Source organism: Dreissena polymorpha, chromosome 5, assembly GCF_020536995.1.
Source record: "Dreissena polymorpha isolate Duluth1 chromosome 5, UMN_Dpol_1.0, whole genome shotgun sequence".
NCBI lineage: Eukaryota > Metazoa > Mollusca > Bivalvia > Myida > Dreissenidae > Dreissena > Dreissena polymorpha.
The window spans coordinates 67,842,196-67,986,374 of NC_068359.1; the positions used below are offsets into that span (position 1 = coordinate 67,842,196).

The window sequence follows — 144,179 nt, forward strand, 5'->3', positions numbered from 1 at the left end:
CATAATTATGTTGCAGAGTCTATTTTGTCTTCTTAATGGCCCATTAAAACAACATTCTTTGTACTGTGACATCATGCTTGTTTTTATGTCAGTAGTGGACTTAAATATAAAAAAAAAGTCAACTTAGATTTCCCTAAATCAGTTGTATTTTAGAATTTTATATCAGGCAGACATCAAACAATAATGAAGGTCACTGCTTCTATATTTCATGTTGTTGTAAAGACCATAACTGCTGTTATATCAAAAGTGTTGCCCATTAATATACAGTTTACTTATGTTGTTTTGTGCCCTTATCTTGATTATCTTGTTAACCCCTGCAATTGATATATTTGGTATTGATGTTTTCCAGACGAGGCCAGTAAAAAGCATCCATTTCCGAACCCGTGCATTATAAGGTATGAAATAATACGTCCCTTAGCTGTTCATTTTAACATTTTGATGTACAACATTTTCCTCCATGGTGAATTATGTATCTGTTATGTCAGAGCCTGTACAATGAATGGATCGTCAAATCACATCGAACCATCCTCCATATACTGGAGGACCTGCCTACTTTAGAGCCTCCCATCGATCATGTATGTGAGCTGTTACCACGGCTACAGGCTATATACTACTCTATCTCATCATCACCAAAAGTGTGTAGACATTTACTCTTGTTTTAGTACAGCCTTTTGCTCTGCTAACAAACAATTGTTAATTGGTAGTGTTGATCGAAGCCAGATTTATGTAGTTATTGTTTAATTGTTTGGCCTGACCAGCATTGTAATTGACTCAAATGTTATTTGTACAATTGTGCAAAACGTAATTTACAACAAATTACAACTGCCAAAATTGTTGCAAATGCACAAACTTATATTGATTTGGTAAAAACCATTAAGCAATTAGCCCTTATTTCAACATTTCAGTAATGAGTATGTTGATCGTACAATGACATTATTTGTATCTTTATTGATGTATTTGTTTTGATAAAGGTGAATAAAATAAAAATATATAACCCTCTAAAATATTGATTGTACCTTCTGACTCCACAGCAAGCCCCCAGAGTATCCACATCACTGCAGTGATTGTGAAGTATAACACCAAGACAGGCCGCATTACCACACAAATAAAACTTACTCAATGCTTACCTGCATATTGAAGGTCTAGACCTGAATGACAAAACATTGGAGGAGCTGTGTGATGCTTTCAAAAACAGAAAGCAGAGAAAAATTATGCTGTAACGTGTGTGATTAACCAGTGTTTGTTTGGTCAAAAATATCTGCTATAACTTTTTTACTGTACAGTTCTTATCACATCATGTAGCTGTAACTGAAAGACAAAATTGCAGTACTTGAATGAACGTTGAACATGCCCAATATTGCATGTGTTTATATAAAGAAGACAAAATAAAAAATAAAAACAAATTTATTTGTTAAACCATTGACTGATTTAAGCATGATAAATTCACAATGTTTCCCAAAATGAGCCATTTCATCGAAGCAAATATTCCCAAAACAGAAATTTTGTCGATAAAAAATTCCCAATTTGATCAGACTGCTTTTCCCAAAATAGGCAGAAACCCCCCTGGGACTCCTCTGTCATTGTCAATGCTTACCCAGGGTTCATGGGGCTCCTTTGTCATTGTCAATATTGACCTAGGGTTAATGGGGCTCCTTTGTCCTTGTCAATGCTGTCCCAGGGTTCATGGGGCTCCTATGTCATTGTCTATGTTGACCCAGGGTTCATAGGGCTCCTTTGTCCTTGTCAATGCTGACCCAGGGTTCATGAGGCTCCTATGTCCTTGTCATCTTGACCCAAGGTTCATAGGGATCCTTTGTCCTTGTTAATGCTGACCCAGGGTTCATAGGACAGGACTCCTTTGCCCTTGTCAATGCTGACCCAGGGTTCATAGGGATTCTATAACCTTGTCAATGCTGACAAGGTTCATGGGGCTCCTTTGTCATTGTCAATGTTGACCCAGGGTTCATGGGGCTCCCTTGTCCTTGTCAATGATAACCCAGGGTTCACGGGGCTCCTTTGCCCTTGTCAATACTGACCCAGGGTTCAAATGGCTCCATTGTCCTTGTCAATTATGACCCGGGCTTCATATGGCTCCTTTGTCATTGTCAATTATGACCCAGAGTTCATAGGGCTCCTATGTCCTTGTCAATGTTGACCCAGGATTCATGATGCCCCTTTGTCCTTGCCAATGCTGGTCAGGGTTCATGGGGCTCCTTTGTCATTGTCAATGCTGACCCTGGGTTCCTGGGGCTCCTTTTTCCTTGCCAATGCTGGCCTATGGTTCATGGGGCTTCTTTGTCCTTGTCAATGCTGACCCAGGGTTCATGGGCCTACATGTGATTTATAATAATGACTACATTAAAAATGTGTAAGACACACTTATTTACTGAAATAATGATGTTGGTGGTGATGTTTTATGTTCCTCGCTGCTCGTACAAAATAATTGCCTGTGAGATTCCCAAGACCAACCTCCTGACTGAAATAATGATGCTTGTGGCAGTTTTTGCATATTAATTTCTTATGACTTGCTGATACTAGTTGCCTGTGATTGATAAGAAATTGTCTGAAATTATGATATTGGTGGTTGTTGTGTCTTCTATTTGGCATGACCAGGGAATCGTTATTGCCCCTGGGAAGTGAAAGTACTACTGATTGACTGAAATAATGATGTTGGTGGTGGTGGTGTCATATGTTTGGCTTGACCATCTGATACGTATTACCTGAGAGTTTGGTGATGGTTGTGTCTTATATTTGAGATAAACAGCTGATGTATATTGCCCATGAGAAGCGCAAGACGCAGTAATTGTCTAAAAAAGATGTTTGTTGTGCTTGTGTTTTATATTTGGCTTGACCAGGTGATACTTATTGCCTGTGAGAAGGGCATAACCAAGTTAATGTCTGAAATAATTATGTCGGTTGTGCTTGTGTCTTATATTTGGGTTGACCAGGTGAAACTAATTGCCTGTGAGAAGTGCACGACCAAGTAATGGTCTAAAATAATGATGGTGGTGGTTGTGTCTTATATTTTGCTTGACCAGCTGATATGTATTGCCCGTGAGAAGTGCAAGAGCAAGTATAATCTCGAATAATAATGTTCGTTGTGGTTTTGTCTTATGTTTGGCTTTACCAGATGATACTAATTGCCTGTGATAAGTGTTAGACCAAGTTACTGTTTGAAATAATGATGTAGGTGGTGGTGGTGTCTTATACTTCTCCAAGGTGCCTGTACCACATGACTTTTTCGGCTATGTGTGGGACAATCGGTAGTCAACAAAACAACGCTTCAGGAAACGTTTTTGATAATTTCTTATTAATTAAAAACCATTTACATGAAAACAAAGACGAGTGCCCAGTCATTGTCAAAATACATATTATTGTTAAGTTTGCGCAAAATTAATTGTGTTTTTTTCCAAAAAGTGCAACCCGGTGTTTAAAACAACCAAAGTGAAATGCTATGTGTGGTATATTTGTTATTCAATCAACAAAAACGTTCATTATATAATTGTCAAAGGTTTAAAAAAAAATAGGGCAATCATGGTAATTCTTCACAGAGAAGCTACATACAGTGTATCTTTGCGAACATACATCTGATTCGGGGTGTGTGTATAAAAATGTAATAATGCAATGTGTTGGACACATTTTTAAAATGCTATGTGTGGTATACAAACTAAATAGAGAATCATAAGATTGACATAAACGTCAATAATATTTGTCTAAATAACAAAAGTTGGTAAATAAAACATTGTTGGTACTGTTTTGCGCATTTAAATTATGATAATCATGACGTTCGTGTTACTCAAAATTATTACGATTGTCGATAATTTATATTCATACTTTGTTTTCTTGTAGAATGCCATTTGTCTGCGAACAGTGTTGTAGAGAGGTCTAAACACTTCAGGGATCTCCAAACACAAAGCCACCCACGCACGGACAATAAAATATTTCTGTAGCGGCAAACATTTTCTTGTGAGATTCTATCAAATTGATTGTTACAAAATGTTGAATTTTCAGTGAATTGTTACTGCCAACATATTCACTTGTTTAATTCACACAATCGCAAGTATTGTTTGTGCAAGGTGTCATGTGAATAATTGTAACAAACCTACAAAAAGTGTAATTGAACTTCTGGTTGTGTGTTTTTTAGCAGGACTGTGTAAACGTATAAGACCCTAACAATAGTTATTTAAATAAACATAGAGAGATAATTCAGCATTATTTCAACAAATAGACAATAGGATCAATAACATTTTTTTATGGAAAATCATGTATAGGTATGTAAATCCTATTGAGCTATCTTATATATCACGCATGACATACAAGTTAGTTTAAATGATCGCGATGAAATGAGTTTATAAATAAAAAATATTATTTCCATATTATGTACGTTTAGCTCTGTTGGTCATTTACTCTTTTTATTCGATAGAACATGATTTTAAACAAATCAAGACATAAGTAGTATTATTCGCCGTTTTTATGCTCCCCGAAAATTTTCGGGGAGCATATTATAAGTTGCCAGTTTGTCCAGTTTGGTACTTCCTTATTTCCGTCACACTTTTGTTACAGTTTCTCATAGCACCTTCAATACTTAACCGATCTCTTTCATATTTGGCATGTAGGTACCTAGCATGAACCTCTACCTTTTGATGAGGTTTGAGGTCACTGGGGTCAAGGTCACCAAGGCTAATAATAGATTTTTCGGTCACACTTTTGTTACAGTTTCTCATAGCACCTTCAATACTTTACCGATCTCTTTCATATTTGGCATGTAGGTTCCTTGCATGGACCTCTACCTTTTGACGAGGTTTGAGGTCACTGGGGTCAAGGTCATCAAGGCTAATAATAGATTTTTCCGTCACACTTTTGTTACAGTTTCTCATACCACTTTCAATACTTTACCGATCTCATTCATATTTGGCATGTATGTACCTTGCATGGACCTCTACCTTTTGATGAGGTTTGAGGTTCAGGGGTCAATGTCACCGAGGCTTATAATAGATTTTTCCGTCACACTTTTGTTACAGTTTCTCATAGCACCTTCAATACTTTACCGATCTCTTTCATATTTGGCATGTAGGTACCTTGCATAGACCTCTACCTTTTGATGAGGTTTGAGGTCACTGGGGTCAAGGTCACTGAGGCTAATAATAGATTTTTCCTTCATGCTTTTGTTACAGTTTCTCATAGCACCTTCACTACTTTACCGATCTCTTTCATATTTGGCACGTAGGTACCTTGCATCGGCCTCTACCTTTTGATGAGCCTTAAGGTCACTGGGATCAAGGTCACAGAGTCTAATAAAAGATTGTTTTAGGTGGTTATTAACACATAGATTGACCAAGCGCATCATCGGGGAGCATCGATCAGTTTCACCGATATTCTTGTTTAAGGATGCCAACCACATTGGCCGACACAGAGCCAACGCACATGATGGGCAAAAGAGTTATGTTTGCACTACACGTGTAAAGGCATTAGCAGACCAGTACCTTCTTAGGACACATGAAAAAACAGAAACAAGAGAAGGCTTTGTTACTTGCAACATTTGCAAGAAACAATTAAGGGACGACTTATGCATGTGAGAGCACATGGCCATGCACGACAATCGAAAGGACCATATTTGAAAAAAGTGCGGCAAGCAATTCAAGCATATGTGCAGCCTATGCCGGCATCAAAAACAATGTTATTTAATCGAAAAATAATTGCATTTCACAAAGGTATTTATGATCCGATCAAATTTATCTTTTGGGTTTAAATGACGGTTGTACTTAAAAGATCCAAAAACGCAGCGTCCTTCAAAAGATCCTAAATGTCATATTAATAACAAAAAAACTTAAAAATAGATTTCAATCAGGAATCTCGAAAAATTACATAATTCATAAGTTTGTAATGTTCATTGAAGAGTACACATTTGGCTGCCTCGACAATTTTCAAAATTATTTCTAGAGACCTTGGCATCAATTTGTTCGGAAAGTAAATTCCACTCTGTCATTCTATCATATGCGGATAAACTTTGTTACTATCATTCTCATGTTAATTTTTAATAGTCTTTGGAGATTGTGCAAGTATCAAAACGACATTTTGACAACACATTTTTAAAGAAAGTATGATACAAGCAATTTAATTGGTAACAAGCCCTATTTTGCTAAAAATTAAAATGTTCTTGTTACTGTCGTGAAAACAACGTTATTGGATTAGTTTTGTTCTATGAACGTGATAGTTTAATTTTGAAAGGTGATTAACCAGAATATCGTATGTTGCGTGTTTATTTGTACTGACATTTGTTTATACAATTATTTACGTTTAAACATCAATGTTTTTGAAGGAGTTGATTTTTGTGATTATACAAGTGATTCTCAAACTGTGATCATATATAAAGAGATTATATATTTACCATTATGTAAATATATGTTTATTGCATTTGTTATAATTCTACAGTGTATAAAGATCATGTGTACCCTGTATTTACACATTATCCATATAACACTTGTATGTTGTATGTTAGTGAGAACTAGATCTGATGTTCTAACGTTTGTAGACGTTTGAAATCTGCATGCTATAATACAGAAGGAAAAGATTTATATTTAAACGCATTTTGCTGATTTTCAATCCATGTATAATTATTATGTAAAGTTCAAATTTTGTTTAAATTTATTTTATAGTGAACATGAGCACTATGATTATAATTGCAAAGTAGCAAGTTAAACAAATAAGGTGGTTTATTGGCTAATAATGCCTTTTATATTTTGCTTTCGAACAAACATATGTTTTACTCAATAAGTGATGGTCCCTTTTGTAATTGTAACTGTGATTTTTTATACTGAAATAATGTACAGTATTTAATTGTTTTGGATTTTTAAACATATAGTTGTCTTCCTTCCTGCTACCATCAAAACGCACAAAAGTATGGGGAAACACTTACTTAAATATCAAGGCCAAGTCTTGTTGTGGGCAAAAGTTTACTATCATTCCGCCTTGACCGTTTCTAACAGACTCCAAGAGACCCGCGCAAGACAGCATTGCGATTTGTAGAGACATGTTCCTATTTGCCTCGCCCTTTGACACTTTTACGGGATTCTGTGTCGAAGAAATGATCTTCACTTTATTCAATCGTTTTTGAAGCCAATTATTTAAGAAATAGAAAACCTCACTGAGGGCCCTATGGCAGAATAGTGACCAGCCAGGCAGCCCCAAAGAGTATATATCCCAAATATAGCATTTAATTTTTTTGCGAGGCTGTATTCGGAGAAAACCCGAGGTATTGTCATAGCCAGCTCGTCCGCCGTAGGCGTCTTGCTTCCACCTACCACTTTCAAACTTTGTATGAAGATGCAGCTTGATGAGTTCTACACGCCACACCCATTTTAGGTCACTAGGTCAAAGGTGAAGGTCACTGTGACCTCTTATATCAAACTTTAACATAGGCTCTAAAATCAAAGTGCTTCCACCTACAACTTTGAAACTTCATATGTAGTTGCACCTTGATGAGTTCTACATGCCACACCCATTTTTGGGTCACTAGGTTTTAGGTAAAGGTCACTGGGACCTCTAATATAAAACTTTAACAAAAACCTTAACATTGCCTCTAAAATCCAAGTGCTTCCACCTACAACCTTGAAACTTCATATGTAGATGCACCTTGATGAGTTCTACAGGCCACACCCATTTTTGGGTCACTAGGTCAAAGGTGAAGGTCACTGTGACCTCTTATATCAAACTTTAACATAGGCTCTAAAATCAAAGTGATTCCACCTACAACTTTGAAACTTCATATGTAGTTGCACCTTGATGAGTTCTACATGCCACACCCATTTTTGGGTCACTAGGTTTTAGGTAAAGGTCACTGGGACCTCTAATATAAAACTTTAACAAAAACCTTAACATTGCCTCTAAAATCCAAGTGCTTCCACCTACAACCTTGAAACTTCATATGTAGATGCACCTTGATGAGTTCTACAGGCCACACCCATTTTGGGTCACTAGGTCAAATGTCAAGGTCACTGTGACCTCTAAAAATTATTCTGACAAGCTTTCGCAGCCGAGCGTGGCACCAGTTATGCGGTGCTCTTGTTGTATTTTTATGCCCCCCACCTTCGATAAAGAGGGGGTAAATTGTTTTGCACATGTTGGTAGGTCGATCCGTCCGTCCACCAGATGGTTTCCGGATGATAACTCTAGAATGCTTACGCCTATGATCATGAAACGTCATAGGTACATTGATCATGGCTGGCATATGACCCCTATTGATTTTCAGGTCACTAGGTCAAAGGGTAACGTCACAGTGACAAAAACGTTATCACACAATGGCTGCCACTACAACTGACAGCCCATATGGGGGACGTGCATGTTTTACAAACAGCCCTTGTTTTAAGATGTGATAAAAAATAAAAAACACACACTCATGACCTGCCAAATGTATCGTGCGTTGATAACTCAAGAATGCTTACGCCTAGGATCATGAAACTTCATAGGTACATTGACCATGACTGGAAGATGACCCCATTTATTTTCAGGTCAATAGGTCAAAGGTCAAGGTCACAGTGACTCGAAACATTAAAATGGTTTCAGGATGATTACTCAAGAATGCTTACACCTAGGATCATAAAACGTCATAGGAACATTGATCATGACTGGCAGATGACCCCTATTGATTTTCAGGTCACTAGGTCAAAGGTCAAGGTCACAGTGACTCAAAACCGTAAAATGGTTTCCGGATGATAACTAAAAAATGCTTACGTCTAGGATCCTGAAACTTCATAGGAACTTTGATCATGACTGGCAGATGACCCCTATTGATTATCAGGTCACTAGGTCAAAGGTCACGGTCACAGTGACAAAAAACGTATTCACACAATGGATTCCACTACAACTGACAGCCCATATGGGGGCATGCATTTTTTACAAACAGCCCTTGTTTGCTAATTGAAATCAAGGTCAATTTTACACAAGGGGGTTAACAATACACATTTTGAAATGTCTCCCTTTCTTAGACTTTTTTCAACTGAAAACCTGGTTTTGTGACAATTTTGTCCCTTCTTGAAATGTCATTTAATAAATGACCACAACCCCACAATAATCCCCCTCTCCAACCCCCACACACAAAGACATTTCTTAAACATGGTAAAAAAGCACAAATATTTATTGTTATCATTTATGAAAGACAGTCCAACCATTCCACCCAAGCTATTGCTATCAAACTTGAAATATAATCTTATTAGTTTGTTTTTATGTTTTTACAAATGTTCAATAGATTGTGGAAAATATGTTTACCTGAACTCAGAATCGTCTATAATGTACCACTTCTTTAAAACATAATCGATCAAAATGTTTCATTTGTGGTCCTCTTTCAGTTAGAATATGACTATTTTACTTTTACATCATTGAATCTGAACAATTTCCCCATGATCACTTACGTTATACTGTCAAGCACTCAAAACGTCGAGCGCGCTGTCTTCTGACAGCTCTTGTTAATTCATTGAATTTTATTTATTTCAGATGGTAAAAATTTAATAGATACTTAGAATGAAATATTTTGATATAAACTCACAAGTAAACTCAAAATTTATCAATTATTTTATATATGTAAGAACCTGGGTCAAAAACTAAGTCCATAGGTCAAATTAAAGAAGATTGTTGACACTCTAGAAGTCACATTAATTACCCATCTTCATGAATTTTTTCAGAACATTTCTCCCAATAAAATCTCAACTGAGTTCGATAATGGTCCCGGTCAGTTGAAAAACATGGCATCCAGGGGGCGTGGCAGTTTTCCTAATATGGCTATAGTAAAACCTTGTTAAAGGGGCCTTTTCACAGATTTTGGCATTTTTTAACTTATTCATTAAATGCTTTATATCGATAAATGTAAACATTGGATCGTAAAAGCTCCAGTAAAAAATCAAGAATAAAATTTAAAAAAGGAAAAGAACATAGCCCGGACCAGGTTTCGAACCAGTAACCCCTGGAGTCCTGCCAGAGTCCTGAAGTAAAAACGCTTTAGCCTACTGAGCTATTCCGCCGAGTGCACATAGATGACGTATTTTATACCTTATATAAGCAATCTTCGTAGTTTTACAAAATTTAACGACAAAAACAGAACTCTCCAAATTATTCAATCGTTTCGCGGTGCAACGCTTTATAATTTTTAGGTTTTAAAATCGTCAAAAGATGCATATAATGGCTATATTAGACCATGGTAAATGTTCAGTATTACTGTTTCCTCACAAATATCATAACTAAAACGAAAATTTGCGAATCTGAAACAACTTTTTTCAATTTTGTCAATTTACCAAAGCGTGAAAAGATCCCTTTAACACTCTAAAAGTGTTATTCGGCGTAGCTGTTTAACGTCACTTTTGTCCTTACCTGATCTTTGTAAGTGTCCAATAAAAAAAAAATTTAAGTCCCGCGGCTGAACACGAATGTATACACTTCATTTATTATATTGGCTGATTTGAGCATACCACCAGAACATTGAAAACGTGACCGCGTCTTTGTTACACTGTTTTACTGCGTGTTCAGCATGAAACAATTTTATCTCTAATCAAAAGGCTTGATAGATAGAACAGTTTTACACTCAACTCTCGACATCAATATAGTTTGTGCGTGCATCTTTTATTTTTAGAGGATTGCCAGCGCCAGCACATTTGTACTTAAAGGCTATGTTCTCATATTTAGTAATTACTTCCATATTGCTGTCTGTGAACAAGTATATTTAAGTTCATAAAAGTATCGTTTTCCCTATCCTGATATTCGTTTTTGCCAAACCATTTTAAATTATTTTTGAAATTGAACATTTAACATGTAAAAGTATAAAGTTTTAAACAAGCCGTCGTTCCAGCAGTGGAAGCGTGGCCTCACTTTAATGCATTGCATTCCAACCCGCAAGGTATCAGGGTCAGTTCGCGGCCAGTAAAATAATCGTTATATTATACAGACGCTATCGCTTGAACTAGGTGAACAGAAATTTTCTTACGACCAGAAATATGTTAAATGAAGATATTCAGCAATATAATTATGGTATGTCAATAATAGATTCTTAATGTGTTTTCAACAATACCATGATAAATATTATTTTTGATTAATTAAACAAGCATTATTCCACCATATTGACTAATGTATTAAGCATGAGCGCGATGATTCTCGATACTGTTAATAATCAAATCAAATAGCAATGCCCGACAAACCACTAAAACGGGTTTGTTCGAAGAACAGGCGAATAAATATTTATAATATGTACGGATACTTCGCGTGTTGACTCATAGTTTTTAATTTCACTTCCATTGTTCTTTCGGTTATCTGTTTTGTATCTATAGGTTTATGGCCAGCAATATGTAATAATGTAAAATAAGCCGCAAAAACTCCGCGTTACATCCCGTACTGCGCGTGATTCAGCTAAGAACTGCACAGAAAAAGACATTCGCTATATTTGATCTCTTTCATTGAACTCGTTACCTTGCACCAACTCCAACCACAATCAACGCCTTATATATTTTTTTTAAAAGATATTTTTTGTTCTTAGTCTTATCTTCATGAAACTTGGTCAGACCATTTGTTCTAATGACATCTTGGCCGAGTCCTAAAATGGTTCCGTTGCGTTGACCAACATGGCCACCAGGAGGCGGGGCAGTTTAGCTTATATAGCTTTTGTTAAACCTTTTTGACGATGCTGGAACAGCAGCGTCCAAGGTTATCATAATCGTAGAAAGATTTCTCACAATGTCGACCTATGTAAAACACCGAGCCAGTCCGATTGAGATAACTCGATTTTTCAGTTACTTCCCTTTTTCATTCGCCACTGCGTAGGAGATTGCTCGTCATTGATTACATTCTTGATTACAGAGTTGTCGTTCGTGTTTCAACACTCAACAATGGCCGCCCCCATGAGAGTCTCGAGTCGAAACTTTCTTACTGCATAAATTGGATTGTTTCGCTATTTTGAAGCTGTCATTTATGAGATATGAATTGTTTGGTCACTAAATCTCCGCTAATGACAACAAAGGATGGAATTCAAAGGATATATTCGATGTGAATGGAACACTTTCTATGGCTTCGCCCATGAGAGACTTGATAACACTCGTGTCAAAACTTTCTTACAGCTTAAATCGGCTTGTTTCGCTATTAAGTAATGCAACAATTAATGGAATTCGAAGGATATATTCAATGTGAATGAAGCACTTTCTGGATCTCGACTGTTTGACAAGGCAAAACTGGCATACTGATGATACTGGTATTTTTAGTTATCAATTTAAGTCACATTTTGCTTTATAAATTTTGTTTAAGCATTTTGCGACTTATTGAATGGCTATGATACCCGATATCAACATGTCATATGGGATTTGCATATCACCAAGCTGTCCTGAAATGCAACATTGAATACAAACTCTTTACTCAAATTACTGGTAAGTATGAATTCTTTCTTCTTTCTATTTAAGTAGTTGATGCCATTACAGTCCAAATAATTAGACGTAATTTACCGTTTAGTCCATGTATATTGACCTCATATTTATAGGAGTAGATATTATGTTAAAAGGGGCCTTTTCACAGATTTTGACATGTTTTGAAGTAAGTCATTAAATGCTTTATATTGATAAATGTAAACATTGGATATTAAAAGCTCCAGTTAAAAATCCAGAATAAAATTCTTTAAAAAAAAAGTAGTCCGCAGCAGGGCTCGAACCAGTGACCCCCTTAGTCCTGGAGTAAAAACGCATTAGCCTGCTCTTCTATTCTGTCAAGTATAAATGGTTGACGTATTTTATACCTAGTATAAGCAATCTTCGTAGTTTCACACAATTAAACAACAACAACATAACTCTCCAAACTATTCAATCGTTTCGCATTGCAACGCTTTATAATTTTAAATCACGAAAAGATGCATATAATGGCTATATTAGACCATCGTAAATGTTCAGTAATACTGTTTCCTAAAAATAACATAACTTAAACGAAAATTTGCAGATCCGATACAACTTTTTTCAATTTTTTGTCAATTTACCAAAACGTAATAAGATCCCTTTAAAGTTAAATAAACCATATCCCAGTAAAAGAGACATTGAGGCAATTGTGGCCAGTTTAGATCCAGTTCAGCCTGCAGTTGCTTGAAAGCTGTTTGCTTAAGAGCGGTTTTCTGACAATGACAAATAGTTTAATTGGATACATATTAGACTGCCCTTTTCCTGTGACCTGGCTAATTAAATTCAGAAGCCTGGAAACAGTTTAACGTTAATGTTACCAATTTGTCAGACCAGGGCCTGGATTTTGAAATCTAGGAGATGCATGGTCAGAAGATGTCATTAAAGATTATACATTTTTTCAAACACATACAAATGCATACAAATATAAATAGTAAAATGTACTAAGACAGAAGGCATTTGACTGCGGCTGGTGCCTTGGCACACCAGGTGTTTCGGTTGCAATAGTTTGATGGACTCACTACTTGGATGTGTAGTTACATTATTTACAGTATATCAAACAGTATTTAGCATAAACCAATGATTTTTTCTAACATAAATTATTGATGTAAAATGCTTGAAGGAATAATATTTAAGGTATAAGAAGGCATTTTCTTTTTGTTTTAAAGGATATCTTTGAAAATTATATTTTTCATGATTTTTGTTGCAACAAGGAGTAATGCATTTTTTTTAAATGTGATTAATTTTCTGACAAAAAACTGGTACCATGAGTAGCATGAAACAAAATTTTTTTTTTAATTTGTAATTGATGAAAAATGATTGCAAAAATAATATCTAAGGTCATATAAAGCATTGTTATGCCCCCCTTCGAAGAAGAGGTGGTTTGTTGCTTTGCACATGTCGGTCGGTCTGCCGCTCCGTCCACCAGGTGGTTTTCCGGATGATAACTCAAGATCGCCTTGGCCTAGGATCATGAAACTTCATGGGCCTAGGATCATGAAACTTCATAGGTACATTGATCATGACTCGCAGATGACCCCTATTGATTTTCAGGTCACTAGGTCAAAGGTAAAGGTCACATTGACAAAAAACATATTCACACAATTGCTGTCACTACAACGGAGAGCCCATATGTGGGGCATGCATGTTTTAGAAAACAGCCCTTGTTTATTTTATTTTCATAGGTTACTCTGAAAATTCTATTTTTCATGATTTTTTTTTGCAACAAGGTGTTATGAAATTTAAAAAATGTAACGGGATTTTTAGACCAAAACTGTACCATGATAATACTATGATGCACTTCGCCAAAACATTTATAATTATATTGTTTATTCTTGAAAATGTATTTCCCCTATTCACTAAAAATAACACTTTTGATCAGAAAATGCATATATAATGATGTTTACTTTTATTTTCAAGAATCATAATGCCTCTTTTTAGTTGTATTTAGCCACAAGTTCTTGTCAGCCACTTAAGGGTTATATGTTGCCTTTCTTTTACTAAATGCAAAATAATTCTACACTTTGAGACATTCATAAAATATTTTATGTCTTTACAACACTGACAGGCTAATAAATTTATATATCAAGTACTTCCATACTAACAGGACCATTCTAGGCGGGCAACATAGCAACCTTGATTTGTTCATATCTTCCTATCAATCTGTTATGAGTCATTTGTTCGGAGAACATTTAATGTTTGTTATAACTTTTAAATAATTCAATGTTCAAAGTGATATTGTTATTTACCGATAAACAACATACTGATTTAAAGGGAATATTTTATTAATTATTTGCATTTTATCTTACATGAGAAATATTTGCCTAAATGTTTTTCAAACTATAGAGAAATCTATATACAATTAATAATTGACGACGTTTAACAAAAAAAAAGAAATAGTAAAATGGTTTCCGGATGATAACTCAAGAACGCTTATTCCTAGGATCATGAAACTTCATAGGTACATTGATCATGACTCGAAGATGACCCCTATTAATTTTCAGGTCACTATGTCAAAGGTCAATGTCACAGTGACCCGAAATAGTAAAATGGTTTCCGGCTGATAACTCAAGAACGCTTATGCCCAGGATCATGAAACTTGATAAATAGATTGATCATTACTCGCAATTGATCGCTATTGAATTTCAAGTCACTATATCAAAGGCCAAGGTCACGGTGACCTGAAATAGTAAAATGGTTTCCTGATAAACCCTCAAGAACACTAATGCCTAGGATCATGAAACTTCATGTGTACATTGATCATGACTCGCAGATGACCACTATTGATTTTGAGGTCACTAGGTCAAGGTCAAGGTCATGGTGACCCGAAATTGTAAAAATGGTTCCCGGATGATAACTCAAGAACGCTTATGCCTAGGATCATGAAACTTCATAGGTTCATTGATCATGACTCGCAGATGAATCCTATTGATTTTCATGTCACTAGGTCAAAGGTCAAGTTCACGGTGACCCGAAATAGTAAAATGGTTTCCGGAAGATAACTCAGAATGCTTATGCCTAGGATCATGAAATTTCATAGATACATTGATCATGACTCGCATATGACTCCATTTGAGGTCACAAAGTCAAAAGTCAAGGTCACGGTGACCCGAAATAGTTTAATGGTTTCCGGATGATAACTCAAGAACGCGTATGCCTAGGATCATGAATACATTAATCATGACTCGCAGATGATCCCTATTTAATTTCAGGTCGCTATGTCAAAGGTAAAGGTCACGGTGACCCAAAATAGTCAAATGGTTTCAGGATGATAACTCAAGAACATTTATGCCTAGGATCATGAAACTATATAGGTACATTGATCATGACTCGCAGATGACCCCTAATGATTGTCAGGTCACTAGGTCAAAGGTCAAGGTCACAGTGACTCAACTTTGAAAAATGGTTTCCAAATGATAAGTCAGGAATGCTTACGCCTATGATCATGAAACCTCTTAGGTACATTGATCTTGACTCGCAGATGACACCTATTGACTTTCAGGTCACTAGGTGAAAGGTCAAGGTCACGGTGACTTGACTCAGTAAAATGGTTTCCGGATGATAACACAAGAAAGCTTACGCCTAGGATCATGAAACTTCATAGGTACATTGATCATGACTCGCAGATGACCCCTATGGATATTCAGGTCATTAGGTCAAAGGTCAAGGTCACAGTGAGTCAAAACAGTTTAATGATTTCCGGATTATAACTCAAGAATGCTTACGTCTAGAATCATGAAATGTCATAGGTACATTGATCATGACTTGCAGATTACCCCTATTGATGTTTAGGTCACTAGGTCAAAGGTCAAGGTCAAAGTGACTATAAGCAGTAAAATAGTATCCAGATGATATCTCAAAAATGCTTACGCCTAAGACCATTAAACTTTATAGGTACATTGATCATGACTGGTATATAACTCTTATTGATTTTCATATCACTTGATCAAAGGTCAAGGTCACAGTGACTCATAACAGAAAAAAAAGGTTTCCTGATGATAACTCAAGAAAAGCAAGGCCTAGGATCATGAAACTTCATAGATAAATTGATCATGACTGGCAGATAATCCCTATTGATTTTCAGGTCACTAGGTCAAATGTCAAGGTCATAGTTACAAAAAATGTATTCACACAATGGCTACCACTACAACTGACAGCCCATATGGGGGGAATGCATGTTTTACAAACAGCCCTTGTTTGTCTTATGTTGGTAAATGTTCATCTCTGTCAATTCTAGGTTAAGTTTCAATGTAGGTCATATGTGGTCCAAACTAGGTAAACAAACCAAATCACAGAAAAGGTTAGTGAACACTCCAGAGGTCACATTTTCTTCCAGATCTTCATGAAAATTGGACAGAATTGAATGTTATCTCGATGAAATAAAGTTTCAGTTTGAAAGTTGGTAGTTTTTAAAAAAACTAAGTCATTAGGTTAAAATATAGAAAACTTCCTTACTCTTTCTACAGGTCACATTATCTTCCTGATTTTCATGAAAATTGCTTACAATGTCCATCTTAATCAAATCAAAAGCTGAATTTGCAAGTTGGTCCTGGCAGGCTAAAGTTTTTGACACTATAGAAGGAGTTTTGGGTGAGCGATACAGGGCTATCTTGTTTTAGAACAGCCTGTAGTAAGAAAGGGAAGGTATTGTATTTGTTTCAAAAGTAACATTTTATTGTTATTGGAAGTAACTGAGCAAATATATGATGTCATAGTTTTGGTTATTTTGCTCACTTGTTATGATGTGACAAGGTGAGCTTTTGTTATCACTCGTTGTTGTATTTTATCCAAAGTTTATTGTGAACACATAAGATATCATTTTACAATGTTTAAATTTGGGTGTCACCTCTCTGCCAGATTCTTATGAAACTAGTCACCTCTATGTCATTTTTGGTTTCATATTCTATCAAAAATTAGGGAACTAGGTCAAATATAAGAAAAGGTCTGTTGATACTTTAGTGGTCACATTCTCTCTCTGATCCACTTGTAAATTGGTTAAAACATTATTTTGAATGATTTCAAAGTCAAGCATGAAAGTAGCATATTTTACATTTAGGTCACAAGGTCAAGTCTCAGTTATTAACAGGTCACGTTCCAAAGTGGGTCATGTGCTTTCAAGCAGTTGATCAATAACTAAAATCATTAAAATCCACGTTAAAACTTACATTTTTTACCTGATCTTCATGGCAGTTGATCAGAATGTTCAAATAAATAAAAGTAGGATCTCGGTTACAAGACTCAATTGGATCGGATAGACGCAAATAGTTTGTTCATACTCACAATGCCTTTTTTTCTAGATCGTCATGAAATTTTAGTTAACACCACTAGGAAACAATCAGTTTCAGGTGAGCCACATTGTGCTGTTAAAGCTATCTATGTATAGTATAGATTGTTATAAAACCTTGTTTATCAATAAAAATAAATGAAAAAATGGCTTTCTAAAACTTGTAGTCTTGGATGATATATTCAGCAACTTGTAATCTACGACAATCTTTTGAGAAGAAAAACCAATACTGTGATTGGGGGCTAGCACAGGAATTCTCAATTATGTTCCTCGAAAAATAATGGGTTAGCATATTGTTGCTGTTTTATCCAGTTGTCTGGACCATTTCTCCCAAAAGAATTTTAAGTTCAAATATGAGATATTTAGGTAAATAAATTTCATTGAAGCAGGGTTGGCATATTTACCGGTCAATTGAGTCAATACCCGGTTAAAACCGGTCAATACTGATCATTACTGGTCAATACTGGTCGATTGAAAATTGTAGCATTTAAACATTACAAAGGAGCCATTTTATATTAAATCAATAATTATTCTGTAATTGATAAACTTTTTTTCTGAGTTATTTATTGTAAAAAAATCTTTAAAGCTGTAAAAAGTTACTTCTTTATTATTTATGGAAACAGCCTCAAATACATAAGGACTAAGGCAATATCTTTATCTCAGTGTATCACATTTGTTACTTAAGTATTATTACTATTGTAGGTACCATAGCATTTCACTTATCTTTTGATATATCTATTTGATAAGCAGATGGACAAACAGAACTCTTGTGTATTCTACTGTTATAAATCTGGCCTCTTAGTTGGTAATAAAATGCATGCAGTGTTCTGTCTCTGATATTGACAATTAAGCAAATCTGTCCTTAGGCTATTTCATATCACTCACACAAAAGAAGATTACATTGTACTTGCTATTAATTTAATAGTTACTTCTAACTTGTTTCCTTTCTGTATTAAGAATGTGTTTTCCCTTTCATATTAAAAAGTTCAATTGGTATTCAAATGAATAAACAATCAAAGTTATTGATTTTGCCGACAAATAATGTTTTCCAATTGTGGGTCTACTCTTCTTTTCAATTCTTTTTTCTTTTAATAATTATTTCTTATTATGTTTTTATATTCTTATATCAATTTAAAAAAGGTTTTTACACTATTTTGTTTAAAAAGTATTTAAAGAAATCAATGCAAGAATACATGACAAGTAAGGATTGTGTCAAAAAAGGTGCCATTTAAGGCCCTATTATCAGTTTTGGGTGCCCCAACCTGTATAGGTGAGAAGACTGTAAGAAGACTGTGGGGACAGTGGGGTATGAGGAACAACGCATACACAGTAATTATCAGGTTCTTGTTGAATCAAGCACATAATTATCTGAGCATCATAATTCATTAGAATTGAAAAAAAGTTCAATCAACCAGAAAAATCCAATTGACCAACTTTGACTTATTTGCAAAATTTTAAGAGATTGGCCTACAAATTGCATGAACAGGTATAAAATAGTGGGTATTAATAGCTTAAGACATTATTGGCAACATGTCTGTTTAATTTATATTATCAATATTGTTTAATTAGGCATGGAATATAAATTTAAATTGGGGGAAAAGTTCAATCGACCAGTATTGACCAGTAATGACCACTTCGGGAGTATTGACCGGGGCGGTTTTAACCGGTAAAAACCGCCGGTTAAACCGGTGGCGGTCGATTTGTGCCAACCCTGTATTGAAGGGATGCAGTGTCCAAGAACGAAAACGATTGCACCGCAACCATTAACTATTGACCTGCAGATAAATGACAAGCAATAAAAATTACACAATTACGGTGATGTAGATTAACTTAAATGGATGCTTATTTATGTTATGCTTTCCGGTGATTTATACAGAAATATCAGTGAAATAAACTAGTATTTGACTTTTTTAAACAGTGAAAAATAACAGTGAAAATATCGATATTTTTCGCATTTTTTCTGGAAAAATCGATATGCCACCGAATCCAACAAATATCCTCTATATATCCATCCTCTTCAAAAGCATCGTCAAACCAAACCAGTACTTTCAGTACTTTGATTTAACATGTCATGAGTCACATTTATAGTCCAATCTTCATGAAACTTGATAAAAACATTTGTTCTTATGATCGCTAGGCTGAGTTTGAAATTGGTTCCGGTCCGTTGAAAAAACATTGCCGCTAGGGGTGGGGGAGTTTTTCTTATATGGCTATAGTAAAACCTTGATGACACTCTTAAAGTCACATTTAAAGTCCAATCTTCATGAAACTTGAACATTTGTCTCAATGATCGCTCAGTTGAGTTTGAAAATGGGTCCGGTCCGTTAAAAAAAATGTAACGCCAGGGGGCAAGGCAGTTTTCCTAATATGGCTATAGTTAAACCTTGTTAACACTAAAGTTAAATTATAATCAAATCTTCATGAAACTTGGGTCAGAACATGTGTTCTTATGATAGCTAGGCCGAGTTTGAAAATAGTTCGGATCCGTTGATAAACATGGCCGCAAGGGGCGGGGCAGTTTTCCTTATATGGCTGTTGTAAAACCTAGTAAACACTCTACAAGTCACATTTATAGACCAATCTTCATGGAACTTGTTCCGAACATTTGATCTAATGATAGCTCGGCTGATTTCTCAAATGGTTACAGTTAGTTGAAAAACCTTGCCAACCGGGGGTGAGGCAGTTGATCTTTCTGGTATATGGCTATATAAAAACCATGTTAACACTCTAGTTGTAATAAGGATGTTGGTGCAAAATGATGATGATTATGATAATGATTATGATGATGGCGCTGGGTATACTGGAATTGGATTCAGAAACATTAACAACCCAAATATCTAAGAACAATACTGGCATTACTTCAGATTGTTATATCTATTTTTCAGTTGCAATAGTGTTGATTGATGCCTTATAGCCATATGTGTAACAGGCTTACAGTTGCCTGGACATTGGCACCAATTAACTGGGTTTGCACACCAAAGACCCTTTTCTTGATGTCAGATGGACACCACTGATAAGATAGACTGCTTAAAGTATACAGTTTGCAGTCATTCAGTAGTTTGTGTGTGATTATCAAAGATTTGTGATTTTAACAAGATGAGTCTGAAAATTGTTCTGGTAGTTTAAAAAACTTTGTCCAAAATGTGAACGCTTGTGTTAAAAAAAAATTTTTTGTTTAAATAGTTGTTTTGGTAATTGATTTTGCAAAAATAATGTATTTATGCTGCAGATTTTGTGTGCATTTAAAATCGAAATAGTTTTACAGTTGTTAGCTTATGATACATTTTCAAATGTCTTGTGTGTGTAAACATCTATAGTTTAACCATGAGACAGATTAAGTGTCAGATGTTTAGTACCTAAAAAAAGATCAATGTTGAATTTCGTGTAGATATTCTCATTACTTCCTTATAATATACTTTGATATATGATAACAATTCAACATAGTGTATTGAATTATGCAAAAACTATTATATGAACACTCTATATATATATATATATTTAAAAAAGAGTTGTTTTGTGTATCTAAAGCTGTTCTTGCAAAAACAAGTCATCCAGTATAACATCATTAGATGCTTAGATGCTTATATAATGATCTCAAAGCTTGACTGCAATTTGTGAAAAAAATGAACTTCCATTTACTTTTACTGATTATGCTGATTATTAAATTACTGTCCTCGTATCACTTTTATCCAAAACAAACATTTAATGCAATGGAAATCAAATGTCTATTGTAAAAAGCATTAACAAACGCAAAAAGCCTCCTATTACGCATATAGTTATATATCGGCCCGAAAAGACGTTATCAACCCTTGCTCAACATGACTCTTACACAGGTGAGTGACCCAGGGCCACCATGGCCCTCTTGTTAAAGTCTCTCTAATATTTTCCAATTGCCAATTGTTCACGTGTCTCTTCCAAGAGGCCTTCATGGGGGACAAATTCCTACATAGCGTGATTGGAGAATGTGTGTAGCGTTAGGTAAACTACAATAATAGAATGTGTGTAGCGTTAGGTAAACTACAATAATAGAATGAGTCCATTAGCGGCATAGAATTCAGCGGCGCTCCTAGACATGTGAATCGAATGTCCGTCAACGAAAAGTATAATAGGTTTGGGTTTGTTAAATTATTATTTACGTATCTAGAAAATTATCCCAGAAATGTCACAAAGAGCTCACTGTCCATCCACCCATTAGAAGTATTGCCATTTAAATATGTCACAAAGAGCTCACTGTCCATCCACCCATTAGAAGTATTGCCATTTAAATATAGCTTCTGAGAAACTGCTTAATCCGATATCGCGAAATCTTGCAGCAAGATAGACAATCAATGGTGGGAAGAAGTCGAAATCTTGCAGCAAGATAGACAATCAATGGTGGGAAGAAGTCGACATCTTGCAGAAAGATAGACAATCAATGGTGGGAAGAAGTCGACATCTTGCAGCAAGATAGACAATCAATGGTGGGAAGAAGTCGACATCTTGCAGCAAGATAGACAATCAATGGTGGGAAGAAGTCGACATCTTGCAGCAAGAGAGACAATCAATGGTGGGAAGAAGTCGCCTCTTGCAGCAAGATAGACAATCAATGGTGGGAAGAAGCTTGCAGCAAGATAGACAATCAATGGTGGGAAGAAGTCGACATCTTGCAGCAAGATAGACAATCAATGGAACAAGATAGACAATCAATGGAACAAGATAGACAATCAATGGAACAAGATAGACAATCAATGGTGGGAAGAATCTTGCAGCAAGATAGACAATCAATGGTGGGAAAAATCTTGCAGCAAGATAGACAATCAATGGTGGGAAGAAGTCGAAATCTTGCAGCAAGATAGACAATCAATGGAACAAGATAGACAATCAATGGAACAAGATAGACAATCAATGGTGGGAAGAATCTTGCAGCAAGATAGACAATCAATGGTGGGAAGAAGTCGAAATCTTGCAGCAAGATAGACAATCAATGGTGGGAAGAAGTCGAAATCTTGCAGCAAGATAGACAATCAATGGTGGGAAGAATTCGCCTCTTGCAGCAAGATAGACAATCAATGGTGGGAAGAATTCGCCTCTTGCAGCAAGATAGACAATCAATGGTGGGAAGAATTCGCCTCTTGCAGCAAGATAGACAATCAATGGTGGGAAGAATTCGCCTCTTGCAGCAAGATAGACAATCAATGGTGGGAAGAAGTCGCCTCTTGCAGCAAGATAGACAATCAATGGTGGGAAGAAGTCGCCTCTTGCAGCAAGATAGACAATCAATGGTGGGAAGAAGTCGACATCTTGCAGCAAGATAGACAATCAATGGTGGGAAGAAGTCACCAAATGCATTCAAGCAGACCATGACCGTAATCTGCTGTTTGTTTTTAGATGTAACGATGTAAACATGTCGTGCACCCGTTTTTGCAAGATCTCCAGATTTATAATAAAGAGGGAATCCACTGTCGTCGGCGTTACAAATCCGTCGAGGGCCTTGAATCATATTTTCATACCCATTTATTTCATTTTGACGGTATTGAAACATATTTGAATACCATGATTCAATCATAGCCATATTAACGAATGAGCGTTGGTGCTCAAGTGTAATGGCGAAGGGCTCGCTTAAATCTGAATGACGTTTTTTGAAGGAATATTTATATAGTGAAAAAGCTTATATGAGAACATATGAGTCTTGATCTGAGAAAACTGGGCATAATGCATGTGCGTAAAGTGTCGTTCCGGACTGCAAAGGCTAATCAGGGACGACACTTTCCGCCTAAAATGGAGTTTTGCTAAGAAGAGACTTCATTTAAACGAAAAATGTCATAAAAGCGGAAAGTGTCGACCCTGATTAGCCTGTGCGGACTGCACAGGCTTATCTAGGACGACACTTTACGCACATGCAGTATGCCCAGTTTTCTAAGAACACGACTCACATTAAAACAAAATATGGTGTTTTCGTTTTTCATTTTTAAGATACATACTGTTGAGAATATGTAAATAATATTTCAATATTGTTGGTTTTATTTCTTACATCTGCGTAAATTTTTACTGTAGAAATCAAATGTCAAAGAGTTCTATTAACCCTTCGGTTGGAAAACAAATGGTTATTTACTTTATCCCAATACACAAACGTCGCTTTAATGGAAATCTCAGTATAGCCCAGAATGTCATCGCATATCAGGTTCAATTTTATAGCGTTCTAAGCAAACAAGAAATCATGACGCTAATGACTCTGAATTGCGGAAACTGCCGCTTGACGAATGATCGTATTTTATGATAAATGCTCTTCACGGTAAATTTATTGACTGCGAAACAATCCATTGTTTAAACTAGAACTTTGGTAACATAAAACATGCAGGAACCGAAACATGGCTTTGATATTCAATGGTTTTTTTGTGACATGATTTTAAATATATGTTTGGACATAAAGTTGTAATCGAAATGTATTTCTCTGAATTGTCTATATACAAAATAGATTATACTTTTTGTTAGAATCACTGAACTTAAGAGGAGGACAAGGGATACAGTGTCTTTGATTGTGTATTATATAGAAAGTTTAAAAACGAATTAAGAATAATTCATCCTTTATCAAGTGTATATTTTCAAAGGAAAATGAAGTGATTCGTGATTCGATTATATATTTAATGCATTTTAGCAGTATTTTATTTAAATAATATCATGATCTAAATGGACAAAGATGTCCGCTATATTTATTACTAAAAATGTATGTAAACATACGCTGTGGCATTAAGAAAAAACATAATCATTAATCGCCGTAACAAATGCGAAAACAGAGGCAACGCAATTTTGAGGATTAAGAACAAACGAGTGACGGAACACAACAAATAATTCCGCACCATGTTTTCGAGTTGGAAGGGCAGTGCAGATGGGACCGAGGCTGACCGGAAGTGGCGGGCGCTGCGCTACCTGATCCTGGAGCCTACAGCGGAGGACCGCGAGCTGGAGACCCGAAAGTGGGTTCGCAAGAAACACAGCATGGGAATACCGTAAGTAGGATTGTTGATTTGGTTCGCAAGAAACACAGTAGAGGAATACCGTAATGAAGCTTGCTGATTGTGTCCGCCAGAAACACAGCATGGGAATACCGACTACCGTAAGTAAGATTGTTGATTGAGTCCGCAAGAAACACAGCATGGAAATACCGTAAATTAGATTGATGATTCAGTCCACAAGAAACGCCGCATGGGCACACCGTAAGATTGTTGATTGCGTTCGCAATAAACACCGCTTGGGAATACAGTAATTGTTGATTGAATCTGCAAGAAACACAGCATAAGAATACTGTAAGTAATATTGTTGATTGAGTCCCACAGAAACACAGCATGGTAATACCGTACGTAAGTTTGTCTTTTGAATCCGCAAGAAACACCGCATGGGAATACCGTCAGTAAGATTGTTGATTGAAACCGCAAGAAGCACCGCATAGGAATATCGTAAATAAGATTGCTGATTGCGCAAGATACACAGCACAGGAATACCGTATATACGATTGTTGATTGCATCCGCAAGAAACACAGCATAGGAATACCGTTAGGAAGATTCAGTCCGCAAAAAACACCGCATGGGAATACCGTAATTGTTGATCGAATCCGCAAGAAACAAAGCATGTGAATACTGTAAGTTATATTGTAAGTTATATTGTTGATTGAATCCACAAGAAATACAGCATGGGAATACCGTAAGAAAAATTGTTTATTCAGTTAGCAAGAAACATCGCATGTGAATACCGTGAGTACGATTATTGATTGCATCCGTAAGACACACAGCATGAGAATACCGTACGTTAGATTGTGTATGCAGTCAGCAAGAAACGCCGCATAAGAATACCGTGAGTACGATTGTTTATTCAGTCAGAAAGTAACACCGCATGGGAATACCGTGGGTTCGATTGTTGATTCAATCCGCAAGAAACACAGCATGGGAATACCTTAAGTTAGATTGTTTATTCAGTCAGCAAGAAACACCCCATATGAATACCTTAAGTTACAAGCTGGTTGATTGAGTCCGCAAAAAAACACCGCATGGGGATACCGTAAGTACGAGTGTTGATTGAATCAGCAAGAAACACCTAAAAGGAATACCGAAAGAAAGATTTTTGATTTGGTCCTCAAGATACACAGCATGTGTTTACCGTAAGTAAGATTGTTGGCTTAGTCCATAAAAACAGAGCATGTGAAACCGTAAGTACGATTTAGTACAGTATGTTGTGGTGCATTGTGTTAATATTGTGTGAGATGACCATATTTATTTCGCATACGCATACGCATACGAGTCAGCCCGGTGAACAATATAGTATGGTAAATGTGATGTGAAATTGTTTTTATGCTCCCCCCAAAATTGTTGGGGGGGGGGGGCGGAGCATATAGTCGCCGCTTCGTCTGTCCGTGCACAATTTTTGTCCGGGCTTTTTCTCAGCAATTAATGACCGGAATTCAATTAAACTTTATGGGAAGCTTCACTACCAAGAGGAGATGTGCATATTATCAGCCGGTTCTGCCCAGTGGGCACCCAAACGTTGCTGGAACGTTGTATTTAGGTTGCATTCAAACGTTGCAATTTGGTTGTACCAATGGTGTATATGAAAGTTTTCCTGACGTTTATTTCCAATTGTATTTAGGTCGCATTAAAACGTTTTAAATTCTATCTCCACCCTTTTTTATTGATATAAAAAATATATATAATATATATTACAAATATAATATAATATATAAATATATAGATAAAACGCTCCACGTATGGGAATCGAACCCACCAAATCCCGATCGCTAGGAGGACACATCATCCACTACACCACGGCTACAGTTGAGAGTTACTGACAAAATTGTTGACTATGTTTTTTTGGTTGAAACTTTGAAACTAGATTCTACCATTTTAATGCATAACACAACTTAAACAAGACTATTGCCAAGCAAAATAGTCCCCTACCGGCTCGACCATTGTCAGAAATTCCACCATTGTCAGATTTTTTTTCTTTGTTGCCATAGCAACCAGAGTTTTTGACGTAGGAACAAAATGAAATGACGTGCATAATGTCCATATTGCCATCTATCCATGTTTCAAGTTTCATGAAAAAATATTAAAAACTTTTAAAGTTATCGCAGGATCCAGAAAACCACCATTTTCAGCAGTATTTCTAGTCTATTTGTTGCCATAGCAACCAGAATTTTTGACGTAGGAACAAAATGAAATAACGTGCATAATGTCCATATTGCCATTTATCCATGTTTAAAGTTTTATGAAAAAATATTAATAACTTTTAAAGTTATCGCAGGATCCAGAAAAGTGTGGCTGACTGACAGACAGACAGAGCGCAAACCATAAGTCCCCTCCGGTGAAACCGGTAGGGGACAACACTATATTTGATCCGGCGATTTTGAGTTAAAGTTCATCTTAAGCATTTTTAAGTTTAAGCAACTGATCTGTAAAATTTAAAAAATTGAATTTCTAAAACTTACACGAAATAATATTTTCATAAATGCTATGCATGAACTGTATTATTATAAAGTACGATTCCTACTCGGGAAACGTTTCATTATCCCCTCTACAGACACCAAGTACTGGTTCTTTCTAGGAAACGGACTTGACAGTGTGCATATCTGCCGATAATACTCGAAAGAGCGGTTGGCAGTAAATATTTATTTATAAGTCCCCTACCGGTTTCACCAGAGGGGACTTCTGGTTTTCGCTCTGTGCGTCTGTGAGTCTGTCACACTTTTCAGAATCCTGCGATAACTTAAAAGTTCTTAATATTTTTTCATGAAACTTGGAACATGAATAGATGGCAATATGGACATTATGCACGTCATTTCATTTTGTTCCTAGGTCTAAAATTTTGGTTGCTATGGCAACAAATAGACTAGAAATACTGCTGAAAATGGTGGTTTTCTGGATCCTGCGATAACTTTCAAAGTTCTTAATATTTTTACACGAAACTTGAAACATGGATAGAAGGCAATATGGACATTATGCACGTCATTTCATTTTGTTCCTAGGTCAAAAAGTATGGTTGCTATGGCAACAAATATATATTTTTTAATATGAAAATGTTGGAATTTCTGACAATGGTGGAGCCGGTAGGGGACTTATATTGCTTTACAATTGTCTTGTTTTTTTATTATCTAAAAAAAGGAATTAAAAAATACCACGTTTGAATGCAACTTAAATACAACGTTGCAGCAACGTTTGGAAAAAAACGTCGGGAAAACTTTCATATACACCATTGTGACAACCAAACTGCAACGTTTGAATACAACCTAAATACAACGTTGCAGCAACGTTTGGAAAAAAACGTCGTGAAAACTTTCGTTCACACCATTGTGACAACCAAACTGCAACGTTTGAATGCAGCCTAAATACAACGTGCACAGAAACGTTTGGAAAAAATGTCGGGAAAACTTTCATATACACCATTGTAACAACCAAACTGCAACGTTTGAATGCAACCTAAATACAACGTTGCAGCAACGTTTGGAAAAAAACGTCGGGAAAACTTTCATTTACCCCATTGTGACAACCAAACTGCAACGTTTGAATGCAACCTAAATACAACTTTGCAACAACGTTTGGGTGCCCACTGGGAAGAGCGCACAATTACCTAGAAGCAACGTTGTTGCAACATACTTCTCAAACGTTCGCCCGACGTTTCGCGTGCAACGTTGCAGAAACGTTCGGAAGTGGTTACTAATGTAGCGATCAGAATGCAACGTTTCTGAAACGTCCTTTCAACGTTATGATGAAACGTCCGGGTAATGTTTTGTATGCAAAGTTGTGGTAACGTTCAGTAATGGTTGCCGACGTTGCGACCTAAATATTACGTTGCAGCAACGTTCGTAAAACGTTTGATGCCCGCTGGGTGGTCGGATGATTTTTCACAGAGTTATGGCCCTTTGAAATGTTCTATAAACTGTACATATAGTGCAATTCTTGCCCCCCCCCCCTTAACTACCTATCCTTTTATCTGAATATAAAGTGCAATATTGTGGCAAAAAAACCTTTGGGGAGCATCACCCGTCTCCGACGGTTTCTTGTAATATTGAAAGCCGTAGTAGCTAAAAACAGCAAATGCATGATTCTGGCGCATTTAACGCAATCAATATTGCGTTTTAAAAGGTATAATGAACAAAAACCGTATAGCAAATTTCTTTTCATCGTCTGCATACAAATAACCGCTATTTTAACGGTGTTGGCTTTCCACTTTACGATAAACCAAACGAATGAATCCTCTAATATTAATATTTATTACAATTAATATAATTTGTATGTGTGAATGTATGCGCGGTTCAAATAGGCCTATTGCCATACCATATCATCGACTTTTCTGAATGCGATTTGGAAATGTCGAATATAGTATTAATTCAAATACGGAGGACGGTGAAAATATAATTAAAAGTTAGGAATATGTTCCATTATTTACAGATATGAGTAATATGTCGTTGGAAAAAAAAATGCTCGAAATGCTTTATGATCAGCGCGGGAGTCTCCAGTAACATAATTGAACGGTTTAAATATTCTAGCAAACCATTTACTTGAAAAAGGAAGCCAATTTTAATACTAGTAAAAAACGTCGACCACATGATGATTTATTTTTACGTAAAAACTGTAGGAACGCTCCACGATATAAGGTGCGTTCCAATACAGCATTGTATATTCATACGATATCCTTTTCGAAAGAAAGGCATGTTTCTAAAGAGTTTCTGTTCTCATCAGTTTTGAACGCTTTAGCTGCTTCTGCTGTTGCTACTTCTACTACTACAACAACTACTACTACTTCTACTATTACTTCTTCTAGTATTTTTACTAATACTACTTCTTCTACTACAACAACAACAACTACTATTACTACTTCTACTTCTACTATTTCTACTACTACTACTCATACTAATACTACTACAACTACTACCACTACTACTATACGACTGCTGCTGTTGCTGCTGATGCTAATACTACTACTACTTATAATAATATCAATAATGATAATAATGATAAATATAAAATGTATATATTTAAAAAAAGCATAAATAATGTCATTTCGGGTATGATAAAAGCAGGCTTATTTGTTGTTTTCTTACATACGTTATAATAATTGTTCATGCAGGTGAAATCGAATTGATCTTTCAAATGCATGAATAGAACGAATGCCGATTTGTACATCAACAAAGACGTTATCAAAACACAACGAAGTCAAACCCGTTTAACCACTTGTTATGTTGATTTAAAATATGGGAAGCTAAGCGTTTTGGGTATGGTTTAATTTCTTTAATATATATCTCGCTGTTAAACTTTACAGTGCGTTGTCATATCAGTTAAAAATAAAACATTTTTATATATCAATTTTGAGCGTTAACTGATATCAATGGGTAGTGTTCTTGTGATAATTGTGAATCATAAAGTGGATAAAAACGTAAAGTATTATTTATTAACGAAGTGCTGAATAAGTAGTTAAAGTTTTTAATTGTTAATTTCATCAATGTGTGTATATTTTAAACGATCAATTATCAATCATGTAAAGATTAACTCATGTATGCCTAGCGTCTAGTAAAAAGGCCTTGGCAAACAGCGTAGACCCAGATGAGACGCCGCATGATGCGGCGTGTCATCAGGGTCTATGCTGTTTGCTTTAAGGCGTTTCTGTAAGAAATATTCTAAATATAGAAATAAATATTCTAGACATCCCTTATTTTGGAATTAAATTGATCCAGTTTAGAAGGATGTGAGAGTCCACTAGGCATAAATGGGTTAAACAAACCACCTAGCACTTTTTTTCCTAGGAAACTGATCCGAGAGGGTCTCTATAATCTCATGGCGTTATAGATGCTAAAATAAATATTTTTAGAATTAAATTGAATACAAAAAGAGTTTGAAAACAGGAAACAGGCTGAATATTTGTAAGACTCTATGAATGTCTGACAAGATAGAATGGCTTGGTTGACTGACTGGATTAGTTGCTTAACGACCCTCCCCCTTTCCCTGGCGACCGACCGACTGATAAGGTATACTGATTTACAAATCTAATAAAAACCATCATTATTCTGTTAAGAAGTATCACTAGACGAAATGTAAAACAAATTCAAGTATCATACAATTCAGATACATTGATGTTTTAAGCATTTATGTATTTATAACCCAATTGTTAAAGGAGCCGAAACCGTAACATTAACAAACTAAGTACCTTTCAAAAATAAACGTTCCAAATTGCCTATTGTGGGTTGGGGTTCTTTATCGTCTAAGCCATTGACAACTGACAGCATTCATTAATATGTCAAAATCAAGTAATGGCCGTGTTTAAAAGTAATGATATTTATTACTATGGAGCGTTATCGGTGAAGATGTCTGAGTGTGTGTTGACGAATAAATTTAATCACTCGAAATTTGAGATTGTAATGATAGCCTTTTCAAAAAACAAGAAAAAAAAGAACTTGTGTCACGTTATGCTAAAATGTGTGTTGCCATTAAGGATGTGGCTCTATTGATACAAAGGAATGTTGTAAACAACAGTTTGATCAGGTTTATTTATAAATGTATATACAAATCATCGAGATACGATGATATACTATGTATCCATAAAATTACTTCGTAGCAAACCTATTCAAAAGACTTGAATGTTGAAACTACATCAGCAAGTGTACTATTTACGTATGTATATAGTGTTATCTTTTATGGAGGATATAATTATATTTGTAATAATGAAACTGTGATTTCAATTTATTTGATGAATTTAACATACTACCAATATATTATTAATATTTGTAGTAACGCATTATGATAGGAACAATATTTGTACGTCAATTTCTTCAATCTGTTCCAATACATTCATTCATTAACTGATTAATATTATTAATTCGGAAGTGTTCGTTTTTAAAACGTACTTGCGATATGCAGCGGGTCAAAGTAAGTCACTAATTGTTTGCAATATGTTTCTGGTTAAGTTATTTTTTTACTTGAGAAATGTGTGTCGCCTGCGCCGTCGAACGAATTTAGATGTATTAACGCTCTTTATCTTTGGCATCAATGACATTCTGAACGAAAATCCAATAATTATTTTAAGTTCAGCCGTTTATGCAACAATTATAGTAAATTTTATGAAAAGATTTAAGCCAATGATTTATAATACTTCCATCGTATATTTGTTCTCACTTTGAACGAGCCTTATTTAAATAAAATTCATTCAAACGTATATCTTCAATTTAAATGGTATTATATGAATACGAACTCTTTGATCTTTAATGCAACGCATCATTTTGTAAGCAATACAAACTATGTTGTTCAATTTCGGTCTTAACTTATATTTTATATCAATAGCTGTACGAATATAAAGCAATTTTTCCTTTGCGTTAAATTTTGACTGTTTAAACCCGCTATAAAGAAAAAAAAACGAACAACCCTTCTCATCGAACGCATTAATCTCCGCGCGGATATATGATTGGTTCCGGGTAAAACACCGATTAACATTCAATAATTGGGAATTAATCTTCGCTCTGAGTTTTGATTTGCACAAAACGCGCGCCTGAATTTTGTTTTAACGAATTGTTATTAATTCATAAAATGGTGTCGCTGTTATTTTTGCTACGATGTTAACTATTTTCTCTCTCGCCTTTATAGCTCTCTGTTTAAGTGTGATTTTTTCATAACCTAATCCTAAGAGGTAGCGATTCAAGAAAACAGAAGAGAACACAGTATGCATGCATAACGCATCAATGACATATCAACAGACTTAACGTGTTATTTGGTTTCATGCGCTTTCAAAAAATCATTTAAGTATTATAATGATAGTGTTGCTAAAATTAATGCCACCGTTTGTATTTTTGAACGAATCACGCGAATCGTATGATAACAAGGTGGATGATCGTGTAATTTATATTAACGTACATTTTCGTCAAATTCTAAAATATGAAGTCGTAGTAAGTTTATTTAATATTATAAGTTACGGATATATTTCTAAGTTCAAAAAATAAGATGAACAGTTTACAGACTTTAACTCCTTATTAAACGGACAACAATAAATTCGAACAAATGACATTATATGGATTTACCTTTACAGTCTTTGTTTAGAACAATATTGGTTGAGAAGATCAAACTTCACGCTTATGATTTGTTGGTAATAATATCACAAAACTTACATTGACATTTGTGGACCTGTAAACTTTAATAAGAAAAGTGATGAACAGGGATTTCTTTTTCATATATAAACAAAGCTAGTTAATACACAGCCTTATTAAATGAAACTATAATATTATGAAAATGACTGCCGTCGCACGACCATTTACCCCGAAGGAAAGACCAAAAGATTTTTACAAAAAGGGTTCAACGATGACTTATAAACAAGTTATGGAGGACAGAGAAAAATACAATTTTCGGACTTCCGTTCGCCCATCATCGGCACCGAACAGAGAGTCGAGAGAATATCTCAAGTTTGTTTTACGAGATCGTGTAGTCCCAACATCAGCAAGAAGCAGAACACGGTTCGGACACGCAGCCACTTCGGATATGATATGCGAAGACAATGTACTAAACAGCCAAGACCATGGAAAAGAACCTAAAACTGACGATAGGTCGTGAGTATTTTGGTTTTATTACATTTCGTTTTGTAATTGTCTATAGCACATTTCGAGCGAAAGCATTATGCATATCCCTAAACGATACTCAGGTTAACCTTTATGAAATAAAATATTCGTTGATCATATTAAAAGCTAGTTCGTGATGAGAATTTGAAATGTGAAAAGGTTTATAAGGCGACATTTACTTGCTGTCCAAACGGTAATCATAACAAACAGAAAATGAGCAAGTCATTAAGCAATCATTTTTTCCAAAATATAGGTCGCAAATTAAATTATTTCACAAGATTTCATTTGCATATCGTGTGTCAAAACAAACGCTTCGTGCGCACCAGTTATTTATATTCATGTAACATAACTATTCATCTGATGGACACGGATTTCTTACCACCACAACTGCCTTTAGTTTATCTTCTAGTTTTACTTAACAAATAATGTAAAGACCACGAGTTTGATAATGCGACCCAATACGAGCGAAATATGTGTTTGGTATGCAATAAATATTGCAATCACTTACCCTGCATTTAGGTTACCTTATATTTGTACTTAACATAACATTTATAGAACATGTATTTGGTAATGTGATCAAATACGACCGCACGATTTTACGAGCTGCTTTGTGCAATCGATAAAATGGCATAACCGTACCCATTTATTTATTTAGAGCTAAACGTGCACCGAGGCTGAAATGTGCAAAATAAATATGCTCAATTACAAAGTTAATTACCATAATTTTCTAAGAAATCTTAATAACTATTTGATGTTGACTCGTGAAATGCCTTTAACAAAAATGGGTGTGTTTTTAGATGACATGTATAATTTAATTCTTTATAATAACTTTACAATTAAAATAACAAATGTTATTCAAAAAGGCTAAATCGCTTTTATTTGAGTCTATCAAAAGCTTTATGTTTAAACCCATTCACGAGTTCGTGTCGTAAAGAGGACTAACACTTCATTTGAGATGCGGTTTTGTCGTAAGTCTTGATTGGCTGTGGAATCTCTTGTTAACAAGGCGGATAGCATTTCCACACATCATTGCAACTCCCACCCTGAAACAGTGTTTTCATTGCTTATATCGGATTATTTCTGGAACAAATACATTTTTTCCAGTTATTGCATAAACTTTATGTGTTTTCCCTTATATTCCGTTATTCAGCGAGTAAATACAAATATATCATGGCGTCATAAATGTGTTGTCTGATAACAGTATTTACACTCGCGTTTTGTATGCGGTCGTTATTAGAATTATATATTATTATATGTTAATTGTTCAAATCTTTGGAGTTTCTTTTGTAGAAGAAAAAAATTGGTACATTTTAAGTTTGGATGTTGAGCGTTTTTGTGTCTTCAAAAATTGTATCTTGTTTTCTATCGAACTAAACGATGTGTTGTTCATATAGGTTTATACAAGGATTTAATTGGTATATTAACCATCTTTGCAATACGCATGCCATGCATGAAATACACAGTGCTATTAGTAATAAAATACATTTACAAATATAATGTATTATGTATGTTATTGCATCATAATGTTTTTATTCTCTAACATCCTTTAATCTCGTTATAATAAAACTGTTCAATGTTTTTGTCGATATTTAAGTACTAAAACGTCTTCCCAATAGAGCACAATGCAAAAAGTTTTAATTTTAAAACATCCTCAAAGAAGTCTTGAAATTGAATTATACCACTTAATTTTACAAATTGTATCACCTCGACCTACCAGAGCTATAAACTGATTTCGTATTTATTGTACGGCAATAAACGCAAATTTACGACGCAAGTTTTAAGTACCCGACAAATCCAGATTAAATAATCAATTATATTATTTGTTTGGCTATTAAACGAACGATATTCATTCCGACTTAAGTTAGTGATTTAAATATGGGTGCTATTCGCAATACCTTTACGGCCAATTTGATATTTGAATATAATGCCTACCGTTTTTTTTTTCAATTTCTACATGTATCCAAAAGTATCATAAGTGTACATTTTGTTATACAAATGAACAATCACTTAAATATTGAACTGTTTATTTTGGATATGTTCTGAAACATTTTAAATAGTTAAAAGTAAACATAAATCAACGTTCATTGTACTTGTATACTCATGTACAACTTAATTCCCGATGTGTTGTTGTTTTTGTTGTTGTTGATTACTGATACTATTACGTGCTGGTTGTGTAAGTAGTAGTGGTAGTAGTAGTAGTAGTAGTAGTAGTAGTAGTAGTAGTAGTAGTAGTAGTAGTAGTAGTAGTAGTAGTAGTAGTAGTAGTAGTAGTAGTAGTAATAGTAGTAGTAGTAGTAGTAGTAGTAGTAGTAGTAGTAGTAGTAGTAGTAGTAGTAGTAGTAGTAGTAGTAGTAGTAGTAGTAGTAGTAGTAGTAGTAGTAGTAGTAGTAGTACTAGTAGTAGTAGTAGTAGTAGTAGTAGTAGTAGTAGTAGTAGTAGTAGTAGTAGTAGTAGTAGTAGTAGTAGTTGTTGTAGTAGTAGTAGTAGTCGTAGTAGTAGTAGTAGTAGTAGTAGTAATAGTAGTAGTAGTAATTGATGTTGCGTGTTATTGTGCTGTTGTTGTTACGGGGATTGTGGTTATGATGAATTTATTGTTGTTGTCGGTGTTTGTGATGGAGCTTGTCCGTCAAAAATGACTTCTTATCGTCTATTTATTACGCAAATTTAAGAATATAATACTTAGGTATTTAAATATTAACACACATTTTGTGATAAAGTTCTCGTTGATATAAATTCGCTTTCAAGTGCAATCAATAAAATTGTGAAGACCGTGAACAAATATTTATTTAATGCTCAAAATGCACTTAATTTTGACGTTTTTCTAAATTCAGATTTCATGATACAAAAGTATTAAGTTTATGCCTCATAAAATATATTGAATAGGTTTTAACGTTAACAATCTTTGATGATAATAGATGTTCGTTTAGATTTCAACACTTTAAAAAGAATGTATAGCCTTACTTTGATCTAACGTTTTGTAAATGATCAAAGTGGATAAGACAAGTAGATGCGATAAAGACGATAATCATGTTAAAATATGTGAAAATTTCAGACTAGTGTAAGGAGACAGTTGACTTTATATATCGATGTATGAAGCGAATGCCTGCACTTCTTGGTCACACTCGCTTAGCAGTAAGCTATTGTCTCTCCTTTTGCATGAGCCTTTGAAGTGCAGTGTACTTTGTGCTTCCCGTCAGGCACACACAAGACACAGGGTCTTTTCGGGAACGCAGCGTTTCCTGTATCTTGCCCTATCGCCAATATCCCAGTATTCAGGAGGTCAATGGCTAAATTGGATATTTCCCGAGCACTCGATAAAACCTTTATACATACAAATTGATGAATAATTGCAACCTTGAATATGGTATAAGCATATACACAAATCTTTAACTCTTGCATCGTAGAGTTTTTTTAATTATTTGAAATGTTACGATAAAACTTCTGAATTGGACGAGGTATTATGAAGTTAGCTAACATGTTTTAAATTATTTTCCTGTATAAAATAAATAATAACACGCCGTATTTATACAATGTTTGTCGCTATTTCGCTTTCCACTTATATCAGCATAATTATTTGGATAGTAAAATACCGATCACAAGTAACTTATCTGCGTTTTGAAATCGACATCGAAGGTCGTGGAATCAAATCTAATATGTTACCATAATGGCCTGTTTGCACGGTATCATTAACATGATTATAGTTATTACCTTCAGATGTGATAAAACTATTTGAATATATGGTACTCAGAGACATGCTGAACTAATTCGTTTTCTTACTCCGATATAACAACTTGCATAGTTATTTGACGTTAAAGGTACAAAGCATTTTATCGATTTTTACACGTGAATGATGTTTTCTGTCATTTTATGTATTGCTGATACGGATAAAGAGGGACTCTCTGTTGATAAGAAAAAGTATCTGGAACTTTAATGTTAATAAGTGACTTAAATGGTTTTAATAAGTGACGTAAAATGCCCGAGTGTATGTAACTATTGTGCCCGTGACTCTTTGCAAGTATATTGGAGCTCGAATGCCAAAATACAGCAACACCTGACCGGTACGCATTTTTGTGAAAACTCTAGGCGTGAACACTTTCAAGTGTGAAACTTCTTTTTTTAATGATATTTAAAATGATATTGTTTTTTTCCAACGGATATGCATTTTATGCACAAGAACGAACGAGAATAAGTACGCCTATTGGGATATCATCGATTAATAATAATTAATTATTTATTTAATTAATCATTAGTGTTATTCAAAACAGAAAAGATACCACACAACCTTAAAAATAATGTGGTTTATTTGTTTAAAGGTAAACCGGGTTATTTTATTGAAATTTCGAACGTTTCGTCTCTTAGCTTTTACCAACGCATGTAAACAGATTGGCTGAAAACGACAAAATTATTCGTTTCAAGTATTGGGAACGGTATAGGTGATTCCGCTTCCTTTTGTTTCCGCAGCCGGAGCGCAATTTGCATTTTTAAGTTTGTTAAATTCATATAGTTAAATTATATTAATAAACAATTTAATATCAATTTTAATTTAATTAGTGTCACCCAATATTTTGTTTTTGAGGACTCCCGACTTGATAAACTCAATAGGTCATGTAGATGCAATTTAAAAGAGGAAAAGAAGCAATTTTCTACAGCATTTGCGTAGTAATTAATTCGACATGCGTTTGGAAGTAGCAAAAATGTCTTAGATCGATATAGTGCGGGACGGGATACCGTTTGATGAAAAATTGTTTTACAGGAATAAAAATATTAATGTAACACGGATGCCGTTTACCAACCTTCACGTAGTGGACATCTGTATATGTAGGCAAACTGTGGACGGATTGACCAATATTTATTTTATTCATTGAGCTTCGGGTGGTAAAGATGAGAGCAAATACACAGTCAATTAACAGGATTTCAAATAAAACGGATAAACCCAAACAATCCAAATCAAAGTCGTAAAACATGGCTGACGTAAGTCATAATGTCGTTCTGAAGACGTCTTTCAATTGCTTTGTATAAGGCTTTAAAATTATTTAATAGTGGCATTTTGTCCTATATGAAGTAAATGTTTAAGGTTTATGTAGCGGGTGAATTGTTCGCATAAGTATATACACATATATATATCCGACCACATTCGAAGTTTAAATATTGCTATTATTTGCGTAATTTTGTTCTCTCCGGAATAAAGGATATTTTCAAACTTTGGGAAGTCGAAATGTAGCCTAGCTGGAATGATTTGTAATTGTATTTGCACAAATAGTATCGATCCTGTCATTTTCGACACGGATATGATGTATTGAGGTGATTTTATATATAGCGACCAAACATGTGGCTATAGAGTTAATACGCATGAATAATGTTTGATATTGTGTGTGGTAAAAGGATTATCAAAACTTGCTGAAAAAAGTGTATTGCAGAATAAAACAGAACAGTTCTTTCTTTTAAAGGGGCCTTTTCACAGATTTTGGCATTTTTTAACTTATTCATTAAATGCTTTATATCGATAAATGTAAACATTGGATCGTAAAAGCTCCAGTAAAAAATCAAGAATAAAATTAAAAAAAGGAAAAGAACATTGCCCGGACTAGGTTTCGAACCGGTGACCCCTGGAGTCCTGAAGTAAAAACGCTTTAGCCTACTGAGCTATTCCGCAGAGTACATATGGTTGAAGTATTTTATACCTTATATTAGCAATCTTCGTAGTTTCACAAAATTTAACGACAAAAACAAAACTCTCCAAATTATTCAATCGTTTCGCGTTGCAACGCTTTATAATTTTTAGGTTTTAAAATCGTCAAAAGATGCATATAATGGCTATATTAGACCATGGTAAATGTTCAGTATTACGGTTTCCTCACAAATATCATAACTAAAACGAAAATTTGCGAATCTGAAACAACTTTTTTCAATTTTGTCAATTTACCAAAGCGTGAAAAGATCCCTTTAACTAAACGATAGTATGAAAATTAGTATGTGCATACAATCATACATGCAATGGTGTTGAGTCGATATTTTACATTTCAATTAAGTATATCAGTGATTTTCTAAGAGCAGATACACAACTATAGACCTGAAAGTGTGTGCACTTCGCATGAAACGGGAACGCAATAATTGCAATGTTATTTAAAAGGCTATACTAGTCCTTTTCTTAACATTAAAGTAACTCACAATATTGGATGAAATCTGTGTATGAGACACGCCCTGAGAAAAAGGTGTTTAATGCATGCGCGTAACATATCGCTTCATAAAAGCCTTCTGCAGTCCACGTTCATTGTATTTTTTGTGTAAATGAAGTCTCCTCGTAGCGAAGACCGGTTTAGGCGGAAAGTGTCGTCTCTGATTAGCCTCTGTGGACTGCACAGGCTAATCTGGAACGACACTTAACGCTCATTCACTTAACCCCCTTTTCACCAAGCGAGGCTCACGTGCAGAATGAAACTGGAAATGAGGGGACTGTAAGGAACCGATAGAGATATGATGTCAATAAACTGACCCTGAGATATTTACGACGTCACTGTACTGGCCAATGGAAATATTTCAAAGACACGATAACAATTATCGATATAATACAACATATATCTGTTTAAGTGTAAAAACACAACCCCGAAGTAAGAGTAGAGTTACTGGCTGGCGAAACAATTTTTTACTTTCAGACGGATTGAATGAATGTGCGAGATCAACCGTGAAACTTTATAGTAGCCATCCTGATTTTAAGACAGTTTGAATGCGTAAACAAAGCAAATGTCGCATTAGCGCATGCATAATACAAGCGAACCTAAATGGGTAAAATCAAACACGTCTTATTCACGTTCACATATGTATTTTCCATACGTTTTTTTAAACAATGGAATATGCGAAACACATTATTTGACTTATTATTTAACATGCATACGAATTTTAATAATGTATTAGCCAACAGTTTATATAAAGTTATAGCAATTTATCAAACGATTACATATAAAACAGAAAAGGTAAGTAAGACTTTGGAAAACATTTGTTAAAAGTGACATTTTAAAGACGTCACTATATACGTTTTGTGTTTATTGGCACACACCAATAAAAACACGTTCGTTGACTTCCTGGCGGCTTATGACAGGTGTCTGTTAAACTGCGTCTGCTTGAGTATGCAAACGGCTTAAAATATAACACTAACACTGTGCTGATACGTACGGTGGCATAGAGGTGACATTCACTTCTCTTTTTTTAAATTGCTCTCCTCTTTTTTCTATCTCGTGGCCACGAGATAGAAAAAGAGGAGTGCAAAACTAAATAAAAGCGGCGTACAATTAAAAAAAAGAGCGATGATTCTCTTTTTTTAAATTGCTCTCCTCTTTTTTCTATCTCGTGGCCACGAGTTAGCTATGCTATATATATATAGCTGCTCAAAGCAGGCAAGGCTCTGATATAACATAACATACTACTATTAGTACTACTACTACTCCTACTACTACTACTACTACTACTACTACTACTACTACTACTACTTCTACTACTACTTCTACTACTGCTCTACTACTACTACTACTACTACTACTACTACTACTACTACTACTACTAATACTACTACTACTACTTCTACTACTACTACTACTACTACTACTACTTCTACTACTACTACTACTTCTACTACTACTGCTACAACTACTACTACTACTACTACTACTACTACTACAACTAATACTGCTACTACTACTTCTACTACTACTTCTACTTCTACTACTACTACTACTACTACTACTACTACTACTACTACTACTACTACTACTACTACTACTACTACTACTACTACTACTACTACTACTTCTTCTTCTTCTACTACTACTACTACTACTTCTACTACTACTACTACTACTACTGCTTCTACTACTACTAGCAACAGCAGCAGTAGCAGTAGTAATAGTAGGAGGGGGAGAAGGAGGAGGAGCAGTAACAGCAGAAGCGAAAGTAGTTCTACTAGTAGTAGAAGTGGTAGTAGTAGTAGTTGATTAATTTGAGGGAACAAGATAGTATTTGATTGGCTGACTAACTCGTGGCCACGAGTTAGCTTAGTAGGGATCTCGAGATCGCGAAATTCTCTCCTCTTTTGTTTAATGCACCCTTCCTTTATTTACTGCACCGCTATTTTTTAATTGTACTCCTCTTTTATTTAGTTTTGCACTCCTCTTTTTTCTATCTCGTGGCCATGACAAAAAAGCTCAATCGAAGATAACACACGATTGGATAAGAACATCATTACAAACAATTTTTATAAGTTTACACGAATAAACGTTACATCAATTAATGATCTTGAAGCCGCAATTCAAAATTTACTAAAAAAAGTTTTGTTTTTTTTAAACATAAATGAATTAAAATGAATAAGATACAGAAATAAAAAAGTGCGGCTTAAAATGGTATACGATTATTGAAAAGCGCTTTATGTAGTGCGAATACCGCGCCTTCAGTTATTTGAAAAATAATTGATGGTTATTTGATGCAGTATAAATTAAGGATTGAACAAATGACTTTTACAATTGAAGTGAGTGAAGTCGAAATCCTTATTAATTGAAAATGAAAGAGGGTTGTGACACGCACGTTTAAAGTCAATAAAGTCTATTCAAAATCAATAGCAGAAATATTGCTATGCCAAGTTTGATGCTTATATTATAAGTGCGCTTTACATGCTATTATATACAGTATGTTAATAAGTTCAATCAGTTTAACACACGCCATCATCAGTATCATCATCATCTGCAGCAGAAGCAAAACCATCATCACCATCATCAAAATCGTCATCCGCATTATCATCAGTCATCATTCAATCTTAGTTACCACCATCACTATCATCGTCATCGTTGCCATACTTTCACCGACAACGAAAAAAAACAAAAGCATAAAATAAGTGATTAGAAAAAAACGGACAATAACAGTACAAATATTATATCCAAAATTGGTATACATATAAATATGCAATTCTTCCTGTACTGATGGAGAGTGTACCTTTAATTTCAACTTCATCTATTTATCCTCTTTGAATACAAGTATCAAATTCACCCACGGTATCCAGAATTGATTAGCATGTTTACGGAAACAGTTCAATACGGAATACGTCGTAAACAGTTCAATACGGAAAACGTCGTAAAATACAAATTAACGATAGTGTGTCACCAAACCCCGCTTGCATTGAAAATTGTACACGCAGTCTTGAAGCAGAAATAACTGTCGAGATTTAGTTTGCCTTTGGTGATCACATGTATCGATCGTTTAAAAAAACAGACCTTATTTTAATAATCTTATATTTGGATTCGTTTTTGCATGATTTAATTTGGTAAATAGGTAACACGCTTATGAAGATGAAATTTAAAATTGTTCAAATGCATACTTATGTTGTTGTTGGTATTGTCTTTTTTTCGCACATGTTGATGATAATTTTGATTATAAAAGACGGCGATGATAATGGTAATGGTGCTAATTCTGGCGGTGTTGTAACCTATAGTGACGATGATTCTAGCGGTAATATTGCGTACAGGATAAACTAAAAATTATAAAATATAAGCATCATCTGCGTGTGTATAAGCAAAACAGCGCCAGCAACTTAAAATCGTTATTTATTTGTTTTCTGAAAAGGAAAATAGATTCTGCTCAAAAGAAATTCCAGAAAATTTAATAAATTGAAAAAGAAAAGTGCACCTTACCTTACCATATACGATTCGCACAGTAACTGTTGAGTATACACCATGTCACATTGTGATGTATTAACGGATGTTACAAGTTTAACCCATTTAAGCCTAGTGGACTCTCCCATCCTTCTAAATTGGATCAATTTATTTCCAAAATTAGGGATGTCTAGTATATTTATGTCTATATTTAGAATATTTCTCACATAAATGCCTTTAAGCAAACAGCGCAAACCCTGATGAGATGCCGCATCATGCGGCGTCTCATCTGGGTCTTCGCTGTTTGCCAAGGCCTTTTTTTCTAGACGCAAGGCATAAATGAGTTAAAGTTGTATAAATACAAAGTGTGATAGACTCTGATTCAATAAACTACACACGTTACCCATATAAACAAATGGAATCTCGAAATGTAAGAACTGTTGGTCATATGTACATGCGTGTCGCATATGTAAGGCCCCTTAAACGGTGAGCTTCATAAACATATGTTAACCTTTGATTCATGGTCGGAAGAAACTGGTCTTAATGCATGTACGTAAAGTGCCGTGCCGACTCCCTTACCAGGGACAACACACTGTCCGCTTTTATTGAATGTTTCGTGTATCTCTTTAACACTTAGATACGTATTTTGACGCATGTGAAGTCCCTTAGAAAGTTATATTAAATTAAATACCTTTTTTTTACTATATTCAAGTTTTAAAGGCTTCATTTTTAACCCTTATATATTGATCAGCAGAAAAACAGCATAAAACCTGAACAGACTGCGAGTTACTCGCAAGCTGTTCTGTTTTTATACTGTCTGCACATAGCCAATTTCAATTTGCTTCGGAGTGGGAAAGTGGTATAGGTGGTCTAATCTAAACGAAAATCAACTTTATGCGGGAGGTGTCGTCTCAGTTTAGCCTGTGCGGATTGTGCAGGCTAATCTGTAATGACGCTTTTCGAAATTGCATCAAGCCGAGTTTTCTGAGAAGATGGCTCCTTTAAAAGCACGTGCTTCCTGCTGCTGATTTTCTATAGGCGTGCTGTTTAACAGCTAATATGAACTGATTTATAGATCCTATTTATGTTGGGTGCGTGTTAATTGATAAACGCATTCGCTTTTCGAGACACGATTTGAACTTTCAACGCAGAATTCGGTCTATTATGAATAAGCAAACACCATTGGAGTGAGAACGTTTGAAGCGAGCTGCTGATAATAATGTTTAAACTCACAGAGCGGCGGAGAGTTACTTTAATACAGTATGCGTGCCGGAAATAAGATGATGCGGTGTTTTTATAGGGAATAGAGTGAGACATTGAGTTTTTTTCTGAAATTAGATCATCCATTATTATTATGTATAATAAGAGTATACTCGGAATGTATATGGAATAATGGAGAAATTGAGATGAACTGAAATTAGATGATACGCTGAGTTAAAATGGGATACAATATATTAAGTTAACCTGGAATCAAGTGATAAAATAATTATTATAATACGCTGAAATGATAATAAATAAAAGGCATTGTGTTTATCAATATTAAATTGGTATATTGTTTGTATATTTAATTCGCAAAATCATTTAGTCTATATTGAATTTATCGGAAATCATTGAAAAAAAAGAGACATTCTATTCTGAAATTTCCCGATACATGGAATTTACCTGAATGTTGGTTTATACGTAATGTGAATATGATACTGTGTAATACATTTTGATTACCTTGAACTTGTCTAATTCAAGTCGTTGGTACATCGAGTTTATTTGGAATTCGCCGATACATCTCCTTTATCGAGAATAATTGATAACTCTATTGTCTGGAGGTAAAACATTGAAATCGACTATAGGTCAACGCGATATACTGTTTCAGCAGAAACACTTAAGTCTTCACAAACACAAGGCTGTTGATGATTAAAAAGCAACGGTGGTGAAAGTGTTTGTTTCCTACTTTAACCGTGTACCAGAAAAACCGGTTGTGTTGTTATGCTAAAATATTAAAAGCCGAGTAAACAATGAATTTGCGTTGGTCATGTGAAACTAGTAAACGAACAAGTGTAAATGTTTGCACTTTTGCAGTGTTTTATGTTCTGTAAATATGGTTTTAAAAGTGTACCTCCCGTTGTAGAGACATGTATCAACTGGTGAAGGCGGCAAAGGAGGCGAAGACATTTGAAGAGGAAGCGGAATTCTTCCGGAAGCTCCAGCGCAACATACAGGAAGCGGAAGTCAGTGACGGCGACCGGAAGGACGCGGCGCCCGTCTTCAACAAGCGTCTATTCGCGTCGCAGGGCGCGGTGATTATCACGCGGGAGGCCAGACGCTTGATGGAGCAAAACGTCGCGCTGAACGAGACCTGCGATGTCACCAAAGCGCTTTCAAAATCCGAACTACAGAGTCTCAGATGTGTTGTTGATGGGCTCAAGTTGATTCACAAAGGGTTCGATTTCGTAAAGGATGTTTTGAGTAGAGTCATGACTTACGAGGTATACAACGCTTTTGAGCACGTGCAGACGAAATCCTGGGAGGAGCAACTGGGCTGTTATTACATCTTGAACGGAGCCGTAGAAGTGACGTACGATCTGAGGGCAACCGAGTCACGTAACGTCTACCAAGCCAACATCATATACAGCCATGGGACTGGCGAATATCTCGGTAAGCCAACATCATAAATAGCAATAGAACTGGCGAATATCTCGGTTAGCCAGCATCATATATAGCAATAGGACTGGCGGATATCTCGGTAAGCCAACAACAGAATATAGCGATAGGACTGGCCAATATCCTGGTAAGCCAACATTATATATAGCAACGGGACTAGCGAATATCTCGGCAAGCCAACATCATATATAGGCACGGGACTGGCGAATATCTCGGTAAGCCAACAACATATATAGCATTGGGACCGGCAAATATCTCGGTGAGCCAACATCATATATAGCCACGAGACTGGAAAATATCTCGATGAGCCAATATCTTATATAGCCATAGGTCTGGCGAATATCCATGTAAGCCAACATCATATATTGTCATAGGACTGGCGAATATCTCGGTAAGCCAACATCATATATAGCCACGGCACCGGTGAATATCTCGGTAAGCCAACATCATAAATAGCCACGGGACTGGCCAATATCTCGGTAAGCCATCATCATATATAGCCATAGGACTGGCGACTATCTCGGTAAGCAAACATCCTATGTAGCCATAGGACTGGCGAATATCTCAGTAAGCCGACATCATATATAGCCACGGGTCTGTGGAATATCTCGGTTAACCAACATCACGTATAGCCACGCGACTGAGGAATATCTCGGTTAGCCAAGATCATATATATAGACAAGGGTATGGCGAATATCTCGCTAAGCCAAGATCATAAATAGCCAAGGGTCTGGCGAATATCTCGGTAACCCAAGATCATATATAGCCATAGGACGGGCGAATATCTCGGTAAACCAACATCATATATAGCCACGGGACGGGCGAATATCTCGGTAAGCCAACATCATATACAGCCACGGGACGGGAGAATATCTCGGTAAGCCAAGATCATATATAGACACGGGACGGGCGAATATCTCGGTGAGGCAAGATCATATATAGCCACGGGACGGGCGATTGTCTCAGTAGGTCAAGATCATATATAGCCATGGGAATGGCTAATATTTCGGTATACCAATATTAATAATACTTTTATTTGTGTTGATAACCATTTTACTTTTTCCATAAAACAGCTTTTTTCATAAATACTGAACAACTGTAAGGTTAAATGTCAACAGAAATTTTCTATGCCGGATGTGGCATGAGATATCATATCTGTATGGCTCCTGGTAATGTTTATTCTATGCATGTGTTCAGTAAAGGTTTACACACTAGCCGCGTTATGTGAAAACTGAATTTAATGCATGTGCGTAAAGTGTCGTCCCAGATTAACCTGTGCAGTCCACACTGGCTTATCAGGGGCGCACTTTCTAGTTACTTCTGTTAAGGGCAAAATACCAAATAAACGAAAAGTGTCGTCCCTGATTAGCCTGTGAGGACGGAACAGACTAATCTGGGACGACTCTTTACGCTTATGTTTTTCGAGAGCGAGACTTAAATAAAATATTATAAGTGTGCTTGAGAAAATAACCATTATCCTGAAAAGTATAACAGCTAAATTTATAAATTACCATCCTCATTTATAGAAGCGAGCTATACTCAGTAATGGCGAAATACATTGCCTTTTCATGTTTTGGTAAATTGACAAAATTAAAAACAAAATGTTTCAGATTCGTAAAATTTCTTTGTAGTAATGATATTTGTGAGGAAACAGTAATACTGAACATTAGCCTTGCTCTAAACTATCCATTATATGCATCTTTTGACGATTTAAAAACCTTAAAATTATAATGCGTTGCAACGCGAAACGATTGAATACTTTTGAGAGTTTTATTGGTGTCGTTATATGTTATGAAATTACGATGAGTGCTTATATAAAGTATACTCAATGTATGAGCACAGATGGCTGATTGGTCTAAGCAGAGACTTTTACTCCAGGGGTCAGTGGTTCGAGCCCAGTTGAGAGTTACTTTTTTATTTAGTACAATTTTATTCTTGCTGTTTTTTTACTACAGCTATAAAACATTAAATGGCAAACTTCAAAACATGCTAAACATTGCGAAAAGGCCCTTTTCATTTAAGATAGCAATGGGACTATGAACTTTCTCGGTAAACACATGACTTGCGTTCTGGGAAAACGGGGCTTATTGTATGTTCGTCAAGTGTCGTCAACAATAAGACTGTGTTGTCCGCACAGGCTAATCAGGGACGACACCTTATGCTTTTATGGATTTTGTCGTTGAAAGGAAGTCCCTTATTAGCCTGTGCGGACGAACTGTAAAGGCTAATCTTGAACGACACGTTAATCACGTGATCGAAGCCCAGTTTTTCTAGAGCGTGGCTTCAATATAATTTGAAACTTTTTTGTGTTTATGACCATTTGACCGGCTACATTAAGAAGCTAAATTCATAAATGGCGAGCCTCATTCATAATTTGCGAGCACCATGTCAGCATATTCAAAGCGATATAAAGGAAGTGACATGAGCTTACATTTGTAAGAATTATAACCCGTGCGCGTAAGCATTATGTACGCAGCTCAGCCATTGCTATATTAACCCATTTATGCCTAGTGGACTCTCTCATCCTTCTAAAGTGGATCAATTTATTTCCAAAATTAGGGATATCAAATATATTTATTTCTATATTAAGAACATCTCTTCCAGAAATTCCTTCAAGAAAACAGCGCAGACCCTGATGAGACACCGCATCATGCGGCGTCTCATCTGGGTCTACGCTGTTTGCCTGGCTTTTTTTTCTAGAGTAGACGCTAGGTATAAATGGGTTTACGATAAACATTTATCGAGGAATGTGTTGCAAACATCAAGGCAACAAAAAAAAAACATAAAAAGTATCAGTTTTCATTGATGTCTTAAGCTCTTTATGTTTGTATCGAGACTTTGATCCCAGCTTAAATAAGTTTTGTTGTGTGTTGGGGATCTAGCTCTGTCATGTATTGTATACGCAAGTGGTTATTCTTTTCTGCATAAAAAAGGTAGGCGGAAGATAATAATGTTTTGTTATATATCTTGGTCATTTTTCTTTTATATATATGTTCATAAAATTATTTAAAGCCTCAGAGTCAAATTAAAACCCTTACCATCGCCACCGACTCCACACCCTCCATACAAATCTGAGGAATTATAGTCATGTGTCATTGGCACCTTGCAGTGATCACATTTGTGAGGACTCTTTTCTGCTGATAACTAGGAAACATACAATCTTTAAACTAGGAACGTAAGCTAAATCTGTATGGCGCAAACATTTTTGTTTACAGTAACACGCCTACTTGAATCATCGATTGTTAAATTATGTTAAATATTATATATAAATAACTGATGTTGCATAGAGATTTGGGATTTTTATATGATTTAACTGCTTATAACTGATCAAAATAGATCGCGTATAGTACGCGTAAAGCCAAAAAGTTAGTGCGACCTACCTACCGAAAGTGTTGTTTTTTTTTAAAGTTAATGTAAACATTTTTTCATAATGCCTTCTAAGGTCTGGTAAGCCCGGAGGGCCCTACCGAAGATCTCTCCCCACCCGCCACGATCTACACGAAGGAGATGACGCAGTTTATCCGCATCGACCGCCACCGCTTCCACGCGCTCATGAGCCTTGCCAGAGAGATGATCAACAACCGGAAGTTGAGGTACATCAGCAGCCACAGCTTCCTTAAGGACGTGTCGGAGGAGGTGAAGCAGAAAATCCTGCATAAATTGACCATACAGGTGGGTATGTAATTGACCATACAGATGCGTGTGTAATTGACCGTATAGATGCGTGTGTAATTTGCCATACAGATGCATGTGTAATTGGCCATACAAATCAGTGTGTAATTGACCATACAGATGCGTGTGTAATTTACCATACAGGTACGTGTGTAATTTACCATGCAGGTGCGTCTGTAATTGACCATACAGATGCGTGTGTAATTTACCATACAGGTTAATTTGTAAATAACCACACAGATCCGTGTGTAATTGACCATACAGGTGCGTGTGTAATTGATCTTACAGATGCTTGTGTAATTGGCCATACATATGCATGTGTATTTGACAATGCAGATGCTTGTGTAATGGACCATACAGGTGCGTTTGTAATTGACCATACAGATGCGTGTGTAATTGAGTATACAGATGCTTGTGTAAATGGTCGTACAGATGCGTATGTAATTGACCGTACAGGTTCGTGTGTAATTGACCGTATAGATGCGTGTGTAATTGCCCGTATATATCCGTGTGTAATTGACCGAATAGATGCGTGTGTAATTGACCATACATATGCGTGTGTAATTGACCGTATAGATGCGTTTGTAATTGGCCATACATATGCGTGTGTAATTGGCCATACATGTACGTGCGTAATTGGCGATACATGTGCGTGTATATGTTATCCGTCGCGTGTTAATATGTATCAAGGAAATAGTGTTAAGCTTTCTTTTTTTCAGCACAGTTTTAATAAATTTTTGTGTCGTGGACGCGGAACTGAATGCATGACAAAGGAGTGTATTAGTATACATTTATGAGCTGTTCTTCAAAATATAATTTTAAGTCTTAATCATGCACAAAGGCTTAACAACTCTTTCCGTTTTTATGGAATATTTCGTTCAACGAAGTCTATTCTAAGCGAAAATCCATTTTAGACGGAAAGTGTCGTCCCCAATGAACCTGTGCGGACAATCGTCCCATTACGAGGCTCATGTCGTTACTTTGTCCTAATACTAGTATCGCTCATTGGGTCATTGTCGACCTGAAATGGCTTGAAGTCAACCTGGGGTGACTAGAAGCCGATTCATGTCACCCTGGGTGACTTCAAGCCAATTCTAGTCACCCGGTCGGCTTGAAGTCATTCCAGGGTGACATGAATCGGCTTGAAGTCACCCTAGGGTGACAAGAATCCGCTTCTAGTCATCCCCGGGTGACTTCAAGCCATTTCAGGTTGACAATGACCCAATTAGCCCTAATATCAGAACGAGTTGTACGCCACTAACAATTGTGCGCTTGCATGTGTATCGTGATCTATTACTCAACAATATGTGTAACCAAAACAAGATAAGTATTGATGCAAAGCATCAAAGGGCGTCGTAAATTTCAGTGTAAAAGGCACTCAATGAAGTTACATGGAAAGATTTTTTTCTACTGTAAATATTAATATATTGGTCGATTATCTTAAACAAAATAGAAAAAGATTATGGTATAACCATTATCTATGATTTTGTGTCATAACCCACAAATAACCATTATCTATGATGTTGTGTTATAACCACCAAATAACCAATATCTATTATTTTGTGTTGTAACCCCCAAATATTTCATAGTTCATTTTATTTACATTGGTTTCCTTTTATTAATGGAATCCGTATGAAGTTTTCATTAATGGAACAAAACTGTGTAGGTTTTAAAAAATCTGCTTCATCTTGTAAGCGTAATTTCATATTTTTCTCAACTTCAAGGGTAGATGATTCTGAACTTATTCTTACGTTGCTCATTTACGATAGGGGTTAAGTACTCATTGATATGAAAACACTGTAAAAGTTTTAATGTGTTTACGAACACCCCCCCCCCCCCCATCCACTCACACATATATTTCATGGGCATAATTAAAACAAAAAAAATGGTTACAATAAAACAGCATATCAATTTAAACTAAAATGTCTACATCAAAACAAAAAGTTAACATAGAACACAAATAAAATAATTTGATTCTACTGGGGCTCGAACGTTGGGCCTCTCACATGTGAAGCGAGCGTGTAACCACTTCACTACGGAATCGCTTGAAAAATCACCTCCTAACTAAGATATTAATAAGCTATTAATAGTCGGTTTAAATGTAAACCCGGAAGATTAAACGCTGGATAGTGAGCGGGATTAAAGGTCCATACCAAAGGGCCCATACCACTGGCAAGATACGTGTCAGGCCTGCGGCCTTCTATATGTGGTCTTAAAAAAAACCTGTAGGAGGACTTGATAGTAATGAGACTGGGTGCTGTGATGGTGCTCCTCATTGATAAGCGGCTGCTTCCTTTATCAAGACTCATTATTACAATTAATAATACACGTCGCGCTTCGCGCTCTATAGCGCCTTTATTAGTAACTAGGTGGTTACTAGTGGAACAAAGAAGTTTTGTTTTTATACAAAACCAGAAAGTTTCACCGGTTCGCGTATTTGCCCAGTCCCTGTGATATTTTATTATTGCGCAGTCCCTTTGATCAGTTATTAATTAAAACAATTAGCTTTGCATTATTGGCAATAAATGTTGTAGTAAATGTAATAGGCACAAATGCAGTACTTATTTACACTAATTTACACACAAAATCACCACTATGCAAGATATTCTGACAACAAAAATATATACATTGATCCGTAAAAAAACTTCTCCCATAAGCGAAACAAAACCGTATTACATACTAGTCGTCGCACTTCAGTTCGACGCCAATAATATAAATTTGGTTATCTGTCTAATAACCGTTTATCAGAAATTTCATCTCTTGAGCTTTACGTACAATTCACGTCAATACTAGCTTCTATCGCGTTTTTATTCAGCTCAACTGAAGTTGAAACTACCAGATTTCTTCAAGCAAGAAAAGTTTATGAAACACCCTTTTACATTACATTCATAACCTCAATATAATTGCAATATAAGTATCAATGCAAATACAAATCAATATTGAATCTCGGTTGGTGGCTATTGAATCGTTTTCAATGTAAATACGATACTTTTGATGAGCCTTTGAATTATTTTCAATGTCAGTTTGTTAAATACGATATGCTAATGCATTTATTGAAATTCATGTTTACAGTAGCCACTTCATGTTTATTGAATTCATGTTCATGTTAATTGCATTATGTTCAAGGACTTTAATTAAACCCACTTTGCCTGTATATGCCTTTGAAAACTGTGTCTTTATAACAATATTTTCATATAGAGACCCTTGCGTGTAATTATATTAATGGTATGTTTATTTTAGTAGTTTTAATGCGAGTATATGTTTTAATAGATCTACTTTCGTTCAGACCGAGACTTTGAAAAACAAAAAAATAAAGCATATATTGTCGAATAGTTAATGTATGTCTATAACACGCCTACAAGTATGCATTTATTGACAATGTTGTTAACACACGATTTTTCTTGAACGATTGAATACGCATGTAAATTTCTCACTTACTTAAATCGTACGTGTTTGCTCTCTGCCTTGGAATAGAAGTGACCAGCTTATGAAAATTATTGCTCGGCACATCATTTGAAAGAGACTTTTTTAACAACTTTTTATCACATATTAAACACAAAACACTGTTCATCAGGTAGCGAACTGACACTTATTGCGTTGGTTATGAATGAAAATACAGTTTTGATTATGATCCATGATATACATGTATTTGAACGTGATAAAATTATGTTGAATGTTGTTGTTTTCGTTAAAATATGTGACAACAACAGGATCACGTATTTTAAGTGCGCATATATTTGAGTCGTGTTCTGAGAAAACTGGGCATACTGCATGTGTCGTCCCTGATTAGCCCGTGCGGACTGCACAGACAGATCTGGGACGACACTTTACGCACAAGCATTATGCCCAGTTTTCTCAGAACACGACACATTGTATAACATTATAAACGACCGAGTACTTACTGTGATAGCCAGTCCCAAGGGACACTGGTTCAAGCCCCTATTACGGCCGAAATTCTTTAAATTTCCTTTAAAAATGTATGTTGTTATTTTTATCTATAATTGCGATATTTAAATGTTACAATTTAAGGCATTTAATGACTCGCTCTATATGCACTAACACCTCTCGCAACGTTGTTGCTAGTGTGCCGTGACAAAAATCAAGTTTTTTTTCTGTTAGCAAGTCTTGATTACCAGATATAACCAGATGACAACTACATGAAATAATTAATAGGTAGACTATTAAGTCTTAACACATCCTGTACTATGATGTTAAGAGTTGACATCTCTTCAACTTGTTTTGCTACACAGGAGTTCCCGGCAAACAAGGTGCTTCTATCTCAGAATGACGTCACAGAGAACCTATTCGTCATCATGAAAGGTAAGTTCTGATGATGCTGTTACAAAGAACATTTTGTCATAAAGAAAGGTGAGTTCTGGCGGTGACGTCAAATTTAACCCTATTGCTTGTGATGTCGTCATCATGAAAGGAAAGTTCGAGTGGTAAGATTCCAGTAAATCCAATAATCGTCGGTACTCATTTTAAAGGGGTCAATGTCAAAAGGATTTATTTTCCTTTGCATGATTTGATATCGTACACGTCTGGTTCCATCTTTAAAATCAACCATGCAATCTTTTTATAATATAATACAAAAGACATGTCAAGTTTTGTCCAAGACTATGTGATTCGCCTTTATTTTAAAAAAATCAAGGGACATTTTAATAAAGGCCCTACTTCAACAATGAAGTTCATCAAAATGCTGACGAAACAGACACGCATTCGTTACAACAACTGCAAAGTTAAACTCGATAGAAGATAAATGGGCATTTCTTGCGATTTAACAATCAAGAGATTTCCAAATATATACTGGAATGTAGCCTTATATAGCGGGGTATCATCTGTGTGGAGCTGGTCGGAGGGCGGTTTTGGTAGCCTGGTCTAGCGCACGCGAATTGGTGCTAAGATTAGCAAACATAAATGATGGTGACTTTATATTTTTGATATGAGATAATACTAAATACACATTCTTTTTTGCAGACATTATTATTCTTAATGTAAACAAACTTTGAACAGTAGAAAATTCAATAATAAAGGCTTCAATTCCCGGGGGGGGGGGTAACTTCCTTAATTTTAGGGTAGGGGTGTCCCGCTGAGACTTCCGAAATGTGACCAATTTTTATACCGGAACTCTGATAAACTAGATCCATTTTGGTACAAGATTTTGAAAAAAAACAGACCCATTTGTATACGTTACCATTGAGAAAGTGGACCAATTTCAATACAATAATTTTGATAAACTGGACCCATTTCAATACTAGAATTTGATAAAGTGGACACATTTCATACTAGAATTTTAATCTCTATCATATCAATACAGTATACTTATTGAATTTGCTATTATATGTTTATTTGTAAATTTCATATATGAAATTTACTTTTTGTCGTTTTTGATACCCATTTACATACAATAATGAAATATATCATAACCATTTTGTTACTGATACTTTCAAATCTATATGCATTTATATACAAGCAAATTTCGGATTTCAATACCTATATCTAAACTTAGATGCCTAAAACCATACCCATATTTATAATTTTTGTCGAAAAACACACCCCATATTTTCGGCACACCCCTATATACCTGTGTATAGGAAGTTAACCCCCCGGGCTTCAATTATCAATTTATAAATGATATATAAGAAGCTACTTTTCGTTTTGTAACGTTTCTTAAGCAGAATCGATTGAGTCAATTACACAATAAGTATGGGTTTTGTTGTAGGTCGATGTCAAACTTACCGCGAAGTGTTCATACCGGAAGCAGAAAGAAAGGTCCTTTTCTACCTCACTAGCAGAGAGCAGGGTGAGCTATTTATATAACTGACCGCGCTATGGGAAAAGGGCTTAATGCAGGTGGGTAAATTGTGGTCCAAGAGGCTAATTAGGAACGTCAATTTCCGCTTACATGTATATGTTTTTTTTATAAGAAAGTCTCGTTATAACACACATCCAGTTGAGTCTATTCCAGTCTGTGGACTTCGCAGGCAAATCATGGACTAACATGGCTCACGTGCATACAGCACCAAACGAGGTTCATAGATTTATATCTATTTTTTTTAATCTTTCGTCGTATTAAAATACAGTTTTTGCCAATTTCACGACATTCTTGTTCGTTGTTTTAAAGTATAAATTTTGAATATAAAAAGTTTTTCCATTCCTTATGTGTGTGTTCAAATAGACCCACTGCTGTAATAGGACCTTTGGAAGTATAAAGTTTAATTTCACCATAATATTATTTAGATACAAAACTTACTTTGGTATACTATATCATTGAATGAAAATCAGTCGTCGTTCTTGGAAAAAACCTGGCTTAAATGCATGCTTGATAAGTTTCGTCCTAGATTATCAAGGACGAAATTTTTCAGCTTGTACAGAACTGTTCTTTTTAAGAAACCCTCTTCCCAACGAAAATCCATTTAAGTCGGAAAATGTCGTCCCTGAAAAGCCTGTTTTGCACAGTGTAAATTTAACGCACATGCATTAAGCCCCATTTTCCGAAATCGCGGCTCATATTAATGGCTCTCGATCGTTGATTAACAGATGTGTATTCGTCATTAACAGATGTGTATTCGTCATTAACAGATGTGTATTGGCCATTAACAGATGTGTATTCGTCATTAACAGACGTATATTCGTCATTAACAGATGTGTATTCGTCATTAACAGATGTATGTTCGTCATTAACAGATGTATATTCGTCATTAACTGATGTACATTCGTCATTAACAGATGTATAATCGTCATTAACAGATGTATATTCTTCAGTTTCTAAATGAATTTAGACAAATAAGAACGTGATAGCTTGTAAATTGTACTTGTAGACGACTTTTTCGGGGAGGAATGTGTCCTTGACGAGTTGCCAGCCATCTGCACAGTGGTCACTGTAACTGCTTGCACGTGCATGAAAGTTCACCGGTAGGTTACGCTCCACTTAATTGTCTAAGCAAGTAAGATGTACAACTGTTTTCCTTGGAAGCGGACTTTCTAATAGATACCAAATACACATTTTGAATTATAGTTTAATTTGTCGCTTAAATGATTTATTCAAATGGCATTCCTTCCTCAAACCGATGTTCTTCTTATACGTTAGTGCCAGTGTGGCAAATACGATGCAATTTGGTATTCAAAACTTCCCCCTTTTTAAAGTTTCAATATGGATTGTTTTATAAGTTACGCATATATTTCTTGTTAAGAGTTAAGAACGCTGTAAGATGTGCTATCAATAGAACATAACCGAGACCTAACTTATGGGATATTAGCTGACCGTCTGCGATAAAGAGAAAAATTAATAATAATTTTTGATTGACGCCAGGAATGTCAGAAACCTGAAATTGATTATTCTGATGAGGGTAAATTTCAAACGTTAAATCATTTTGATTATTCCCCCCGGCGCAGGTCCGCTCTGAAAATGGTGAACAAAGAGAAGCTTGCCCGCTACATAGACGAGGCGCGGCACGAGAATCCGAGCGACCAGGAGCTGAGGGATAGGGGCTACAATGACCACATCTGGAACCGCTACAAGCACGCGGAGATCAAGGTCACACTCAAGGAGGGAGGCAATCTGCGCTACCTCAGTCGGCCTCACAGCGCCATGGTCCGGGATCGGCAGCCCTCTGACAGGTTTGTTGGTTGTCAGAATGATTACTGAAGCTAGAGATCTTTAAAACGTAAACACGTAAATATGTCAAATCATGCTCTACCTTAGTCGGCCTCACAGCGCCATGGTCCGGTATCGGAAGCCCTCTGGCAGGTTGGTTGATTGTCAGAATGATTACTGAAGCTAAAGATCTTACGAACGTAACAGTTATGTTGAGAAAATGAGAAAAATCTAGGCAAAAACGAATACAAGCTGAATTGAATTGTTGGTGTCATCCTCTTTTTATTAAGTTTTGAGGCTTCATTTTATTCACTAACTGCTTTGCAAATTGAGCGGACTACACATGCTAATCTGGTCCGACTTTTTACCACGCACAGTTTTTAGAACGTCTTCCTCAAAACCGTCCTGTTGCTGTGTGATTGTAATGCTTATAGAATCCTTAAACCAAAACCTTTACAATCTTAATCAACAATATCTTGGAATTTCAGTGAAATGCACGAAGAAAACATGCGACGTTTCCTTTTGAAAGGTTCACAGTTTTTGCCAGTCCGGGCGAAGTCCGCCTATTGTCCGAGAAGCAACGGAAATATACGTCAGTCCCGTCGACCTAAGACGGCTTTTGTCGGACTTGTTACGGAAACTACCGAGGATAAAACGGAATCATTCGAAAGCAATGCTCAGGATTCCGGACAAGGTGAGTAAACAGTTACCAACGAACGCATAATTGAAATACAACTGTAGATTTTAACTTGTACAGACATACAGCTCAATTTTTTAACTTCGTATTTTCCTCGTATTAAACACATTTTATTCTCACGTAAACCTGATTTTCAGCTAGAGTTTATAATGCATATAGAAATTAATATTACGGTTAAGTTCTAGACTTTATTTTGTGTTAAACAATTGCCAGCCCTTACTTATGGCGGCCTGATATGACATGTGCATGCGTTTATTTATATCGTTACCATTACATACGCTCGAATGGTCATTGTCGGCTCGAGTACTACTTACATGTTCCCTGGGTACTCTTAAGTATACTTACGTGTACCCTGGGTACGGTAAATATAGTTTAACATACCGGGTCGATAATAGTCTTTACCCGAGATGTATTCCCGCCCAAAATCCGATGTCGTAAAACGCGCTACCGATTACCGTACAACGATATTGCTTATCTTAATACTATCTTCTCTTTAAAAAAGACTGCATCAACATGCTTTTTCGGCGTAAGCTGCATAAGCCAGCTTTTCACCTTACTCTGACCTTTGTAAGTGTCCAATAAAATTCCAATAAAATTTCCCGCGGCTAGGTACGAATGAATACACTTCATTTATTCCATTGGCTGATTTGAGTATACCACCAGAACATTGGAAACATATCCGCGTCTTTGTAACACTGTTTTACTGTATGAAACAATTTTATCTCGAATGAAAAGGCTTAATAGATAGAACAGTAAAACACTCAATTCTCGACATCAATACAGTTTGTGCGTACACCTTTTATTTTCAGAGTATTACCAGCGCAAGAGCGTTTATACTTAAAAGGCTATGTTCTCATATTTAGTACTTACTTCCTTATTCCTGTCAACATGTTAACATGTAAAAGTATAAAGAGCAATGGAAGCGAGGCCTCACTTTAAAGCATTGCATTTCAACCCGCGAGGTATATCGGGTCAATTCGCGGACATTCAGAGTTTATATACAGGTCATCACCGGAGTTGGCGGCCAGTAAAATAATCGTTATATAATAAAGACGCTATCCGTGAACTAGGTGACATGGAATTTTCTTTAGACCAGAAATATGTTAAATGAAGATATTCAGCAATATAATTATGGTATGTAAATAATAGATTCTTAATGTGTTTTCAACAATACAATGATAAATATTATTGTTGATAAATTTAACAATAATTATTCGTCCATATTGCCTAATGTACTAAAGTGATATTATGAGCATGTAACAGTTTATAGGTATCTATCGCAACCGTTGATTATTTTTGATGTTTCTACTTCATATACACTTATATTAATTAATGCAGCATCATCATACTAAAACAATATACCAGAAAGAGAAAAATAATGCATTTGAATATCAACCGTACTTTCGTTTGACAACTGATCATGCGTTTACGAGTTGAACCTAAATTTAGTTTTAGTGCAGATTTGTTCATACGACACAAAGACACGAAATTGTTTTACTGATCATTTCAGCTTACAGGACTGGGTGGGTCACGTAAGAATATCGAATATAAAATATATTTTTATAAACAACTGGTAGCAAGGTGAGTTGCAGATAATTAATCAGTAACCACATTTTAACTAACTATTTTGAATTGTTAATTCTTTTCAGCTCAATTCAACAGTGCAAAATGCCCATAATATCACTTTAAGCATTAGCACGATGATAATTGATACTGTTAATAATCGAATCAAATAGCAATGCCCGACAAACCACTAAAACAGGTTTGTTCGAAGAACGCGCCTATAAATACGGATACTTCTCGTGTGGCCGGTTGACTCATATGTTTAAATTTCACTTCCATTCTTCTTTTGGTTTTCTGTTTTGTATCTATAGGTTTATGACCAGCAATATGTTATAATGTAAAATAAGCCGCGAAAACTCCCCGTAACATCCCGTACTGCGTGTGATGCAGCTAAGAACTGCACAGAAAAAGACATTCGCTATACTTGATCTCATTCATTAAACTATTTACGCCGTATATCTTTTTTAAAGATATTTCTTGTTTAGTATGAGTTTCGTTATGATAGAGGCCATTTAACAGAAAATATGACATTAAATGTTGCCATAAATTTAAAAGAAAGCCGAGAACGACCGATTTAGCGTAAAAATTTCCGGGTACGTTTAGCATATATACCGTACCCGGGTTACATGTAAATATACTTAAGAGTACCCGGGGTACATGTAAGAAGTACCCGAGCCGACAATGACCAATCGAGCATTAGTTAATAACTCGGTCCCACGTCTTACTTACTCGGTCTGTCGTTTTTAGCATAGGTGCAACGCACCTATGCTTAAGGTATATACTACATTTCGAAAATGCACATGATACGGTTGACCATTATGAAGCCTTACCTGATCAAAAATCAGCCGAAATTTGTATTTAATATAGTATATGGTAATTCTACAATTTTTTATTTGGAAACATTTTTCTAACGTTTTCTTCCAAGAATAATGCTGACACCGTTTTTAGTGAAATTTTCTAAGACCGTTTTATGTAAAAAAATCTTCTTATAACCTAAAACAAATTTCGTTCGTAAAACAATTTTATCTGCACTATAAATCTCAATCTCCTACGCAGTGGTCACCCTTATACTAGAAGTTACTGACCGGGCGAAGCAAGGGAAGTAACTGCTGTGAGGAGTTTCTATAAAAATCTGCATTCAGAAATCTGTATTCAGAACAAAATCTGTTGTGCACGTCTGCATCTAACGCTTACCACAATTTTTACGACAAATTCTTGACGCAGACGACTAGGGTAGCGTCTATTTTCATTTGTGAAAAGAATAGTTCGATACAGATCTGTCCGTGCTTAAATTTTGAAAGGCTTGTGTAATTATTTTTCAAAAGCGTTTCAAACACTGATGTAAATGGAAAGATTATCTATTTAAATAGTCGGTAATTGTTTGAAATTATTGATTTGAGAAATTCGCGGATGGCGATATCGAACTACATTATACCACGTGACGCCATTTTGTAACTGAGTAGCTGATTCACCATGATCGCAAGTGTAAAACAACAACAGAAATAAACGTCCAGCCAAAAATAACATTTACATCCGGGCATTTTCTTTCTCGCAAAATACCAAGCTCACTTAATACGTGTTCCTGATGTTCCGATTGTTATAGGAAGATTTGCAATATTTCCTCACTTCCTGTTTCATTATTTGTACTTAATCTTAAAAATAACCTTTTCTTCTTGATAGCCTTTTAGTTTTTCATTCAGTCAACTGTTCCCTTAACATTTACTTAAGCAGCAACTTCCCTGTATCTTCCACCTATGCTTTTAACGCCATCGGCGCTCTCGTTATGACTTGTTAAGTTGTGAGAACGTGCTACTTAGCCGTGGGACTCAGTCGCCAAGTCGTGATAACGATACAAATATTAAAAGACAAGCACATGTCACATCAATATGGTTTGTACATTACCAATAACGTTTTAATGTAATTGGGCTACAATAAGTGCATATCCTTTTTCATTTAAGCAAATAACAAAATGGAAATTTAAACATATACAATGCACTCATCAAAATAATAAAATTGCTTTTTTCCAATTAAAAAATATATTAAGTTTATACTATTGATGAAAGTGTAAGTAAAACAACAATCAATTGAAAGTTAAATTACATACATTTGTGTGTAAGGATTTATTTTAATATATTGTCATTTGAAAATGCAATTTGATTGTTCAAAGCTTTGCAAGTAACTTATTGTAAACGAAAATTAGCATATCGGATCAAGTCAAATCTGTATGCGGTAAGATATGTACAATTGAGCTTGTGTGAAAACGGGGAATAAACCAATTGCGTAAAGTGTCGTTCCGGAGCCTGTGGAGTCCGCACAGGCGTACCATGGACGACACTTTCCGCGGGAATGGTATTTTTCGTTTAAGGGATGTCCCTTATTAGCAACAATGCAGTTTTGTGCGGAAAATATCGACCTAATTATTCTGTGCGCACTCCACAGGCTAATCTGGTAGGACAATTTATGCACATGCATTAACCCTTTCAGTGCGGGAACCGAATTTTGAAGGCCTTTATAAACAGTTTGGATCCAGATGAGACGCCACAGGATCCAAACTGTTTGCTATTCTGATAATATTCTTTGAAAAAATCGACGAAAATGTTAATTTTAGAAATTCAGCAGACGACATTTTAGCAGACGAAAAATTTCCCAGCATGCAAAGGGTTAAGCCCTGTTTGCACAGAGTGGAGCTCAATAATTGCCCTTTTTTTTTAAACGCAGATGCGATAGATGTTGTGAATGCGATGAACGTCCCGGTCAAGCAGACAGATTCAGCTCTGATCTCCTTAGACATGGCCAAGGACATAGACCAAAGAGTGGAAAAGGTAAACCAGACTACATGAAAATGAAAAGAGTAGACAAATTAGACCGGTCCCTAAGAAATAGAACAACCATTATAAAATCTACAACAACCTATATTCAATTGAACAAAAAGTAGAAAATGTAAACCCCTATATGCGATATACATGGAGTTAGTAAAAATGTAAAGCAGTTTAGAACTATAGAATTCATCACAACAGTAAAGTGGTAGTTAAAAACGTTGAAACGGTTTTGGAAGTTTCAGGTAAATAGTGCATAGTTAATGAATAAACCACTTCCCACTCGACAATATCCACGCAAGCAATAGAAAACTGTTAAACCAATCTGTTTGCTCTAAATTATGAGTGTGGACAATATTTATGAAAGTCTAAAGAATTCATCTACTTTTCTTATATATAAAAAAATGCATCATTTGCAATTTAGCCTCGTTATGCGGAAATAATTGTATGCGATATACGACCAACGCATTGGCGCAGTCTGGTCAGGCGGAAATATGTTGAATGCGATATACGACCAACGCATTGGCGCAGTCTGGTCAGACGGAAATGTGTTGTATGCGATATACGACCAACGCATTGGCGCAGTCTGGTCATGCGGAAATATGTTGTATACGATATACGACCAACGTTTTTGCGCAGTCTGGTCAGGCGGAAATATGTTGTATGCGATATACGACCAACGCATTGGCACAGTCTGGTCAGGCGGAAATATGTTGTATGCGATATACGACCAACGTTTTGGCGCAGTCTGGTCAGGCGGAAATATGTTGTATGCGAACTGAAACCAAACCAGTGGCGCAGTCTGGTCAGGCGGAAATTTGTTGTATGCGATATACGACCAACCCAGTGGCGCAGTCTGGTCAGGCGGAAATATGTTGTATACGATATACGACCAACCCAGTGGCGCAGTCTGGTCATGCGGAAATATGTTGTATACGATATACGACCAACGCATTCGCGCAGTCTGGTCAGGCGGAAATATGTTGTATGCGAAATGCGACCAACGCATTGGCGCAGTCTGGTCAGGCGGAAATATGTTGTATGCGATATACGACCAACCCAGTGGCGCAGTCTGGTCAGGCGGAAATATGTTGTATGCGATATACGACCAACCCAGTGGCGCAGTCTGGTCATGCGGAAATATGTTGTATACGATATACGACCAACGCATTGGCGCAGTCTGGTCAGGCGCAAATATGTTGTATACGATATACGACCAACGCAATGGCGCAGTCTGGTCATGCGGAAATATGTTGTATAAGATATACGATCAACGCAATGGCGCAGTCTGGTCATGCGGAAATATGTTGTATACGATATACGACCAACGCAATGGCGCAGTCTGGTCATGCGGAAATATGTTGTATACGATATACGACCAACGCAATGGCGCAGTCTGGTCAGGAGATAGTTTGTTCGATGTTCTCGCGATCTTATAAGAGGACTTCGTACCTCCTGTCGAGTTTATGCGTTTACGGGGAGGTCTGGTGCTACGCCGGTCGCATATGGCATAAGACCTTTTTTCGCTTAACGCGTGTTATTTGTTTAAAAAGAAAACAAGTCACATGATTCATAAGTACTTTCAATAAAACCCGTAGAGAACAATACGAGCTATGATCCATTAACAATACAATGGAAAGCATCTCTAAGAATTTAACGGCACGTGTTGGAAATATATCGCTAAAGTTACATTTGAAAACTGACGATATTTTTAAAAAATCAATATACATCATATAGAGAAAGACGTTTTGGTCTGTTGTTTGCTGGATTTTGAGGTAGAGTAATTTATATAGATTAGAAAAGATTATTAATGTGTATAAATTGTATTTTGTATAGGTCCATCGGAAAAGTATAGTTCCCTTGCTACAGGTAACAGTTCATGCGCTTCGGACTTAACGATAATGCATGATTTCATTATATTGCACTCAGGTTTCTGCACAACAGATCTATATGCATGGATTAGTTTCACATATGTATTACACATAATTGAGCCACCCTCTGTGAAAAGGAGTTTAAATACATGGCGTAAAGTATGACAAGCGGTTCGACGCATAATAACAAGAAACTAGGTTTCTCATGAGCATCTAGGCTTTCATAATGAGAACCAAGGTTCTCATGAGAACCTAGGTTTTCAAATGAGAACCTAGGTTCTCATAAGAACCTAGGTTTTCAAATGAGAACCTAGGTTCTTATGACAACCTAGGTTCTCATTTAAAAACTTGGGTTCTTGAAGCCATGTGCAGTCGTCAAGCGAGAAATATGAGTCTGAACCTAGGATCTCATGAGAAACCTAGTTTCTTTGGATTATTCGTCGAACCGCAAGAAACTATGTTTCTCATGAGAACCTAGGTTCTCATTCTGAAAACTTGGGTTCGACGTATTATCCCAAGAAACTAGGTTTCTCATGAGCACCTAGGTTCTCAGAATGAGATCCCAGGTTATCAGAATGAGAACTTAAGTTCTCGCTTGAAGATTGCACTTAGCTTCAAGAACCCAAGTTTTCAAATAAGAACCTAGGTGTTCATGAGAACCTAGGTTCTCATTCGAAAACCTAGGTTCTCATGAGAAACCTAGTTTCTTGGGATTATGCGTCGAACCGCTTGCCATAGTAAAGTGTCGTTCCAGATTAACCCTTGCAGTCCGCACAGGCTAAGCAGGACGACACTTCGCCTAAACAGGATTTTCTCTAAAAAGCGACTTTATTTTACAAAATAAAGCATAAATGCGCAAAGTGTCGTCTGGGAAGATATTTTACGCACATTCATTAAACCCCCTTTTCATGGAGCACGGCCCATGTACATTGCACATGTATGCATGCAAGCCACGCGTGCAAGGTTTCTGTTATAGTATGTCGCTATTTTATTTCTACACAAAATATAATCGTATAATCAGAGACAAATGGTTGAATGTTTAATATAAGCTTATGGAAACCATTTGAAGATCCAAAATAAATAAGTTATCTACGCACTTTACATGTTAAAAATTAGACGTTGAATTAATATCACCTTTGAATATAATAATTCATCATTTTTTCTCAGGCTTAATTTTATATATATTCATGTTCGAAATTCGTAAAGAAAATGACAGGACAAATTACGGGGCTTTAAAACATGTCTATATATCATATTGGCATATGTGAGTTATGATGGTGACCTCGGCGATTCGATAAAAATACGTGGTTACGTTCGTTTAGAAAAAAGAACATGTTCGGAAAGTGGCTGTGCTAGTGAGATTATTTCCTTCGTTTCTTTTTAAAAAAGGATGTCAACGAAGTGATGGACTTCATAATATACTAAATCTAGTATGTCACATTAACACCGTCTTATGTCTTTCTATATTTCATTAAAAGCATCTAGAAAAAGTTTTTGTAAAGGCTAGACTAAATAGACTAAGATAAACTAAAACGTTACAATGGTTTTACATACCGAAGTGGTTTCGGGTCCGATTGTAATAGAGGTCAAATTTGTAACCATAGTGTTCACAATCGAATCAATGGCTTGTTTAACCCATTTATGCCTAGCGTCTAGAAAAAATGCCTTGGCAAACAGCGTAGACCCAGATGAGAAGCCGCATGATGCGGCGTCTCATCTGGGTCTACGCTGTTTGCTTGAAGGAATTTCTTCAGAAAATATTCTAAATATAGAAATAAATATACTAGACATCCCTAATTTTGGGAATAAATTGATCCAATTTAGAAGGATGGGAGAGTCCACTAGGCATAAATGGGTTAATTTGATAATAAACGGATATATGCAAACTATACACAGTATACTCGATATATTCGATAAAAGTATATTAGATATAATGCGATTTCACAACATTATTTTCATATCATAATTAATTGTCTTTCAATCCATCTCTTTTATTGGTATACATGGGTAAGCCATCAGCCCAGTTTACCTTCGATTTTTGTAACATTTTTGATTTTTGGGCGCGGGTCTAGAATGAATATATGTAGCTACACCACTTTAGCCAATATTGTTAAATGATGTCTTAAAATTCACACAGCGCAGTATTATTCTTCACATTCTTGTTGTAAACGCATCCATCGTTTTCTATGACATAAACTCGTTTTCTTATTCTGCGATGCACGAACAACAACATTTTGGAGACTAATCAGGGATGACGCTTGCCGCTTTTATGGACTTTTTCCGTTGAAAGGCAGCCTCTTCTAAACAAAAATCCAGTCTAGTTAGAAAGTGTCGTCCCAGAATAGCCTTTACGGACTGCACACGATTCTCTCCGACGACACCTACGGACGCACATGATTCTCTCCGACGACACCTACGGACGCACACGATTCTCTCCGACGACACCTGACGCACATGCATTACAGGGGCCTTTTCACGTTTGGGTTAATTGACAAAATTGTAAAATGTTGTTTCAGATTCGCAAATTTTCGTTTTATTATGATATTTTTGAGGAAACAGTAATACTGAACATTTACCATGCACTAAAATAGCCATTATATGCATCTTTTGACGATATAAAAACCGGACAATTATATAGCGTTGCAACGCGAAATTAATAATTTGGAGAGTTTTGTCGTTGTCGTCATATTTTGTTAAACTACGAGGATTACTTATATGGAGTATAAAATACATTTGGCATTGTATTCGGAAGGATGGCCGAGTGGACTAATTGGTTTACTTTTTACTCCAGGACTCCAGGGGTCAGTGGTTCGAGCCATACTGAGGGTTACTTTTTTTCCTTTTATTAATTTTATTCTTGATTTTTTACTGGAGCTTTTTATATCCAATGTTTACATTCATTAATATAAAGCATGTAATGACAAACTTCAAAACATGCCAAAATCTGTGAAAAGGCCCCTTTAAGCCCCGTTTTCAAAGAGTGCGTTTTAATTTTATTGTATGCTTTCCGGTGGTTTATAGAGGCATATCAGTGAAATAAAACTGATATTTCACTGTTTTAAACAGTTAAAAATAGCAGTGAAAAATATCGATATTAGTGAAATGACGTCCTTTTTTCGACGAAATGACGACATATAACCAGCGAAATTATCCAGTTAAACGCTTTTACAATCTAAATAAACGGTGAAAAAAAACAACATAAAACTAGAAATGGCGCGGCAGAGGCCGACGCGTATCCCCACGCCGAATGTTTGACCTAGGTGTGCCCCAGGGTTGGTAATGGGGCCATGCATAGCTGAGATTGACCGTATTGTCATAAGAGAAGTTCATCATCAATTAGAAGTGAATTGGTGTAGAAATGAAGAAGTTATAGTAAAAGGCAATTTTTGGTGGGTGTGACATATGTGGGCAGGGCGCCCCAGGGTTGGTAATGGGGCCATGCATAGTTGAGATTGACCGTATTGTCATAAGAGAGGTTCAGTATCAATTTGAAGTGAATCGGTGTAGAAATGAAGAAATTATAGTAAAAGGCAATTTTGGGTGGGTGTGGTCTATGTGGGCGGGGCGCCCCAGGGTTGGTAATGGGGCCATGCATAGTTGAGATTGACTGTATTGTCATAAGAGAAGTTCAATATCAATTTGAAGTGAATCGGTGTAGAAATGAAGAAATTATAGTAAAGGCAATTTTGGGTGGGTGTGGTCTATGTGGGCGGGGCCCCAGGGTTGGTTATGGGAACATGCATAGTTGAGATTGACCCTAATGTCATAAGAGAAGTTCAGTATCAATTTGAAGTGAATCCGTGTAGAAATGAAAAAATTATAGTAAATGGAATTTTTTGGTGGGTGTGGCCTATGTGGGCGGGCGCCCCAGGGTTGGGATTGGGGCCATGCATAGTTGAGATTGACCCTAATGTCATAACAAAAGTTCAGTATCAATTTGAAGTGAATCCGTGTAGAAATGAAAAAATTATAGTAAATGGAAATTTTTGGTGGGTGTGGCCTATGTGGGCGGGGCGCCCCAGGGTTGGGAATGGGGCCATGCATGGTTGAGATTGACCGTATTGTCATAGGTGAGGTCCAGTATCAATTTGAAGTGAATCGGTGTAGAAATAAAGAAGTAAATGTAAAATAACCTAAAAAAATGAGTGATAATTTCTGACGCGGCCCCACCCCAACCCCTATAACTTTTGACCCAGGGGTCAGATCAAAATTCCAAATAGTGCAGGGTCGCACATATGCTCATAGCTACCATGTGTGTAAATTTCAAGGTTCTAGTGCTTTTAGTGTAGGAGGAGATAGTGGCCAGGACGGACGGACAGACGGACGGACAGACGGACGGACAGACGGACGGACGGACGGCGGAGATCACCACAATATCCCCACCTTTTTTTCAAAAAGCGTGGGGATAATGAAATTACAATTTGTAAGATTCGATCGAATATCGATTTTATTTCACTAATGATCATAAAAAATACATATTTTCACTCCTGTCTGTGCCTCTCTCGAAATTATTATTGTTTATGATCACTCATGAAATTAAATCGATATTCCATCGAATCCAACAAATATCCACGATATATTACAACGCTCCTTCATTCCGATGAATACTGATTCCTGATTTAAACACGCCTCGAGGAAAAACGTTATTATGTTGTGTTTCTGAACAAATACAGGGTCCCGTCATTCTTGCATTATGAAATATTTTAAGAACATTACGAAAGTCCATTGATATTGTAAGGACATGTCGAAGTGTTTCCGTTTGATTTAATATGTAACTTGGTAAATTACTGTCTACGATATTATATATGTCTGAGTGATGAGAGATGTGTTTTGTTGATTTTTCATAAAGTTTAATCAGGTTGGGTCTATCATTATATATGAAATGTAAATTGCTTTGGGAAAACTTAATCAATAGTCATGCTTGATTTCACTCATTTGTTTCGTGTTCACCGTGTACATTTTAATACCACATAGTATGTTATAACATGTCCGCTGACAGAAGTGTTATACGGCGAACGCACGTATTTCGTCATTAGAAAGTATTGGTGATCGGACAGCTTTAAGTAAAATAATTTCGTCCGTTGCAAATCTGAAATCATCATATAAGTAGAAAATAATTCCTGCTCATGTCCATGACAATTCAAAGTAAGTTGTACAAGTCAAATTGCGATTTTTATGATGCCATAATTTGAAACGATAGTCTGGTACCTGATAATATTTGATATATCAATAATATCGTTGATCGTTTATCAATCTTACCTTAGATAGCATTCTGACGTTTATGGCCGCAATGATTGAGCTTGAATTTACTCCAATGCGCTTGCCCAGTCCTCTGTATTTTCCAGTTTGTCTGATGTTTATCACGGTTTGACATATTTCACGCGGCATCGGATATTTCAGGCAATGCAGTCGAAGGAGAGGCTAATGGCGGCGCTTGACGAACAGAATGACGTAGGGTCCGTAATCAGTCAGGCATGGCGGGCTGAGCATGCGCAGGACGCACAAAACTTCATGGTAATTACAATCATCGCGTAGATATTTGAGCCACGCTCAGTAAAAAGAGGGTTAAATGCACGTGGGAATGTGTCGACCCAGATTAGCCCGTGCAGTTCGCACAGGCTAATCAGGGTCGACACTTTACGCTTGTATTGTTTTATCGTTTAAAGCTTGTGCGGACTTCACATGTTTATCTGGGACGATACTTTACGCACATGCATTTAACCAGTTTTCTCAGAGCGCGTATCATTTGTTTCGAAAATATAGCGTGTTAAATGGAAGTGATTGTGTTAATATATAACTGGTTCAGAGCATAATTCGTAGGAATTTTACTGGTTCTGGATATAACTAAGCTCGATTTTTATTCCATAAGGGCAGGATTTGGCTCACTGTTGTGGTTATTAAACAGGCGAACATTTGAAAGAAGTTTGAAGAAATTAACAAGGGGCCGTTTCATCAACATATCTTAGAGGGATCGTACGTAAGATTTGGTCGTACTCTTATCGAACGCAAAACTAAAATTTTAGCTGCGACTCGATACTTACGACAGCCGTCATAAAACAGGCGTTAGCGGATCGCAAATGAAATCGTAAGTCTTGGATTTAAGATAAGATCCGCTAAGATAAGATCTGTTGATATAACGGCCTCTAGGTCGCCATAAAAACCCGTCGTTTTTGTTTTTGTTTGATTGTGTAATTTGTTTTCCTTCATTTAGCCATTAATAGCTTTGTTAAGGCCCATCCACTTTCAAATATGTATGAAATTCACGACAGTTCCATAAAATAAGTAGGGATCCTTGATTATGACTTTCCTCAGGGCTGGCAAAACAGGTTATTGATACCATTACCTAGCATACAAACCATATGTTGCAGAGAAACGGTGTTATGGTAACTATGACCTCGGAAGATATCGTGCGGAAAGCCAAGGCCTTGGCGGACTCGTATGCGGACTCATGGAAGAAAAATAAGGCCGTAAATGATGAGGAGTAGGTGCTAGATAGCCGTGTCATGTTATACGAGATATATAGTTGTGTCAAGTGCTAGATAGATGTGTCACGTGACGCATCACATGATATGTAGAATTCATGTAAGAAGTCAGAATTCGTCTTTTTAACGCTGTTTAGAGGACATGTAAATAATAAAAAAGCAACAACAAAACCAGTCCGTTATAGCAAAAGACGCATTTCTGAAAGACATTACAATTAGACATTAGTATCATATATACAATCATGTTATAGCCATGTTATAGACATATGTTGATACTTTATTCAATATCAATAGTTAGATGTGTCACGTGACGCATCACATGATATGTAGAATTCATGTAAAAAGTAAGAATTCGTCGTTTATACGCTGTTTAGATGACCTGTAAATAATGAAAAGTAAAAACAAAACCGGTCCTTTATAACAGAAGACACATTTCTAAAAGACATTACATTTACACAATAGTATCAAATATAATCATGTTATAACAATACTATATATATATGTTGATACTTTATTAAATATCTATCCAAGCCCCAATTAAAAAACACCGATTTATAAAATCAAGGAACATTTTATTTGTTCTATATTATCGCACTCGTTTTACAATCGAAGACATTTTACGCACATGCGTTTGGCCCCTTTTTCCAGAACGAGGCTTAAATAAAAATCCTTAGAAAAATGATATTAGAGAAAATAGAAAGATGGACAACTTTTTCGACTCGATCATTTGCACAAATTATTTCATGTTTTGCGACTGGCCTCTGTGATACTGAAGATATTGCGACCTTTAAGTTTGGAATGGTATTTACAGCTCCCAACAAATATACGACCAATAAGTTCATAACAAAGACCTACGAGCTATTTAAAGGACACTAATATAATTACTGAAATAATAAGCTTTTGCACTTCTTCAAAACGACTACCGTAAATTAAATTCATCGTACCTTAAATTAAATTCGTATTAACTTGAATCAAATATGTCGTACATTGCATTAAATTCGTCGTACTGTCAATTATATTCTTCTTACCGTAAATTACATTCGTCTTAAGATGTTAAAAAACGTGCTCCCGGTAACATGCCTCCTTCATTTCAGATGGGACACGATACTGCACGCGGAGAACAAGCAGGCGAAGATGCTCATCACCGCAAACAAGATGCGCATGAAGGACTTAAAGCGACGCCTGGCGGAAATCCAGAAAAAACGGGAACGAGACCGGAAACGGAACGCTCCTAGGCAACACGGAGAATTCTCCGATACGGAGTCCGACTAGGAGTTCCGGTCATAATTAAATGGCGGACTTGGTTGATAGTCATTTATTGGAATGTAAACTTTAGGCATTTAGACATGTGTTATCGTATACTAGTGTAAGGATTAACAGTATCAGCGATTTCGAAAATACAGTGTCTGTGGAATCACAGAGAAGCTGTTGTCTTTGAATGTGGTCATTGGTGAAATGCCTTTATAAATGTAAAGGTAAACAACGGGGCAGCATTCCAACATCTCATTCAGGTGGGTGTAGGCGACATAATGGTGTCCGCCTAATGACCGGCAGATCAAGGGTTCAATCGCCAATTATGAGGCTCTTTCAAGGACAACACAAGTGTGGACTGCTTAGACGAAACACGGACTTGAGCGTATCTAAAATAAGCTTTCGACTTGAGATGCAATTAGTTAACAATAAATGCGCTTTCTTCAAAAACTAAAGGAAAAGCTGAGCAATAAGCTGAAATACATACATGATGCGATGACGCCTGTTTTTGCACTAAAACGTACGGGACCAAAATTACTTACTGTCGGGTGCAATGCAAATTTGTATTTGCAGAAACGTGAAAGTAAATTGTGTTTGCATGGTGATACACAATTTTATGAATTTACCTTGTGCAAGAGATACGTGTGAATGTAATTGTTCAGAAAATGTGAATCTCAATTTTTGACTTTCTTTCAACGATGCTTCTACCATACGAAACTGTAAATAAGTACGTAGAAACTTATTCAACCTTATCTGTAAAAAGTATGCGAGAATTGTTCTAAATTTATTCAGACTGACACTTGTTTCGCAAACATGTATGGGACTTGATAAAAATGAACGCGATATGTAAATGCGCCTTTTCAAGTTTGTTAAATCGACAAAATAAATACAATTTGTTTCAGATTCGCTTTTCGTTGTAGTTATGAAATTTGTAAGGAAACAGTTGTTCATACAAGGGAGTTAACTATATTAGTTAACTATTAGAAAGTATGAACAGGTTATATTTCTTTAACATTATGGCTTATCACAACTAGACTGTTCACAAGTCATGTTTTCACTATAAACATATAGAGAAAACTGCCCCCATCCCTGATGGCCATGTTTTTCCACCGATCTGGACTATTTTTGAACTCAACCGTCATACCCAGAAAACACATGTTCTGACCAAATTTCATGAAGATTGGACCAAAACTGTGACTTCTAGAGTGTTCACATGTTTTCACTAAATACATATAGGGAAAACTGCCCCGCCCCCTGGCGGCCATATTTTTTCACCGATCTGGACCATTTTAGAACGAACTCGTCCGAGATATCAATGAAACCAATGTTTCCACCAAGTTGTTGTGACTTCTAGAGTGTTCACAAGGTTTCTATATAGCCATATAAGGAATACTGCCCGCCCCCTGGCGGCCATGTTTTTCAACGGACCGGAACCATTTTTGAACTCAACCAACATATCATTTAGACAAACATTATGACAAAGTTACACGAAGATTTGGCATCAAATGTGACTTCTACAGTGTTCACAGAGTTTTTCTGTTTTTTTGACCTTGTGACCTAGTTTTTGACCCAGCATGACCCAGTTTCGAATTCAGTCGAGGTATCAATGGGACAAATTTTCTGACCATGTTTTATGAAGATCGGACAATAAATGTGGCCTCTAGAGTGTTCACAAGGCAAAATGTTGACGACGCACGACAGACAAAAGGCGATCACAAAAGCTCACCATGAGCACGTTGTGCTCAGGTGAGCTAAAAACAAGTGTAAGGACAGGCACGTAAACTACTTGCGTTGAACACTACCTGGCACATTCCCACATCATAGTGTCAGGAGTTGTTCATCTTAAAAATGTACTCGCTGTTTTTTAACGATATGGTTGTGCGGACTGCCTAGCCAAATCTAGGACGACATTCTACACACATGCATTAAACCCCATTTACACAGAGCACGTTCCAAATATTAATCAAACAAAATGGTTACGCACTACTATTCGTGATTTAATTTATTGAGAACTAAACTATTAAGTTTTTGGTACACAACACAGCGTAAAACTTTTGTTCAAGAAAGATCACTCTTAACACATGTTATTAAACATGTTACAAAATCTTTACATTGGTTATGATAAAAACGGCTCGTATTTTGTCTATCATCTCTATTGTTCATTTAATTCATTGTTCGTAAAGAATAACAAGAGGGCAATGATGGCCCTGAATCGCTCACCTGACTAACCTTGCTTCATAAACTTAAATTTTATTAGACCCATATACAATCCCAAGCCAAATTTCATTAATTAATACATTCTGACATAATTTCATAAAGACGTGATGAAAACTGTGACCTCTTTCATCTACACAAGGTTTTACTAGAATTGGCCTGGTGACTTAATTTTTGACCCCAGATGACCCATATACGATCCAAAATCAGATATTATCAAGATAAACATTCTGATCATATTTCATTAAGATCATATGAAAACTATGACCTCTATTGTCTTCACAAAGTTTTTCTATGATTTGACCTGGTGACCTAGTTTTTGACCCCAGATGACCCTAATACAATCCCAACCCAGATTTCATCAAGATTAATATTCTGGTCAAATTTCATAAAGATTTAATGACTGTGACCTCTACTGTCTACAAAAGTTTTTTTTTAATCTGACCTAGTTTTTGACCCTAGATGACCCAAATTCAATCCCAACCCAGACTCTATTTCATTAAGGTCTGATGAAAACTGTGACCTCTATAGTCTACACAAGGTTTTTCTATTATTTGACCTAGTGCCTAGTTGCTGACCCCAGATGACCCAAGTACAATCCAAACAGGGCTCCCCTGGCCCACAAATTTCTGTAGCCACTATTTAGCCAAATGGAATTTTGTGTAGCCAAATTTTAGAAAGTTTTAGCAAAGCATTTGCAGAGTCAAATTTGGATATTTTGAAAATCCTGAACTTAAAGCTGCGGGCCAGGGGGCCGCAGGGCCCTCAGTGGGCCCAGGGGACAAGGGGGCCGGAGGCCCCCGGAAGCTCCTGGATTCGACACATTAAAAGGGTGCCTGTACCTGTTCTGGTGATTCTATTTTCTTAAAAAAAAACAACATACACATAATATATTTGAAAATCTTCATGTATAAGGAACACACAAAAGTTAGTCAAAAGGCAATTCATTCACATGCACCCACTGTCTGGCATGGACTCGACTGCAGGTGTTGCTTTTGAAGAACCCGGTCAAACCTGTAACAGTCGTTACAAATTATTATATTTTTCACACATACTTTAAAGTCAATAATACATGTTTAATAAATGCAGAATCAAATGTTTGTCACCATTTATATTCACAGAATCATGCTTCCAGAAGCCTCCACATTCACCTAAGAAAATTGGGTATGGTGGCTTCTGCTCAACAGTTAAAATTAAAAATTTCAGCATGGGTTCCCCTAGTTTTTATCCCAATCGTTTTGTTTGAATGCTTAATAATTGTATCCCGGTGTGACCCAAATTCGACGATGTAATGGTTACATGAAGCAATATTTAGCAAATAATTAAAGAAATAATGAAATGTTAAATAGCACAAAATAATAATTTTAAACTCGGCTGTATTATTTTGAAATGATTCCAAGACAATAATCATCCATTTAATCGATAAAAATAGAACATCGTCGAATTTGGGTTACGGTAGGTTGCCCATATTTGTTTTACAAAAAGTAAAAAAAAAACATTTCTTGCTGCTGGGCTCATATGTTGGGGACAATAAAACATTTTATTTAACTAAAAAAGACCTGTCCCAGTCAGCAAAAATAGCGTATTTGATCGTATTTTCAATTACTGTTAAAATTCTTTTCCTGTTTTATGCTTTATTCAAAGGTCAAAATATTTTAAAAGCTCACAATCAATGAATCAAACGTTATTAATAAAAAAAATTGGCAAATTTGCTAGATCACAGGAGTTTGAAATTTTATCAATATAGCTAATCTAATGGCTAAAAAAAAACCCTATATAGTATAAAGACACAGGAGTTTGAAATTTTATCAATATAGCTAATCTAATGGCTAAAAAAAAATACCCCTATATAGTATAAAGACTTTATACTATATAGGGGTATTTTTTTTAGCCATTAGATTAGCTATATTGATAAAATTTAAAAAAGTCTTTATACTATATAGGGGTATTTTTTTTTAGCCATTATATTAGCTATATTGATAAAATTTCAAACTCCTGTGGCTAGATCTATCTTGCTGATTTTTGATGCAAAAAAAACTAAACAATAAACTTTAGCAACAGAAAATACGACCAAATTCGGGGTGTTAGTTTAAAAAAAATAAAAACCCTACCTGGTTGGTCTTGATGGTTCTTATATTCTTTATGTGATTAGGGTCCTCTGCGTGGAGACGAAATGCCTTCTTCCCACGAGACTGATAATTTAGGGTTTTCTTACAAACTTCTCAAATCGCTTTTCCACAAGCTTCCACTTTCCTCAACCAGTTCACTCCCCGCCCGTAGACTACAGCGTAGTCTTTCTCGTGTAACCATTCCCAGCGCCACTTATTTTATGCACCTTCAAGATCTTTCACCTTATATCCAACAGGCAAGTATCTCGTTGCCATTTTTGTCAACTTGAGTCTAAACACAGCTTCCCATTCGGCATTAAATATATGCAAAAAGTACTCAAATTGATTTAAATCGGCAGCAATCTTTAATCTTTAATCAGATGTAATTGTTTATTTAAGCCGCTACGATGTACAATTTGTTTTCACATCAGTAGCCTAATTTGTCTCGATGACCGGTGTGTATGCCGACTGCGTATCAATTTTTCAGCTCAATAACACGGCGATGTATTGAAGCACAGTCTACAGCTTAAAGCGGTTAATATCTGGGACTGCATGTCAGGGAAAAAACAATACCGATATTTCGCATTGTTCAATAATTAAGCAACGATTAATAACACTTATCCTTTATGGATTTTCATGAAATAAAAACCATAATAAAGAAAATTTTATTCTCTTTAATCTGATTTTTAAATTATTTTAATACACTTAGTGAAAAACAATTAATTATGCTGTAAAAGGTTTTTTCTATTATTTGACCTTGTGACCTAGTTTTTGACCCAAGATGACCTATATACAATTCCAACCCAGATTTCATCAAAACAAACATTCTGACCAAATTTCATAAAGATTGGATGTAAAATGTAACCTCTATTGTCTACACAAGGTTTTTCTATTATTTGACCTAGTGATCTAGTTTTTGACCCCAGATGACCCAAATACAATCCCAACCAAGATTTCTTCAAGATAAACATTCTGACCAAATTTCATACAGATTGCATGAAAAATGTGGAAGATTTTTGAAAGTTTTCACAAAATAGGCAAAAACGAATAAACATGCAAAGTTCAACGAGCTCCTGCGGCCATGTTTTTTGACGAATCAAATTTCTTTGAACAACTTTTTCAGGGGAGCCTTCAAAGGTCATCCCTGTGAAATTTTTTGTAAATCTGATAAGCGGTTTCTGACAAGAAGATTTTTTAAGGTTTTTACCATATATGGTCATGGCGGCCATCTTGGTTATGTGATCAAATTTTTTTTAACAATTCTTTTGTCCATGACCTAGGGATGCTCCACATGAAATTTAGTTGAAATTGGCTCAATGGTTTAGTGGAAGAAGATGTTTACAAATTGTTTACAGACAGACAGACAGACAGACAGACAGACAGACAGACAGACAGACAGACAGACGGACAGACGGCCGGACGGACGCCGGACGGTGAGTGATCACAATAGCTCACCCCGAGCTATCGCTCAGGTGAGCTAAAAAACGGGACATTCGTGTCAAGTTTTAGCAACTTGAAGATAAACATTTGGTAGAGGGCAACCAAACAATAAAAAATATTATTCAATTTTAAGATTTGGTAAAGTGCAGTCTTGTGCAGTGAAGAGAAACCACTTCCACAGGTATTGCAGAAGCCGTACAAAGGAAAATATGTGTACAGTTTCAGACAGATTTACCAATATCTTTTAGCAGAATCACGGAAATATAAAGGCACAATATTTAAGACAACGACACGTTATAACCCTGTCTGCCGTCTCAGTCCGAACAGCCTTTGCGCTTGTGAGGCAAATCAACTGGTTTTTGCGTTATTAGAAGCAAATGTTGTTCATTGCATAATCCGACTTAAAAGTCATCTTTTGCAAACCTGTTGTCCACTGAACCTTATTTTCAACAGGCCAAATTACATACATCAGTAGTCATCCGTGTATATTGCCGTATCTTCAGTTCATTACAAACACAATGACAAAATAATTCAATTGTATTTTTTTATATAATATTAAACAATACTTAGCAAAAATACATAAATAGTTTGCAAAATTTCAACAAGATCTAAACATATTCATCGGACGTTATACGCTTTACGGTGTCAGGTTCTTGAACTCTTTGAGGCTTTGGTATTTTGCCAGCAAGAATTAAGTCCCTTTGCCACAAATGCTCACAAATTGTATTAAGAGTCAAGACGGTGTCGTTGATATCTGCCTGGGTCGAATCGGGCACATTTTTCACTTTGACGATAGGTATTTTCCACGTCTTCTCAAAGTCTCTGATATCACGTTGTGTCACTTCGCTGTGGGCGTGTTGATCACATCTAAAACAGAACATTTAGGTGGTATGGAGGTGAAATTGGACATCGATTTTCTTTATGTATGCATGTTTACCCAGAGGCGTATCCAGAAAATGTTCAGAGGGGGGGCTGAACTGGAATTTTTTAAAAAATGGCACCTTGAAATGACGCAATTTCATGCTATCTGATCAGCATTTTGCATTATAAAAGTGCATATAAAACAAACAAGAACTTTAGTTCAGACATCAAGTGTGACAGACACACGGGGGTAAATCAAATGTCTCTCACACCACTAAAGTGGTGGGAGACATAATCTTTATCCAGAAATTGTTAACAGTGTTAGATGGGTGGACCTCCTAATTAACCATGTTGGATATCCTACTAAGTCACCCTCTTGTATCGGTAGATATTTATCAAACTTGGTTGTAATCATATTATGTATTATCTTGTTGAGTCTTGTGGTTCAAAAACTGTCAAATAAGGCAAAGTCATTGATAAACCTTTTTTACAAATAATAAAAATAACATTTTAACAACATGTGACATAACCATATTGTTTATTCTTATGATAGAAATTTAAATACAGATAGATTATAATAGAGAATAGCGGTATGTATCAAGAGTAAGTGCGCACTTTCAAACCAGCGCGTGCATTTGAGAAATTCATCATGTGTTCTCGTGAGAGTATCTGTGTAAAGATATGCACATGTGCACCTGAGTCATTCACATGCATATCAGGACAAAAAGAAGGACAAAATATTCAGGATGGCAAATCCATGTCACCCTCACATCCGCAAGTAATAACGCATGTCTTTGACCAAAACATGGCAGTGCCAGTAAATGAGAAAATAGTGGTCATAACAAGCAAAATTTTCGGAAAAAAACACACAAAGTTCGTCACATGACTTATGATAACAAGAGCACCGCCTTGCGGATGCAGACCGCTCATCTATTTTGCATTTTAAAAGTGAAGGGACTTATCTCAATTTCAATCCCAAATGAGGGAGGGGAGGAGTGGAGAGGGTGTATAGTGTGGGGATGTGGTCATTTATTACATTATCTTCCAAAAATGAAAAAAACAAGAGCTGTCAGAGGACAGCGCGCTCGACTATTTGAGTGCTTGACATTATAACGTAAGCCATCATGGGGAAATTGTTCATATTCAATAAAATTTATAAGACAATCTTTCAAAAATAAAAAAAGGAAAAAAAATAATTTTTTTTTTGGGGGGGGGGGGGGTTGAGAGGTGGTATAACGTGGGATGTGGTCACTTATTAGAGGATCTTTCAAAAATAAAAAAAGGAAAAAAAAAATTTTTTTTGGGGGGGGGGGGTAGGGGGGAGAGAGGGGGGTATAATGTGGGGTAGGGTAATTTTTTAGATGATGTTTAAAAAAATGTAAATTTTTTTTTGGGGGGGGGGGTAGGGGGGTGAGAGGGGGGGTTTAATGTCTGGTGAGGATATTTATTAGATGATGTTTAAAAAACAAAAAACAAGGGCTGTTCGTAAAACATGCATGCCCCCCATATGGGCTCTCCGTTGTAGTGACAGCCATTGTGTGAATATGTTTTTTGTCACTGTGACCTTGACCTTTGATCTAGTGACCTGATAATCAATAGTGGTCATCTGCGAGTCATGATCAATGTACCTATGAAGTTTCATGATCCTAGCCATAAGTGTTCTTGAGTTATCATCCGGAAACCATTTTACTATTTCGGATCACCATGACCTTAATCTTTGACCTTGTGACCTGATAATCAATAGGGGTCATCTGGGAGTCATGATCAATCTACCTATCAAGTTTCATGATCCTACGCATAAGCGTTCTTCAGTTATCATCCGGAAACCATTTTACTATTTCGGGTCACAGTGACCTTGACCTTAAACCTAGTGACCTGAAAATCAATAGGTGTCATCTGCGAGTTATGATCAATGTACCTATGAAGTTTCATGATCCTAGGCACAAGCGTTCTTGAGTTATCATCCGGAAACCATTTTACTATTTCAGGTCACCATGACCTTGACCTTTGACCTCAAAATCAATAGTGGTCATCTGCGAGTCATGATCAATGAACCTATGAAGTTTTATGATTGTAGCCATAAGCGTTCTTGAGTTATCATCCGGAAACCCCTTGACTATTGCGGGTAACCGTGACCTTGACCTTTGATATAGTGACCTGAAAATCAATAGGTTCAACTGCAAGTCATGATCAATCTACCTATCAAGTTTCATGATCCTAGGAATAAGCGTTCTTGAGTTATCATCCAGAAACCATTTTACTATTTCGGGTCACCGTGACCTTGACCTTTGACCTAGTGACCTGAAAATCAATAGGGGTCATCTGCGAGTCATGATCAATGTACCTATGAAGTTTCATGATCCTAGGCATAAGCTTTCTTGAGTTATCATCCGGAAACCATTTGACTATTTCGGGTCATTTTGACCTTGACCTTTGACCTAGTGACCTGAAAATCAATAGGGGTCATCTGCCAGTCATTATCAATCTACCTATGAAGTTTCATAATCCTAGGCATAAGCATTCTTGAGTTATCATCCGGAAACTATTTTACTATTTCGGGTCACCATGACCTTGACCTTTGACCTAGTGACCTGAAAATCACTAGGGTCATCTGCAAGTCATGGTCAATCTACCTATCAAGTTTCATGATCCTAGGCATAAGCGTTTTTGAGTTATCATCCAGAAACCACCTGGTCGACGGACCGACAGACCAACATGTGCAAAGCAATACCCCCTCTTCTTCTAAGGGAGGCATAAAAATTGGGGGGGGGGGGGGGGAGGTTGGGGGGGAAGGGATTCTGGGTAGGAGCGTGGGGTATTGTTTGGGTGGAATCAATTGTGGTATTCAGGTAAGTGTTATTTTGTCAAAGTTATAATAAAATGTGATCACAAATAAAGAATTTATGGCAATTTAAGCAAAATTTTCAATTATCTATGTGTAAAAGGGACCATAATTATATAAATGCTGGATTCAGTGGTCTGCTCTTGTTTATAGGTTAGGGTCATATTGGTAAACAAGTATGCAACATATAAAAGCAATATGTCAAAGAATAAAGGAAATATTTTGGGTAGTACGCAAACTTTAACATAGATATATCAATAATATGCATATTCTAAGTATAAAAGGGGCAATATTTATGACAAAATGCTTGATAGAGTTGTCTGCTCTTGTTTATAGGTTGGGGTGATGTTGGTAAACAAGTATGCAAAATATGAAAGCAATATGTCAAGGAACAATGAAAATAAATGGGGAAGTACGAAAACTTTAACATTTGCTGCATATTCTAAGTGGAAAAGGGGCCATAATTATGACAAAATGCTTGATAGAGTTGTCTGCTCTTGTTTATAGGTTGGGGTCATGTTGGTAAACAAGTATGCAAAATATGAAAGCAATTTGTCAAGGGACAATGAAAATAATTGGGGTAGTACGAAAAATTTAACAATTGCACGCTAACCGAAACGCCGACACCGGGGTGAGTAGGATAGCTCCACTATATATATTTCATATATAATAGTTAAGCTAAAAATGCAAAAAATAACATGTTTCAAAAAAAATTATTTTTTTTTGGGGGGGGGGGGTTGTTCGGGGTAGTGTGAGGGTATGGTGGTCATTTATTAGATGATCTTTAAAAAACACACCAAAAAACCCAACCTTTTTTTGGGGTGGGGGATTCGGGGGGGGGGGGGGGGGGGCGTGGGGGATGGTTTAGGTGGAGTCTATTGTGGTATGTCAGGTAAGTGCTGTATCAATGAAATCTAATCATAAATAAAGAAGTTATGGCAATTTTAGAAATTTTTTATAATTTGACCTTGAGAGTCAAGGTCGTCCAAAGGTCAAGGTAAAATTCAACTTGCCAGGTACAGTACCCTCATGATAGCATGAAAGTATTTGAAGTTTGAAAGCAATAGCCTTGATACTTTAGAAGTAAAGTGGATCTAAACACCAAATTTAACCATATTTTCAAAGTAAAAAAAGGGCAATAAGTCCGTAAAAAGGACTATCAGAGTTATGCAACTTGTCCTTTACTGTCCCCTTATGATAGTTTGCGAGTGTTCCAAGTATGAAAGCAATATCTATGATACTTTAGGGATAAAGTGGACCAAAATACAACTTAACCAAATTTTCAATTTTCTTAGTATAAAGGGCCCATAATTCCATCAAAATGCGAGTCAGAGATACATAACTTTGCCTGCACAGTCCCCTTATGATAGTTAGTAAGTGTTGCAAGTATGAAAGCAATAGCTTTGATACTTTAGGAATAAAGTGGACCTAAACACAAAACTTTACCAAATTTTCAATTTTTTATGTATAAAAAGGGCACATAATTCTGTTGAAATGCCAGTCAGAGTTACATAACTTTGCCTGCACAGTCCGCCTATGATACTTAGTAAGTGTTGCAAGTATGAAAGCAATAGCTTTGATACTTAAGGAATAAAATGGACCTAAACACAAAACTTATCAAATTTTTTCATTTTTCTAAGTATAAAAAGGACACATAATTCTGTCAAAATGCACGCCAGAGTTATCTTACTTTGCCTGCCTATTCCCCTCATGATAGTAAGTAAGTGTACCAAGTTTGAATGCAATAGCATTGATACTTTATGAGAAAAGTGGACCTTAGCGCAAAACTTAACCCGATACCGACGCTGAAGCAGACGCCGACGCCAAGGTGATGACAATAGCTCATTTTTTTTTTCAAAAAATAGATGAGCTAAAAATCATACAAAAAGGATTTTTTTTTTTATTTAATATAAAACATACAATGTATACATGTATATGATCTTAAAACCAAAGTGATACCATGTAGCAGCAATAATGTTCAAAAACATGTTATACAAGATATGCTTTTATAAGGATTTTAAACAAACATCTACCTTAACAAGCATATGCGTTTATTATCAATAGCACTATCATGATCAAACATTTAAAAACGAATTTACATTACTATTTTCAAGTCAAAAATAATAATGACGTACTTGGTTGCTATAACAATTTTAGCAATGTTGTCCTGTGGATTAGACAGCCTACTGATCTGTTGGTGCAGCTCCTCAAAGCTGGACTTGTCGACAAGGGAGAACAGGAACAAAATACAGTCCACCTTCTCTGTGCAAGCCTGCAATGTGGGATACAGAACAAAATACAGTCCACCTTCTCTGTGCAAGTTTGCAATGTGGGATACAAAACAAAATACAGTCTACCTTCTCTGTGCATGCCTGCAATGTAGGATACAGAACAATATACAGCCCGCCCTCTCTGTACAGGCCTGCAATGTGGGATACAGAACAATATACAGTCAACCCTCTCTATGCATGCCTGCAATGTAGGATAAAGAACAATATACAGCCCACCCTCTCTGTACAGGCCTGCAATGTGGGATACAGAACAAGATACAGTCAACCCTCTCTATGCATGCCTGCAATGTAGGATACAGAACAATATACAGCCCACCCTCTCTGTACAGGCCTGCAATGTAGGATAAAGAACAAAATACAGTCAACCCTCTCTGTGCAGACCTGCAATGTTAGATACAGACAAACAGTTCATATGACAATTTCTCATCTCTTGGTTATAAGATCCTAAGCTCTTATTTTGGGGCTAATAGCACTGTTTGATACAGAATAACAGTTCATATAACATTTTCTTATGTTGGGCCAAAATAGCTTCATTTTTTTGAATTTTGATAAGCATTTTGGCTACATTTAACAACAGAGAATACAAGTAAGCGTCCCTGATGTTAAGGTACTTTGGGGGGAAAAAATTCATCATACAAAACATTCTTCAGAGAGGAGTGCGCTTTATTACAGAACCTTATATGTAAGGGAAAAGGCATACAAGAAGACTCCCATGTTTTTATAGAACTATTAATGTCTTGAATGAATTACTGCATTCATTCCACTTTGTCAGAAGCCATAGGTTATTCAGATTTAAGAACTGGTTTTCAAAAAATGCAAGATTCTTAACTATGAAATTTCATCTTGATCCCTCATATTATAGTAAAAATGTTCTCTAAACAAAATTTCAGCACAACTTTAAGTAACTGTAAAATTGTTGGTATGAGGTATGGTTCTTATACACTGAACTTCCCCTCATTGATATCTTTATACAAAAATAGCTCAAATAATACAGCTTATCATTTTCAAGATATGCACTGCACAAAATTAAAGTATACACTTACAAGGTGCAATAACTGTAAAAATATTAAATTAAAAATTATTGCTCTTATAAACATAACATCTCCTAAAATAGATACTTCTACCTATAAAATTTAAATTTCATACTTCTTATTTTGTTAAACATATGATCCAGGCAAAATTCATTAAAGGAATACACAAAGGGGTAAAACTTCCAAAAAAATATATGGAATCAATAGTTTTAATTATTGTGCACTTCCCATCCCCTCAATTAGATTCACCTACCTATTAAGTTATGAGTTAAAACCTTTTTGAGTTTTCAAGATTTAAGTAAAACATGCAGTTTCATGTTGATATCTTATATAGTTTCTGAGATTTAGCCCTAAAAGGTTTTGTGACAAAAGTACATACACACACACTCACACACACACCGGATTCTATATCCCACAGCATTTGGCAGATGATAGCAAAAATTAACAATGGCAAAGATTTTAAACATATCTCGCAGGCTGTTCTGGTTTTATGCTGTTTGCACATAGCCATTTTCACTTTGCTTCTGAGTGAGAAAGGGTTAATAAAGCAGTATAAAGCAGTTATAATAATTGTCAGTTGGACATAACTTATAAGTAAGACATTCAACATATCACAAATATGAGGTCCTTTATTTATGGCAAGTGAGCATTGGCCTTAATTCAAAAATCGAAAAATGCAAATGAGACACACAAACACAGACAAATAAAACTGGGGTAGACAAGCCTAAATTCCATTTGAACTATCAAGTGAAAGCATAACATATTGGGCCTAGTTTAAAAGCAGATTTATGGTGCAAAACATGAACATTCAATCAAAATTTACTCACAAAACTTATAACAGTAAACAAAACTTTAATGAAGGATTCTGCTGACTTTGTTTAATAATTTATTGTATCAATTGCACAACATTCATTTTACTGTAATATCTTATAATATCTAATAATTTTTTTGGGGTCAGTATAAGTGCAGCATCTATGGAACCGGATGTTCAAGTACACTGCTTAAACTTACGCTAGCAATGTGACTGTACTTCTTACACGCCATCTCCCCCGCATCCCAAAACTGCAGGTGGAACAACGTGACCTTGTTGATGTCTATAACCTTTACTGGCCAGAAGCAAGAGCTTGTCTGTACACCTGAAATATGTAAAATAAGTGCAGTCATATTAAATATTAGATATGAGCATTAGTCAAGGAAAACTGGTCTTAATGCACGTGCGTAAAGTGGGGTAAAGTCTGCACATACTCATCAAGGATGACACTTTCTGCTTAAACACTTTACCACTTAGATACATATTTTCACACATTTGTAGTTGCTCAGAAAGTTATATTTCATCCAAGACCTTTCTTACTAGATTCAAGTTTTTAAGGCTTCAACTCCAAACCTTAGATACTGATGAGCAGCAAACAGCATTCAACCTGAACAGACTGCGAGTAACTCGCAGTCTGTTCTGGTTGTATGCTGTTTGCACATTGCCATTTTCATTTTGCTTCTAAGTGGAAAAGGGTAAAAGCTATTTTCTGTATAAAGGAAGTCTCTTCTTAGTGAATATCCAGTAAAGGCAGATAGTGTTGTCTCACATTGGCCTGTCCAATCTGGGACACTTTACCCATAAGCATTAAGCCCCTTTTTCCTAATATGAGGCTCAATATTTACATAACATCCTCTAATGACAGAACCAATTATTATTGCAATAAATATTTGCAAAGTACATGTATTGTAGTGTGTATACTGTGTACATGATTTACATGTTTACCGTGTCCTTCCGCACAGTACATGTATATAATGTATACATGACTTGAAATTTTACCATGTCTTTCCGCACATTACATCTACTGTGTGTATATAATGTGTACATGACTTGAAATTTTACCATGTCCTTCCGCACAGTACATGTACAGTGTGTATACTGTGTACATGATTTTAATGTTTACCTTGTCCTTCCACACAGTACATGTACAGTGTGTATACTGTGTACATGATTTTAATGTTTACCGTGTCCTTCCGCACAGTACATGTACAGTGTGTATACTGTGTACATGATTTTAATGTTTACTGTGTCCTCCCGCACAGTACATGTACAGTGTGTATACTGTGTACATGATTTTAATGTTTATTGTGTCCTTCCGCACAGTACATGTACAGTGTGTATACTGTGTACATGATTTTAATGTTTACCTTGTCCTTCCACACAGTACATGTACAGTGTGTATACTGTGTACATGATTTTAATGTTTACCGTGTCCTTCCGCACAGTACATGTACAGTGTGTATACTGTGCACATGATTTTAATGTTTACTGTGTCCTTCCGCACAGTACATGTAACTCAAAACAAGAAGAAGATACACCTTACCAATCACATCTGTCTTTTATCAACATACTGTACTCAATTACACGGTAATCAGTTAGCTCAGAGATTAAGAATCTTACGATCTTTAGTTACAAATCTTACTGAATTGATTGCTCATTTTTAATTGAGATAAAGCATAAGTTTTCAGATAAAACATTGTAAGAACTCTCATACAGAGTGTGGATTAAGCATTTTTTAATTGTCAAAAATGCCTTCAAATTGATAGATTTTGATAGATTTTAACCACAGGACTGTACACTTTTACTTGAATTAAAATAATAGAATTTGAGAAAGAACAAATTCTGTCCCCATTTTGGGATTTCACAAGTGTCGATTGGATAACAAGGCTATAACACCTTAACTACTTGGTCATACTAAATGTTGTATCTCCAGACATATTTTATACTTAATATATGTAATCCATGGGTTTTAACAAAATTTAACTAAACAAGGGCTGTTTGTAAAACATGCATGCCCCCCATATGGGCTCTCAGTTGTAGTGACAGCCATTTTGTAAATATATTTTTTGTCACTGTGACCTTGACCTTTGACCTAGTGACCTGAAAATCAATAGGGGTCATCTGCGAGTCATGATCAATGTACCTATGAAGTTTCATGATCCTAGCCATAAGCTTTCTTGAGTTATCATCGGGAAACCATTTTACTATTTCGGGTCACTGTGACCTTGACCTTTGATCTAGTGACCTGAAAATCAATAGGGGTCATCTGCGAGTCATGATCAATCTACCTATCAAGTTTCATGATCCTAGGCATAAGCATTCTTGAGTTATCATCCAGAAACCATTTTACTATTTCAGGTCACCGTTACCTTGACCTTTGACCTGAAAATTGATAGGGGTCATCTGCCAGTCATGATCAATGTACCTATAAAGTTTCATGATCCTAGGCATAAGCGTTCTTGAGTTATCATCCGGAAACCATTTTACTATTTCGGGTCACCGTGACCTTGACCTTTGACCTAGTGACCTGAAAATCAATAGGGGTCATCTGCGAGTCATGATCAATCTACCTATCAAGTTTCATGATCCTAGGCATAAGCGTTCTTGAGTTATCATCCGGAAACCATTTTACTATTTCGGGTCAACGTGACCTTGACCTTTGACCTAGTGACCTGAAAATTAATAGGGGTCATCTGCGAGTCATGATCAATCTACCTATTAAGTTTCATGATCCTAGGCATAAGCGTTCTTGAATTATCATCCGGAAACCATTTTAATATTTTGGGTCACAGTGACCTTGACCTTTGACCTAGTGACCTCAAAATCAATAGGGGTCATCTGCGAGTCATGATCAATGTACATATGAAGTTTCATGATCCTAGGCCTAAGCATTCTTGAGTTATCATCCGGAAACCACCTGGTGGACGGACCGACCGACAGACCGACCGACCGACATGTACAAAGCATTATACCCCCTCTTCTTCGAAGGGGGGCATAACAATTAATAAAATCATTACAAATTTTGTGTTTGTTATGCTTTTTATTTGCATTTATTAAAAATAATAATTATATATGAACAAACGTTTCTTTTCAGAAATGAGTCTACATAAAAAGCGGTTTCTGATTTGGCTTGTAGAATTCTATTTTTGGAATATGTTACAATAAGAATGAAAATGTCATTTTGACATTTTGCCAATAAGTCCCTATACATTTAACAAATGGTCAGAAGTAAATGCCATACAGTAGATTATAAACAATATGCAATTCTTACACATTTTCTTCATTGTTTTTAATATTTTCATAATGAAATTACACAAAATTTATAAGACATAATATTTAACAAAAAATTATGCTTCAACTTTGAGGGAAAAAAATACAGCTTGAATATTCTTCCTTAAATTGACCTAGTGAGATAGTTTTTGACCTCACATGACCTACTTTTCAACACAGCTGCAATATAATTGTGACAAATTTTCAGACCATGTTTCATGAAGAATGGGCAATAAATGCGTCCTATAGTTTTCACAAATATTGATGACAAACTCTACAGACAACAAGAGCTGTCTCCATAGGATGACTTATGCCCCCTCTAAACACTTGATAGAAGTTATGAGCTTTTTTCGAAACCTTAACGCAGATTTCAAAACCTAAACGCGGACCCTAAGTTCAAGGTCAAGGTCACAGGGGTCAAAATGTGTGTGCGTATGGAAAGTTCTTGTCCAAAAACACATGCATACCAAATATGAAGGTTATATCTCAAGGGACATAGAAGTTATGAGCATTTTCAAAACCTAAACGCAGATTTCGAAACTTAAACGCGGACCCTAACTTCAAGGTCAAGGTCACAGGGGTCAAAATTTTTGTGCGCATGGAAAGGCCTCGTCCATATACACATGCATACCAAATATGAAGGTTATATCTCAAGGGACATAAAAGTTATGAGCATTTTTCGAAACCTTAACGAGGACCCTAAGTTCAAGGTCAAGGTCACAGGGGTAAACATTTTTGCGCGTATGGAAAGGCCTTGTCCATATACACATGCATACCAAATATGAAGGTTATGTCTCAAGAGACATAGAAGTAATGAGCATTTTTCGAAACCTAAACGCAGATTTCGAAACCTAAACGCGGACCTTACGGTCAAGGTCACAGGGGTAAAATTTTTGTGCGTATGGAAAGGCCTTGTCCATATACACATGCATACCAAATATGAAGGTTACATCTCAAGGGACATAGAAGTAATAAGCATTTTTCGAAACCTAAACACAGATTCCGAACCTAAACGCAGACCCTAAGTTCAAGGTCAAGGTCCCAGGGGTAAAAAATTGTGTGCGTATGGAAAGGCATTGTCCATACATACATGCATACCAAATATGAAGGTTATATCTCAAGGGACATAGAAGTTATGAGCATTTTTTTGAAACCTAAACGCAGATTTTGAAACCTTAATGCAGACCCTAAGTTCAAGGTCAAGGTCACAGGGGTAAAAAAATTTGTGCATACGGAAAGGCCTTGTCCATATACACATGCATACCAAATATGAAGGTTATATCTCAAGGGACATAGAAGTTATGAGCATTTTTCAAAACCTAAACGCAAAGTGTGACGGAAAGACGGACAGACAGACGGACAGTCCAATCACTATATGCCCCCTTTTCTTCGAAAGGGGGCATAAATATCACAAAAGCTCACAATGAGCATGTTGCCCTCAATTTATCTAAACAACAGGGCCAGAGATCCATAGTCACTCACCTGAGACTTAAGGGAACTGAGCTGCTCTCAACAACTTGTGAGATGTTTTTGAAACCATTTTTAAACTTGGCCAAAGTATCAACTAGAGAGTTAAGAAGGTTTTAGTTTTACTTTACTATAGCCATATATAAGGAAAAATCCCTCAACCCCTTGCATTTTTTTTATCCAACAACTGGAACCATTTTTGATCTCTTCTAAGATATCATTGAAACAAATCTGCTTACCAAGTTTCATGAAGCTCTGACTATAAATGTTGCTACTAGAGTGTTAGTTAGGTTTTACTATAGCCTTATGACGAAAAATGCCCCACCCCCTATTGGTCATGTTTTTCCAACAACTGGAACCATTTTCGATCTCGTCTAAGGTATCATTGAGACAAATCTTCTGACCAAGTTTCATGAGGATCAGACAATAAATGTGGCCTCTAGAGTGTTAACCCTTTGCATGCTGGGAAATTTGTTGTCTGCTAAAATGTTGTCTGATGAATTTCTAAAATTAGCATTTTCTTCCATTTTTTTCCAAAAAATAATATGAAAATGGCAAACAGTTTGGATCCTGATGATACGCCACGTTCTGTGGCGTCTAATCTGGATCCAAACTGTTTGCAAAGGCCTTCAAATTTCGGTTCCAGCATTTAAAGCGTTAACAAGGTTTTACTATAGCCTTATATGGAAAATAACCCTGCCCCCTGGCGGCCATATTTTTCAACCAACAGGAACCATTTTTGAACTCGTTCAAGATATGATTGGGACAAATTTTCAGCCAAAATTTAATGAAGATTGGAAATAAATGTTGACTATATTATGTTAAGAAGGTTTTACTAAAGCCATATAAGGAAAAATGCCTGGCCCCTTGGGGGTAATGTTTTTCAACCAACCTGAACCATTCACGCAGAATTCGTGGGGATGCCATTCAAACATTTAAAATAGTCAAAAATATAGATGATTGCGTTTTTGAGAACTTTTTCAATTATACATCATCAACTAGAGGACATAACCTAAAGCTTGAGAAACCAAAGTCCAGAACATCTTTTTGTCAAAATCAATTTTCCAGAAGAGTGATTAACATGTGGAATGACTTGCCTCAATGTGTAGTTGATGCCAAGAATGTATTAGAATTCAAGAGCAGGATTGATCTACATTGGAATGGGGACATAGTGTATAAGTTTTAGTGATCACAACTGTTGTTTGTCAAAAGGACATTCATTCTTTACCATACTTAAGGAACTATTTTTTACTGAATAAGGGCTATTTTTATTAGTTGTGAGAACACATACGGATACAGTACCATAAGACGTCGATAAGAAGAGGGGTTTAAAAAGGACTTGAGTCCTTACCACAGAGCCCAAAATCATCCTACAGGTATCATCCTACAGGTATTTTTAAACATGTGCAAGTTTTCATTTTGATTAATCTTCTGACAAAGTTCTATGAAGATCCGACAATAAATGTGGCCTCTTAAATGTTAATAAGGCAAATGATGACGCTGCACACCGCACACCTGACAAAAGGCGATCACAAAAGCTCAATAAGAGCTCATTATGATCAGGTGAGCTACAATCAAATGCTCATTTAAGTGACAAAAGGAAAGCAATCTAACCTGGCGTTTCCATGTGAGTCTTAGGAATGTCATTTCCTGTAAGTTTGGCCACTGTTGCAGACTTGCCAACCCCTGAACGTCCAGCTAGGTAGATCTTGTAGCGGACTTCCTCCATATGACCTGCCAGAGGGGGCCTCTCTAGCAACCCTGAGGTAGATATATCACATGTGGACTAGGAAAACTGGGCTTATTGCATATGACCTGCCAGGGGTGGCCTCTCTAGCAACCCTGTGGCAGATATACATGTATATGACATGTGTTCTAGAAAACTGGGCTTAATGCATATGACCTGCCAGGGGTGGCCTCTCTAGCAACCCTGAGTAAGATATGAAATCTGGTCTGAGAAAAACTGGTGCTAATGCATATGACCTGCCAGGAGTGGCATCCCTAGCAACACAGAGCCAGACAGAGATGTGTTCTAGGAAAACTGGGCTTAATGCATGTGTGTAAAGTGTCTTCCCAGATTAGCTTGTTGAGTCCACTTTCTGCCTAAACTGGATTTTTGTTAAGCTCCCTCCAAAATATGAAAAACTAATAAAGCTAATAAAGTGTCAGACTGCAAAGGCTAATGTGAGATAGCTTTTTACTCACATGCGTAAACTTAAAGCCTCAGAACCTAGGTTTACTTAGAACGCGCTATGACAAGGCTTTTTCCACTATCATGTGAGTCAAAATATTGGCCATATTCCTTGTGTATCCCAATCCCAATTTAGCTTATTTGCTCTATCCTATAGAAAATTCCCAAACCATTTTATATGAAAATCACTGAATAATTTGTTGATTTTCACACAAAATAAACTTTACTAGAGTGTGAAAATGAACATTCTATTCTTAGCTTCATCTTTATATTTTAAACACTGGATTCATACAATTTTCTTTTGTATATTTCTTAATTACAATTAATGTATATGCCTGGCATGTGTTTATTGTCAATTATGACACTTAAACGTATACAAAGTTACGGTTTTCCCTTCTCTGTAAACAAACTGAAAAGTGACAGTCAAGCACCCCTTTGAGATGGCCCCCATTTTAAAACATCTATAGACCAGTTCATGCGTGATGTCACGCGCACCTGCGTGTTTACATCCGGACTGAATTGGTAGGAAAAAGAAAGATACAATCAATGGGGAGAAATAGAGCGTGATCGGTTATATTTATACGATTATATTTAGATTTTATTTTTCAACATGCCAACAAGTTTTTCTACTTTACTGAAACAAATAAGATTGAACACAATCAATAAATATATCAATTCCAAATAAAAAACATTTACAAATTAACCATAATGGTATTTGTCTGGGCAGGGACCTGGTCTGGGAAAACTAACATGTTGACACATTAAATAAACATTAAATTAAATTAAATGAAATAGTTTTCATTTGATTGTTTGCATCAATAATAAAATCGTGTAAGCCTTTGTATTCAGGTGTTTGATTGCCCCTCAGTTCTGCATAATCCGATTATCTCGTTTTGATCAGATATTGTTCAGACCTAACTACTAACATTGTGTCATAAACCACACTGGGTGGCAGATGACAGTCTGGTCATTAAACACAATTGATGATGCCACCATGTCTTCACTTTCTGGTAGTATTAAGTAACTAGTCATTTGGTTGAATAAATTTACCGCCGACATACTTAACAGTTGCTTAAATTAGATATGTTACAAATTGTACAAAATTGAAGTCTATAGATTATCGGAAATTGAACACGGTAAAGAAACAAGCTCGTTTTATTTATTAAAAAAAAAGTATTTATAAATTATAAAATGTACGTAAAAAAACATTTAACATATTAAGCGGGTGTCGGTTAATTATAAATACGTCATTCCCTATGAAGATGTAATGTTACGACATGCACGAACGACATCATAAAAACAAGAAATTACGTTTGACATCAATGGGGGTAAATAATAATGAAACAATATGTATATATTATATTATATATATATATATATATATATATATATATATATATATATATATATATATATATATTATATTATATATATATGTGTGTGTGTGTGTGAGTGTGTGTGTGTGTGTGTTAAATAGTTGTCACTCATACTCACTAGTAACGAGTTTACAATATACATGAATACACATTTCAATTTGCATCATGTGACGTTGTGTTTTTCAGTTTTTATGTTAATATTCCTCAATAGCGTCATTCTCTGTACAAAACCCATCCACATTAAAACTACATGAAAATACCGTCATGCACTTCGCTTTTAATAGGGCTTTGTAGTACATGTACGTTTATTTTCAATTGACCACTGACACATTCTATCACTAATTTTTTATTACTCAAAAGTACGCATGCAATTGATAATTATTATTTTATAATTAGATGTATCATTATTGTAATTTATTGAAGCTTTTCTGCAAATAATAATACGGCTAATGCATAGAGCTCTTTGTTGTGTCAAATTGTCTTCAGACAATCTTTACTTTAAAGCTAATGACAAGTTCTTTTAAGATGCAAATAAATGTGTAAATACATTCTTTTGGCACTTAATATTGTATTTTTGAAATATTATTTAGGTGTTGGTTTTTTTTGTTTCTTTTCGATTTATTGACTAAACAAGTCTCGTTATCCATATGTTTTGCGTTAGCTGTAACCAATGCTTTTGCCTACCAGTGCATTGCGCATGTGCAAAAATCGGGAATCAAAACAATAACAATGAACTGGTCTATAAATAAATATGAGTGTCAGAACTGCTGGACTTGGATCGGATTTTGATTCGTTGGGTGAGTTGTTTACTTGCGTAATTTACATACTTATAAGTGCCCGATTTCAGTCAAATTGGACTTGAATTGTAGATATAAGAATTATCTTTCATCCCACGAAGATACAGATATGGGTCTAACGCAGGTGTCAAATTTGCAGCGAAAATGCAAAAGGTCGAACGGAACTGATCCACAGACTGTTAATAAAAAACACGGTTTACCAAATGTTCTCAGTTTCTGCTTGTTTCTGGTAAATAGACACGACATGGAATCATGGCCTTCCCCCGACATGTTCCAGTCATGCTGGATGTATGTCCCTGGACTAAACATTGAAAATGACAAAGATATTCTCAAAATAACCGCTGTAAACAATGAATATGTGATGACGAATTCATAACAAAGGGAGGTAATTATTGAATCGTCGTTGAATGAAACGCACGATAGGCTAAATATCAGTATATTTGTGTTTGTAGCTAGCAAGTGAGCTGTGTAACTGTACCACAAAGGTGCGCTTGCCTCTGATTTCCCCACATAGCTAGCTGGACAGGTCAGCTATAGTTAAGAATAAAAAGTTCGGCCTTACTTCAACGAATCTAGTTAAGTTACTGAGGTAAAACTGCGGTCACACATTTCTGAGGTTCTTCTTGTACAGCGAAATTACCGCATACACATTAATTAGAAATACAGATAAATAGAAAGCAATGTTGTCGTTTATAGTTGATCGAATAGATTTATATTAGTTGATAACTGTATTTTAAAACGAGTATTCGCATCTCTTTACGCATGACCACCATACTGCAAAATTAATTCGTGTCGTACGTTACCAACCTGTCGTATGGCCTGATCAAACATTTTTGATATGCGCACAACAAGTTGCAAGATAATGGTATGTTCTTAACTGAAAAAACGCTTCCGTTCAAAGTTAACTTCATCGAATACAAAAAAAATATGCTGTAATGTCTATTGAAAACCATCGTAGAAAGTCACTATTATAATCCCCGCAGACCTCGTTCGCTTAAATACGCTATATTTTGTTTATAATTGTGTGATAATGATCGGATATATTTAAGAAACACTTCAATATGAATATCGCTTTACTACTTTGAATAAACTAGAATGTAAACAGCAATACATTTTATCTCGTTTTCTGTTAATAACTATGAATAATAGAACATGCCTGAAATTTTTTGCCCACTAAAAAGACGAATATAACGCTACTTTAAAGCGGGTATATACGATTTTTTTTATGTGTTTAATTGTAATATATTGATAAAATATGTTACAATAACACAAAATAGGCAATAAAAATTATACATTAAAGCCGAATTTCATAAAATGCAGCAAAGACAAATTAGCGCCCCGAGCCGATAGTGACGTACATATTTTCCTACAATAACCGAAGCATTCGTCTTTGTATTATAAACCGTTAAACTACGAGGGGTTTTCCAGAAGTTCGTGGATTTTCGCTATAACTTATTAGTTTGCTGGTAAAAGTCAATGAAATGTACATATTATACAAACCAATCATCACGGACTTTATATATAAGCTAAAAATGCATGAATTCCATAAAGCGCGATTGAAACGCGTTGCCATAGAGACCTCAGTAACGACATGCGGCGCACGCGTGTATTTTATTATAAGTATGAGCGTTACGCGAATTTAAATTTGGTTTAAATGTCGTTGATAAACAGAATTTACGGCAAATTTCACGTTACAGCGCCTAAGTCCTCCTTACAGCCCGGATTTGGCCCCTATGGACTTCCGCGTCTTCCCGGAAGTTAAATCACAGTTGCGCGGTATTCGCTTTGCAAGTAAACAGGAACTTACAGTTGCAGCAAAGCGAATCGTGTCGTCTTTTGACGCTGACTGCTATAGAGACACTTTTGACAAGTGGATTTCCCGACACATAAAGTGCATTCGCGTTGGAGGCGATTATGTGGAAAAGATTTGACAGTTGTTAACTTCATAACGTCATTGACGTTGGACAGAAACGTTACACGTGCGTCGGTGTGCGCATTGTGCACATGTTTAAATCTCTGATATATATTTATTGTTTTATGTATTTCCATGATATTTGGAGAGTAGATTTGGAAAGAAAGAAATATTCTTAACATGCTATTTGTTTGTCCATTTATGTTACCAAATGAAAGTTATAGCGAAAATCCACGAACTTCTGGAACACCCCTCGTAAGTTTAGACGCACATCGTACATGTATGGTATACATGCTGGCGAATTCGGCTGTACAGTGGTTTTCAATTTCAGAATTAAATATCTGGCTTATTTCGCATTTTTCGACACATGTTCTTCTTAACTTTTATTTTAATTTATATTTAAATATATATATAATAAGTTTTTTACACAGTTTATATAAATTCATAAATATTTGACAAAATCGTATATACCCGCTTTAAGGTCCAAGCGGAAGTTATTTATTTTATTTTATTTCATTCTTTATTATTAAATAGTGTAGGTTGTTTGCAGTATCAACCCGTTGAATATATCCGTGTTTAAGTGTATAAGCATACCGTCTTATCAAATATTTGAAATAGTTATGGTCTTTAATCGTTCTACGTAGTGCCACATAGCTACATAGTGCCATTTACCACCGTCAATGCCTACCAGTATTCCTACTTCCCAACTGGCATACGCCTCTGGAATGGCCTCCCAGAACAGGTGGTCACTTCCCCGTTCATAGATATCTTCAAGACTAGGGTGGGGGAGCTATACAAATAACTCTGGAGCAACATGTGTTTATCCTGATTTTAACCTTTATTCTTCCCTTCACACGTGTACATAATCACAATTGTGCGACAATGTCCCAGAGGGGCCCAGCACATTAACCGAGAGATAGAGATAGATAGAGATACGTACGAGCAGGACTGTGGGCACATGAGGATCATTCGGACTAAGTGCAGTATGCTTGTTGCTAACACTATTATAAAAACGTGCGCACTGCGTTTTAAATATATGAAAACGAAAACAAATAAACCAAACCTGTAAGAAATTAAGACGACAAGTAAAACACATATACAAAATCAATGCGGAAATATTTGTTAATTTCCGCTAGCCAAACTTAATCAAAATAAACGGCATACCACTATTGGCAATTGCTAATTATTTATACGAATGTTTGTATTTAAAAGCATGTTTATACAAAAAAGACACTCTTATTTAAAAGTCCTTGTTTGTTTTGGGGTAAGAAAACAAAATGACAATGCAATTTAATGCATTTAAGCAAAAGCGTTAAGAAACTTATTTTATAGTTGATCAACTGCTAAACCTTACAATACACCAAGTGTTTATCTACATTCTAAATAACAATTAATAAACATTTAAAGAACATTATACAATATTAGGCAATCACAATAAAATATAAGACACCTTTGGCTTATCATCTAAGCGACATGAATTATGCTGCCGTCCTAACAAAAAAAAAAAATTAATATCGACGTGCGTCTGAAAATGTTCAACATCAACGGTGTCACCTCAATTCAATTTATGATAACGGCATAATATGAACAAAAATTATATTTTGATTACTAAGTCGAACGAAAACTTACTGAGGAACATTGATTTTTTATGTGTTAACTTTAGTTTCCGAAATATTGTACGAAATATTCGTTGATTTTGAGTGTTCATGTGCTTTTAAATACCGATAAATTATGAAAATTATTTGAAATGTATAACGAATATTCAGATACTACAATTTAATTCAGCATATGTGTAATGCCAGCTCGTGCTATTTACATAAAACAAAACGTTTCATAACTCTTATAACAACTATGGTCCCGCATCTTATTTCTGAACGCAATCTAGCGTCTTATCCATTATAAACGCATGTGTTTATTAACTTATATTGTCAATTAAACAAGGCGTGTCATTTACGTTATACAATCTAAAGCGTTCATGATTAACGTCGATTAACCAGTTACACCCCTACATGTATGTACAAAGCGTACGGTATATATATACAGCAAATACTAGATGTGCAATTAACCAGTTACACCCCTACATGTATGTACAAAGCGTACGGTATATATATACAGCAAATACTAGATGTGCAATTAACCAGTTACACCCCTACATGTATGTACAAAGCGTACGGTATATATATACAGCAAATACTAGATGTGCAATTAACCAGTTACACCCCTACATGTATGTACAAAGCGTACGGTATATATATACAGCAAATACTAGATGTGCAATTAACCAGTTACACCCCTACATGTATGTACAAAGCGTACGGTATATATATACAGCAAATACTAGATGTGCAATTAACCAGTTACACCCCTACATGTATGTACAAAGCGTACGGTATATATATACAGCAAATACTAGATGTGCAATTAACCAGTTACACCCCTACATGTATGTACAAAGCGTACGGTATATATATACAGCAAATACTAGATGTGCAATTAACCAGTTACACCCCTACATGTATGTACAAAGCGTACGGTATATATATATACAGCAAATACTAGATGTGCAATTAACCAGTTACACCCCTACATGTATGTACAAAGCGTACGGTATATATATATACAGCAAATACTAGATGTGCAATTAACCAGTTACACCCCTACATGTATGTACAAAGCGTACGGTATATATATACAGCAAATACTAGATGTGCAATTAACCAGTTACACCCCTACATGTATGTACAAAGCGTACGGTATATATATACAGCAAATACTAGATGTGCAATTAACCAGTTACACCCCTACATGTATGTACAAAGCGTACGGTATATATATACAGCAAATACTAGATGTGCAATTAACCAGTTACACCCCTACATGTATGTACAAAGCGTACGGTATATATATACAGCAAATACTAGATGTGCAATTAACCAGTTACACCCCTACATGTATGTACAAAGCGTACGGTATATATATACAGCAAATACTAGATGTGCAATTAACCAGTTACACCCCTACATGTATGTACAAAGCGTACGGTATATATATATACAGCAAATACTAGATGTGCAATTAACCAGTTACACCCCTACATGTATGTACAAAGCGTACGGTATATATATACAGCAAATACTAGATGTGCAATTAACCAGTTACACCCCTACATGTATGTACAAAGCGTACGGTATATATATACAGCAAATACTAGATGTGCAATTAACCAGTTACACCCCTACATGTATGTACAAAGCGTACGGTATATATATACAGCAAATACTAGATGTGCAATTAACCAGTTACACCCCTACATGTATGTACAAAGCGTACGGTATATATATACAGCAAATACTAGATGTGCAATTAACCAGTTACACCCCTACATGTATGTACAAAGCGTACGGTATATATATACAGCAAATACTAGATGTGCAATTAACCAGTTACACCCCTACATGTATGTACAAAGCGTACGGTATATATATACAGCAAATACTAGATGTGCAATTAACCAGTTACACCCCTACATGTATGTACAAAGCGTACGGTATATATATATACAGCAAATACTAGATGTGCAATTAACCAGTTACACCCCTACATGTATGTACAAAGCGTACGGTATATATATATATACAGCAAATACTAGATGTGCAATTAACCAGTTACACCCCTACATGTATGTACAAAGCGTACGGTATATATATACAGCAAATACTAGATGTGCAATTAACCAGTTACACCCCTACATGTATGTACAAAGCGTACGGTATATATATACAGCAAATACTAGATGTGCAATTAACCAGTTACACCCCTACATGTATGTACAAAGCGTACGGTATATATATACAGCAAATACTAGATGTGCAATTAACCAGTTACACCCCTACATGTATGTACAAAGCGTACGGTATATATATACAGCAAATACTAGATGTGCAATTAACCAGTTACACCCCTACATGTATGTACAAAGCGTACGGTATATATATACAGCAAATACTAGATGTGCAATTTAAAGGGTGCATCATTGTTTTGCAGCGGTTAAAGTTTTACAGTTGTTCTTATAATTTTCATGTATCAGTTACTTCACTTTTTTATATTATTGTCAATGTGTATATTTGCTCGATTTTCATATTGTTTATATCAAAAGTGGTTAGCGTGTGGCTATGATATTAATTAAAAAAAATAATCGAAAAATCAACATCTCTGGAAAAAAAATCAGTATAAAATATGTATATAAAATGGTCTTATTCAACGCAGAAATGAATTTCCTGTCTGGACATGTACCTATCTTGCAATATTTTTTTACAAATGCTGAATCAAATTCTAAGATATAACACTATACAAAACTCGTCATCGATCAGACCCGATCGAAAACTGAAATCTTCAAGTAAAGGAACCTGGGTCGTCCGGTCTCTTTATCTGGTCGTGCCGACGCATTAAAAAACACACGAATATGTTCGATTGGTTTAGTATATATTATAGAAGCGTCCTGTGTGTTAACCATTTTAAAACATACGTGAAACATCGTGTATTGTGATTACCCTGAGTTAATGATCTTGTTCCAAGACGTTCACTAGATTCACCCCTACACACTTACTCGTTCCCACGACAAAAATAGAAACTCATACATACGACATGCTTTTTCCGATTTCACGAGTTACTTAGTGGTAGATACTAAGTCATGGGCAATATATCCGGACAATAATATAAGAAAATAGTTGTTATGATATATACATGATAAGGTCATTTTTTATGAGACGAAAACCTGTTCTATTCAGAAAAATGAAATACTGTTTTGTCATAATGGCGTATCGCAAATCAAAGCATACGTTGTTTATGTATTGTTTTTTAAATGTGTGTATGCCATTAAAGGGGCCTTTTCACAGATTTTGGCATGTTTTGAAGTTTGTCATAAAATGCTTTATATTGATAAATGTAAAAATTCGATCTAAAAAGCTCCAATTAAAAAATCAAGAATAAACTTTAAAAAAGGAAAACAAAAGTAGACCGCATCAGGGATCGAACCAGTGACCCACGGAGTCCTGGAGTAAAAACCACTTAGACCGCTCGGCCATCCTGCCAAATACGTATCAAAGACGTATTTTATACCTTATACAAGCAATCTTCGTAGTTTCACAAAATTAAACGACAACAACAACACTCTCCAAATTATTCAATCGTTTCGCGTTGCAACGCTTTATAATTTTCAGGTTTTTAAATCGTCAAAAGATGCATATAACGGCTATATTAGACCATGGTAAATGTTCAGTATTACTGTTTCCTCACAAATATCATAACTAAAACGAAAATTTGACAATCTGAAACAACTTTTTTTCAGTTTTGTCAATTTACCAAAACGTGAAAAGATCCCTTTAAGTACTTGCACGTTTGTATGTTATGAATTACAATTGATTCTTGTGTAGCCTATTATGTATAAAGCACACTAAGTTTTCTCAATATTCCAGTTTCAGACAGCAGTTATTTGTTCTTGACTAAACGTCAAGCAGTTTTCACAAATACGACATTTAACGATGAAGGCCAAATATTTTTGCACAGACTATAACTATGCTTTTGGAAATGTAGAGAATAACAGCTGCCTGATCTTTTTGTAATATATCAGACAAGGCTTAGAATAATATAAAGGCGAGGCTTGCCGAGCCGTTGTGGTATTCGTGCCGAGCCTGATATATTACAAAAAGATCAAGCAGTAACCTGTTTTTCTGTTTATCATACCTCTACTCCCCCGATTTTAAAGAAATAATGAAAAAATCGCTAAAAAGCTGCAGTTTTAGCGGGAAAGAATATGACTTTTGCCGTTTGACATGTTAATAATGAAGTCATGAGCACGCGCTTAATATTAAAAAAAAAGTTTACTGTTAGAGTTGCATTTTGTGTTTAAAATATATTACATCTTGGTATCAAATTGTTTGTTTCGTTGATTCTGATATGATTTTACTAAAAATGATTAGTTTATAGTTGATTCCGAGTAATATGACCACCCTCCACACATGACTGACTGATATAAGAACTTCCTGTTGACCACGCTATAAAAATATATCAGGCAACGTTATATCAGACAGATATCAATGCGGTGGTATGATAAAATATAATACCCAGTATGATTGTAGATCATGTATTTAAAAGCCACCGTTCAAATAAAAAAAAGCGCATTATATTAACTTCCGTAGGTTTTGAGGAAAAGCTTCGATATGATATCAAAAGAACTTAAACAAATACACGCATATCTAACGCTTGATAGTTTATCATTTGGGTTGTATAATATTAAATACATTTTAACAAGATGTATGACTTTTTGTGATACTTGTATCTCAGTCCACTTATCTAGTATGATTTGTTGCTACTGATTTGTCTTCTGTACTGTATGTTGTTTTGTATACAGTTTGTAAAAGCAATATAAACCTAAAAAACTTTTGGTGCAACTGATATATGGTTAATTCGAAAAATTATTGAATATAACCCCCATTCGTTTATCTTCTTGAGATTCTATTGTGTACCATCTAATTTATAATAAAAATGTGTTGACAAATACAATTTACAGCTCATGTACGTCGTGCTTCCGACGCTGCACGAAGCCAAGATCGCATTTTCTCGTAAATGTTCGGATATCGTCAGGGGAAATTCGCACGCAATATATTGTGACACAAAAGATAAAAAACGAGCATCTTGTATCTCGTTAAATCTATGTTGCCATGCCTCATCTAGTGTTGAAATTATGGATATTGCTATAAGGAGCATTGATGTTTATGGGTTAACTTTATTTTATGAAATATTTTACGAAATATTCGTTGATTTTTAGTATTCATGTGGCTTTTTATAATATTGGATGTGCCGACGTACATACAATCCGAAAACAAAATGAACACGAGTCATTTTGATAGATTTCCGCTCACACTATTTGCATAGAACAGCAAATTAAGGTATAGTTAATGCTAATCCTTTTTTTAATCATCCGCACATTACCTATCATTTTCCTGGTTAGATCAAATTTCCCACAATCGAGCTTTTTTTTCTTCAATGTTGTTTTTTTTCTAGATTACTTCGACACTGTTTGCTGTGTTTTTATTTGTTCATGTATGTTTCCACCATTCAGTGCAGCTATCATAAAGCAGCATGTTAGCATGCATTCATTCTTAATAAAAACAATATCAAGATTGTTTAGACGTCACAACGATTACTTGCGTCGCTGTATATTAATACAATAGAAATAATGACACCCGAGAACAATTACAAGATAAGTATTGATGCAAAGCATCAAAGGGCGTCGGGAATTTCAGTGTAAAAGGCACTCAATTAAGTTACATGGAACGATTTTTTTCTACTGTAAATATTAATATATTGGTCGATTATTTTAAACAAAATAGAAAAAGATACTGGTATAACCATTATCTTTGATTGTGTGTTGTAACCCCCAAATATTTCATAGTTCATTTTATTTACATTGGTTTCCTTTTTTTACTGGCATCCGTGTGCAGTTTTGATTAATGGAACAGAACTGTGTAGGTTTTAAAAAATCTGCTTCATCTTGTAAGCGTAATTTCATATTTTTCTCAACTTCTAGGGGAAATGATTCTGAACTTATTCTTACGTTGCTCATTAACGATAGGGGTTGAGTACTCATTGATATGAAAACAATGTAAAAGTTTACGAACCCCCTCACCCTATCACACATATATTTCATGGGCATAATAAAAACAAAAAATGTTTACAATAAACAGCATATTTATTTTATCAAAAATGTCTACATCAAAACAAAAAGTTAACATAGAACACAAATAAAATAATTTGATTCTACTGGGGCTCGAACCTTGGGCCTCTCACATGTGAAGCGAGCGTGTAACAACTACACTACGGAACCGCTTGAAAAATCACCTTCTAACTAAGATATTAATAAGTGACTGTAGTGCAACGGTTATCAATAAAGCAATAAACCGTGAAGAAAATACGCGTTAATCAAAGCTCGAACAGCACAAGTCTGCGCTATTGTTAGAAAAACCACAAAATAAATATATTTTGATTATGTTTTGTTTTTATACAAAACCAGAAAGTTTCACCGGTTCGCGTATTTGCCCAGTCCCTGTGATCTTTTATTGTTGCCTAGTCCCTGTGATCAGTTATTAATTGAAAGAATTAGCTGTGCAGTATTGGCAATAAATGTTGTAGTAAATGTAATAGGCACAAATGCAGTACTTATTTACACTAATATACACAAAAGATCACAACTATGCAAGATATTCTGACAACAAAAATATATACATTGATCCGTAAAATGACTTCTCCTCCCACAAGCGAAAAAAAAACGTATTACATACGAGTCGCCGCACTTCAGTGCGGCGCCAATAAGGTTTATTGTATGGTTACAATCCACAATTCGTTTATTTAAGGCAAGTAATCAATTGTCTATTCAACACTTGACAAGGCATATAACACAACTGTAAACATAAAGCAGCAATTACGTTTTAACGATCGCTTCAACATATACCCATGACGTTATGTAATCTTAGAATGTAACAGTATTAAAGAAAAATCAATTTGAAATGAAAGTTACATCAAACCTTAGAAAGTATGCAAATTTAAGCACATTTTGATAAGTGTGCATTTACTAGAGCTGAAAACGACAGTACAATTTAATGAGACAAAATATATTGTTTTTGTTAACAATATATTAATATTACTTGCGGTTGATGCAACATTTAAATTAATACATGTAATTCTACTCTATGCTAGGTAGTGACATATATGTTATCATTTCATTTGGGGAAAAATGACCGTAATGGTCGCGGCACAGCATCATATTAACATAAATCATGCACTCAACATAGGGTGAGTTTTATCGTAGTGACATCACGTAACCCTGATGTTACTATTTCCGGCACATATGTTTCGTCTTTACCCCATGACACACGGTTGGCATTATCCCATAATCTGTCAAAAACGGTATATAATACATAAGTAATGATCTTTCTTTAGTATTATGCATCAGCCTCGTTGTTTTTATAAATGAGCATCCAACGATACAATATTTAAAAAGTATGTCCAGAATACTGTTGTTTTACCTCGCTTTGTGTGAAGTGTGTATGGATATAAACTTGAATGAGTCAATTATATACGGTAAAGACCCGATTTGATTAAAAACCTCTTGTATATTTGGGAAAAAATGCGTTTTTTGTGTTAACGCGTTTGTGCATATTTATTAACATAGTGTATATTATTGAATGAAGAATGTAATTTACTTTTGAAACACCATTTTACTTGGTTTGTTAAAGTATTTACTCGTTCAATAAAGAACAAGTTTTATTTCAAATACACATTCAGATGAGGAAGTTCATTTTCCTATGTGTACTCCTGCGAATTAAGCTCGGGAAGCCTTAAGTACCACCCGTGTAGATGAATTTACAATGCCATAAATTACACACAATAATAAAGATGAAAGTGATGAACCGATTAAAGTATGTTTACCTTAAAAAAGGCACTCGACTAACAAAGATCAGAGCTCTTTTTGAATCAGGATGATATGGGTATAAAGGTGTTAACTTCAAAAGGCTACTTAAGAAGGTGTCTTGACACGTTTGATATTTCAGTTTTATCAGGTCAAATACATAAATGCCTTCTAGCAATTATATTAAAAGTCATGGAGGATCAATACACGGCCTCGAAGCACGGGCGCCACATCATTTTTGCGATGCATAAATAAATGAGTCAGTGCTTCTTCCGAGGTGGCGCTTAGGACCGGATGTTTAGAAATTTCACGATAATAATTATGCAGAATGAGTAGGTTTCATATGTGTGATTCAACAAAATTCGCATTATTTAAAACATCAGGCAATGTAGTGCGATTCAGCGCAGATTTATTTATCCACACATGTACAGAAACATACAATCACAAGAAATGTTGAAACGTGAGGACCTTAATTAGTTGAGGTATGATTGAGTTTTTGAAAGCAAATCTATTTATTTTTGCCTGTGTGACGAGCAAATTTCCATCCGATTATTTCGCTAACGACACCAAACGATTGCATTCAACATATATTAACTGCGGCATGCACAAACACATTGGCTTCTTGCAGATGTAATAGATAATTTTGTGTATTTCCAAAAACGATGGAGCCATTGCCAAAGAGGTGGCGCTTGTGGTATGAGATGGCGCCAATGCACGATATATGAATTATCACATGACCATAATATCATAGATAATGTTCCGTTTTTACCATTTCCTTGTATTTTTTAACGTAAATATGTAAACCCAACTCTGTACAGAACATATACACAGTCTATAAAAATATGTAAATCTGTAAATATATAAGTCACCAACTAAATTGAGAAGTCAGCAACCTGAATAAATCTATTGGTCGATATAAACCCAAAACATGTAATACTCAGTACAACTACAATAACTAAATTCTCAATGTTCTAAAATATTTCTACGAAAACAAATATGTTTATACAGTAAGATATTTCACGAAATAATTGAAGGATTTTACAACTTCTGCTTGAAACGATGAGTTTTGTCCCCTACTCCAAATACTCACTAAAAGGCAAAGGTCAACAAATCTTAATTACCCGGTAGGCTAAAATATGTTCCCACTAACATCTCAAAAACAAATCTTTAATCGTTTACCTTTTAACCACACTTAAGTTACTATCCAGTTTTATAGTGTAGTCAATGCCACAAAAGCTTCAAAATCTATTTGCAACAGATGTTTCTTCATAATGTGGAAGACTTTTTTATATTGCATTATGATCGAATTAAGAAAACAAGATAATCAAACATTCAACCTGGTATACCATACAAACAGTGCATGGGCACCGAAAATTCAAAAAGCTGAACATTTGTATTTGCGCTACCTCCTTTCTTTAGCGCCACCTCATAGGCGTTGGTTCCATCTTTTTTGGAAGAATGCAGCATTATCTATTAGATCGACAAGAAGCAAATCTTTTTCTGCATGCAACATCTTATACATGTTCAAAGAGATGGTTTGATGTCGTTAGCAGTTTGATTAGGTGGAAATTTGCTCGACATGCAGGCAAAATACATCTTTCTTTTTTATAAAATTCACCATGCCACAATTAATAAAGGTCATCACTGTTTAAAATGGATTGGAATTATATGCTTTTGTACACTTGTGGATGAGTAAATCTTCGCTGAATCGCACTACATTGCCCGATATTTAAATTAATGCGAAACATGTTGAACAAAAACCTTTAAACCTACTCATCCAGGAGAACATCTGTGGAATTTAAAAACATCCGCTCTTTGGAGCCACCTCGGGAAAAGATTTGGCTCATTTATTAAAGCATCGCAAAAGAGGTGGCGCCCGTGAATATCGGCCGTGTAATACGGCCCTAAACTTAGCCTAGGCCAAGTAAAAGAAACGATGGAAACATGCTGAGAGATATTTTGAAAGGGATATTTTGCCTCCACCCCCGTGTTTGATTCCATATACATTTTAACTCAAAATACGTGTTTGTTGATAGTTATACAACACATACAATTGAACATAATTACTGTTTACCGGTACGTTCGGTTTAAAACTCTATATAAATTAAGATTCAACACAATTTCATTTTGATGAGGTTTTTTTATGGTGAAACGTGATGGTAAAAAAGACTGGTCAACATAGACGCTTTAATGTTATGATCCAACGAATAAATAAGTCTCCATGTAGATAGCATATCTCCGGGTTTTTTTTGCCGTAAATGGCCGGAATTTGGCGAAGATTACTGCCGACTTTATCCTAGTCGTTTGATATCAATCGGGAACACTGGCTTAACCGGATTTCGGACCCCACTATATAAACCTTTGCTTTAAACTGCAAATTTAATAATCTCACGTAAAACTTATCTAATTTTGCGATTGAATGCGTATGAATGTGAATGCGCTGAGTTGTTTTTCGTATCTTTGGACTAAGTGTACTTAACTTTTAGCAAAGATTATTTCGATTGTGAAGGCATTCCATCTCTATACGTGCGGACACAGAAAATGACAAAAAAGATTAAAACGGAAAACGGGGAGATGAAAGAGGTAAGAAATTAAGACAGCATGTAAACTACGGAAAATTATCAAGCACTATTTGTTGAAATCGACTAGTCTAAATTAGGCACAATAAACTATATCGACAATTTCTGATTATTTCTCCGAATTTTGCTTTTAAAGCATTTATACACACTATGCATTGACATTTGTTTTACAAATGCTGCAATTTGCAAACGGAATAAATATTGCGAAAATATTGGAAAACAAATTAAAACGAAAACGTGCGGAAATATCGTGTATAGTTGTTCAAGTGTTCAAACTGAGAAGTACATAATACGACTGCATAACCGATAAACATTAAAAAAAATCATACTATCGTATGAGTATTATTATGTATGAACAAAATGTATGTTACTATCTATACAACTGTTGTGGAATTGTATATATAAGTGGCGATGAAAAAGGTCCCCATCATACATGTATACTGTATATAAATAGTTCAACAATTCAATATTGACAAAACAATGCTGTTGTGATTAATCAGTCGAAAGGGAACTCAGCTTTATGGAAGGTGTTCTTGAAACAAAAGTTAAGCGCATCAACCGGAAAGCTAACGTGTTTGTTATGTCTCTTCAAGATGGAAATTGTTGTGCGTTTTTTACGTTAAAGAATGAAAGCTTGATGCATTAGATTTGATTATTTGAGCAGAAGATTATAGAAAGATATTGCAACGTTAATTACACAAAATGAACAATGTCGAGTACATCTTCAATATTATAATTTGAGAAAATACAACAACTCGATTTATTTCTTGTTTAGCAAAAGTTAGGCAAATGCACTGCTTACATGCGACTCAATTCTAAAACTGACATAACAACTCGAAAGAAGAAAGCTATCTGAAATACAGTCTAATTAAAAGTAACAGCTGTTGTATATAGGGAAAACAGTCTGAACTATGGTATGATTGTTAATCACAGCAATGGCCTTTTTACAATAAATATCTTAATATGGTATGTATTGAAATTACTACTATGATTTACTGCAAAACAACAAAAGCTATCTGAACTATTGCATAATTTTACATGTTAATTATAACTAGTAACTATAACTATAACTAGGGATTAAATAAAAAGCTCTCTAAAATATTGTATGATGAATATGGAATATCGCTTAACCTTAAAAACTGTCAGAAATATTACATAATAATTTATCACCGTTATCGAATATCGCAAAAAGAAACAAATCTAAGAAATATGACATACAAATTAATATATCAGTGTTTGGATATCGCAACGTTTTTGTCGCAAACTTTTCGAACAATATTATTCAAACCTGCACATGACAAGAGAGTTTGTTTTATCAGATTAACTTTCTTAAACAAGTCTTAGTCGTTAACAACCACTAGCCCTCATTTCAACAATATTGTCTTATGTTAATTAGGATACTTAAGACAAGGAAGAGTGGTCTAAGTAGGTCGTGTTTATTGATTCATTCGAGATATCCATAACGCATTAAACAACTAGGCGAATATTATTGATTTACACGTTATGTCATCATGATATCGTATCATTTTGAACTGTATGAACGTAATTTTAAGATAAAATCTACATAACAGTAATCATACACATTAAACGACCACCTACGTCTTATTCAGTATACTGTGATTACGATTGATTGTGTTTTCAATGAAATCGATCTTAGCTCATATGTGTATTTGTATTACAGTGGCTATTTTAATAAATGAGTGGTTTAACTAAAATTGAGCCATTTTCGCTGCACGATACTGTCATCGACCAAAGCATAAATCGTACCTCAACTGCCACTTCATCATCATCATCATCATCATCATCATCATCATCATCATCATCATCATCATCATCATCATCATCATCATCATCATCATCATCATCATCATCATCATCATCATCATCATCATCATCATCATCGGCATCATCAACATCATCATCATCATCATCACCATCATCATCATCATCATCATCATCATCATCATCATCATCATCATCATCATCATCATCATCATCATCAGCATCATCATCATCATCATCATCATCATCATCATCATCATCATCATCATCATCATCATCATCATCATCATCATCATCATCATCATCATCAACATCATCATCATCATCATCATCATCATCATCATCATCATCATCATCATCATCATCATCATCATCATCATCATCATCATCATCATCATCATCATCATCATCAACATCATCATCATCATCATCATCATCATCATCATCATCATTATCATCATTGGCATCATCATCATCGGCATCATCATCATCATCGGCATCATCATCATCATCACCATCACCATCACCACCACCACCATTATCATCATCATCATCATCATCATTCTTAACATTACCATCTTCTTTATGATAATTATTCATATGATTCTAATAAAGAAATATCACAGGCGTTTATTCTGTTTCGTGATTTAAAAGTATTTAGTTGATGGACCTTTTTCATCAGCATACCATACATACAATTGTTGCATATATTAAATGCAAACTGATCAGTACTTAAATGTCATTCACCGGCCCGTGTACACGTTTTGAGAGAGAATGGGAATGCTTATGAAGGAAGCATGATGACTTTGTTCAAAATTAGCTTTTATAATACAATTTTAAATAATTTAATAAGGGTGGGGGATGGCGGTGGGGATACTGAACGCACATTGAAATCAGGCAATTTACGGAACTTCACACCTATATGGTCTATCGCAACATTAAAAGTATTCTTAGAAGTACAAAACGAGACGTATTTAAGAAAGACGCCAGGCAAACAAGACGGCTATTTCATGAACAATATTATAAGAAATTGTATTTCATATATCGTATATTTAACAAAATAAACTACCAATAAACGCATTGAAGTATTTTTTTTCCCCAAAAGCCAGTCCCCTATACAGCAGTCATGTTTGGTAAAGTTCATGTTTTTAATAAAAATACATGTACAAGTCAAAAACGAGCTTGTCACGAATTGAAAGGGGTTTACGTTATCGCTAAGAAACACAGGTATTTAGGTGGTGAAAATCGGTTTAAAAAAACCTACATACAAAGATAACACGAGGGAGCGCAGTCTAACATCCGAACAAACACTGTTCAAATAAACGTCTGAAAGTCTGAAAGCATTTTAAACTCATCGCTTAAATGTAAACCGTTTGTCCGACCAGATTAACCCATTTTTATTGCGTTAAAAACGTACTATACAATCACAAAAGAAAATATAGTTGGGTATTTTAACATTTGATCAGGCCATTTTTTTTAATCTTTCGCGTCAATCTTAATCCTCTGTATACCAGCATCTTCCTTCGTGTATATATGTTCCTTCTAGGTTTGCAAAAAAAATGTAATATTTATATATAAATTGACATGGTAAAAACCATCATACTTTATAAATGGTATTAAAACCCTTGGACATCTCTATATATTGTGAACTGTTGAAACCGGAAAATTAATTGTTAGGGGACAATTGTAGGGTATTTATGTATTACGGCTATATATAACGTTAGGGACAGTATATTTAATTAATATTTTGCATTGATTTGACTGCAAAAATGACGTTTTATAAGACGCGGAAAATACGCAAATTTAACATAATATTTCATCAAACATATAAGAAACTCAAACAGCTCAAAAATACTGATTTTTAGATTCCGTGCAATTATATTCGAACACAATTAGTGAACATACTGTGGTCAGAAATATATTTTTAAGCCTGTGGTTTCTGCTGGACGAAATATAGAAAAATAAACGATTGTCGATAAATCTTAAAAACAGAGATACTTGAAAGTATGACAATAACTTGTTAAACGCACATATGTTTATTTATACAAAAATCGTTTCCGATGTCGACTTTCTGGAATAAGTTAATTTGGTTCTCGCAAACTCGACGCGCATGTCGATATAAAGGAAGCATAACATAAGAACGTTATGTTATATCTGTGTCTACATGTGTCCGTTTAAGAAAAAAAACACATCATCATCAAAGCGGATATGTTATAATGTAATAGCTCTTCAACACAGCTGTATGTCAACTTAATTATACGTACGAACGTGTATAGTAAGACGTTGATAACGGTAAATCGTTATAGATATTGTGACTTTAATGAAAGTATTATGCTTACGTGTATATTTTGTATTTGCACCACAAATGACTGTAATACTATAAATTTGGTTTGCTCAGTTGGCAAATAGATTGCATGTTAACTATTTCCCTCATAATAAGCAATGTGAAAATGGCTATGTGCAAACAGCATAAAACCAGAACAGCCTGCGAGTAACTCCCACTATGTTCTGGTTTTATGCTGTTTGCTGTGCATTAGTAACTAAGGGTTTGAAATGAAGCCTTTCAAAATTAAATATAGTAAGAAAGGTCTGTAATGAAATGAAAGTTTCTAAGGGACTACACCTGCGTAAAAATACGTATCTAAGTGGTAAAGGGTTAATTAATATGAGGTCGTGAGATAAATATGGCTAGCCTAGTTGGTTAAGCGCAGACCTATACATTCGAGGTCGTGATATAAATCTGACTGGCTCAGTCGGTAGAAAGCTGGAATAGTAACCCTTCCAACCATAGATACGTTTGTTGACGCATTTGTACTCCCTTACCCACATAGATACGTTTGTTGACGCATTTGTACTCCCTTAGAAAGTTATATTTAATTAAAGACCTTTATTACTAAGTTCAAGTTTTAAAGGCTTCATTTTCAACCCTAAGTTACTGATGAGCAGCTAACAGCATAATACCTTAATAGAATGCTAGTTAATTGCAGGCTGTTCTGGTTTTATGCTGTTTGCACATAGTCATTTTCACTGGTCTTTTGAGGGGGGGGGGGAGGGGGGAGGGTAAATCCGAGGTCGCAATATAACTCTAGCTAGCTCGGTTGGTAGAGCGCTTGTCCGTCAATCCGAGATCGCGATATAAATCTATCTAGCTCGGTTCGTATAGCGCTGGTCCGTTAATTCAAGGTCTTGGGATGAGCCTGGCTAACTCAGTATGTAGACATTATTGAATACATGTATAGCCTGCTTAATAAATATGTGAACACACACATGACACAAACATGCGTTAAATAACTGCATAATGAATAATTTTCATTCATGTGCTGAAAGTTTCGTCCCAGATTAGCCTGTGCTGTCCGTCTGATTATTGGCGGATAAGCGTATGTAAGGCGAAAGCTTTTTTCCGGATACGGTTCATTGTTTGTATCTTAAAGCAGTCATGCTTCGTTTTTGAAACGTTTTGAAACTATACAATCATGCTTTCCTGTGACAAATTTGCATCTATCCCAAATATCCCGAAGTATGCGAATATGTTGATTAACACTAAAAGTATTTTTCGAAAACAATTGTCGGATTCAGATGTTGATGCGTATTTGGAATCGAGCATAACACGCGAAAGAAGCTTTATAATTGCCGTAAGTGAGAGATACTATCGTTATATAGTAATTGTATCCATAAGAATCATGGAAAGATGTCGATGCATACCTCTGTAAGAATGCAAAATAATGAATGTTATCTACCGTTCCATTCTAAAACATGCTTACATGTCCCCATGTTCTAGACAGTATCGCTCGAATGACTTTGTTTTCTGTTATCGTATACAGAGATTGTTTGCACCGACAATACGGATACATGTTAATACGACAAACTCACTTGGTTAAGTGCATGCCTAAAAATCCCATCGATCTATAGGAAATACGTTTTCCGTCTTATACAACTGGTCAGGTCTTTGTAAAGACCAGTAGTGGTTGCTCAATAGGAGTATGGGTACAATTTAGCATATGTGAAATCTAAATGTCAATACGAATGACCCTAACCAAATAAAATTGATAGTCATCTTTATGCTCCTTCGAAATTTTATGCGAAAGCTATGTTAATTGTTTTATAATTTATGTATTCTATTCGGGTATCATTAATAAGTTTCCGTTCTATATTGCTTTAAACATGTAATGTGGTTCTTATTGCATATTTTAAACCAAACACATGTATACTTGCTGTTTGAAACCCGGCATCATGTTCTACAAAATGTCATTCTAAATGTAAAAACTTAAATACTTTTACTACAAACAGTAAATAAAGAGACTTTATTTCTACATTCGTTAGGAAACAATATCGCATATACTTATTAAGTGCTGTGTTCAGAACAGGATTTTACTTGAAGGACCGAAAGTAAAAGTTAATGGATCATTAAAATAAATTTCGAATGTAAATCAGCATATTATTTATTGCATAAGGACCGTTTTATATGCTTCGGAAATCATGTACATTCGCTTAGGTTTTGACATACATACATAGGAGAAGGTTATACTCATATATCAGTTATTAATGAACCTAAATCGATGTATGTACCTCCGGGACGGAAAAAAAATGAACATGTTCGTTACAAAACAATCTTTCAACAAGATTAAGCCAATAAGGTGTCTGAAAAGAAGTCTATAGAACCACATTTGTCTTTATCGGAAAACCGTGTAATATTCTGGCTTAATGTACAAAACAAATGTATGCATAATTCGGGATATGTTTAACGCCGACCGATCATAGTATTGCAGAGACATCATATCGAGGTATATTCGTGTTACTGTAAAAGCAAACGTCTTTATCAACGCAGTTATTTCAGCCAAAATCACACGGTACAAAACGACGATTAGTGATCCTCTAAGAATGCGGAAGAATGGGTGTTATCAGATACTCCTTTAACAAACATTGATAACATTAAAACCTGTTCTAAAGGGTGTCACTTAAATACAAACTTTCCGTACCCTTGAAAAATATTTACCTGCAATAACTAAAAGTATACGTTTAATGTTTCGCGCGTTCAGCTATGAAACAAACCGCACACTTTGTGATTAAAACACTTGTTTTTTTACTGTTAACTGCATTATTTTTTAAGTCTACGAGGTTACAGATCTCTAAATTAAGTTCAGTAAATATATGGAAAACCAACTAGTCTTTAACATTGACTTTGTTTGGTGCAATCAATTTAATTTTGCAATCCTGTGCTCAATAATGGGCTCTGGAAAAAAATATTTAAGTAAATGATTATTTTAATATTACATCTGATAAAATATAGAGTATGGAAATCAAAAGCTATTTCACTGAATACTTATTTCAGCCTCTTGAGGACACTGACATAGATGTCAAGGTCGAGGATCCAAATGCCCGAGGGGAATGGGGCAGCAAGGCGGAGTTCGTACTTTCCTGTATAGGCCTCTCTGTCGGGTTAGGAAACGTGTGGCGATTCCCGTACCTGGCATATGAAAATGGCGGAGGTATACAGGATATATTATCGTTTTGCAAACCGATCCCTTACCTCACCGTGTAAAGTTTGATTAATATAAAGATAATATCGTTTTCCCCCAAAAAGACTGTTTTCACGTGCAAAGCTTTAAATATCAGTTATGTAGCCCGTTGTAAAACTAAATTAAAGTGCGACATTTGTTCTGCAACTAGAGAATAAATTGAAAATGATGACGAGATTTACGAATGATGCATGCAAAGTGTCTTTAAATATGTTGTGATAGCCAAATCGGTCTTCGCCAATTCATGAGCAATATGTAATCACTCCGTTGTAAATTCAATAATGACAGCACATTGATTATGAACCTACAAAAAACAACAAATGTCAACATTTGGATGCAAATGTTTTAGTCTAAACCAAATGCTTTAATAATCCATTCAATTTATTACAGCCTTATGGTGGTTGATCTTACACGCAACCAAGATGACCCCTTGCTTACAACTAGTTTACACTGAGTCGTGTTCTGAGAAAACTGGGCATAATGCATGTGTGTAAAGTGTCGTCCCAGATTAGCCTGTGCAGTCCGCATAGGCTAATCAGGGACGACACTTTCCGTCTAAATTGGATTTTTGCTAAGAAGAGACTTCATTTAAACGAAAAATGTCATAAAAGCGGAAAGTGTCGTCCCTGATAAGCCTGTGCGGACTACACAGTCTAATCTGGGACGACACTTTACGCACATGCATTATGCCCAGTTTTCTCAGAACGCGACTCACACTTATCTAAAACGGATGGTTCTTTTAATTCAGCTGCCTTTGTCATCGCATACATAATCCTCCAGATTCTGATTGGCAAGCCTATGTACATGATGGAGCTCATAGTAAGCCAGTACTGTGGTCGAGGTCCTACTGCTATGTGGGCCATGAACCCTAGCGCCAAAGGTAACTCTTACATTATAATGAGGTCCTACTGGTATATGGGCAATGAACCCTAGCGCCAAAGGTAACGCTAACATTATACCGAGGTCCTACTGGTATATGGGCCATGAACCCTAACGCGAAAGGTAACGCTAACATTATACCGAGGTCCTACTGCTATATGGGCCATGAATCCTAGCGCGAAAGGTAACGCTAACATTATACCGAGGTCCTACTGCTATATGGGCCATGAATCCTAGCGCAAAAGGTAACTCTTACATTATACCGAGGTCCTACTGCTATATGGGCCATGAATCCTAGCGCGAAAGATAACTCTTATATTGAACATACCGGTAAACCTGATTTCGTTTTAATGGAAGTGAACTGAGAAACAATTTGTTTTACACTCACTTCATACAGAATAATCGTATGACATATGGTTGACATTGCAAGAAATGTATGAAATGTTTTGATGTGGACCGTACATGATAAAAAGTGTATAAAAACTTGTATTGCAATTAAGTAGCGCTTATATGGAACAACGTATGCATTTTCTTTTTTTAATAATTTTCAATATAATATTCATTATATCATACCATGATCCTCTCATTTTTTTTTATTAAAACCACATGTTTTATCGCAGGCATTGGTATATCTCAAGTCCTCATCTCTCTGATTGTCGCAATCTACTACAACGTGATTATGGCTTACACAGTTTACTACTTCTTCGGTTCAATGCAGAAGACTTTGCCGTGGACAAAATGTAAAGACGTAAGTGTGTAAGACTAATTTAACGAAAATATAAGTGTAATTTGTATATGTTATTAATGTTTTTTTTTATAGCTGGTGAATATTGACAAAGCAATTTAAGATCTTATTATATGTGACAATTGGATGATACAATCATTGCAATATTCATGTAAACTTGACATACATTAATAATAGAAGTGCATAACTATAACCGAAGTGTACGCCGTACTAGTGACCTCGCCCTTTTGTTTGTGTATATTGTTTCCGGTATGATATTTATATATTTAAAGCCATTATGTTGCTACGAAGTTATGTGACATTTGATCAGATAATGCGTATCGGGATATGTATCTACTTCTTGTAGGAATGGGCTGTCGACGGTTGCGTCGAAAAGACCACCCACAAACTTGAAACATGTACCGGCAATGTAACCCTTGATATGGTTGGTAAATGTCTCTGCAGTCCAACAAACTACACTTTCAATGAGGGTCTTTCAGTGAATTGCACCAATACCTCGAACACAGCAGTCTCAGAATTGTATTTCTAGTAAGTTTGACTATTGTTTTAAAATCTAATTATCCATAGTTTAACTAAAACAGAAATATAAGCACTTGAATGCAAGTTTTATTTATAAATGAACAAAATGCACTTTAAGAATCGTGTCACAAAATTCTTTGTGGTTTCATATCCTGTATAATTTCTCTTTTTTGACAACTCTTTTTTTTTTCAAAATAATATTCATGTAATAAATATCAAGGCAAAATACAAACATTTATCCTGTCACATGCCCTTAAATCAGCCCGATAACCAGGTAACCTAATATCCCAAAAGAAATTAGGCTAGATGACCACGTGACCTCGAATATCCGTCAGTTGCTGTCCGCGCATGCGCCTTCCTGTTCTATTTTCTATTTATAAAATATATTTGTTTTCAATTAAAAAAAATATTATTTTAACAGCATAATTTCGTCTTTGTGTATTGAATTATTAACGATTGACTCGATTTCTGTGTTGTTTAACAAGACGGAAGCTAGCCTAAGCGTTTCGCATGACGTGACGTCACAATGTTTTTGCTGCAGCGTGTTTTCTCCCATATTAAATAGTTAAACACAAAATACTGTAAAACTATATATTTTAGAAACATTTCAACGAGTGTTGTAAATGTGACAGGATAAATAGAATAATAGGTTGGTGACGTGGATAGAGAATGGTTATCTGGCTCGTCGGAGGATCTTATCGGGTTCACCGAACTTCCTCCGACTTACCAGATAACCATTCTCCATCCACATCACCAACCTATTATTCTCTATGTATTAGGACGTGTAATCTTACCTGTAAACGCTCACTCTCAAACAATAGTGATATTATATCAAAAGAGAATTCTATTTTACAGAACATACCAAAACAATTAATAATTGACAATGGCTTATTAACTATTAAAGAACGTATCTTATTATGTTATATCCTTCATATGTTGTCCTTTAATGTCCTGCAAAACATATATAAGGTTCTATTATTTAAGTTTGTATCTGCTATTTATTTACTTTCGCATTTTACTAGTAATTCAAAATTTGTCACATGTACAAACTGTTATACTTAGTATTACCCGTAAACCTTTACAGCAAGACGGTTATACAAAAAGCCCCTAATATGTATCCCTCGGACATGGGAGCCCCAATCTGGCAACTGGCCCTCTGTCTCCTCCTATCCTGGGTAGTTGTAGTTGCGTGCCTTATTAAAGGGATCAAGTCCTCTGGAAAGGTAATCATTGAACACAACTTTTGTTTTGTTGAAGGGGTATGTCCTTTTCTGTAAATTATTCTTTTGGACAATAAACATTTATACAGCATGTTGCATGTCTCGACACGTATCCGACCGACGTGTCTTTGAACAGCCCAAGTGAAAGAAGATATGGCCATTATGTGTTTGATATCGAATGTAAACATACTGAAACGGATTGGTACGAACTATCTTTTCCGGTAAAGTATTTTTATGAGACCCGAGTACTTTAACATCAACAGATAATTCGTCGCTGTTCTTCGAAAACCGCGTAAGTCAATTTTTACAACTGTTCAATAGGCAAAAAAAAAACATTTTTAAAATAAAATAATTTAGATAAGCTAAATAAAGAACCAAATATAAAAGAGATAACTGCGTAAGTCCATTTTCAGAATTAAAATGACAACTACAGGCTTTTATATTTTCATAAATAAAAAATATGCCCATGTTAATTAAGACTATCTTAATTAATATATTTTAAAACTGAAAAAAATATTTAAAAAATGTTTTTTAAAAAGTTGGAAAAATTGACTTACGCAGTTTTTGCAGAAACAATTAGTGCACCAATGAGTGTCCAGGATTTTCTCACGTGCTCATAACTATGCCTTCCAATTGGATATGAAATCCAATCTTATAAAAAAAATAACATTTTGCGCCAAATTTGACTTACGCGGTTTCTGAAGAACAGCGACGAATTGTTAAATTATATTTTAACACACAAAATCCAATATCTACTTGGACAACAGTCTTTACCGTAAAACCAGTGTCTATCTTCAGTAATGCTCTTCATTTCACAAACCAGTGTTTTCCTAAATCTGTTGAAGTTTACCCCAAGATTCCGGAGCAAGTTTCTATTTAATCATTTAATACAATACTTTCAAATCACTCACACGATTAAAACAAAAAGGACTATTTTTGTATTTGCAAATTTTGACTTTGCGTCGTGATTTAGAAGCAAAAAAGTACTTTGAAAAAAAAGTAGTTTTTGAAACATTTGCATCGAATTGTAATAAATTGTAAAATGTCGCGCGTCAAGCATTTATTTTTTAGATAATTGTTTAGAAAAGTAACTGACATATAAACTACTGCTTGAACACGTCTTCAAAGATTTTTACGCTAATATCAAAATAATTGACTACAATATTAGATGCAATATAAATATAATAATTTGATATATATATAAGAATTGGATGAATACATTGATTCGCCCTTTGTTAACAAGAAACCAACTGGCAAAAATATATCAGCAAAATAAAATATAATCGAATATAATCTTTTCCTCAGTATGTCTGAATGGGGAGCTTCATTTTAATCACGTGTATATATGAATTGTCACACTCAGGTACACGTAGCTATTTTATGATTGAATAAGATACAAAATAGCGTTTGTGCTATATATTCTGTTACACACAGGAACGCTTTCCTGTTAACACGTTTCATTTAACACGTACGAATGCATTTATTTTCACTGCATCCTAGAATTTTAAGAAATCATAATCACATCCATACTTGCTACATCTTCGATGTGCTGTACTTGACTTACATGTGTCCTTGTTTATCCTAGTCATATGTTCTTATCTATAATTTTCTACTTTCCCTAGGTTGTGTACTTCACTGCCACATTCCCGTACGTGATTCTGATCATTCTTCTGATCAGAGGATGTCTGCTTGACGGGGCCATCGACGGCGTGAAATACTTTATCGTTCCAGAGTGGGAAAAACTGGCCTCTTTAGACGTTGGTTTCTATGCATACCATTTTGTATATTGTGATAATTATCGGGAACAAAGTGTTCATCAATCAATACGTCGAACTTTCTCAATCACGTCATGTTAAAAAAATGCTCACGGTTTAACAATATGTCTTTTTTTTCAAAATGTAACACTATTTTATAACACACGTTCAGGTGTGGGCTGCTGCTGCCGGTCAGATGTTCTTCTCGCTTTCTGTGTCCTTCGGTGGTATCATTATGTACGGCAGCTTCAACAAATTCAGAAACAACGCCTATGGGTAAATGTTATCTAATTCATGCCCATTCTGATAGCTTGATTATCATGACCAATAAACGTACCCAATAATAAAACTGTGAACACAATCGTAGCAAGGTCAGCAACATAAAACCGTAGCATAAAGCTTAATCCTGTGTGTAAATATCCGACGTTATTAATAGACAATCAAGATACAAGACCAAAGCAACAGGCGCGACTAGAAAACAAAAGTGTATTGCAAAAACATACACAAAATAGACACACGTAAAACCACGCAACGTACTTACTGCTATAGCTGCAACCATTGGAATGCATACTTGATCATCGACTTTCTTCTTACACCAACACTATAAACGCCCTTTCTTTCAGTGACGCCTTGCTGATTAGCACGATGGATCTCGTCACTAGTATTATTGCTGGCTTTGTCATCTTCACCACATTTGGCGGCATGGCGAAGCAAATCGGAGTGGACGTTAAAGACGTGGCAAAAGGAGGTTATGGTCTCGCTTTCGTTGCCTACCCCGAGGCTCTCTCAAACCTACCGCCCCCTCAGCTCTGGTCCATATTGTTCTTCTTCATGCTGTTCACACTTGGTCTCGACAGTGAGGTTTGAAGAACTGGAGTTTACAATATCGTTTTTCATTTATCAATACTTATTTAGTGTAAAATATCATATACACCAGTTGAGCGATTGGTAAAGTGATGTAAAATGCTTCAACATAATACAAAAATAGAACATTCCGCGCAAGGTCACATGAGCAGTACGATAAGTAACTTAAGTTTCTACCTGTACAACAATTATATTTTAACTGTTCCATGTAAACTGTATGTTACACTTTTTAAGTAAGAAGCATATTTCAATCATATAAATGAGTTCACATTTTATGAGAGACCTGTTCAAAATGAAAAATGCGCGCAAATATTATATTTGCTTTACTTGAAGGTAAGTGTTCATCATATGTTTTACTTATCTTTGTATAGTTTGCATGCATTCATATATCTGTATCACAACGATTCTTACTCAAGTACTCTTCGTGTTTTTGTTTCCAGTTTGCTCTTCTCGAAACCGCTCTAACGTGCATTCAGGACGAGTTTCCAAGACTCCGAAAATACAAGACTCACATGTGCATCGGTTTTGGCGTTGTGTTGTACTTAATTGCCCTACCATGCATCACACCAGTAAGAATAGTTACAACTAATAGAGCATCGTCGTATCGTTTTAAATCATACGACGATAGTTTGTGTTACAAACACGAGTCATTAATTGAACCACACACAACTTCTCGGTGTTTGTGTTCTCAATCGCGCGAGTTATTTGACGTTTAAATGAACAGACACATCATGTACATTTACATGTTTCTCACATATATAAAATACTATAACGGCATTTACAAGCACAGAAAGATGTAAAATCGCAGAATACTAGTTTCATAAGTTAATACTTCATAAAGTGTTATATTTGGTCTGACATAAGTAATTGTACTCATGGACCTCTGGTACGAAATACATCATTCTCCGTTTGAAAATGCCGTTATATTATTTTATATATATGAGAAACGAACCCAGTTTCCGTCGTATTGATTGTGTTGAATTGCATTTGTGTTTTCCCGCATGAAACGGACAGCATCGCGATAGTACCTGTTACTTTGTGTTATTAATACATATACCCTTTTGTTGACTCGGGGGCATGTTCATATTGCCCGGTATATAACTGAATGGACTATATCAAACATACGGTACAGATCATGTTTATCAGAACTTTTCGTGTTTAAGACAATGTAAACATGAAAATTACTACATCGGATATGGCGATGATTGTTTATTTTACAGGGTGGTGACTACGTGGTGACATTGATGGATTTCTTCGGTGCAGACTACTCGGTACTCTTCGTAGCTACCTGTGAGAGTATCGCTATCATGTGGGTGTACGGTAAGTAGATCGAGGTATGCATGATATACAATTGTAACTGTTTGATCGCATTGTTCTATCATTGTGTATACGATACCGACACAGTATGGGGTCTGCGTTTGTCATTGAATGTTGAGCGTTTCCTTCAGAGCTTCTTCAAAGAGCCAAATTTCGATGTTAATATTTTACTTAAAAAAGTATGCATGTAGCGTATAAAAGTCAATTTAACAACTTATAATTAGCGTTATATATTTTATTATATAATGCCACACAGTTTACCATAGTCCGCTAAAGTAATTATCTTATATAGTTTCTGTTTCATTTTAGGTATTGACCGGTTTATGCAGGATTGCACGTACATGCTTGGACATGAGCCTCGACCGAAATACTTCTGGGGATTTTGCTGGTTCTTTTGTGCCCCTTTGCTTATTGGGGTAAAGATGAGCTAAATATTTTTTGTGTTTATCTATAAAGTGCATTTCGACATTTGAGCATTGAATACGTGCTATATTGACATGGTCATGAACCTTCCTTAACTTCATATAGCTTTGGCTCTATATGCCTGCACAAACACAGATGAAAAATGGTTACAGTTTAAGTATCGCTCATATGACAAATGTTTTGATAGTTTACGTATGTTTGTTTCTTTCACGAGCACAAACAGAAGTAAGAGAGTCACTCAACACAATGTAATTACGATGTCCGCAATTTTCAGGCACTCTTCCTCTACCGAATGATTAAATTCAAGTCACCGGAAATTACCAAAGATGTGCCTTACCCAGAGTTCGGTCAAGGGATCGGGTTTGCCCTCACCGCATTAGTGCTTATACCGATACCCCTGATGTTTCTCTACAAATTCTTTAACGCAAAAGGAAGCGTGATGGAACGTCTACGAAAGATAACAACTCCCGATGAAACTTGGGGACCAAACGATGGTAGTATGAAAGATCCTAAGACCGAAGGTTTTAATATGAGCAAGAAGTATGGCGTTGACAATCCTGCAGTCGATGCTAATGGAGAGGGTTATATGCATATGTAAATGGGTGCGCGTTTGATGAATCTGCTGTTAGTTAGTGGTTCTACGGTGATGTTTTCTTTTGCTAGCTATCAATAGGATGTATTATGAACTTGAAAATATCTGACCATGTATTGATATATTTACCATATACGTTTTTAATATGTGTTTTACTATTTACATTCATAAACAAAACTGTTGCCCGTGCAGTGATTTGATGTTTTAGTTTTCGAATGATAGCTACATTCGAGCTACGATGCATATGCTTGATATTAAGGAGGATGTTCGAAGCAAAGGCAAGTCATATTAGGGAATTTAAAACACATTTAATGCTTTTATAGTTGTTACTATTTAACTGAAGACAGCTTTGGAATTATCCGCTGTGAAGATTCGATTCGCTGCAGTGTGTGGTGCGTATTATGAGAAATATACATGTTGTAAACCATTATGAATGATTTACGTAACAGGCAGAAATAAACATTCGATACATGCGTTAAAGGACGAGATTTGAATCAAGTGGTATCAGTTAAAATGCTATACTATTATTTCGAAATGTTGACACGAGCATCAAAACTATATCTTAATAAATATTAGAAACCAGTTGATGCAGCCCCTTCGGACATGCATGTATACCAGAACAGGAACCAACATTCCACACTAGATCTGAAAAAGCTAGAGCCGTTATTATTAACACTTCTCTAATGTACATAAATCTTTGTATATTTTGTGAATTCATATACAAATAACTTAAACAGGGTTTTTAGTTTATTTGTTTATGCACCAGTTATGTCCACCGTTGCACCGTAATGTGTATGTTTTCTTATTTTAAGTGTCTCTGATTGATAAGCGATTGAGTGACAACACGTGTTTAATTACTAAACGCGCACTGTTGTTTTGTTATTGCCCAATTGTTTTCGTAAAAACCGTTTTTTTTTTATTTGGAAACTCTAAGTTATTATATTCAACCTTACCAAGGTAGGTCTCCTTATGGCATGTGTCTGTCAGTTTGTGTGTCGTTCACTCTTAGGGTTGAAAATGACTATCTATTATCAGGTGATTTTCATAATTTTACTCTTAAAGAGGGTTGTGCTTATGTATCAACAAAATACAATGGTGACTCGTGATACAAGGTCAAACAGACATGCCCTTGTATAATAAACGCAATCTGAAATACAAAATTTTATTAACGGTCGGGTTGATGGAATAAATAATTAAATAATTTTAATGATCCAAAAATATTACAAAATATAAGCATGATATTATTTTATTAGAAAATGGTATGGAATCATCACAAATTTAACATAAAGTAGTAATGTTCTTAAAATAAATATTTGAATCATGTGTTGTGTATAATATCATGCACATTTCATTGTGATATGACATTTTCTGATTATTTTTTGTATCTCAGTTCGCATAAGTCTTATGCTTTGTATGCATTGATGTTTTGTCTCAAATGTCAGCTGTGTGTATACAACTTTGAAAGAATGATATAGATTTTAAAAGGCGCATGATGTTTGTCATACATGAACAGGTCTAATGATAATCGAAATATACACCGGAAGGAAGATCTTACGGAACTAAAATTTGAATGGAGCATGTTGCCTTAATAGGACTTTGTATCACGAACCTTTTGGAAACAAACTCTCAACAATCTAAGCGGACAATATATTAATGGTCACTTTAAGATTAATGGCTCAAACCTGTTATTTAAATGTTATATCAGTAATGCTCAATCATTGTTTTAAACTGATGCAAAACGGCAAAAATGTTAAGAATTTCTTAAATTTCGATTGCTCATTATTAATGATATTACAGACAGACCGATGGTTCAATATATGTATACGCATTGAATGCCATAGTTCTTGCTTCAATACATATTTGTATTAAATTAAAACATAGCTTCTCAATTCAAAGCAAATACCATTATGTGGCCATTGTCACATACAATATCAGTCCGATATTCAGAGCTCACTTGTTTTTATCAACATATTTATTTGGTAATATAACTCTGATTTCGTTAATATTTTAATTGTCCCATAACTTTTCCCGATGTATTTTACATCGTTGTGTTAATGCAATGTCCATATGATAATAATCGTAGACGTACACAAGTTAATATTACTTAAGTTAACTTATAAGCGTTCGCGAAAAGATTCGCGTAACCACGATATTACGATATGTCGGTGTAAAGTATGTTGGCTATGTAAATACTATAAGGTGGTTTGCATACCAGATGAATTTTACCACGAACACGTTCATTTTTACGAATATATGTATTATACTACTCAATACTCATTTAGTGCCTGGGGTCTTCTGCGGTTGCCCATGATGGTTTACTTACTAGATGAATCTAACCACAATAATATCCCATAGGCGAGCGCAAATCACAGAAGAAGCACATGTTGTTTACAAAAGTGATTCTTCCAAACGCATGCAGCTTATTGTACGCTAAATTTTATACCAACGAAAAATATACAGTCTGTGTCGTTTAAGATGTAGACATAATTTGAATGAGTAGAACAAAATGAACCCTTTTTTAAAAATCGGATGCGCACCAAACCGGAACACGTGGGTGCAATAAGAAAGAAACACTTATTGTTATTGGTTTAACGAAATTTAGTTGACAAACATCCGACGAACATTTAAGTAATAAGTTGTGATTTAGCAATTGTTTTTAAAATATATTTGTATTACAGGGCGAACCATAGACCGATAGAAATTCTTGTATCTACATCTTTGTTCTTATAATGTGAAATTCTGTGTTTGGACGTTTTGCGTCCATAGTTTCAGTTTAGCCGATTTCTGGTCGCGGTGTTTGTAAAGCTGATAAATATCTTCTTAAAATAATATCGTGAACGCCATCGAGATACAGGCACGTAAATTAGACAATAACACACGGCATAGCTGGGCCGGACGTCTACAATCGGCCAGCTGCCGACATAACGGCCTAGCGACCAGGAGTTCACGGGATCGATCTTCAGTGTGTAAGCGTTCTTTAGATCTCCCCCAAAGACATCACGTACTGGTTCTAGGCCCCGGAAGAGTACTCAAGAGCGTTCCAAGTAAGAAGTAAGTTCTTTAAATGCAATCGAGCTAAAATAGATAGGTTTGGACTAATTGAGTCGCGTCCAGAGAAAAATGGGTTTAATGCATGTGCGTAAAGTGTCGTCCCAGATTAGCCTGTGTAATCCGCACAGGCTAATCAGGGACGACACTCTCAGCTTTTATGACGTTTTCGTTAACATGAAGTCTCTTCTTAGCAAAAATCCAATTTAGGCGGAAAGTGTCGTAACTGATTAGCATGAGCGGACTGCTGATATGTTGATAACTTACCAGCAATATTGTCGAGACTTGATTTTATAGAAAGGAGGTTTGGTCACCACACTTATGTTTGCTTTACTTATTTAATAATTCTGTAAGATTTTTTGACAAATTAAAAAATATATGGGGCAATACATACTTATTTCTCATTCCAAAATTAAACAAAATATAACGTTAATTCAATACATTTCCCGATTTTTCCAAAGCTGCTTTTGCCTCTAACATCCTTAATATTTAACAAAATACTACATACGAAAAACGGCGTTCACGGAAATTATGAGATAGCGGAGAGTGTAAATGTCTTAGAGTGTCGGAAACGTACCTGAACTATATGTTAGCGTATATTCATTGACGGTTTTATTAACCCATTTATGCCTAGTGGACTCTCTCATCCTTCTAAATTGGATCAATTTATTTCCAAAATTAAAGATGTCTAGTATATTTTTTTTCTATATTTATAATATTTCTTAGAGAAATTCCTTTAAGCAAACAGCGCAGACCCTGATGAAACCCATCATGCGGCGTCTCATCTGGGTCTACGCTGTTTGCCAATGCCTTTTTTCTAGACGCTAGGTATAAATGGGTTAAACAGAGTATGTAATGAAAAAATCCAAACAAGCAATTGTTTTAGGCTTAATCGATTTCAGTTTTGATGTTGAATCACATGTGTCAAAACAATGTTATGCGATTTTCACAACATCGTTTGAAATAAGAAAACTCCACTCAAGTCCTTTGCTTAAGCCAGCGACCTATTGCCAATACTTAACAACATAACACATATAATTGATTTAAGTCACTACATTGGAGTAGTCAGTACAAAATATCGGGGATTTAATCCTGTTTAATGACGACTTGGTATTCAAATAAAACAGAGAATCTATATTAAAATCAAGTGCCATTTAATTAATCAGTAGTTTAATATACACCAGAGCATCGTAATTACAACTTTCGTAGGCACGATCAAATGTAGTTGATAGATATACAAACTCAAGGTCTTATTGTTAGCACTATGTAAAACACAACGTTTATTAGACAGTTAGTTGATTACATTTATATGTATGGACCCATTATTAAATATAGTCTTAAAGACTAAATTTAAGACCACCGGGACGGTGGTGTTTTTTATATATTGTTTAGATACATCTTGATCAAACAAAACCTTATATACTCATATCGCACGGATTCTCATTGCACACGCTAAAGTCCACACGTGGTCCAAAACAGGGCCCACCGGTATATGATGCCGGCATGTGAGCGCAGTCTCGCCACTGCTGACGACGTCCACCCCCACACGTGATACTGCAGCTACTTCATTCAGTCCAATATGTCCAGCGACCGTCTAAACGTGTATGATTTAAACAAATGATCTTTGTTCAGAGAAAAAGCTTCTGAATGTAAAGAATAAGATATATTCATTTCATGGGTACTGGTGTTAATTCTTGTTTTTGTAATAACAATCACACCGATGCATTAATTTTTTTTTGCGATAAGAATGTGAGGATTGTTAAATCATGGACTATTGCATACAGTTAAATAAATACGTAATAAATACAGTCGAGTTCAGATCATTACGGCTGTATTAGTTCAAGGTTATACACGCATTTAAATGTGTATTTCCTAATTCTATAGGTTAAATAAGTATACAATTAAACAGAACTTCACGACTTTTAAGTTTGAATAGACCTGTACAACCTCAAAAACAAATTATAAGCCGCTCTACCAAGGCATGGGTCCATCGTGCATGACTTGTTTTCCGTGGAAGGCCCATCGCAATTGTTTCCATGATTAAAAGGTGGTGGGTTGGTACATGTTCTAGTTCTCGTAAGTGTCGCGGTGCCACAAGTGATTGTACATGCAGACCATGTCGACCAACTGGCCCAGTTACCGTTCACTGAGAGAACGGTAACGTTTTATTTATTAAGATGTACTCCAAATGTCTTTAAATATGCCAATTTACCATATTGTATTGAACACACTAATAACACAAAGCATAATAATTATTGCAATAAAATAAAATATATGTGTAATAGTTTAATATTTTACCGTCAAAACAATATAAAAAGATAAATAAATGTAAATGAACAATTTACTTATTACTACTGTAATGCAATAATGCGTTGTCAGAATTTTTTATTTTTCACTTACTTCTGTTTAAAAATGTCCATTCGAACTGGATGCATAATTGTGTTAAGTATTTCATGAATAAGTGTTCTAATGCGTCGCACAATTACATGCTTGATCATGTAAACTCGATGGTAGATTTCATCATACACATAGAAGTCTATATTTAAACTTAGATGAATATAATCACACTACCGTAATTTCAAAGATTTAACATGTGCCAATTCACGAAGCTTGCTCTCAATATACAGCCCAAATATTAACGAAGGAACTCATATTAGCACAATTCAAGCTTTCGTCGTCAACACATGATGAAGGCAAAATAATAAGAATTGTATCTTTATATTGGCATTGTTATATTAAATTTTGTCAAACTGGATCAACTTGCATATACACATACACACTAATACAATATTAGGATGAGATTAAACTTAAACACACTAGTAAAAACGCACGCTCGTCAACGTATTCCTTAGTTAAACAGGGGTCGTATTCCAGAAGCATCTTAAGGCAAATTATATTCTTATCATTAAATTGGGAAATTTTCTTAAGTGTTTCATTTCCTATTGCAATAACTTTGCATCAAGAATAACATCAAAATAACATCATTATGTAAATGTTATTTTAGGAAGACCAACACAAACATGTGATTTCTTATCTAGTAAAAAATACAAAACATTGTTATTTTTCACTTAAGACTTAAGGGAAATTATTTGAGAAGTGACATAAGATGTTTCTGGAATACCACCAGGACACTTATCGAGTATATATATATGTAAAATATATCCTTACAAGAATTATCTGTGCATAGTTGTCCATTACATCGGTCCATCGAGCAGCAATCATGGCAGACGGACGCACGAGACTTCCTGTGAACTGTCAGTGAACGCCCGAAAATTACGATAGTGATTCCGTGGTCGGCGCAAAACTGGTATGAACAACAAAATTGACATGATTAACATCGACGCCTTCGTGATTTTTCTTGTTAATTATTAATAAATGCCTTGATGTAAAATATGCCGTAAGGTTATTAAGCTATACTAGTTGCTCCTCGGTCTAATTTCCTTGACATGTGTAGGGCTGATTAAGCCAAATGCATGCATCTGTTTTTGTTGTATATATAATTTGACTCCATTTATTAAACATTTACAATTGGTAGCAAACATGACGCGTATGTGTCGGGTTTATAAAGCGTTCACTATAGTATACATAGTTTAGAAGATACAGTATTATATCTTACAACTTTATCCACACACCCAAGATCAAACACTCTTTCAGAAGGTTCAGATCTCACGCGATGATAACAGGCCTACAGCAGAACATCATAGTAACTAAAATAATCCCATCCATCCAGAGCCATATCAACAATAACATTGAATTTATTAAACGGGTTAAGTATATAGACAAAATTTAACTGTACTCTAGTGAGAAGCAAATAGGGAATCAGAATGCATAACCGTTGATCGATTATATAACTGCCACTACGGCGACTATTATAATTTCTTGTGCTTCGGGCATCGAAGTCGTAACCAAGACTAATTAAGTCGTTCACACGAGAAAGCTTTTTCATACACAGCTTTTGTTACGTCGACCCCACTACTTACTCATATATATATTTACGAGGTACCAATTCATGGATTAGCCGTGGAAAGAACGACAATACATTTAGAAAGCATATCTTTGTATGACATTATTTTAGTGTGTATAGACTGCCAACTATGAAATGCAAAGAAAAAATCGACTTGTATGCATTTATATTAATCAATAAATGATAGGATAATTGAAGTTGTTACAATCGACATTAAAAACATTTCTTGATGGTGTCGATAGATATGTACTCATAATGCATTGAGTGCATTTAAAGCTTTTTGAGAAATCTGGAACGCTGAAAATCGAAAATGATGGACGACATGCAGAGAGATGAGCAAATTTCATTAATATATAATGCTTCTTCGATTTTAAAAGTGCAATCCGTGTGTTAATTATGATCCAAATATTCATATATACATGGAAATGCTTCCAAAGTTATATGAAAGAAGATGTGTTTGTGATACACTATGTCCCCCCCCATATATTTGACCGTTGACCTTGAAGGATAACCTTGACCATTCACCACTCAAAATGTGCAGCTCCATGAGATACACATGCATGCCAAGTATCAAATTGCTATCTTCAATATTGCAAAAGTTATGGCCAATTAAACTTTGACGCAAACAAACCAACAAACAGACCGGGCAAAGACAATATTTCACCCAGTATAGCCTTGGGTATATAAAACGTGTTCCGTGCAAAATGTTCGTTCAATGTTTTGTTGCTTAAAAGCGTGTGTTGTCGAATTTTGTAAGCTAAATATAGAACATTTTCGACAAAGCTTGCTTATGTGATTTATTTTCGCGTTTCTTAACTGCAGATGAAGCGTCTTGCCAAATATGAATAATTGTATAAGTTATCTCTGTGTAAAGCGTTAGCTCAAAAGCACTTACCGTTTTATCGTGATCAAGATTTGAGAAATAAATGGTTGAACCAATTGTAATACAGGTATCACATACATTTTATGTACGATTATTCCAATTTCAAAACGTATCATAAAAAGAAACATTAACAAAAACTTTATTATACCGCACCATATTATATAATTGGAAATATTAATCGGTGTTTATCAACATATAAAGAAAAGTAGATTCGTGTTTTTATGACCATTTGATAATATCTTATGAGAATAGATATGAATATATGAGTTCAAATCGGTCCTGAAGAACTTGGGCGACGTTTTGCGTTTCTGTGATGTTTTTTTCTTCAAATTAATTTAATATCTCAGTAGTTTAATATATAATTTATCATATATGTTATCTGCATCATACTAAATGTCCAAAAAGGAAGAACAATGAACGATACAATAAATAAATAATCAATGCGCATGCGATTACAATTTCGAAACTCAAAATATACCAACAATCTTGTGTATGAACGATGGTATATACGAGTGTAAGGAAAAGTAAACTATAAATCTTGTCACAGCCAGAGCATACCCCACCTCTGACGCCGCATTAATACAAACAGTTCTTTGCATCATATTTTATCAGTGGGGTGCTCAATTAGCAATGAAGTTCTGTATTTTTTTAAAAACATTACATATTAAGCACCTTGATAATGCAAACATTATACCAAGCAAAGCATTCAATCTCAGTATGGTGTAACTATATCATATCCGATCTCAGTCTGGCGGCGTGACTATACATTTCTTACCATTATGTTTAGTTAGTTTGATGCTCAAACAACATATACTATCCAAAAAGAAAATGTAAGTTATTCCCGTCCATATTATGTCTATATTTTGCTTTTATAAACTATTAAATGACTTTTCGGATTGATACGAGTTATTGAAATTAACGAGCAGTCAAACTATGCATGTAGACATGAACAATTTACGTAAACAAAATGGTACAACATAGTAGAGGTCTCGACAATTTTAATTACATGTTTCGCATTCCATATATTAATTCACCCAAAACCGTATTACTGAATAATTAGTGATTTTATATTACAATGAATGTCATCATTAAGAGTTACATGACTAACGAAAACTGACCACTGTCAGAATCCGTATGTTTATGTCTGACTTTATTTGGACGAAAAACAAACAAACACAAGATACAACATTTCGTTATATGTAGTCTTTTGTAACGTATGACCGCGCAATAAATTGTAATCCTTGTTTTAATGTTGAAACTGCTGTTATATTTTAATATATTTGCGGTTACCATGTGCACCAAGAGTTGAACAAGATAAGTGGATGTAGTGGTTCTTTAACACTATTTCACAATTTAAGGAAAGCCATGTAAGGCTGAATTACCATTGACGGTTTTACCAGTTTAGTAACATTCTTACTCCTCAAGCAAACATATCAGACTACCATTGTATATCCTATCAAAGAGGCCTTTATGCCGGAGGCGTGTGCTGCAAGTAGGCGTGGCCAGTGCGAGCTACACCAAAGCGGTCATCCGAGTTGACGGAAACCAATTGCTGAAGACCTGACCACACTTGACTCCGATTAAAATATTGCCGTAATTATTTTTAAGGAATACATCAAGTTTCATCAAGACTGAGTCACTAATTCTGCCCCTAGAGTTGTAACAAACTTCCCGGGAAGTTTCATTGACCGATTCATCCCGTATTTGCTGATACAATTTTTACATGGATGTGTGCTATATGGCCATAGGTGGTATAACAAAGTATCCTCAAAGTTTGTGTATGGTACAATAGAAATGTTTTACGCCATTTGTGATGTAACAGGAATTAAAGTTCAATGGCCGTATTTGGTGTAAAATGAACGAATTTTCTAGGACAATATGGGGTGAAATAGAAATTAATGTGGTATGGATGAATGTTGTGTAATGTGATTGTTTGTTATATGGGCTATACGTAGTGCAAAGCAAATGTATATTTTATTGACATATGTGGTGTTATAGGAATTTATGTTTTAAGGCCAACGTGGTGTAGTAGGAATGTAAGTTTTATGGACATATGTGGTGTAATAGGGAAGTATATTTAATGCCCATACGCGGGGTAAAAGGAATTAATGTTCAACGGTATGTACGTTATGTAATGGAAATGTACGTTCTGTAGTCATGGGTGATGTAATAGGAATGTGGATGATGTAAACAGAAGTGTATGATCAATTGCCATGGGGATATGTTCTTTATGTATTGATTGAGTTATAGGCCTGTAAAAGGAATGTTCAGAAGGCACGGATGGTGTAATGGGATTCTCTTGGCAAAGGTAGTGTTACATGAGTGTATGTTTGATAGGAATAAGCTATGTTATACAAATACAGGCTCTCAAGTCGCAGGCGGTTTAATATCAATGCATTTAAATCTCATGGTGCAGTAGCACTGCATATTTAATCACATGTGTGAAGTAAAAAGAATACCTAATCTTAATGAATATGTAATATATGTTTAACATGAGTAATTATCACAGAATTAAGCTGCTACAACCAGTCATCATCTGAGAACAGTCTGTCAGGGCCTGTTTGTCTCTGAATCTTTTAATCTCATGCAGGTTCGGGATAGCAGGGCAGAGATGAATGCCCACAATTACCCTTCATGGTGGGCTCAGATACTGGCGTTTTGTTAGTGCCACAGCCAACTGGAGCGCCTTTCGCCTTCTTGTCTTTACCATTAATCCACAAGGCGGTCAACATGATCCAGACAGAGTGTGCAATGAAGCCCCAGTCAACATCATCCAGATTGTGCAATGAAGCCCCAGTCAACATCATCCAGTCAGAGTGCAATGAAGCCCCAGTCAACATCCAGTCAGAGTGCAATGAAGCCCCAGTCAATATCCAGTCAGAGTGCAATGACGCCCCAGTAAACATCCAGTCAGAGTGCAATGAAGCCCCAAAGATTGTTATGCTCATGTGTGTGAGGTAACATCTGATTTCGGTGAAAATCTGTACTTTTTTTTAGCTTTTGCTTTGTCAATAATTAAAATAATTAATAATTGAAGTAATCTAAGATATTCATTAAAAATATACATAATGTTTGTATTTGTTTCATGCTAATGACTTAATGGTAACAAAATCCATAAAACACAATAAACATAATAATCCTGCCCTGAAAACACATTCACAGATCCTTATCTCCAGGTCTACTAAGGCGAATTCTCCGCGCAGTACCACCTAACAAACGATACCCTTCACGCTGCATTGCAGGGGGATGGTCCAGGTCGTCTCAATGCCGATCTACATGTACGTGTCTGGCTGCTTGTGGAGGTTCAGGATCTTACGAGGGTTTGTGTACAGACGCTCAACAAATCCTAGATGTGAAGTGGGAAAAAATGGTGACATTTTGCTAGTGTAAAAGGGTAAAACTGTGTGTAGGGACAGAATGGAAGATTGGACATCATAATGACAAAAGTAGTTCACAAAATTGTGGCAATCAGGGAAATTACATAAATCTATAGCAACTATTGTAAAAACGATTCCATCTCTGTTTAACCTCGTAACAACACGTACATCTATTGCTACCATGGTTACAACATAAACATCTATGGTCAATGTTAACACACAAACATCAACAGTAAGCATAGTCAAAATATTCATAAATGATAAAAACATATCCATCTATAGTAACTATGGTTACACAAAATGGTTAAACAAAAACACACCAGAAAATGAGCGTCGCAGATTCCTCATTTCGTTCCTCAATCAGATCCACAAATTTACATTTCAACGAAAGTCTTGTTTTTGTTTTAAAACACAACATTTCAAGCCAACTAAAATAAATAATTGCACAGAATATGATCACAGTACCTAATGAGGCCATTTTATTGGATAAAAGGCCACCTCAAGGCACAATTCAAACGTGTCCACAGAGGCTGAATATGGTTACTCTGGCAACAGGGGCGGAAATTATTCAGTCGAACATGTTGTGTTCAGGAAAACTTCCTAAAGCAGCAATTAGTTTCCGATGTTATGGGAAACTGGAATTTATGTATGTATAAAACAAATTTAAAAACCTGTTTTTTGCAAATAGTTTAAAGGGGCTTTTTTTTACAGATTTTGGCATGTATTGAAGTTTGTCATTAAATGATTGATATTGATAAAAGTAAACATTATATTTGAAAAGATCCAGTAAAAAGGATAACCTTTAAGAAAGAAAAAAAAACAGTAACCCTCAACTGTGCTCGAACCACAGACCCCTGGAGTATAAGTCTATCGCTTAGACCACTGGGCCATCCATGCTCATTCTATGATTGCTGTATTTTATACTTCATATAAGCAGTCCTCGAAGTATCCGAAACTAAAACGACAACAACAGAACTCTCCAAATAATTCAATCGTTTCGCGTAAAACGACAATGCGAATCTGGATTTTTGTTTTTTGTTTTGTCAATTTACCAAAACGTGAAAATGCCATTTTAACTCCTAATCTTCCCCCATTATTTTATTAAATTACGCATCATTTATCTAAAAATAACAATTATATATATATATATATTGACACAACATTTGCATGAACTTCCTATGTACATTTTGTAAAAGGTCAAATATTAGAACATGTTAATCCGCGCGTGCGATCGTGGTCACGCGAGGTACTGCCGGCGATCAACTACTTTATTCGATCCTGCTTCATTTGGTAAATGTTTGCAACAGAAACATAATAAATGATATTACTTTTTTATGGATTTTTTATGGCTATGAAACAAGTCATTGGAAGCTGAATATGAACTGGGGGTAATGATGTATTTACGATAAGTACTTAGTAAGATAGGTCGCCCAATTTTGGGACAGGTCTATATGACGTTAAAAGTTTTACTATTTTAATAATGAGTGCCTTTGATATTAACCCAACTTATTCCAAATTGAACCACAAGCTATGTATACATATTCAAAATACACAAACGATTTCAGCACAATATCTCCAAATTATATCAAGTTATTTTACAGGCATATTTTTACGCAACAGCAACCTTGATATATGATTTCATTAAATCCATTCAACCTCGTTATTAAATGAAAACAGTTTACTTTTTATTTTCATGAACAGTAACCATGACCTTGACCATAGTAAGGGTTCCATTCAAGCTTTTTAAGTGTCACCAATATTGGTTATTGCAAACGTAAGTTATTCATCTGAAACATCACGTGCGCTTTTTAAAAAAGTAAAATGACATTAACTGGCCAAAGTTCTATCTCGATTTAGATCGTTATGCATGCTCCCTACATGCTTTACAATTTAAGCAACAGAGACAGTGACTTTTACCCGAAAATTCTGGTATATCCTACATTTTATTCAGGTAAATTCAAACCAAAAATATTGGCCGGCAACCACCAGTTTGAAGCAAACACTCCGGTTGCCATTCCTTAATTTTATTTCGTTGAAAACTTTGATAAAGTAATACAGACAAAATCAGTATTTTGAAGGCTTAAGTTTTTAACCGGAGTATTTCCTGGTTTTTAAACTTGCATTAAATTGTCTTGCTCAAATGGGTGTTCTTTTACAATATACATATGTCATAAATGTCATTAAACAAGAGGGTCTGAAAGGCCCAAAGTCGCTCACCTGAGATAACAAAATATTATTGGGACAAATCTTCTGACCACGTTTCATGAAGATCGACACATAAATGTGTCCTCTAGAGTGTTAACAAGGTGTTACTATAGCCATAAAAGGAAAAATGCTCCGCCCCCTGGAAGCCATGTTTTTCAACCAACCGGCTTACTTTTTAAACTTTTCCAAGATATTATCAAGATTAATCTTCTGACCGAGTTTCATGAAGATCGGACAGTAAATGTGGCCTCTAGAGTGTTAACAAGATTTTACTATAGCCATATAAGGAAAAATGCCCCGCCCATTGGAAGCCATGTTTTTCAAGCAAACATAATTATTTTCGAACTCATCTAATATATCATTAAGACCAATCTTCTGACCAAATTTCATGAAGATTGGACAATAAATGTGGTCTCTATAGTTTTAACAAGGTTTAACTAAAACCATATAAATCCATATAAGGAAAAATGCCCCGCCCCTGGTGGCCATGTTTTTTAAAGCAACAAAAACATTTTCAAACTCATCCAAGATATCATTGGGATAAATTTTCTGACGAAGTTTCATGATGATCGGAAAATAAATGTGGTCTCTGGAGTTTTAACAAGGTTTTACTATAGCCATATAAGGAAAAATGCGCCGTCCTCTGGCGGCCACATTTTTTAACGAACCGGTATCATTTTCGAACTCGTCCAAGATATGATTGAAATGAATCTTCATGAAGATCAGACAATAAATGTGGCATCTAGAGTGTTAACAAGATTTTACCTCAGCCATATTTTGCCATATAAGGAAAAATGCCCCGCCGCTTGGCAGCCATGTTTTTCAAGCAAACGTAACCATTTTCGAACTCATCCAAACTATAATTGAGACCAACCTTCCGACTAAATTTCATGAAGATTAGACAATAAATGTGGCTTCTACAAAGTTAACAAGGCAAATGTTGACGCCGCACAACGCACAGCGGAAAACGGACAAGGTACGACGCACGACGGACAACGGACAAAAGGCGATCACAAAAGCTCACCTAGCTTAAAATACATCATAGTAATTGACCTATTTAGGGTCACGAAAGATTGTATGAATGTCAACTGAAAAATGCTCATGAATAAAACGTTATAGTATACTGTCGTTTTGTTTGTTCCCTCGATTTATACGTTTCATTTATTTTTATGTTAATGCCGCCATTGCTATTCTAGCCAAAATTGTCAATTATTCCAAGGGTAAATATATCCCTTTAAATGATAGTTTTAATCAAAGCCAGGTACAGATTACAGTGTTACACGAATACAGTTAAAACAATCCGATACATTTCTATACTGGCTTTCATATGCTAGATTATCATTAAACATTGTGTTATACAAAAAATTCCAGATCACACACAATTCTAAATATGCGTGTCCTTTTACAGTACCATACTATATCCTCGTTCAAAGTTAAGTCGGAACTCTTTGAACGGTTAGCATTAAAAGAAATCCAATTAAGACAAGTTTTAAAACACTGAACTATTTATGTATGCATTAGCAGAAAACTTTTGGACAATTTTATCCCCATTTACGAGGAAACTACAATACATGTCCGGATTCCGAGCCATAAAACGCATTTTCACGGAACAATAACTCTGCTGAAAAATATAATAGTGCGGATTGTCACTTAACAGTTGTCTCCCTTTAAACGGCGGCTTTGCCCTGTGGTTATATCTAATTTTATCTGTGCATGTGTGTGTTTGTGTGCTATAAAGCATTTAAGCTTCCCATGTCCTTCCAGGCGTGAGGCTGAACTATCATTATGTTAAGGACCATGTTTTTGCCCAACACTACTAAACAATTTATTTAGTAACACTAGCGGAACTTGAGGTGAATTCTGAATGAAAGCGGACATTTCCAGTTCATGTTTATTTCGTAATTTTTTTGTTTACTTGAAGTGGTATGTAGTTCCAGTGTGGCCATACCACGTGGTTTGTGACGTAATTTTCGCTAGCTCGCTAAGTAGAAATTTGTCAACATTGGCCCCGCTTAGAAATTTCAAATCCACGTAAGTATCTTATTATTTACTCTTTTTCGACGAAATAAAGCGCTGGCTAAGGGAACAGTTGAGCACTATTCCCGGTTATATAAATATTTGTCACCAGATTAGTAGTTAAGTCTATCATTCGAGGCAAATTCCTAGTTTTTACGTTACAATGCACGTAAGCACGACAGGCAAATTTGAAATCGTCCAAAATATATGTTATATATTACTTTTTGCAGTGAACCAATATGTGCGGACGTGATTAATTCCATATAAAATGTGTTTTGTCCGAAAAAATTACCTGAAAACACCACTTAATGACATTTCTAATGTACATCAACAATTTGGCTAACACGACAAGCAACGAAATTCAAGGCAAGCACGGCAAGTCGATATTCGGCTTGAACGACTAGTTGTTATTAGTATAGAATTGGTAACGTCTATGTTGTCAAACAATATCCTTCAATTATTTTAAATGTGTGTGTCCCTTTAATAGTTCGTGTCTATTTACTGTCTTCGTGTGATTCTGTGCCCTGTCCTATGTGCGTTCAGACGTGTACAATGTATACAAAGTAAAGTTTTAAGATCTTTAAACAGAACAGACGAACATAATCTGCACTTATAAGAAACTTCTGAATCGAAATTCAGACATAATGTTACCATAAATAAGACTCTTCGTCCGTGAGGGTGAAGGGTCAGTAATTTAATACTTATATTACCGAGAACAGTTTTTGCTAAAACTAATAAACAAGTATGCATACAAATGGAACATAGTTGTGCGAACATAATAATGTATGTTTATAGTTATAGTCACTTAATGTCGATATACTACACTGCCTTAAAATTAAAACTATTAAAAATGTTATCATTCCATTTCCATATAGTCACTCGCGGATAACAGGCTTATAAGTCGTGTTTATTTCATATTATGCCCTAAATTGACCTCCGATGCATTTAGATTCCAACCCAAACTATTGTTAAAACTTTCAGGCACTTCTTCTATACAACCTCGAAAAAGAATGTGTACAAACTCGTTGGTCAATATAACGCCGATGGCAAAGGTGAAGATGAACCAAACATCAAGAGCTCTTCCGATATTCGGTAATTTAGTTTGTCCGTAAAGCTTATTTAGTCGTGCACAAACTGTTATTATGGAAATACATGTAATATGTCCATTCGGAATATTTTAAGTAAAATTTAAAAGAAAAAAACACATGTTATTTCAATCAACTGTAGTAATGTATTTATTTGTATTTATTTCAATATTAGTGACCACGAGTTTGACAACCCGGGGAGACTGCGTGTGAAACCGAAGGAAAAAGAGGCCAAAATTGACCAGAGTCGAAATGCCGTTGCCATGGGAACTTTAGGTGTACGTTGGGACGGTGCGAGGAGAAACGAAAGCAAGTTATTGCCTACGTACAGACTTGGACTAGACATGGAAGAAATTTGATAAGAAATCGCCTTTCTGAAGAATTCCGCGTTTTAGTAGCTTGACTTGAGCGAGATATATATAATTATTCATATGCATAGTGTGTTATTTTTATTATTTAAGTTAATTGTGTCGTGTTCTGAGAAAACTGGGCATAATGCTTGTGCGCAAATTTTTCATCCCAGATTAGTCTGTGCAGTGCGAACAGACTAATCAGGGACGACATTTTCCGCTTTTATGAAATTTTTCGTTTAAATAATGTCTCTTCTTTGCGAAAATCTGGTCTAGGCGGAAAGTGTCGTCCATGATTAGCCTGTGCTGACTGCACAGTCAAATCTGGGACGACACTTTACGCGGAAAATGTCGTCCCTTATTAGCCTGTGCTGACTTCATAGGCAAATCTGGGACGACACTTTTCGCACATGCATAATGCCCAGTTTTCTCAGTACACGACTCAATTGTGCCGAATATTTATCTCACTCAAATAAATGCTAATGGTATGTGTTTATTGTCGCCTTTGTGAATCCGATCATAATTGCTTGCAAATAATTAATTGAAGCTTTGAGCAGCATTGATTCAAACGTTGTTTTAATAACTCTATTTTTTGTCCAAAACTGTACATTAAAACTGCCCTAATTTAATACTCCATCATATAGTTCGGCATTAAGCATTGTGTGTCACATAGATAATTGAGAAATTTTGGATAAAAGCAAAGTATAATATTACACAAATGCTCAGTTGTCTTTGCTTTTTACGTTTGATTTTCTCCATGCAGTTAACGAACAACGAAGATTGTTCAAGATTTTGTTTCAGAAATTAACACAACGCAGTGTATGTTTTATTAATAATTTTAATTAATGAAACAATGTTAAATGGCATCATTGAATCACATGTAAATCACAATCTAAATCACAATTGCTATAATATAACAGTAGCGTTAACAAAATAATAAAATACAATAAAAAGAAAAGAAACGCAACAAGTTAACATCGTGGTATAAACAGATACGATTCAAATTATAATTATGCTTGAGATCTGATTATAAAGCATAAATCACAATTATAAAATTACATTTTAATCACAATACTAATCACAACTGCTATAATATAACAGTAGCATTAACAAAACATAAAAAAGTAAAAAAAAACGCAACAAGTAAACATCGTGGTATAAACAGATACGGTTCAAATGTTAATTATGCTTGAGATCTGATGATTATGCTTTTATCGCAACAATTCAATCACGGGTAAATCACAAATAAATCACGGGTAAATCACAAATAAATCACAAACAGGTAAAACCACTGTATACACGTCATTTGTGCTTTTGCCCATAGTGCCTATACAGTGAACTTATATGTTTATAGGCGGCTTTGCACACATGGCAAACGTGTGTTTTTTCCTCGCTGTGTGTTTTGAGATGTTCTCGGAGATGAGCCCGTGTTGTGGCCTTGTGATTGCATATCTCGCACTCGATCTCTCGAGTGCGCTGTTCCCGGGCCGAGTGGGCAATTCGTTGCGAATTCTTTTCCACAATAAAGTCAAAGATATTTTTTTCCGTCACCGTGTACATTGCACCTGTAAGCATTCATAAGCATAATAATCCTACACGTACACTCTTTGCTACTTATTTACAATAATTAACTAGTTAATGATTTGGGAAATATGTATCTTATACGTCTATAACGCGTTTTGATTAAGACTGTTTATCACAGCTTTCTAAAGATAATGTTTATGTAGTGAAACTGCAATGTACATAATTCGAAATGTTTAGAATCGCAAGTAAAATTAGACAGCCGACTGTGATTTTTCTACTGACTAAAAGCGCTATATGATAATAACCTGTGTCTTTGTAATTGTCGTCTTGATGAAAACCCAACGCCGCAACAGTTAATGGGTAACATCCCAGCGTTTGTTCTTTCATGGTAAACCAAATTGCGCCTGTGCTTGTACCCTCTGGCGCATATGGCACAAATATATCGCTCTTCGGTCGTCATCATGTGTATCTAAAAACATCAAATATGTTAAATGAAATAAATAATTATGCATTTGTTATTATGTATTCACTGTGCTGTCACCATTAGTGTTTTATAATCATATGATGTATTTGTCATGTGTGTTACTGTTTCAAATATTTCATCTACTTAGCCATAAATAATTACAAGACAACGGCGCATTACTAAATCTACATTTTACAACAATTTAAAACATTGTTAACAACAGTATAGTTTAATCCTTGCAATGGCCTTAACAGTTGGAAAGAACATGGACATAACCTACAGTATAATTAATCAAAAGCCAAGCTAACTGCAACTCAGATCGATATATCACTTGTTATTAATCTATGTGTGCATTGAGTATTGCTTTATCAAAACGTACATCACTATGCTACAAATCAAATATTACTTATATAATCCTACCAAAAATACAAGTGCTAATATACGTCAGCATATGCATTAAGGATAAAACGATCAAAAGAACATGTGTTGATATGTTGCGTCAAATGTTGCATTTTATATCAATAAGTTCGGCTTATTGTCGACCTGAAATGGCCCACAAGTCGGCCGGGGGTGACTAGAAGCCTATTCATGTCACCCTTGGGTGACTTCAAGCCGACGCAAGTCATCACCGGGTGACTATAATCGGGTTCATGTCACCCCAGGGTGACATGAATCGGCGTCTAGTCACCCCGGTTGACAAAAGTCGGCTTGAAGTCATCCTAGTGTGACATGAATCGGCTTCTAGCCACCCCCGGATGACTTGTGGGCCAGTTCAGGTCGAAAATGACACAATGAGCATCAGTTCGTTTTAACGATAGTTGAGTTATTGTGGACTGTTCATCGAAATCAAAAGATTAAATTGAAACCTGACTCCAGAAGGGTGTGTCAGACATTCGCCACATTAAGTTTGAACTTTTTTCAGACGTATAGTATCTCTGTTACATTCCGAGGATTGTTCTCGGTGAAAGTTTCAAATTTGTTTATAGCACTTGTGCAAGACAGCATCGCAGTTATTGTCCGACATTATATTTTTGTGTTTACTGTGCCGGACCAAGAAAATGTTTTGAAATTCTAATTAAATTTGTGCGTGTTACCTCAACAATAACATCGCTTCAGAAACATAATTAATAACAATTGGTCGTTCTAGCCGAATATCGACTTGCCGTGCTTGCCTTGAATTTCGTTGCTTGTCGTGTTAGCCAAAGTGTTGATGTACATTAGAAATGTCTTTAAGTGGTGTTTTCAGGTAATTTTTTCGGACAAAACACATTTTATATGGAATTAATCACGTCCGCACATATTGGTTCACTGCAAAAAGGAATATAAAACATATATTTTGGACGATTTCAAATGTGCTTGTCGTGCTTGCGTGCATTGTAACGTAAAAACTAGGAATTTGCCTCGAATAATAGACTAAACTACTCATCTGGTGACAAATATTTATATAACCGGGAATAGTGCTCAACTGTTCCCTTAGCCTGCGCGTTATTTCGTCAAAAAAAGTAAATAA

General features: G+C 35.6%; 3 protein-coding genes and 2 long non-coding RNA genes across 10 annotated transcripts in view; 2 read left to right on the top strand and 3 right to left on the bottom strand.

Annotated features, from left to right (window-relative positions):
• The first annotated feature begins 24,562 nt into the window (after nt 1–24,562).
• Nucleotides 24,563–72,392, top strand: LOC127831039 (uncharacterized). 5 transcript variants are annotated; one of them, XM_052356019.1, is made up of 14 exons: nt 29,964–30,091; nt 32,729–33,242; nt 45,006–45,532; nt 48,981–49,210; nt 53,461–53,530; nt 54,933–55,013; nt 56,032–56,125; nt 56,606–56,830; nt 57,296–57,501; nt 61,786–61,889; nt 63,720–63,752; nt 69,155–69,268; nt 70,123–70,235; nt 71,331–72,392. In XM_052356019.1, the coding sequence occupies exons 2-14, from the start codon at nt 32,923–32,925 to the stop codon at nt 71,506–71,508; spliced, it is 2,295 nt and encodes a 764-aa protein (XP_052211979.1). In that variant the 5' UTR covers nt 29,964–30,091; nt 32,729–32,922; the 3' UTR covers nt 71,509–72,392. The 5 variants fall into 5 exon arrangements, with proteins under 5 accessions (XP_052211982.1, XP_052211979.1, XP_052211980.1 ...); XM_052356022.1 differs by lacking the exons at nt 29,964–30,091; nt 32,729–33,242 and adding an exon at nt 24,563–24,677; XM_052356020.1 differs by lacking the exon at nt 29,964–30,091 and having other exon boundaries at nt 32,376–33,239.
• A 5,387-nt stretch (nt 72,393–77,779) lies between these two features.
• LOC127831965 (ciliogenesis and planar polarity effector 2-like) lies at nt 77,780–94,568 on the bottom strand. Of its 2 annotated transcripts, none has more exons than XM_052357059.1 (5): nt 94,387–94,568; nt 91,437–91,583; nt 85,286–85,410; nt 83,088–83,224; nt 77,780–78,116 (listed from the first exon to the last, which is right to left on the bottom strand). In XM_052357059.1, exons 1-5 carry the CDS (start codon nt 94,493–94,495, stop codon nt 77,858–77,860), a joined length of 777 nt encoding a protein of 258 aa, XP_052213019.1. In that variant the 5' UTR covers nt 94,496–94,568; the 3' UTR covers nt 77,780–77,857. The 2 variants fall into 2 exon arrangements, with proteins under 2 accessions (XP_052213019.1, XP_052213020.1); XM_052357060.1 differs by lacking the exon at nt 94,387–94,568 and adding an exon at nt 92,399–93,182.
• Nucleotides 94,569–107,858: 13,290 nt separating this feature from the next.
• Nucleotides 107,859–125,242, top strand: LOC127881917 (sodium- and chloride-dependent neutral and basic amino acid transporter B(0+)-like). The gene is made up of 13 exons (XM_052430130.1): nt 107,859–108,147; nt 115,255–115,411; nt 116,190–116,321; nt 116,941–117,068; nt 117,412–117,593; nt 118,669–118,807; nt 120,427–120,561; nt 120,731–120,834; nt 121,182–121,419; nt 121,863–121,991; nt 122,643–122,742; nt 123,049–123,155; nt 123,437–125,242. The coding sequence occupies exons 1-13, from the start codon at nt 108,106–108,108 to the stop codon at nt 123,758–123,760; spliced, it is 1,917 nt and encodes a 638-aa protein (XP_052286090.1). The 5' UTR covers nt 107,859–108,105; the 3' UTR covers nt 123,761–125,242.
• Nucleotides 125,243–128,168: 2,926 nt separating this feature from the next.
• On the bottom strand, nt 128,169–130,511 carry LOC127832407 (uncharacterized). The gene is made up of 4 exons (XR_008026888.1): nt 130,419–130,511; nt 129,971–130,106; nt 128,778–128,948; nt 128,169–128,396 (listed from the first exon to the last, which is right to left on the bottom strand). It is a non-coding gene; the product is annotated as an uncharacterized LOC127832407 (long non-coding RNA).
• Nucleotides 130,512–141,665: 11,154 nt separating this feature from the next.
• The window catches only part of LOC127832433 (uncharacterized), a 2,960-nt gene continuing 446 nt past the window's right edge, over nt 141,666–144,179 (bottom strand). Inside the window, exons 2-3 of the long non-coding RNA XR_008026895.1 lie at nt 142,512–142,675; nt 141,666–142,247 (exon numbers count right to left, since the gene is read on the bottom strand). This is a non-coding gene — a long non-coding RNA (uncharacterized LOC127832433). The remainder of the gene's footprint in view (nt 142,248–142,511; nt 142,676–144,179) is intronic.

Bases quoted from the DNA above. Each gene is read 5' to 3' on its own strand.
- LOC127831039 (XM_052356019.1), top strand. From the start codon at position 32,923: ATGAAAATGACTGCCGTCGCACGACCATTTACCCCGAAGGAAAGACCA. The intron at 33,243-45,005 runs GTGAGTATTTTG...CTCCCGTTGTAG, and splicing joins CCTAAAACTGACGATAGGTC to AGACATGTATCAACTGGTGA. The intron at 61,890-63,719 runs GTAAACCAGACT...TATTTTGTATAG, and splicing joins TAGACCAAAGAGTGGAAAAG to GTCCATCGGAAAAGTATAGT.
- LOC127831965 (XM_052357059.1), bottom strand. From the start codon at position 94,495: ATGTTTAGTCCAGGGACATACATCCAGCATGACTGGAACATGTCGGGG. The intron at 91,584-94,386 runs GTAAACCGTGTT...TATCTACCTCAG, and splicing joins GCAGAAACTGAGAACATTTG to GGTTGCTAGAGAGGCCCCCT. The intron at 83,225-85,285 runs GTAAGTTTAAGC...CCCACATTGCAG, and splicing joins AGTACAGTCACATTGCTAGC to GCTTGCACAGAGAAGGTGGA.
- LOC127881917 (XM_052430130.1), top strand. From the start codon at position 108,106: ATGACAAAAAAGATTAAAACGGAAAACGGGGAGATGAAAGAG. The intron at 118,808-120,426 runs GTAATCATTGAA...TACTTTCCCTAG, and splicing joins GGATCAAGTCCTCTGGAAAG to GTTGTGTACTTCACTGCCAC. The intron at 121,420-121,862 runs GTTTGAAGAACT...TTTTGTTTCCAG, and splicing joins CACTTGGTCTCGACAGTGAG to TTTGCTCTTCTCGAAACCGC.